Source organism: Lynx rufus, unplaced genomic scaffold (assembly GCF_022079265.1).
Source record: "Lynx rufus isolate CCGP_SWC_20201006 ecotype Redwood Valley unplaced genomic scaffold, mLynRuf1.p SCAF_8, whole genome shotgun sequence".
In the NCBI taxonomy this organism is placed as follows: domain Eukaryota; kingdom Metazoa; phylum Chordata; class Mammalia; order Carnivora; family Felidae; genus Lynx; species Lynx rufus.
In genome coordinates this window covers 86,211,451-86,355,629 of record NW_025814896.1, presented here as the reverse complement: position 1 = coordinate 86,355,629, position 144,179 = coordinate 86,211,451, and the positions used below count along the sequence as shown (strand labels likewise).

The 144,179-nt window shown below is 43.0% G+C and overlaps 2 protein-coding genes and 1 long non-coding RNA gene across 8 annotated transcripts; 1 reads left to right on the top strand and 2 right to left on the bottom strand.

Moving 5' to 3' along the window:
* Nucleotides 1–2,720: 2,720 nt before the first annotated feature.
* BMP10 (bone morphogenetic protein 10) lies at nt 2,721–8,644 on the top strand. Its single transcript, XM_047067462.1, has 2 exons — nt 2,721–3,054; nt 7,642–8,644. Exons 1-2 carry the CDS (start codon nt 2,721–2,723, stop codon nt 8,580–8,582), a joined length of 1,275 nt encoding a protein of 424 aa, XP_046923418.1. The 3' UTR covers nt 8,583–8,644.
* Nucleotides 8,645–17,083: 8,439 nt separating this feature from the next.
* On the bottom strand, nt 17,084–36,417 carry LOC124503698 (uncharacterized). 3 transcript variants are annotated; one of them, XR_006960248.1, is made up of 5 exons: nt 35,079–36,417; nt 33,157–33,330; nt 27,963–30,444; nt 24,111–25,119; nt 17,084–17,613 (listed from the first exon to the last, which is right to left on the bottom strand). It is a non-coding gene; the product is annotated as an uncharacterized LOC124503698 (long non-coding RNA). The 3 variants fall into 3 exon arrangements; XR_006960249.1 differs by having other exon boundaries at nt 27,963–30,438; XR_006960250.1 differs by lacking the exon at nt 33,157–33,330 and having other exon boundaries at nt 27,963–30,438.
* A 4,771-nt stretch (nt 36,418–41,188) lies between these two features.
* ARHGAP25 (Rho GTPase activating protein 25) lies at nt 41,189–132,042 on the bottom strand. Of its 4 annotated transcripts, XM_047068116.1 has the most exons (11): nt 131,592–132,042; nt 90,095–90,294; nt 80,540–80,627; nt 74,953–75,069; nt 61,283–61,490; nt 56,407–56,539; nt 51,700–51,773; nt 50,073–50,194; nt 49,048–49,244; nt 45,964–46,496; nt 41,189–43,174 (listed from the first exon to the last, which is right to left on the bottom strand). In XM_047068116.1, the coding sequence occupies exons 1-11, from the start codon at nt 131,650–131,652 to the stop codon at nt 42,967–42,969; spliced, it is 1,941 nt and encodes a 646-aa protein (XP_046924072.1). In that variant the 5' UTR covers nt 131,653–132,042; the 3' UTR covers nt 41,189–42,966. The 4 variants fall into 4 exon arrangements, with proteins under 4 accessions (XP_046924072.1, XP_046924073.1, XP_046924075.1 ...); XM_047068117.1 differs by lacking the exon at nt 74,953–75,069; XM_047068119.1 differs by lacking the exons at nt 74,953–75,069; nt 80,540–80,627; nt 90,095–90,294; nt 131,592–132,042 and adding exons at nt 68,456–68,550; nt 68,944–69,027.
* Nucleotides 132,043–144,179: the final 12,137 nt, after the last annotated feature.

The following is a 144,179-nucleotide window of genomic DNA, read 5'->3' as shown; positions in this document are numbered from 1 at the left end:
AGAACTAGTCTTAAAAGTTGGCCCACACTTTGTAAAGTGGAGACTCTGGAGCATTTTACAGGGGGTTTGATAAGCATGATGCTAGTTAATATTTTGCTCTCCACCCATGGAGGTTCTCTTAAAACATCTAGACATGCCTTTCATCTTTGACTCAGAAAATAGTCATCTTCCATCTACTCTAAACGGGTTATAACACGTTCCAAATGAAAGGGATCCAAAATAATGAGCCAGTGCAAAGTAATAGAATAGACTATGTCCGGGAAATCAAGATAGGGGAAGGAATGTGGAGATATTTGGACCTTTTAAAGTCAGGTGAGAGCCATCAGGAGAAGCTGCTAGGTAAAATCATGTGGATAAAGACACTCTGCAGCTAAAATGCAAAGTATCCCAGGCCTAGAAGAGGGTGAGGCTTCTGCCTCTCTCCTCCATGCATGGAGTCCAATCTCCTTCCTTGTCCACCCCCAGCACAGATGTGGCGCTTAGGGACATTGCATTTCAAGAAGTCATAGGCATTGAGATGTGGTTATAGACATTTTGTTATTTTATATTTAAGTCAGCCAAAAATATAAACATTCTTGATGCAGCAACTGGTCCAGATGTTCAACCCCAACAGTTACTCCAACACCGAATACGGAGGATTCATGGAAATCTCAGCTGCATGTGTTCCCCCTAACAATGCAAAACGCTGGATGGAGTTCTGTGATGTGGGATGTCCGTCCCTCCTCCTGACCTTTGAAGTCAGTGCGCCCGGGCTGTAAGTACCGTCACTTACTCTGCTGTCCTGAGGCAGTTACACGCACATGCCTGCCATTCAGAGTTTTGGAGTGTGCGTTGACATCTCTGTGTGTGTGAAGAGAAACGGGTGCTTGTTTTGATGCAGGACATGATACAAGGGCCCTGCTGGTATGCTGTCAGAAACCTCATGTTAAAGCCCATCCCCGGGGCGGGTTGGACTCTCTTGCTTATGGACCTGTTAGGGTGTAATCTATTTCTACTCTACAATTGTCTTTTTAATGTGGGAGCCGGAGCCTCAACCCAGATGGAACACTGAATCAAAATCAACAACTACTCAACAAAGGCACAATTTTGAGGAGAGACTTTCCCTCAAAATACAAGTCTTTCTATGGTAGTTCAAGAAAACTACTGTAAAGTTGCATTTTAGGGGAGGAAAGGATCAGAAGATGGTTGCACAGGGAGCTCACAAGAAAAAGGATAGTGGAGATATTGTAGCTAACCTATTGGGGTAAACATAGGAAAGTTTAACTCAGAAACTAGGAGAGTATTCCAGTGTATCAAATACCTGGAACCAACGCCAGCTGCCTGTAATTGCACAGGGAGTGCACTGAACAAGTCAGGAGACACCAGTCCCACCACCTCAGGGGAGAGAGCACTCCCTGGAATTTTCCACCCGGCCTGACCGCACCACACCAATACTGCCACTAACTAGGGCTGGAAAGTGATATGAACTTGATTTGTCCTTCCTAAACCAGGCACACAATCAGTTTCACCAGTTTCTCAGACAAAGGCATTTGGCATTTTTCATCTGCCTAATAATGCTGTTTGCCAAAATTTTATTTGGAACCACCTGATCAGTTTGGTTTAGTCATAAAGATGGATTTGGCAGAGATTTTTGGCCATCCTGCTACTTCATTGCCTGGGTGAAGGACCTGGGCTTCACGTCCAGCTGCAAATCGCTGCCTGCTTCCTGACTGTGGACTCTCTAGGGAAGGCTCGGCTGGGGCTTACTTAGCCCTTGCCCCAACCTCAGTGAACACCGGTTGAAAAGTCTGTTTTCTTCTTTGTGTAACAGTCAGAAGGCCTAGGTTCAAATCCTGACTCTATCACCTTGTAGCTCTGTGACCTCTAGCAAGTTATTGAATTTTAGTGACCCATACCTGCGATGGGAATAATAATAGGGTTATTAGAGGGAGCACATTTGGTGATATACACAAAGCACCTAGCACAACGCCTGTTTATAGGAAAGCACCTAAGAAATTTTAGTTGCTATTATAATGAAACACTCACCCTATGTTTCAAAAGCCATTTAACCAGATTAAATCTGTATGAAAAGGCCCTTGACCACAAAGTTTATACTTCCCTGTTTCTAAAAACGTAAGCTTCTAAAAATTTATATAAATTCATTTATATCTATTAGCTTAACTTAGAGATGCTGGATATTTGATCTGACTTCAGAAATGTTGATGTGAGGACAGAAGCCGTATCACTGGAATTAATACGTGTTGCCACTGATGTGTATTGTGTTGATTCTTAGTATCTATTCTAGGCATGTGTGAAAGTGAACCGCATAAAAGCAGAACTTAGACATTCCTGCCAAAAGGAAGTGGATTGAAAGGAAGAGAAGCAGAGCTTCTGTGAAGAGAAAATTGTCCTATCTCTTCGCCAGTGTCAGAATGTGGAAATGTTTACAAAATGCTCATTAAAAGAAAAAAGGATCGCAAGATAGAAACAAAATCTGGTGCACAAGTTTACACTGGGGAGATAAGAAAGGCTAGGCCCCTATAGGGGATTTTGTTATCCAATTACTGCAACCTGACTTTTGAGGGGAGAGGAAGAGTGATAGGGGGAGGGAGAGAGAGGGGAAGAGTTTCCAAACTTGTCTCCAGTGACACGAGACATTAACGCGCTACAAGATAAAACTGCCACTTAGAGCCCAGGAGAGCTAAACCTTCCCCGGTTGGCCTGGGGGCTTGAGCAGAGTCATGGGTTCTCTGGCCCTGCAACTGTGCGCTCTCGTCTGCCTGGTGGTTCACTCAGTTTCTGGCAGCCCCATCATGAGTCTGGAGCAGTCACCTCTGGAAGAAGATATGCCCCTCTTCGATGATGTCTTCTCAGAGCAAGATGGTGTCGACTTTAACACATTGCTGCAGAGCATGAAGAATGAATTCCTCAAGACACTGAACCTCTCCGACATCCCTTCGCAGGATTCAGCCAAGGTTGACCCACCAGAGTACATGCTGGAGCTCTACAACAAATTTGCAACAGATCGGACCTCCATGCCATCTGCCAACATCATTAGGAGCTTCAAAAATGAAGGTAAGTTTACATATTATTGATAGATTCTGCTTGGATTTTTTTTTCAAGAGGCGGATAAGAAAATTTACAATGCGTGGGAATAATATAGATAAGGGTGAATGCCTTTGTATAAGGGTGTATGTACATAGATACTCAAAAACAATTCACATTTTGGGTCTATACCATTTTCATGGTCATTTCCCAAATGTTATTAAAAGGTACTAAAGAATATCTTTTAATCCAAAGCCATTTTGACTTCATGATTGGGTTGTTAAAATTTTTTTAAGTTTGAACAGTGATAAAAAAATTATGTTGGTCGACCACTATACTTGTGCGTGTCATTTTCCAGATACGTCTCAATTTCCGTTTGCCTTTTGATTGACTCAAAAATGCATGAACTTCTGCTTGGAATGTAAATGGTGAAAACAGACAACACCCAAAAGTTGTGATTTGTGCTTCTTTCGAACTTTGAATGAGTTTCTATTTTCTGACCTTATTGAAGAAATATTCAGACAGGCTGAAAATGTATGTTTTAGAGGTTCTTCCTAAAGTTTTGGTGTGTTTGTGTGACATGTTTATCCTTGAATCACTGTTTATAATGCCCAGGAATAATGTATGACCCAGTTAATGATCCAGCTTATTTCAATGTCTTTATGAATAGTAATGTGCAAGTTTTAAATATCAGTAGGAAACCTATGGTATCTCCCCCAGCTTTATTCAGTGACTAAATCTAATGACCTAGCAAGTTAATCTTTTAGTTAATATGGTACTAGTAGGCATATGTATGGTAAAAGCTGTAGATCCAAAGAAATGAATTCTTTAATATTTACCATAATCATTAACCAGGTAGAAAAGAGGGTTTTGATTGATATTGACCAGACGTTCTTAAAAGCAGAAAGGCAATAGCAAAGCAATAGCTTAGGATTTGGAATTTTGAGACACGGTTGACTTAGTAGCTAGAGATAATTAGTTTAATTTCTCTGGGCCTCAATTTGCTCATCTGTAAATTGGGGATAATATACCTATGTAACATAATTGAGCTATTTCAAAGAGGTTCTGAGTAAGAAAGCACTGCATTTACTATGAATTGCTGAATAAACGTCAGATATTACGAATGAATTCCTTAAATTCTAGGCACTGGAGGAAATGGGGAGTGGGTGTTGCTCAGTCCTAAAGATATCGTTTGCCTTTAAAACTTAGGTAACTGCCCAAATTTCAGATGTTTAGTAACACATTGGAAATGTTACTTAGTAACATTTAGTAACATAATGGAAATGGCAAACTGAAGTTACAGATTCCTTTTGGGGGTGAGTCTGGATTGAAAATAAATAGCTTCCTTCCATGGGAAACCTTCCTAGTGTTTCTGAGCACTGAGCCCTGGGTGCCTGGCTGAGAGTGCAGGTGGGAAAGTGTTCACATCCCCTGGGAAAACAGGAGTGCTTCAGTTCTCCCTTCTTCCGTGGAGGATTTGCGTGAGGCAGGTCAGGAAGTGGAGTTTACAGAGCAACTGATCACTGGACACCAGCGAAAGCCGGAGCGGATCTCTCTGTGGACGCCCCGGCTGTGGCGTCCTCTGCCAGTCTGCGGGTGGAGTGTGCACTGGGCTAGCCCTAGTGGCTGTTAACTGTCCCTCCTTTGATTCTTTGGGTCTGCACAGTGCAGCTGCCTAGGAGACAAAGACCAACCCCTCCATCCCCACAAAACAAAACAAAAAAACCTCCTCCAAATCTAACTAATCAGGGGAAAACAAGCGCACCTCTAAGGTAGAAAAAAAACATGACTTTAATTCCTACCACTGCTGACCTCACTTCATCGTTTTGGGGAAGTCAGTCCTCTGCATTGAGGCTTGATTTGTTCTGGTGTAAAATGAGCACAATAGCAATAAAGAGTCATTGTAAGTACTAAATAAAACAATGCTTTCAAAACACCTGGCACGTTACAATATGCTCAACTAACGTCAGTTCCCTTGCCTAGAATGCAACACCTCCATCCACTACTTAGTATATTTGTACATGCTCTGCGGACTTATTTTTTTAATGGTTTTATTGAAGTATAATAGATATACAATAAACTACACATATTTGAAGTATATAATTTGACAGGTTTTGACATATATAAACATCTGCTGAAACCATGACCACAATCAAGATCATGAACATATTCATCACCACCCAAAGTTTCCTTGTGCTCCTTTGGAATTTCTTCCACCCACCACCATAAGCTTTTATCCTGCACTTTTGTCATGGATGGAGCAACCAGTCTACCTTCCTATTTTTGATCTTCTCATGTTCCCTGTCCAAGGAGAGTCAAGTCTCTCTATTCTTATAAGAGGGACAACTCCCAAGTTACTTGATGTATTAAGAACATATGCCATGCCCATAAATCACTTTGATCTGATGTTCACAATCATCAACTAATCAATATTTTGAAAGTGTTGCCTCTGTTTAAGGCATCACGGTAGCTTGGAGGCACAGAAGGAGTTTAAGGCACAGTACCTGCCAGCTTGGTCATGATCTAGTTGGGAAGACCCATTCATAAAAAGAAACCTGAAATGGAAGGATATAAATGGCAAAGCTCAAAGGAGAGACAGAGAGTAAATATTCAAGGGACCCAGAAGGGTGTGAATTTCTAGATAGGGATGTGAAGAGGGGGAAAACCCCACGAGGAAGGGCCACACACCCAAAAGGGGAGAAGACTTTCCAAGAGTCAGAGGAACATCTCCAAAGGTACAATACACAACAAGGCAAAGGAATGTTTTGGCAAATGGTGAAGATATCAGCCTACTTTATTTTTTTAAAGTTTTTATTCATTCATATATTTTGAGAGAGAGAGAGAAAGCGAGAAAGAGAGAGAGAGAGCAAGCACAGTGGGAGACGAACAGAGAGAGAGGGAGAGAATGCCAAGCAGGATCCTCACTGTCAGTGCAGAGCCCAATGTGGGACTTGAACTCACAAACCGTGAGATCATGACCTGAGCTGAAATTAAGAGTTGGGCGTTTGACTGAGCCACCCAGGCACCCCTCAGTCTCCTTTCGATAGGAATTTTTATGATTTAAACTTTCAACAAATATCAGTTGGCCAATTACAATGTTCCATGTACTGTAGGGGATGAATGGCAGCCATACGTCGATCAGGAGGTTAAGGCCTGGTTATAGCTGCTTTTAAGAGTCATGTTAGAGAATTCAAATTCATTCCTTTGACCAGTATTTCCCACTGTTGGTGTTTGAGATGATTTTAGCGGTACCCAGAGAAAGCTGTAAATTATGAAACCTTATTATATATTTTCATTAACGTGGATGAGAAAAAAGTCCACATGGCTATCACCTCAATGCCCTCATTTCATAAATGTTGTTGCTTAGGACAGAACTAAAAGAGATATTAAGTACTAAAAAAAATATTATAAAGTGAAATAAGAATATTAAAGGGTACAGTCTGGAACAAGGACCACACTAAAATCAGGAATTGGTTACAGAGTTGGGAAAACTGCTAGAGGTGATAGAGAACCCCTCCATTGGTGGGTCCTTAGTACCCTGGTTTCATGGACCCCTTTGCTGGTTGACAAATGCCTTCAGGGACATTTTGTAATCATGTATTTCCTGGGGGCAAGTGTATAGAGGCTTTGGGCTCCCGTAAAATTCTCAGATAGGAAGTCAACATGCTAACATTTGGAGGCATGCTTCTGAGACTAAAGGACTTTTAAAAATCTGTTTCATAAACATTCCGAGTGATTCTTATGTACCAAACTCCGTGATGGTTGCTAAGGGTAGAAGACTACCCTTGGGATAGAAGACTTCTATCCCAAGTTTCCTTTCGTCCCATTCCTCCTTGTTGACAACCACATGCCCAAAATTCATCCACTGTGACCCCCTTGGTATTTGGCTATCTGGTTACCTTGTCAGATTTTGGCGTCTAGAGCAGAAGTCAACAAAATATTTCTGTAAAGGGCCAGACAGATAGTAAATATTTTAGGTTTTGGGGGCCATGTTATTGTCACAATTCTACCATTGTAGTACAATAGTAGCCACTGACCACACAGAAATAAATGGGTCAGGCTATGTTCCCATGATGCTTTATTTCCAGAGGTAGAGCCCAGTATGGCCCATGGGCTATAGTTTGCCAACCCCCAATATAGCCGAAGGTCTTTTAATGCTCAGCCAACCATGTGGGCAATCTCCACCCATTACAAATGCACATGTGAAAAGCCATGAAGTCCTCATCTCTGAAAAACTTCCAAGAAAGAACAACCACCCCATGTCCAATTTGACGGCTCCTCACTGGTTGGAATAACTGGGGGCTTGCCTGCACAGTCTCCAGGCTTCCTCCCAGCTCTGTCATTCTGTGGCTGATAAGCTACGCAAGCAAGGCCGGGAGAGCGGTGTCCCATTCATCAGGCAGCCATTTTCCATCTTAGCCTTGGCCGCGAAAGTCAGCTTAGTATTCTACCACTGACCTTTCAGTGTTTTCTGTCAGAGAATGTTAACATTGTGTTTGTTCTCATTGATTTCTCAGTGTCAAGCTTCTCGTGCAGACAGGCCCTTTTATCACATAAATAAGCATCTGTTTTTCTCAGTGACATACAGCAATTCTGATTTTTGTCTTTTTTTTTCAGATCTGTTTTCCCAGCCAGCCAGTTTTAATGGGCTCCGAAAATACCCTCTCCTCTTCAATGTGTCCATTCCTCACCATGAAGAGGTTATCATGGCTGAACTGAGGTTGTACACGCTGGTGCAAAGAGATCGCATGATCTATGATGGAGTAGACCGAAAAATTACCATTTTTGAGGTACTAGAGAGCAGAGGGGACAGTGAGGGTGAAAGAAGCATGCTGGTCTTGGTGTCAGGGGAGATCTATGGAACCAACAGTGAGTGGGAGACTTTTGATGTCACTGAGGCCATTAGACGTTGGCAAAAGTCAGGTTCATCCACCCACCAGCTGGAGGTCCACATTGAGAGTAGACACGACGGAGTTGAGGATGCTGGCAGGGGACAACTGGAAATAGACACCAGTGCCAGGAATAAGCATGTCCCTTTGCTTGTCGTGTTTTCTGATGACCAAAGCAGCGAGAAGGAGCGGACAGAAGAACTGAATGAAATGATCGCCCATGAGCAACTTCTGGAGTTTGACAACTTGGGCATGGACAGTTATTCCAGTGGACCCGGAGAAGAAGCTTTGCTGCAAATGAGGTCAAACATCATCTATGACTCCACTGCCCGCATCAGAAGGAATGCTAAAGGAAACTACTGCAAGAGGACCCCGCTCTACATCGATTTCAAGGAGATTGGCTGGGACTCTTGGATCATCGCCCCACCTGGATATGAAGCCTACGAATGCCGTGGGGTTTGCAACTACCCCCTTGCAGAGCATCTCACACCCACAAAGCATGCGATTATCCAGGCCCTGGTCCACCTCAAGAATTCCCAAAAGGCTTCCAAAGCCTGCTGTGTGCCCACCAAGCTAGAGCCCATCTCCATCCTCTACTTAGACAAAGGCGTGGTCACCTACAAGTTCAAATATGAAGGCATGGCAGTCTCTGAATGTGGCTGTAGATAGGAGAGGAGTCCTGTGCTAATTTAATAACTGTAAATGTGTATATTTTGTGTTCCTATTTAATGAGATTATTTAATAAGAGTGTACAGATGATAGAGGCTTGCTGCCTTAGGGAAATGGGCAGGTCAGTTTGTTGTAGAAAATGCATGTTTTGCTAATACAATATCATCCCTCCAATATGTTTTTCTTTGGACTTGCCATTTCTTGTCAATGCCATTTCCAATAGCAAGTGGCAAGCCACACTAATTGTCCTCTATGTCAATTTGAAAACAACAGGCCCTAAGCAGAAATAGAGTGTCAGTGATAGATACTTGTGTATGTATATGTGTACAGAGATAAACTTACAAAATTCTCCTGGTTCTACAGAGGTAGATTATACTCCCTCATATGCATGACTCAATCAAATGTGTATATATTAAAAACTGATGGTATATTCTCAGTCAACTCTTCTCTGAGTAGGATTTATGTCAAGATAATTTGCACCAGGAATTTGACCATCCTATGAAGTATGACATTTCCTAAATAGTATTGGAAATGTAGATGTAGCTTTTTTTTTTTTAACTTTTTTAAAGTTTATTTATTTATTTTGAGAGAGATAGAGACAGTGTGAGTAAGGGAGGGGCAGAGAGAGATAGAGGGAGAGAGAGAGAGAGAGAGAGAGAGAATCCCAAGTAGGCTCTGCATGATCAGCACACAGCCCGATGTGGGACTCGAACTCACAAAACTGCGAGATTATGACCTAAGCTGAAACTAAGAGTCGGAGGCTTAACTGACTGAACCACCCAGGCGCCCGGAAATGTAGATTAGCTTTTATCAGTTGAGTTTGTGCCATTGCTCAGGGCAACAGGACCAGGTAAAGGGTGCTGCCTGTTTAAGGAGAGGGGTTATCTGATACAGAAATCAAAGGGCTTCAAGAGGCAGTGGCCTTAAGCTACATTACCAAAGAATGAGTCCCTGGAACACCACTGCGCTCTAGAGGGCAGCGCCTGGTCAAGAAAAAAAAAAAAAAGAAAGAAAAAACAAACAGAAGGAACTTCAGGATGTTCCTGAGATAACAGGACAGCAAGGCCATGTGTGTTGGCCTTTACTGCTGCAGAGGGTAGAGGAGGTGGGACGGTGCTCGCAGGAGAAGAGAGAAAAGGATATAGATGCTAACCTAGGATGTGTTTGTAAAATTATAAGCAGTTTTAACTGGAGATTTAAATCTTTTGGACAAAATAAAATTACCCAAGACCAAGAGGAGGAAAATCAGAAGGGATCTGTTTGTTGGACTCTTCTTAATATTTTTCTTTAATTCTTACTATTTCTCCCTTGCCTCTCCACCCCTGCTTTTGCTTCTTTCCACCCCTCTCCTTCCTTCTTTCTTTTCTTGCCCCAGCGTCTCATATCCTTCTGTCATTCTTGTTTCTCCTGTCTTCATTGGCCTTTATTGCCGTTGCTGTGGGGTTGGGAGGGAACACCTGAAAGCATTTGCTGTCAGGGTGAGTGGGGTTAGTGCTCTAATTTCTAGATTTCCTCCCAAGATTTAATTTGACTTTATTCTAATAAGTATTCTTTATGAAAGGTTTTGTTCATGAAGAATACTTAAGTATAAGAAAAAGAAAACCAGGGTCCAAACAGATACATCTAAATAAATGGATCCATAAGGAGACACACAAGCTAATGACTCAAGAGCTAAGCCTCAATTCTGAAATCAGGTTTGCCCCCTGGTAGGCTTCCCAACTCTCCCATGCTGCAGTCTCCCAGTTTGGAACTGGCCAGGACTAAGGTAATGGGGAAGTGTTCCTGATACAGATGGTCCAATGGGCTTGCCAGCAGTTGGCTACATGGAGGGACACTGAGGCTCTGATCTTAGCTCCCCCCAGCACCAACATCCATGTGATATCATGGGCTTTGTGCAGGAAGAATGAGAGCAGTATAGGTCTCAAATTGTTTTGACTCCTCCAGGAAGCCGACACTGAGGGTTCACACTTCTAGGAATGTGGTTTCCAGTACATTGTCCCCCACTCACCCCATTGAATGCTTCCTTAAGAAGTCTTGCATTTTTTTTTTTTTTACCACGGGAAACCAGCAGCCTCCCTTTCACAAACCTCTTGGGGTGATAAACTCAAATTGCACTAGAAAATAGAGGTACGGGAAGCTAGAAGGACATTTTGTTCGATTTGGACCTCTGCTCTGTATATCCATTGTCCACTGATGTCCAGAGGGCAGATTCTGGGAAATCACTGCCCCAGAAAAGTGGAATTTTGACCTTCAGTGAGTATACAGTGATTGACAATTTGAGTTGGCCACGCAACTCAGATCATTCGTTTATGAAAGAGCTTCCATATAAAGTGGTGTGCATGTCTGCGTGTGTGCGTGCGTGTGTGTGCGCGCGCGCACATGGGTAACTGGCTTTGGATAGTGACACTTAGAGCCCTCAGAGGGACATAGTGCATCCTTTATATCCACGGTACACACTGTATCCTCACTTACTCTACGGTACTGCTTCTCTTTTCTAAAGGACACTGTCTATGATAGACATAGAGCAAAATCTCAGCTGAACCAGAATCACTGTAGCCTATTTCAAGCTACCAGTGTGATGTCAAACGGCTTGCAAAATTCCTGAAAACTCAGCAGGCTGCTCTCAGGAGCCACGTGCACAGGCCCTACACCCCGCTGCTATTAGAGTGCTGATGTAGAACACTAAGATGTGCCAGGGCCTGTTTCCTTCACGCCCTCTGCTGACTCAGCCAGGTTTGGGGGGAAATCTTGTGGCAAGCACACTCTTCTGTTAAAGAGATGTGAAAGTCTAGGTTGTCAGTGATTAGGCTGTGTATCCCAGATGTTTGTCCTTTTACTACAGGCCAGACATAATCATGCATTTCTATGTTGCTTCTTCACTATGGAAAAAGAGTAGAGCAAGTCATATGTTGGTTACTCAAACGTTGCTAGTTGCATTTTTTTTTCTCATCAAGAAATGCAAAGGCACAAACCTTAAATAGGGACCCCCATCAGGCCTCTTGCAATGTGTCTCACCTCTCCTATATCCCTACGCTAATACGAAGCCGTGAAATTGTCAGATCCTCAGGAGGTAGAGGTCACTAACGTCCTTGCTGGTCACAGAGCTTGGCTGCATCCTGCGCCAGTCTTTTTTACTCTATTATGGAAGAATTATCATCACTGAAGTTGACACCTAAATGATTCTTGAGGAGGATTGTAGCAGAGGGATTTTGACAGTCCACAACCAAAATATTCCTGTGAAAGTTTCTAGGCTTCTTACTATTTATTGATGGATATATTTATTTTTGTAATATAGTGTAGAATACCAAATATTTTATTTTTAATGTTTGTGATTCCCTCTCGGATAAAGTAGTCTTCTGTGCTTTTCAAATAATACCTTCCTCGGAGTATGGCTCCTTTACAATTTATGGCCTGTATTTTCATCTGTCTTTTTTGCATCAAAATTTCCTGTTACTTTAAGAGGACTTGCAATAAGCTTGCCATAACTGTGTATATTTGCGTCTGGTAGGCATGCTGTGAGCCCCTTGGCATATTTACTCATTTGCAAATAGTACAGTTCTAACTGAATAGTGTAGGTGTTCCAGAAAACATTTAACCAATGCATTGTCATGTCATCTCCTGAGCTGACATTGTCATTTTTCCACAACAGGCAAATATTGTCAGGCTGTGAGGGACTGTGACTGCCTGCCAGTGAGCGGAGGCAGTGTTTAATGGGGGTTTTTCATTCCCCAAACTAGGTGCTTCCTCCTGACCATATCCATTGCTTTCACTGACCACAAATGTAGAGACCCAGTTGGACAAATCCATTTGTAATTAGTCCAATTACTCTATAAGCAGAAACAATGTTAAGTTAGTGATTCCCCCAAGAATCAGCCTCGAAATGCTTCATTCTTTCCCTGTGTGTAATTTTTGACCCAAGGAATTCATGGTAAATACTTTTCCCAGCACTGTGAGTAAATGTTTTGCTATTCTTTGGAATCTATATTCTTCAAGTTAAAAAGATTTTCACAGAATGGAATTTTACATATTACTTCTTACTGGACCCATCAACAGACTATAAAGCCCAGAAGTGTTGTGGCAAAACCATTTACAGTTTGTAATGCATAGTGGATATTGCCTTTCCTAAGGACTGTAGATCTTTTCATAGAGTCACCATGGGTCATACTTGGCCCTTTGCAGTTCCGGTGAAAAAGGAACGCTGTTGTGCATTTTCTCTGTATTTTCTCATTCCCAACAAACGCATTTGACTTCACACATTAAGTGGAAGGGAAATATATAACACTGTACACCAGCAGCAGAAAAAAGTGTTTCTGGGTGTGGAAATGTACCCGTAAGTTAATAACCTCATCTAGGAATGACCGTTTGCTGTGATCAACACGCTTCTCTAGCACATGAACGCTTGTTTTGTGTGTGTCTGGCTTGATTGCACTTGGGAAGTGGGGGTGATCGTGCCCACCCGACGAACTTCCACAGATACGGGAAACCAGCTAACGCCACAGTCACACGGAACCAGCTGAAGCACACGCATTTCTTTTCTTGTGTAAAATGTGTTCATTTATTTCCAAATGTATGTAGTAATTACTAGACTGAAAGGAAGATGGAGATACTTTACACTGTGTTCATAAGCCAAAAGTGTACATTCAGAGTCATCTTGTTAAATAAAATGGAACCATTATTTTGACGATTATTATTTGCAACTTATTTTTCTTTCAGATGAAATGTCTTTTGCGCTCCCCCACCCACCACCCTTGGCCTTTATTTTTTTACATTTCTCTTTCACAGTAAATCCAGGTGGACTAAAACTTCATGCTATATTAGTAGAACATGGCCTGAGAAAACAATGTGTTGGCTCTAGATTCTAAGTGGTTTCACCAGAGAGTGAGTGTTATGTGATTATCCCATTTCACACAACTTTCTATAAACCCCATGAATGCCAGAGACGTACCTAGAAAATGAAATGAGCTCCTCTTTGTCAATAACTGGGAAATATTTCTTCTTCGAATTTAGAATGACACAGATTAAAGAGCGATTACTTTGGGAAGAACATTCAGGCTAAGTTTCACTGAAATATGATTATTGAACTACATTGAATCTCAGGCTACAAGGGACTTGTAAACATTATTTAGTGTGCTCCACTGCCCCCAGCAGCCGACCAAAGCACTTTTAATCTTTACTGCAAATATCAGTAAAGAGAAGAGAGTGCCCTACCTCCTTAAAGGCACCTGTTACATTTTTAGAGGCACCGCCTCAATTGTACTGTATTTAACCAATGGTGTAGGTCAGTATGCACACAGGTCACTGAAGGAGAAACAAAGATAAGCAGAAAGTTGGGAGCTCTTTTTCATATGAAATTGATGTGTCTCCTGTCGTCCCTCATAACTTCCCAGTTCACAACTCTTGGGGCGGCACGTATGCATCCAAACCATCTTTATGACAGCCCTTGGCGTGCAAATAGTTCTCCTGTTCTTCTGGATCCCCTGTTCCCCATTTCCTGCAACGGTGTGCGTCTGAACACACAGTCACACGTAGTGAGCTCCCTCAGCCAGATGGAAATAGATGGAATGTCTGTACCTGGACTAGACCTGCCCCCTGAGTGGGTAGCAGGCCTGGTGACCAGGAAGATCCCGCTGCCTGCTCTGGAAGGAAGTTCATTTCTGTGGCAAAATGTGGGATTTGAAGGGCATGGGACAGAGCCACGTGAGCTAAAATTCCTTCCATCGGACCATCATCCTGTACCGCTTTTGGGGTGAATCCTCTATATTCCCACTGGCAGGGTTTATCTGGCAAGTGCCTCAACAGAGAGCACGCAGCTCTTGTCCCTCAGTATCAGAGGAAATGATAAGAGTTCTAGTCATGGAGGAAAGGGAGCTAAGAACCAAAGATGAGTCATGGGCCAGCCTTGACTAAAAAGGCCTGGAAACCCATCATTATTACTTGATTTTGAATTCTGTAGCAACCTGTTCATTCTGTTCTGTAAATAACTCCATTTACAGTGGTCTCTCACAGCATGGTGCCTGGACCCATTCTCCATATGTGGTCGACCTGACCATGGCAGCATAAGACCAGCCACCATTGCTCTAGGAGTTTCTTATCTACAGAGAGAGCACGGGACCGATTTGGGAAGACACGGCTGCAAGTTATTTTGGGGGGTGGTGTGTTTACAAAGTAAGAGAAAAAATTGTTTTCAAAGCTCAGATTATTAGTGTCTAACTTCGTGGTGTTGGGGGAAAATAATGCCATGAGACGGGCTGCATGTGACTCCAGTCACACGGATGAGAGCCCACTTTTGCGCAGAAGTGACTATTTGTAAATAAGGGGCCTATTTGGAGAAGGTGAGAGCTTGTTAACTTGGGTGGTTATAAATGGATTATGCGATTATCTCCAACTCACTCTCCCGAACTGTCAGTTTACAAGAACCAGTTCCTGCCCTCTCTTAACCTTCCTCATACCGTTAGCACAGATCCAAAATTCTCATCTTTCCAAGAAGGAAGCCCCAAAACACATGGACATCTCAATCCATTTTTCACTCTTAAATGTGATTCTGAAAATCTTACACAAGATTTAGGCTCTTCAGTTCAAGTTGAGATTTTTGGTGGGAAGCACGAAGCACCACGGTCAAATCAGGATTTGGCAGAAAATTTTCACTCACAGGACACAGGGCCAAATTTCTGGTGCAGCATGGGAATAGTGTTAGAAAATCCGGTTCTAACACCTTATGAGTATTTCTGCCTAAAATGCTTCACCTAACCTTATCAAGAATGCAGAAACATCACATGAGCCCATTTGAAGAACATTCTACTGTAGTCTTCAAAAAACATCCATGAAAGGCAAAGACAGATTGAGAAACTGTTATAGACTAAAAGAGATGAAAAAGATGTGACAACTAACTGGAACGTGTGATCCTGGATTTGATCCCAGATCGCTAAAAAATAGGCAAAAAGGAAATTATCTCTTTGTTAAGCTCACTGCAGCTCAGTTGGGAGAGTGTCCAGCTTTATCATCTGTAGACTCTCGAGTGACATTCACCTGCAAAAATCTCCTGCATGGTTATTGCTCTTTTTTGGAAACTGTAAGAGGTTTGTGTGGGAGGAGTAAGCAGGCTTTTGACCAATTTGATGTTGAAGAAGCAAGCAGGCTGCACTAAAAAATGAAACCTTTGCCCAGTAGGCGAACTCAATGGGAGGAACAGAGCCGGGGTCGGGGTGGGGGGGCACTTAATCAGCGTGGCAAACCTGACGTCAGTACATGAACTGCAACAAAACATTTTCCTGAAAGAACCAAGCTCAACCCTCCATTCCCCGAAAAGAATGCTTTTCAGGCAATCAACCATCTGTTTCAACTGTTTAGAAAACAGATCTCCAATCCCTGGTAATTTAAACTTCCTTATACCCCAGTTCAATGCTTGATAAGGAAAGAGTGCGAACAAGAGGGGAACTGAGTTACTATATTAAGAAACCCAGACAGAACGAAAACCAGCCCCCTGCAGTTGTTTTGTTTATGCAGTGGGCCCATCTGTTTTAATTAACATAATATTTACATGAGGCCAGCTCCTGGTACATCTTTTGCTGCAACTGTCACATGTTTCATTCTTTGTTTTTTTATAAAGTTCCTGCAAAAGCAGAACTGCGACCTTGCCCAAATAAGGGATATATAGTGGAATCACATCACAGCATCCTAGCTCCCAAGGGCCGTGCCCACCTGCTTCATGCAATATGGAGCCAAGTATCAGGTTGCCAGACGAAATATAGGTGTCCAGTGAATTTTGAGTCTAAGATAAGCAATAAATAACTTGTTTGGTATAAGTATGTCTCAAATATTGCATGGGACATATTTATACTGAAAACAGGATCATTGTTTTTCTGAAATTCAAATTTCAGCCTTAGCCAGATGTTGCTCAGCAGGTTACAGGAGTGGAAAGAGTCAGAGGAAAATAAAGTAACTGTCCTTCTGTTCCCACATGGACCACAAATCATGCCTGACAGAGTTCATTGTTAAAGAACAGCTTTGAGGTTGGAAGTTGAAATCTACTTGAGCGTGATACATGCTATACCAAAAACAGTAGCATTACCTAACATGCCCTCCTCCCCCATTTCCCCCCAGATCTTACCTTTAAAGGTTCTCTTTTTCATGGTGACTTTGCCTGTTTCAGATTTTGTTATATTCATTAAAATGAAATTGCTGGAGAAAAGACATGCACGTTTAAAATATATCATCCTGAGAGATACTAGCAAGTTCATCTACAAAATGTTACACAAATTATACCCCACCAGCTGTATACAAGAGTACTGTTTCTATACAGTTTCCAACATTCAACACTACCCCTTTTCTTTTTTTTTTTAATTTTTAAAAAAGTTTTTATTTATTTATTTTTGAGAGAGAAACAGAGAGGGGGAGCAGGGGAGGGGCAGAGAGGGAGGGACAGAGATAGAATCCCAAGCAGACTCTGCACTGTCAGTGCAGAGCCCAATGCGGGGTTTGAACTCACGAACCATGAGATCATGACCTGGGTCGAAACCAAGAGCTGGACGCTTGACTGACTGAGCCACCCAGGTGCCCCAACACTACCCCTTTTCTTAATGGATGCTGCTATGGTTGAATTGTGTCCCCCAAGTTCATACATTGAAGCCCTCATCCATAGTACCTCAGAATGTGAACTTATTTGGAAATAGGGTCTTCAAAGAAGTAGTCGGTTAAAATGTGGTCTTCAGGGCAGGCCCTGACCCAATATGACTGGGGTCCTTATGAAATAAGGCAGATTTGGACACAGAGACAGACATGAACACAGGGTGAACGCCATGTGAAGATAAAGGCAGAGGTCAGCATGGTGTATCTCCAAGCCAAGGAGTTCTGGTGATTGTCAGCAGGCCACCAGAAATTAGGAGAGAGGCATGGACGAGATCTTATATCGCAGCTCTCAGAAGGAACGAACCTTCCCAACACCTCGATCTCAGACTTCTAGCTTCCACAACTGTGATACAATGAATTTCTGTTTTCCAAGCCACCCAGTTGGTGGTACTAGGTTACAGCAGCCCTAGAAGACGAATGCAGATGCTAAGTACAATAAATATGAATAAATTTAAATGTATTTCTGTAATGATTGGTGAGTCTAAATATATTTGCGTATATTTCATGGCTAATTCTCTTCATTCTATCAGTAGACTTCCTGACTTTCACCCATTGTTCATATTCTTCTCACTGATTCATTGGCACATGTTATGCCATATATATTGTATGCAATCAATTGATTATATGCTGTCAATTGTTTTCCCATTTGTTGTTCATCTATTGACTTTTCAAATATATTGTGTTTTGCCACTCAAAAGTTTTACAGTTTTATGTGGTCTTTTCCTTTGTGGCTTCTTGGTTTTATGCATCTTGCTCAGAAATGGTTTTTCCGTCTCAAAATTATGGACATGTTTTTTCAGCAAGGGAACGTTTGGCCTAGCTTAGTGAAACAGCCAAAGGAAGAAGACGTGGAGGGAATAGGAAAGTTTTTTCCTGACTCAGACCATCATAAACCAATTTCATGCTGGGCCTGGAAGAAGTTTAAAGTCTCACTTTCTCTTCTAAGTTCTTTGAAAATCTCCAATTTTGCAATTGCCTCTCAGTCTGCAGTCCCTATGACCTGGGAGCTGGTTGCTTACTCCTCCTACAATGCCCAGGGAACCAGGAATCAACCCCGGGTTCTCCTGTGGTAATGTTCCATCATGTCTTTAGGTGGTCTTACTGAAGGATGTTCCCATTATCTGTCCCTGGGTAACAAACCATACCCAACAGTGCTCAGAGCAGTAACAGTAAGTGGAAGCCTTCCTCACTCACAGGGGTGGCACTTGGCCAGTGGCTCTTTGAGTCTCTCTCACTTCTCTGTCTCTTTACATGGCTACCTCTGGGTAACTGGACTTCTTGTATGGTCGCAGAAGGTTTCCAGAGTGCCTGTCCCAAGAGTGATAGTGAGGCAGAAGTTGTTTTGTCTTTTATTATCTAGCTTTGAAAGACATGTAGCTATCACTTCTGCCACATTCTATTTGGTAGGAGTGAGTCACTAAGGCCAGCTTATGATTAGTGGGATGGGAATTAGACCCATCTTCTGAATAGAGGTATGTTGATGATTTTTTCAGACATCCTAGAAAACCCCCATCAATAGTATCTAAGAAATCTCTAAACTGATTCTCTCTCTTCTGTGCACTGCCCTTCCTGGGTCCATGGGATACTCCTGAATTCCTTGCCCCGTTAGCCCTGAGAGAGCCAGCCCATTGGTGCTCAACAGTAACTTCTATTCTCCTCCACCAGAGGGAGTCACCATCATGGCTCCTGAACTTGGATTTCCTGGGTGGGGCTCAGACTTGAGTCCTTGATCTCCCTCCTCACAACCTAGGAATAGCCTATCAAGTTCTCTGCCAGGCACAGTTTGAAGCAACTCTTACTCAACTTCAAGTCTAGGGCAGGCACGCTTCCCTCCCCTTAATTCCAAAATGCAGAGACAGTCCAAATGAATTCACAGTCACAAATCATGTTTTGCATACATGTAGGCATGGAAAATATTTCCTTCATAGAAAAATATTTTCTGAAATCAAGTCAAATTGTGATAGGTTTTAAAACCTTGGTGTCTCTACATGGTAAGCATTATGTTTAATCTAGAGCTGTAGGCCTCTTTTGGTTCTCTTTGTTTACTAGATGTAAAAAAAAAATTCTAATTTGGAATTCTTGCTGTTTGGACAAAGGAATAACAGAAAAATCAAGTTAACTAAAATCAACTAGTCAATGGAAGAATTAATCATTAAGACCTAGACACTGTAACTTCTTACATCAGGATTCAGCCTCATGCGAACAAGATGTTTTTAGCAAACTTTTAATCCTAAGATTTGCCTCAATACTTGGTTGTTGTTGTTTTTAACAAGCAGAAAACAAACAAAAAATTCCAGATCCTAATAAACTATCTTCTGTATTTTCCAAGCTTTTATGAATGTATTTGAACAAAAGCCAGATTTTAACAAGTAAATATTGCCAAGCATTATTATTTAGAGTACGGATCTCCATAATGTGGTCGAATGCCATTGGCTTGAGGGGTTGCAAAGTGAGAAGCAAAGTGCTTCTGAAACAACCCAGGAGCATGGTGTTGAAAAGCTACATGTGGAGTTAAGTAAAGGTTGGAGGCAGTGTGGATTCACAGGGCAAGTACGGTAACCAAGTCCCGTGATGCATCACCTTTAGGTTTGTTGTGTTTTGCCATGACAACAGCTTATCTTTGGTATATGTGTTTGGATCCACAGCTGACACTTGAGGAGGTGGCTTTTCTGAACTGGATTGACAAAGGCCGAAGATGAAAATGAAGCAACAGAGCAAGAGATTTCTAGAAAGAGGATATTAAGGGGTATATTATAACTGCTCTTTTCATGTCAAAAAGACACTAAATAGAGAATACTGGTTTCTCTGAGCTCTTATATTCACAAAGAAGATGCAATTAATCCATACAGCTAATCTGAGCCCTTTAGAGCTATTACCAGTGCTATAACTACCACAATAACTTAAAATCAATTATTATTGATTATTATTATTTATTAAGGGATACCTGGGTGACTCAGTTGGTTAAGCACCCAACTCTGGACTTCTGCTCAGGTCATGACCTCACAGTTGTGAGATCAAGCCCTGCTTTGGGCTCCCTGCTGGGCATGGAGCCTGCTTAAGATTCTCTCTCTCCCTCTCTGCCCTTCCCCACCTCATGCTCTCTTTCTCTAAAAAAAAAAAAAAAAAAAAAAAATCAATAATAGAAAGGTCAAACTGTTGGCCTCTAACCCTTACACCACACATATTAGATCAACCTCAAGCTCTAGTGCCAGATTTTAGACTGTGCTGTGCCACCCTGAGTTTGTGTGGCCATCTTGTCATTCTGGACAAGTACGGCATAGGGACTGGTACAGCCCTAGTCCTTGTCTTCTTCTTAGACCACCAAAGGATCCCATCATTCTCTTTGAGCTTTCTGGAGGAGGGCTGGCAACCCGAGGGGCCAAGCAAGTGACATAAGCAGTGAGGTGGCCTGGAGGCTGTGGAGGGCTTAGGTTCTACCTGTTGGCAACAGTACCAGTACAGTTCCAGGCAACTGTTGCCATGGTAGGGTTTAGGCCCATGTATACCAGATCTTCCAATTTTTAAGGCAAACTAGGAATCTGGAATTTAAAATTTTTTGAATGCTTCCATCTGACTCCAGAAAGTGTCTACATTCTGGGAAGTACAAATGATGCATATCTGTGAGCCAAATTTGGCCCACAATCTACCCCTCTGGCCTTGAGGTTGGAAACATGGGAGAGTTGCAATCCCCCTGATTCCTACCAAGCCCATACTCTGGGAATTGTGTCCAGAGCTGGAACTGTTCCTCTTGAGGCTCATTTTGACTGTCAGCTGCTTCTCTTGGTTAAGAAGAATCAGGAGTTGGGTTGGGTAATTCCTTGCTCCCCAGTGCTGGGGAGTACCTCTGCTCCTTGGTGATGCAAAGTCAACAGGATCTTTAGAGTCCCAGTAACCTGTTAAAGCCTGATCTTGATCCTGGCATTGTTCCTACAGCTCAACATTAGGATGGGACTTTCTCCAACAAAGAGGCGTTCTATTCCAATTGTTCTCAGGCTACATCAGAATCATCTGAGCAATATTTTTTTAAGAAAGAGTCTCTGGTCTTACCCAGGAGAATCAGATTTAGTCAAAGGAGTATGATCTTGGGCAGCTGTTCTCAAATGTTTTATCCTCAAGACCCCTTTGCATCTTTGAAAATTACAAAGAACTTTATGTGGGTTATATCTATTTATATTTACTATATTAAAATTTTAACTGAAAAAATTTAAACATATATTCATTGATCCATTTCAAAATTAATAAACTCATTGTATGTTAATTTAAAAGAATGTATTTTGTGAATAATAGATATATTTTCCCAAACAAAATTGACCTTAATGGAAGATTGGCATTGCTTCACAATTTTACAAATGTCTTCAATGTCTGGCTTAATAAAAGACAACTGGGTTGTCCTATCTGCTTCTGCATTCAGTCCATTACTATATGTTGTTCTGGTTGAAAGGATGAAGAAAATCTGACCTCCTAACAAATTTTCAGTTAAAAAAATGGAGACATTTTAATAGCCCGTTCAGATCATTGTGGATATTCTTCTTTGATACTATACTAAAACTCAGTGAGTGATAGTTTCCTAAATGTTAATGGCAAAGTGAAATCTTAAATCATATTAATGAACTCTGAACTTAGTTACATTAAAATCCACTGACCTTTTTGCACTGTTTCTCTTTCTTTCTTTCTCTTTTGGTCTCACATTAGTTTGGGACGCTAGAAGTCCAAAATAAAGGTGTCAGCAGTGTTGGTTTCTTCTATTCTAAAAAATGTTTTGACTATAGTTGATACACAGTGTTATATTAGTGTCAGATGTACAACATAGTGATTGAACACCTCTATATGTTGTGTTGTGCTCACCACAGTGTAGCTACCATCTATCACCACACAACACTATTACAGTCTCACTGACCATACTCCCCATGCTGTACCTTTTATTTCTGTGCCTTATTCATTCCATGACTGGAGGTCTTCTTGCACTTTTAACGCATATTTACCCAAGAATGATTCTATAACATCACACGTTGCCGTTTGGAAAATGTTTGTTCACAGATCTTTTACATGTTGACACATTTCCTTATACATAGACATCATCACACATCATGTAGCCTTTGGAAAAGTGCACTGCACATTCCATGAGAGAATGAAAACAATAACAGGGAATATCTTGGATTGTTGCAAACATGGTTTTGACCTCTACAGACCCTCTGGTGTATCAGAAAGAGCCCTTTTCTAGAACTATATAAGTCTACTGTATATAGTGCTACAAGCTAGCTAAGTGACCTTAAGACAGTTTCCTCACCTTTCTATGGCAGTTTCTCAACTTTAAAATGGAAGTTTGGAACTGGAGTTGGTGTTTATCAGTGGGGCACCATTGGCATTCAAGGCAGAAAAATGTGTTGTTGTGAGGAACTGTCTCTCGTGTTATGAGATAGTTAACATCTCTGTATCCCTCATGAAACACAAGTTGTACCACAGCCCGTATTTAATCCTTGTAACACACCCAGAACCCTGGAGAGAACCCTCTAGAGGGCGATATTGCCTCCAGTTGAGATCTAGTGTACTAAATGAACTCCAAGTTTCCTTTTCATTCTGAAACCAGTTCTATTAAAAAGTGAGAAAATGACCTAAAATAATTTAACATATTTTGAATTTCTCCTTTGCTTTTTGTGTGTATGTGTGCATGAGTGGGTGCATGTGCACTTCTTTTTAAAATATACCTGACTTGAACAAATGTTCATGACCATTTTGGTCTAGTGACATAGAAGGTAACATAATTAGAGGAGTGAGAGTGGGGGTAGGAAGGGGAAAGAGGGGTAGGAAAGATATTCACATTCTCCTGCCTCATTTTTACAAACTAAGAATTCTTAAAATCTTTAAGAGTTGATAGTGTGTTGTACAATCACTTGTGCAGCTGACCAGAGGGGCGGGAAGAGAGAGCTAAGATTCCCTAGACTACCAAACTTTGGGGAACCTGTAGACAGCCACATAAACATCCCTCAGCCAACACTGCCTTCTTTCTGCTCCTGAAAGGGCAGTGCGTGAAGTGACTAAAAGCCTGAGTGCCAGAGCCAGCCTGCCTGCCTGTTACTTAAACTCCCTATGCCTGTGTTCCGTCATTTGCCAAGCGAGAAAAATAAAGCACCTACCTTATAGACCTACTGTGAGAATTAAGTGTGCTAATGTATACGAAGTATTTGGAACAGCGTGTGCCAGTGGGCAAGGAAGCAATACATGTCAACTGATAGTGTTAATAAGTAAAGGCAGGAAGCCCACTGCCCTCTGCTGAAAATCCCCCTCTGAACAAAAACTTTTGTTTACCTTTCCTTGTTACATTTTTTCCATTCTTTTCTCATAAGGCTGACTGTAAAGCTGACTTTATCATACTTTCATGTGAATACATGCACAGTTAAAGGGGGAAACTCCATGTTTATAACCCTGGATGGTTTCAGTGAAGAGATCTCAGGCTGCTTTCCTGATGTCCACGCTAAGTAAAGGCAGGGACATTTCCCAAAGCCCAGTAGAGCTGGTGCACCAGAATTTGGGGGGATTGGAGCACACACGTTTAAATGGGGCTGATCTGAAATCGTCTCTGCTGGCAATGAAAATCCCACAGAAACAGACCAAAATGGAACTCCCAAGATGTTTGGCTTCGCAAATGACCAGTGAGAAGAAAATTCCAGATTTAACAGGGAGACCACCTTGCCAGGACTTTTCCACAGTAAGCATTGGAAAAGGTTTGGAGGGGAATCCTGGAGGTCGACCGTCTTCCTCTTCCTCCTCCAGAAAGACGGAAATTGATTTACATTTGCACACTCTGCTCTTTGCAGAACCTCCCCCTGGGCTCCAGAGAATTTACACTTTCACATCACCAGAGAAATGAGGGTGGTGAAGAGATAAGAAAGCAAAGGCACCTACCTCTTGGGTTGACTGTGGACCTATCTGCAATCTGACTTCCGGCTGGCTCACAGAGTCCTGAGAGAATTCTGACAGATGTGTATATTCCATCCACGTTGCAGAGATAAGAGGAAGGTGATCTCACAGCAAAGCTTCTGTATGTTTGTGTATGTGTGTCTCTGAATAAACACTCTTGAGTAGAGCTTCTTGGTCTGTGTTTCTCATGTCTGTTTTTGAGTGGCCCAGACACTTAGCTACTCTTTCCTCAAGATACTACTAATGACCAATTTAAGTACTTAATGGGCAAGATGCATTTAGGGTGTCTTCAAGTTGAGGGTCTCTTCCAGCTCTGTACATGTATAAATTTATATATTTGCAGGACTGGAGATGGCCGCAGAATTCATCTAGTTGATATCTATTATTTTTTTGACATGAAAATGTCCTGGTCAGAAATCACTTTCATAGCAAGACTGAGCCAAGAACGTCCAAACCATAACCCTTTTTACTACCTGCTCCAGGGTTCTTGAAATTGGGGTCCATGTGCTCCCCTTGAGCCATGCAGCTATGTGCACAGTTTATCAAAAAATGTAGCTTACAAAGGCCTTAGAGATATGTCAGTGGAAATATTTGAGAACACCACAGTGATGCTAAAACCAGGTGTCTCAAAGAAGCAGCTAGACTGTGGCCATGTGCCCCATGTTTCTATATGTTACCAAAATCCATTGTATTTTGAAATGGGATGAATAAGAACATTGTCTCTCTTGTCTCTGTTGGACAAAATTCCTCCCGTTTCCACCTAACTACATAATCTTTTACCTTTTCTTACTTTGTCCCCAAGAAAGGCTTCCCTGGACTTCCAGACGGAGAGAAATCCTCCAGTTTTATGCTTTATTGAAACCTGTGCTCCTAACTTGTAGCCTTCAACGCACTTGGTTCGTGTCTGCCTTCCCAGCTACGCTGTCAGTTTTCTCTGTGAGGCGTGGTTCATGTTGGTCTCAATACCTGATATCTCTGATGCCTTGTCCAGAACCTAGAACATGGTAGGTAATAAATAGTGTTTAATTAAAACAGGATTCAATTTCCCAAGCCCAGCAAAGTAGTCATTGAAGATGCCTGGCTTACTCTGCTCCAATCCAGAAACAACGGTGGTTGGCCTGGCAGAATATCAGCAACTCACTTCATACCAGAAACAGGCCAGCGTCTCCTGCTGCCTACTTCCAGAAGCTAAAACAGATGTAGGTCACTGACTCTTCAGACCCGGTGGCCCCTCACTGTGACTCAGGCTATTTGGCCATGTCTTACCACCAAGGTCACTGATGCCCAGGATTGTCTTATTTCCTAGTTGAGAATTATTTGAGGTAAGGAGTCCAGCAAGGAAGTCGATTTAAAAAAAAGGGGGAGGGGATGCCTGATGTAAGTCAGCAAAAGTGCTTGAGAAGAGTAAAGGATGAATTCCAGAAATATTTTGAGGAAGAGAGTCACCTAAGCTTAGTGAGGGAATGGATGTGGTGGGAATAGAGATCAGGGTGTGGAGAACCCCAAACAGTTCAGTGTTTTGTAGTTTGGATGACTGCCTGAATGGGGACACTGTTAACTAAGAATGATGAAAGAGAGGAGGATATATGAAGGGGAAAAACAAGAGCTCCAGTCTTAAAATATTGAGTGTGAGATCCCCACTGCTGTGATGTGTGTGTCCAGCAATTAGAAATATGAATGCAGAGATTGGAGACAGGTCAGGGCTGGAGACCTATATGGGGAAACTGCCAATTACCCCTGGAAGTATGTTCTGTTCATAGTCTACCTGGCTCTTTACCCAAGATCCTGGGGTAGGAACCCTAGATCCTCTCTCTTGAAAAATGACCACAGTGCCTGTGGCCTTTGGGTCAAGTAAGGTAGTGGTTATGGCAGTCTCAGTGGGAAAGACAGGTCAAGCCACTGGACTTGGCCCAGCCTCAGTTAAAAATTCATCCCTGACCATGATCCCAGAGGAGGCAGGGGTTCTAGCATTATCAGGCTTGGCTCTGCTGATGAGGTGACAGGAGGTGGAACATATCTGTGAAAATGTAATAGAAATAAGTGGGAGGGGTGTCTGGGTGGCTCAGTCCATTAAGTGTCTGACTCTTGATTTTGGCTCAGGTCATGATCTCACGGTTTGTGGGTTCTGGTCCTGTGTCGGGCTCTGTGCTAACAGTGCAAAGCCTGCTTGGGATTCTCTCTCTGTCTCTCTCTCTCTCTGTCCCTCCCTCTCCCCCGCTCATGCTCTCTCTCTCTCAAAATAGATAAATAAACATTAAAAAAAATATGTGGGCACTTGTCAATCTTGATAGAAAAATGGACACTTGTGAACAATTTTTTAGAAACAGAAGATGTCAAACCAAGTAGATCTGTGATGTGTGACATGGGCAGATAGAAACAGATGTATAGTAAAACCTTGGTTTGTGAGCATAATTTGTTATGAAATCATGCTCGTAATCCAAAGCACTTGTATATTAAAGTGAATTTTAAGAATCATTGGCTCAGTTGTGATCATGTGACATTAGGCTACTCACATAACTACTCATATTGGAAGACATGGCTCATTAATCCAGTTAAAATTTATTAAAATGTTTGTTTGTCTTGCAGAACACTCACAGAACAAGTTACTTGCAGTCCAAGGTTTTACTGTATTTAATTCTTATTTTGTAAGGGATTCTGCCTGGTCTGCCCTTATAGCCACTTGGCTGAGTTGTCCACTCTTTTAGTGCTCTCTCTGCCTCACTTTCACTGACTGTACTTGCTCTTGGACTTACTTAAGGTAATTATTTATTCCCCAGAATTCCTCATCTGACCGTGTGACTTTTCCAGCTGCATCACCACAGGCAGAGTGAAGAGAGATGACAGTGGAGTCAAAGAAAGAAAAAAATCTGGCTGGCACCAGGCAATTAGCAAAAAGGGAAAATAAAGCCTTGAAATTCCAGACTTGCACCAGTTTACTCAGTGGCCAATTTTTAAAAGTCTGGGCTGGGAAGTAAGGGCATAGAACTGTGAATGGTCTCTTCAGAGATGTGAATTTTGAATAATTGGCATGAAATCCTGCCACCTTTATTTCAATCCAATCTTCCTTACTCTTTCTGGGACCTAGAACCATCCAGCCAGATGGATGGCTGGTTTCTGAATTAATTGATTGCTCTGCTTTGCAGGTGTCATCTTCTCCACCTCGAACCACCCTTAACCTACCCACCAAAAGACTACCATTCAAGTGCCATCGTCCCTGGGTGGCTCCCCCACAGCTGGTGTTGGGTTCTTCTTTTTTGTGTGGCCTATCTGCAACCTGTACATGTTTCCATGACAGTACTTGTCCTGTTGACCTGGAAAAGCCTTCCCACAAGGACTGTTTTTTTTAATCATTTCATCCCATACCTACCAGGAAACTTGTCTCTGCTGTCTCCTTTGACAGAATGCCCTTCTCAGGGCTCACTCTGAAAATCTGTTTATTCCCTTGCAGAGTACCCTATTTACTTCTTTTATAGCATTAATCATCATCTGCAGTTCTTTTGTTAGCTTTCTAGCATCCATCTCTCTCTCCCCTTGGAAGGATCCTTGGGTGAGGGCAAGGACCTTGCTTTCTCATCTCCATCACAGGGCCTGGCTTTCACGAGGTGCTCCAAAAATATTAGCTAGAATAAATAATAACATGCCCTGCACATGCATAATAGTAAAAAATGCCTAGAATTCAATCCAGAGCTGCTTTACTGCATATCTTTCCAAAAGCTAATTATCTGTATTTTTTTGTTGTGGAAAACTCTTATTTCATGCCAACCAATATCACAATATCATTAATACGATACACACACACACACACACACACACACACACAAACGTTTAGGTGGAAACCTTGCAAAAGGCTTTTTCGGTGTGATGGCATCTGCAAGTGGCAAGGGCGGCACGCTTCTTGGAGAGTACTGGATCTTCAGAGCTTTGAGACAAAACATGTTGTCTTTAAAATCCCTTCCTTCTAAAACTATTGGAAACACCCTTGGGCATTCCATTCTAGGTTTTAGAGCAGGGGCCGGGCCCAAGGAGCCTATCCTGTAACCAGTGTTGGTGTAATTGTGAGGCTCACTCCAGCCCCACGCTCCATACCCTATCGATCTACGATCTCACCTCCACTTACCTATTTAGGTGCGGATGACGAACTCAGGAAATGATTGTTTCCTCAATATTTCCTCCAGCAAAGAGAAATATTGTTTATCACCATGGAGTAGACAAGACATGATTTTTTTTCTATGTACCTTTTTCTTAGTATAACTGTCATTTAAGGTACTGCCCAGGAAATTGTAGAAGAAGGTGGGATGAGGACAGGCCCCAAGGATGCCCAGCTCATTGGTCTTACCTGGTCACTTCAACACAAATCACTCTCCCAGAACAAAGAAGTCTCTGCGTAGATTAAGTGCCCTGGTGCTGAGATTAAGTGCCGTGTGCTCCCAGATGCCTCTACAACTCTGAAAGAGCCACTGAACTCTTAAGAAGAGAACTTTGACTTCCCTTGCCTTCATATTTCTTGAAACTTCCAGCTCATTTGGGACTGCAGCACACAGAACTACGTCAAAATACTAGAATTTAATGAATCTTACTTCTCTATCCCCCACTCTTGACATGAGTAGCTACTACTTGCCTCTAGTTAATTTCTCTGTCTGGTAACCAAATTCGTGCCAGAAGTTCCTCATATTTTGCTTTGTTAGCACAGAGCACACTCAGTCTGAAATTAAAAGCTGGTTGCACCTGCAACAGGGTGCGATGCCGGGCTAAGCATGTGGCCTCGCCAAACCTCCTTCGTTTCTTGTTTGCTCGTGTATTATTACTTAGTGAAGTAGGAGTCATTGTCCTAATAATACCTACTTCTTAAGATTTTATTATTAAATGGAATACTCCACATAAACTGGTTATACCACGTCTAATGTACCGCTAAAGCTTACATTTTAGCACTAGTAATAAAAAAATACAATTAGTCAAAATGATAGCTAATCATGCATGATAAGTTGTCAAGATTTACCACCATCATCCTTCTTATGATAATTATTAAGAGAATGAGTTTTGGTATAAAGCAAACCAGCTTCTGAGTCTCTGTCTACCACTTACCACCTCTGTGCCCTTTTCCTCCTATGCAAATAGGAGCAACAATCACCCTCAGAAGACTGCGCGAGGATAAAGGGAGGTCAAGTTAAAAACAAATAAGTAAAAGCTTAGGGCCTGGCTAATAGTTAAGTGTTCAATAAACAGGGAGCTGCTCAAAGAGAGAGCTCAGCGACAGAAGTCTCTTCTCCTCTGGGAGGAAAGAGTTCAGGGACCCTTTTTCTCTGACAGTGTCTTTTTGTTCATTTTGAGTTGTTTTGTAGACACAGGACTGCAATCCCGAGACCATCAGTCAATCAACCAATCCTGACCAAGCCAGAGGTTCCCAGACCTTCTCAGTTCACGGTGCTATTAGTTTCTCAGTAAGTGGTTCTCCGTGTCCCTGGGCCAAAAGAACTACCTAATGGCACCATTTATTGAGTAGTTAAGTACAAACAAACTAGTAAGCATTTATTTATTTATCTAATAATGCAGTAGCTGTTTGGGAAAAAAAATGCTCATACATTGGAACAAAAACAATACTATTTTTAATTTCACTTTTAAATCACCACAATTACTAGTGGGCTGTGCTCTTGTTGGGCACTGTCTGCTTTCCCAAACCTTGGCATGAGCTCGGACCCACCACCCCCGTTTGCTGTTCCACATTGATTTTGTGCAACTCTCGCATTTTGTCACAGCAACAGCCAAAAACCAAGGTTCAAAAATGATGTCATTGATGTCATCGAAAGGAATGCAGATGATATGACATTGAAACTGTGCACTACCTCCAGCTGGCAGTCTGCTCTGGGTCCCACAGATGTTGAGGATCACTGTGTTTCCCTCAGACAGGTAAGATATTGTGGTGCCTTGTGGATTTCTTGCAGCTCCGAGGGCAGGGTGCCTCAGCACACAGTTTGGGAACCACCAGTTGGGTCAGTTGCCATGTGCCAGGTACTCTGCCAGCACTGGATCTAATGCATGAACCAGATGGATACAGTCTGTGCCCTATGATTCTTACACATTACTGGATGAGACCAACATTAATCAAAGAATCTTACCAAAAAGTCCATTATTACAAACCAAGCGCAGTGAAGTGAAACCAGCCTGTTCCTGGCTGGGCCTTGTGTTCAGACCTGAGAGGAGACTCTGTCCTCATTTGATTCCAGCAGGTATTTCCTTTGGCAGCTACAAACCTACAGTTGTATTCAGCACCACCCGTCCTAAACAATGACTTGGACAGAGAAGAAAACTGGTGTGCCTAGAACTAGGAAATTAAAAATAGCAATGTCAGCTTTAGTGAGATGCATCTGGTGGGGTCAAGGATACTCTACCTACCTCAGCATTATCTCATTACCCCTGGTTCTCAGGGAAGACATTCAGAGGGGAATAATCACTATTTCAACAAGGCTTTTGCAACAAGTCTACAGGTCTGGCCAGGGTGCATGTCTGGGCCTCTTCCGATGTCTGGCATCTCGAGCCCTTGTACACTAGGCCCTTGTCCTCTTCTCTAGGTCTGTAGTTTTTAAATTCACAATGTATAAGGAGCTGAAGAGGCGAGGGAAGGCCCCAGGTCTCTCTTACCAAACTACTTGTGTGCAGTAATGACTCGCAGAAGACAATGCTGCAGAGGAGAGTTTTGACCTGAGCTTCTCAGCCCCTCTTTCTAGGCCCACCAAAATTATTTTCACCCTGAGCTCCAACTCTCCTCGGGTTGATGGAGAGACATGAACCTAGAGCTCCCACTAGTGGCAAGAGGAGGCCACCACCCTTGCCTGACTGGCCATTTGTTTCTTCCCTCGTTCTTATTCAGTTTACCAGCTAGGCTGATGATCTATCAGAAATATTCAAAAATGCCGCCTTCACTTTTCTGTGGACATTTACCCAAATGTTGGCAGTTTTCTATAGACCTTCAGGGAACAATGGATGGCTCCAGGCTTTTATGAATGTCACTTCCATTGTTGACCCCCAAAGCCAAAGCTACTAGGAGTAAAGTATAAAGTCACCGTATCCCTACCACCTCCCCTCTCTTCCCTTCTTTTTATGGGGACTGTTCAGAATCAAGACATGTGGAGTTTGCACACACACACACACACACACACACACACACACTGCCTTCCACCAGCAGGGAGATAGGTAGGGCTGCTGGGGGGGTCTGCAATGAGTGGCTTAGGAAAGCTCCACTCAGGGATTAAGAAAAGTACTTCCCCCACCCCCTCCTTTTCTTGTTGATGCTTCTTCATAGGTCTGCTTTTTCTCAGTGTCAGGGTGGTGAGATTGGCAGAGGTGGGGAGCAGGGAGCAGGAAGGGGCCAAGGAGGCCGCCCAGCCTTCTCAGAGTACAGGCTGCAAACCCACCTCTAGCCCAGGGACCAAGGGCCTGGTGCTGCCATGATGTCCAGCCCAGGACACAGGGGGATTAAACTGTAGTTTGGGCCAAAACTTTGGTAGAAATAAAGAATGTGCTCTATGTCTGGCACATCCCCACAAATCTACCACAGTAAGAACTGGGTAAGTATAAGTTCAGCATTCAGGGTTCCTGGGCCAAGTTAGATACCGCCTCATTACAGCTAACCAATAAAAGTATTAATAATAATAGTTTAATAAATAATCTAATAAAAATGCTCTTTATCATCATTTAAAGCCAGGTTTCCTGACCCCCATTCAGTGCCCTTTTCACAGCACACATGGGTCAGCAAGATTTTAGAGTTCTACTCCTACTGATCTTCTGTGTAGAAAATTTTAAACAAAATGCAACAATAACAGTTCCTAGTTATGAACATATTGAAATTTTTACTGATTTGCAGAACTTGTGAGAGATAAGGATCTCTCTTCATTGGAGATCTAAGTGATGATACTTTTTAAATGTTACCAAGTATTGTGGGCTGAATTGCGCCTTCCTCCCCATTCACATTGGTATCTTAACCTCCAGTACTTTAAAATGTGACTGCATTCGAAGACAAGGCTTTAAGAGGTGATTAAGGTAAAATGAGGTCATACGGGTCATTGGACATTAATCCAATATGACTGGTGTCCTTATAAGTAGAAAATGTCAGAACACAGACAGACACAGAGGAAAGGCCATGTGAGGACCCAGGGAGAGGGTGGCCTCTGGGGGCCAAAGAGAGAGACCTCAGAGAAAAGCAGCTCTGCTGACACCTCAGTCTCAGACTTCCCACTTCCAGGACTGTGAGGAAGTAAATAACCCATCGGGTCCATGGTACTTTGTTATGGCAGCCCCAGAAAACTAATGCACCAAGGTTGGGAGTTTTTCATCACCAATGATGATGTCAAGTCAAAAATAATACCATTGAATAGAGTAGAACTGGGATTCAAATTCAGGTAATTCTCTTTCTGGAGACTTTCCATATATGGCAAATGTTATTAATTGTTTACCACCTAGGGCTGCTTTGAAACAATGACTTTCAAAATAATGGTTTTTAAAAGGCTATTTTTGGGGCGCCTGGGTGGCTCAGTCGGTTAGGCGTCCGACTTCGGCTCAGGTCACGATCTCACGGTCTGTGAGTTCGAGCCCCGCGTCGGGCTCTGGGCTGATGGCTCAGAGCCTGGAGCCTGCTTCCGATTCTGTGTCTCCCTCTGCCCCTCCCCCGTTCATGCTCTGTCTCTCTCTGTCTCAAAAATAAATAAACGTTAAAAAAAAATTTAAAAAAAAAGGCTATTTTTTTTTTTTTAATTTTAGAGAGAGAGAGAGATAGAGAACATGAGCTGGGGAGGAGCAGAGAGAGAGAGAGAGATTCCCAAGCAAGTTCTGCATTGTCAGTGCAGAGCCCAGTGTGGGGGCTCAATCTCATGAACTGTGAGATCATGACCTGAACAGAAATCAAGAGTTGGATGCTTAACCGACTGAGCCACCCAGGCGCCTCTAAAGAGTTATCTTAAGATGGACTTCTTAGAAAATCTCTTGAGATCTAAGAATCCTCTTATCCCCTCTGTCTCTGAGTTTTTACCTAGTTACTTACAACAAGGGTGGCGGGCCTGAACTTCCTTGTTCTCAACGTGCTATGCTGCCATTTCTGCTCCACTGAGGCTGTCTGTTGGAGAGTCTGCTGGAAGCTCCTTGGTGTGAGCTGAAAACTTCCCGCTGTGGGCTGGCTCAGCCCTGAGGCACTGGGCTTAGCGAGCTGGCTGTACCTCTGTGTGGAGGAAAGATCCCCCTGGGTGAGTAGTCTGGCCCATGGCTTCAGGGGCAGAGTGTGGGCAGAGTGGGAGCTGCCCTCATGCCCTCAGCTGTACAACTGCACAGGGCTGCAGCGCTCACCCCCAGTTCCACATGGCAAGCTCCTTCTGCCTTCTGGGGGGGGGGGGTTCTAACCATTGCCCCACCCAACCCCACCCCTGGCCAGACCTTCAGTTCAGTGGTCCTGGAAGAGGTCTCGGCCTTGCCTTGTACACTGTGTGTGTCTCTCCACCAGGTGTAAACTTACTTATGTTGTTGCCTACCTCTTCACTTCACTCTGGTTTCTACTAAATCTCTGTTTCTGGTTGGCCGGCTTGGCTATTAATATGTGAAAGCAGACTACTTTGTCAAAAGCCAATTTGTCAGATGAGCATTTCACCCAATTACTGGAGATTTTTTGAAGCATTAACATTGCCCTAAACCTGCCCCAGCTCTGTCTCTAACCCTAGAAACTGTCAGAAAAATGTTTTCCTCCAAATGGGAGACAATTAGCAGAGCCACAGTCAAAGGCAGGAGCAAAAGCAGAAGCAATTTACTTTGTTGTGAAAAGGGAATATGACTATCTAGCTCAGGGAGATTTGTTAGGATTAACTCAGTTAATACAAATAAAGCACTTAGAATAGTCTGGCAGGCAATATTCAGCACCCAATGTTAGCAATTATTACTAACAATTTTTACTTTTAATTTTTCATGTGCATTTAAATTATAGGAATTAAACTATATGCTAGATGAAAAATAAAGATAACAATTTAGGGGCACCTGGCTGGCTCAGTCAGTAGAGCGTCCAACTCCTAGATCCCAAGATCATGAGTTCAGGCCCCCACGTTGGGCATGGAGCCTACTTAAAAACAAAACAAAGCAAAACAAATTTAAATGGGAATGTTGGGAAAGAGGATGGATAGAAATCACTAGGGCCAGTTCAGTGGTCCATACCTTTGGTTTCATCATTTACCTGGGGATGGGAAAAGGAGCTGGAGACTGAGTTTAATCACCAATGGCCAATGACTTAATCAGCCATGTCTATGTAATGAAACCTCCGTAAAACCACCAAAGAACAGGGTTCAGAAAGCTTTGAAGTTGGTGAACACGTGGGGACGGTAAAGCTCCGTGCCACTCTCCCCATTTTTTTCCCTAGAGTTACATCATTTTATAATAAAACAGTAGTCTAATAAGTAAAACGTTTCGGAATTTTGTGAGCCACTCTAGCAAACTAATCAAACTGGAGGAGGAATTCGAGGGAACTTCTGATCTATAACCAGTTGGTCAGAAGGTGACAAGCTGGACTCCCAACTGGCATCTGAAATATCTGGGGCAAGGGGGACTCTTGCAGGACCGAGCTCTTAACCTGTGGGGTCTGATGCTGTTTCCAGGTAGATAGTGTCAAACTTGAGGTAATTGCTTGGCTATGTTGGGGAAAACACACATTGGACATACTAATTTCAAAAGTGTTCAAATGAAAAAAATATGTGTCTCAGAAATAAGACATTACCTACGAGTCTGAGCAAATTACTTAACCTCTCAAAGTCTCAGTTTCCTTATCTGTAAAATGGAGATAAGGCTAGCAACCACCTCATAGTTTCCTGTGAGAATTAATTGAGACATTGCAGGTAAAGCAGAGTATATCATGCTTCAGGAATAGAAAGCACTCAATAAGTGTATTTTTTAAATGTCCCTAGTTAAATGTAGTTCTTCTAAAACACTTACCTGCAAGAGGAAGAACTGGTGTTGTAACATTTTGCTGTATCATAGTGCAGTTTGCTTGTGGTAAGTAAAGATATCATTGGCAACATAGCTCTCCAGATTCTAGAGATCAGCTTTCTCAAGACTGGTGTGGCAGCTACCAGATGCTGTGTGATTTTCATGTATTTTATTTCTCCAGTAACCCTCAAATTCTTTGGGAGATAGATTCCAATACGCTCAGAAGAGTAAGAAAGACACACAAGAGTGACTGTCAGTGACTAAATAAGTAGCATGAATAGCAAGCCAAACAACTGATGTGCACCTGATTGACTCCAACCGAGTCTATGAAACCCTATGTAGGAAATCCTAATGAAGGCTGTAGCTTGAATTCTGAGGGTATTAGTTTTGCATTTTAACAGTTCAGTAAACTCAGTATTGCAGAGCATGGTGTTGGCCTTTTCTGATTGGAGTTGGTTTTCCATTGAAGGTAATATCCAGCCCTAAAATAGACACAGTACGTAATCCAAACCACCTGCTTCCTGGTAATCAAGTTCAAGTTCCCACAGAATGTGTCTGATGTCTACCCAGCCAGCTGAGCTGGGCCACGTGCTCATCTAGCTCTTTCCCTAAAAGGACACCGACCGGCAAACCACTGCCTTCTTTCACAGTCAGGAAAGAGTGACTTCTAAAGAAAATAAAGGCTTTCGTACCTTAGCTGGAAATAAGTAATGACAAAATGCAAGAAGCAGAGAGGGCCAGTCCAAGTAAATGCATCATTAGATGGGCCTCGTCTCCCAAGGAGTCATGTATTGACACTTGCTCTGCTCGCTGATCTACTGGCAGTGTTTTGAAAACAATCAGACCACATGAAACAAGCTGAAGACATTCCAGTGCCTTTTTGCTCAGAAGCTGCAAGCCTCCAGGCAGAATGGGCTCTTTGAGGCTGTAAACATCCACAGGGCAGAGCCTATATTTAACTTACGACACATCTTAAGATACAGAAAGGATGGGGAATTGTGTCTTTATTTCCTCCCACCAATACCACCTCTTTCGCGTAGAAACCCTAAAGTTTCTACGTGGAATAGGAAGAGGTTTTTCTCTCTCTTAAAGGATTCAGTGGCAGTACATCCTTCAAGCTTATCCAACAAGCCCACTTGAGGGCCCTTCTAAGCTCATGGAAAGAGAAAAATTCTCTCTAAATGGAAAGGAGAGAAGAGAATATGTGAGGCACTCACTCCTTAGCACTGTGGAGCAGAGACTCTTGAGAGACCTTGATCCCAGAGTTACTCCCGAGACTTTTCTTTTCTTTTCTTTTTTTAATGTTTATTTATTTTCAGAGAGAGAGAGATTGTGTATGAGCAGGGGAGGGTCAGAGATGAGGAGGGGTTGGACAGAGCATCTGAAGCAGGCTTCACGCTGACAGCAGAGAGCCCAATGCGGGGCTTGAACTCAGGAACCATGAGATTGACTTGAGCTGAAATCAGACACTCAACTGACTGAACCACTCAGGCGCCCCCAAGAGATTTTTCAAGTGTGGAGCTAATAACATAGGACACTGAACCTACTCCGGGCAAGGGCCTGGTGTGGCGTGTGGCCTCCAGCCACTCTCAGGACAAGCAGGCAGGCTGTGTCTTGGGACTGTGGCAAAGGTATCTCCCTGCAGATATTTCTCCCCTTTGATGCTGAATCAGAGCAAAATTAGTGGTTCTTTCTTGGATCTGCACCAGTATTCTTTAAAAAAAAAAAAAGTCCCCAGGATGCCTGGGTGACTCAGTCGTTAAGCATCTGACTTCGACTCAGGTCATGATCTCACGGTTCGTGAGTTCGAGCCCCATGTCAGGCTCTGTGCTGACAGCTCAGAGCCTGGAGCCTGCTCTGGATTCTGTGTCTCATTCTCTCGCTGCCCCTCCCCCAACGTGTACTCTCTCTCTCTCTCTCTCTCTCTCTCTCTCTCTCTCAAAAATAAATAAAACATTAAAAAAAAGTTTTTTTAAGTTAAAAAATTAAAAAAAATAAGTCCATGGGGCACCTGGGTGGCTCAGTTAGTTAAGCGTTGACTTCGGCTCAGGTCATGATCTCACGGTTCTTAAGTTCGAGCCCCCCATCAGGCTCTGTGCTGATAGCTCAGAGCCTGGAGCCTGGAGCCTGCTCTGGATTCTGTGTCTCTCTCTCTGTCCCTTCACCAGTCACACTCCTTCTTTCTCTCAAAAATAAACAAACATTAAATAAATAAATAAAGTTAAAAAATAAAAAATAACCAAAGTAATTTAAAAAATTAAAAAGACCTTAGAAATTTTATTTTGGTCCATCATCACTTAGAGATAGCTGTGCATTCCCTCCCCACATGAGGGTGAGGCCAACATAGCATTGAACAAATTGGACCGACTTAGCTCTTAGCTCTCCTGCATTGAAACCTCCATTTCCACATCTGTAAAATAGGTAGAGTAGCACTTAATCCAAAGAGTCTACTTAAGATTTAAAGGATACGACACTCACAGAATGCTTGGCACAGTACCTGACAGAGAACAAATGGTATTTGTTGCTTATGAATGGTAGTTCCTCTTATGATATTGGTAATGGTGCTAATCAAGAACAGAGAGCAGAGAAAGAAATCCAAGCGCCAACTCGGACCAGTTGTCAGATTTTCTGCAGGTCAAGTCAGCTTTCCACCCTGCTACTTAAATCCCCCTTACCCCTTTTAAAGCCCTGCCCCCTCACCTCACCTCAGATCATATGCCCTGTGCTCTCAGGTGGCCAGTGCCCCTACACGACACTATTCCTTGGTGACATCTCACACTCTCCATCTATCCCTCCACCCACAAGCATCTTATCCTCTTGTCATCATTTCATTACACAGCTCTCTGCTTGGAATCAGTATACTAATATTAAGATTGTATTAATGATTAATGGAAACTTCATGGTTATTTCCCAGATATATCACATTCATGGTTAATTCCCCTAAGGCTCCTGATAGAAATTTCTCAACCTACTATGAATTTGAAAGGAAGATGGTTTTAATCAGAGCTTTTCTTGAGACTCTATAAATCAAGTCCTCCAGTACTGACCTTCTTTGCCTATGTATAGGATCAAGGCTTAAAGCAAGTCGAGAGAATTCCTGTACATTAAGGAAATCTCAAGATCCTTAAATTTGTTCATGACTAAGCTATTATTATATTGAGATTTTTTAGGTAACGTCTTTGGGTTCATTTTTTTCCCCACTTGAAAAATGGATATATATCATAGATCCATTTTCCATTGCTTAAGCATCTCTTATCCTAAATGGGTGGACACATGATAAACTAGCAAATAGGAGGGACAGAGCGTGTGGTTGTGTTGCCTGGGGATAGAAAAAAGGAGTAGGTAGATTTAATATTATCATTAGTCATGACCTGAGCCAAACTTATCGGTTTTAGAAACATGTTTAGCAATTCTGTCTGCATATTAGAATCAACTGGAAATTTTTTTAAAGAAAAAAGTCCTGGGATGCCTGGTGGCTCATTCGGTTAAGCGTCCAACTTCAGCTCAGGTCATGATTTCATGGTTTGTGGGTTCAAGCCCCACATCAGGCTCTGTGCTGACAGCTCTGAGCCTGGAGCCTACTTCAGATTCTGTGTCTCCTTCTCTCTCTGCCCCTCCCCTGCTCGTGCTCTGTCTCTCCCAGTCTCTCAAAAATAAATAAACGTTAAAAAAAATGTTTTTTAAAAGTTCTTAGGCTCCACCCTTCAAAATTCTGATTCAATTAACATAGGATGGGGTTTTAGCATCAGATTTTTTGAAAATCTCCTTAAGGTAATTCTATAGTGCAGCCAAGACTGAGAACCACTGTCTTAAAACAGCATCAGTAATATAAAGGAGGTAGAAACTAGCATCATATTAGATGAACGTTGGTTGTGACCAAGATATGAGACTGGCTCTCTATTCTGGAAGTACTCAGCAAGTGACGTTCAATGGGTTTCACATGGTGGTCATGGCCTGGGGGAAAGAACTCCTGGATAGAAGCCAAGAATCAGTAGGTAGTGTGCTAGAGGAGGCTCAAAAACCACCTAACTAATCCTTTTCCTTATCGCTATGTGAGCACTTGGCAATTCAGCTTGTCTTCAGGCCTCAGTTTCCCTATCCATTAAATGAGCAGATTTGATTAGATTACCTGAGCTCCTGGGTGTTTTCCAATGTTGTAATTCTCTGATTCTAAGATAATTTTTGAGCGTCACAGGAAAGATGCACCTACGCATTGGTATTCTCTGCTCATTCCTCCTCTGAGGTCACCCACCCTGGGAAGCCTACTGAACCACAGGCCCTACAGCTCCAGCTCTTCTGCTGCTGGCCAAATGCCACCCTGGCCTCCTCCAGCAGTAGCAAGACTTCCATCCACGAGGCCTTCTCTAGCAGGATGAAGGCTTGTGTGCAATTCTTATAAAGACAACTCATTTGAATTGCAGGGGCAACCTCTAAGTGATCTCTCTGCTCCCCAGCAAGCACACGCCTGACCACTGATGCTATCTGCAGAGGAAGTGCTGGAATGCGGAAGTTTACACGATATCAGTGTGCGCACATCCTCCTGTCTTTAGCCCAGGGAGCCCAGCCAACAGCAACTGTATCATGGTGCTCCCTGTCTGCCCCATCTCGGCAGCCTTGAGCTGCCTTGGAGTCTCCTGCTTTGCGCTTTTTTTCAATGGATGGGCTGTGAAACAGGGCTTAAGGAATTGATCAAAACAAAAACACATTTGGTGCTTACAGCCTCTGCACAGGCTCTGTACTAGGAATGTCACGCTCCATGTCTCCAGGCCTCAGACTCTGACCAGAATTCACTGGAAGGGAATTGCTGTGGTCTGGGTGTTTGTGCCCCTACCCCCAATTCATATGTAGAAATCCTAACCCTCAGAGATGATGGCATTAGAAGGTGTATAAATCTTTAGGGTGGAGTCCTCATGAATGGGATTAATGATTTATAAAAGAAGAAAGATTCCTAATCCCTCCACCATGTGAAGACACAATAAGAAGTCTGCAACCCCAAAGAGGTCCACACTTGACTCTGACCTCAAACTTCCAGCATCTGGAACTGTGAGAAATAAATTTCTGTTGTTTATGAGGCACCAAGTCTGTGGTATTTTGTTATAGCAGCCTGCATGCATGAAGACAGGGATCATCTCAGCCAATCCCTTAATGCAAAATGTCCTATCCAGTGCACAGACTTACTGGGAGACCCATCAGCTCTGCCTCAAACTTGAGACAAAAGTGACCTGATAAGCACCATGCCTGGGGCTGTGTGGTAAATGAAAAATTTTGGTAGGGAAGATGGCCAGGGGTTTTAAAGTACATATTGCAGATCCTTTTTAGTTTCTCAACATCTGCACAGGTAGAAGAGAGGTAAAGGAAAGAGGGGGTGGGTGGCTGGAAAAAGGCAGACTGAGTAGATCTTGTCCATGGAGGAGCTGAAGGTGGGGGCTCCAGGGTCAGCAGAACACCAAAGACAGAGGTCTATCTCTGGGTGCTGCTTCCCAGATCCTGGCTCCTTGGTCCAGGTGAGATCTGGAGCTATCCTGTTGTCTACCTCACATGTAGTCTTTTGGGCACTGAAGCCAGTGACATCAGACTCCAGATCTTCTTCCCTGGCCCTTCCTTGCACTCACAGGGTATAGAGTGCTTTCTTATGTTCTCTTTATATGGACAGTGTTAGCTTAGGCAAGCCAGGTTCCCCTCTTGCTCATGAAGAGGAATAGACACTCCAGCTTCCCAGGCTGAGCGGAGAGGCCACTCTGGTATCTCATAGTACTGGTGGAAGAAATAGAACAAGAGGCATCACCTGGCCAGGAGGAGCTTGGAATTCAAATGCAGCCCTTCTGCTCAGTCTGAGCTCATGCTCCCATGCCCAGCTAGTTCCTGTAACATGGACCTGCAAACAAACAGTCTTCAGGTCCTCCTCTTTGCACCTTCAAACAAATGTTCCCTTTAGAATTATGAAGCCGACTACTTCCATGCTCAGCTGTGTTTCAACACCTAAAGAGTCCGGGTGAGGAATCCATGGGAGAAAACAGGCACTATGTCTGGCAGAATTGTAGACTCTCATCGGTGTAAATGAGGTGTTCAATAAGTGTCTCCCTGCTTGCCACTCTGTAATTAAAAAACAAGTAAACCCCAGGAAATCAAACGTTTTATTGCTTTACTTAATGATGTTCCAAATCAACCCCCTCCCACACCCCGATCTTTCATTAGCAGGTCTCTAAAACAAACATGCCAGGTCTTGTCCCTGCCCTCCATCAGTCTGGTGACTGGTGGCAGGAGAAACAGGACCTGAGTAGCAGGACTGAGCAACACTGACGTCACTGTTTGTACCACTAGGTCTGTAGCTAATGTGTCATGGCCACAGGCAGGGGTGGGGCAGGGGGAAACAACCAGAGCGAAGAGAACAAAGAGAAGAGGAGGAAAAGTGAGAAAACAAAGGGAGAAAAAGAAATAATTGAGGAGACACACGCTGCGAAGACTAAACTCTCACCACAGTAACCATGGATTTCAGACCTCTGATGAAGCCATGTGGTTTCAAGAGTCAAGTCAATGTATGACAGCAATGGGGATGACGTATGTGAAACTAGAACAGGTAACACCTGCTGGGAAATCTGTCCAGTGGCCCCCCAAAGCTGAAAACACATTTGAGAATATCTATTTGTCTGTGTTTTGTTCTCACCCTTATTCAATGTCTGTCCTGTATATGTTTTATGATTTACATGATATAGCAATGTAGCAGTACATGATATAATTTATAAGTAAAGAAATATATTGGGGGGGGTGTCTGCTCAAATATTTTCTACTCATGGAGTACATAGTCAAAAGAGTTTGGAGACCACTTAATCAGGATAATGACAAAAATTATTAAAGCCTCCACTATCCTTCCTAGCGAGGCTTGGGGCCTCACCCAGGCCCTCTGCCAGGCTGGCTTCACTCTAGGAGGAAAAGTCTGCCAGGAAGGCTCCTCTCCTAGCTACTTTCTAGTGCCTCTTATCCCTAACAAGAGTGAAATCACTGGCATTTTGGTGAAACAGAAAAAATATTATTGGGACTACTACTATCTAAAACCCCCAGCCAGCCTCTGAGGAAGTCACATCGTGGTGAGAAGGCCTCTTTCACAGGCCTACCACACACAACTGTGGCCATGGAAAGGCAATGTAATCCAGCCCATGTCCTGCTCACCAAGCCTTGCGCCTGGAGAGGGGTGTGTCTGCTTCAAGGAAGGGGCACCTTTCACTAAGGCTCACAAAGGTGTTTGTCAGGATTACCAATAGCCCTGCTCTCATAAATACACATTTATTGCTTGTTTTGTCTTAGTCTAATAATAATTTTGAGTTTCCAAACCCTGGAAAGTGTGCATCATGGAGGGGGTGGCAGAATGGGGCTCCAGTCAACAGGTGCAGCTCCCCAAAACGCAGCTCACCACAGGTGAATACAAGAAAGCTAAATATCATTTTCTGCCCCTATGTCTCAGGGACACCATGAAGCCATCTGACTGGATGAATTGTTCCACAAATAAAAAAAGAAAAAGAACTAACGCCTCAGTCCACCATCGGTTGGGGCCAACATGTTGCCTAGGTCCTTGGCACATGGCCTCAAATGTCTCCACTGGACATAGTCACCCAACCATGGAAGGTCCCATCTCACTCAGCCTGAGACCACGGTGGAATAATGCAATCCTTTTGAATACAGCCACAGGGGGCCATAGACGTCCCCACATGTCCCTGCTCACCCTCATCTTCCTGCAAATTCCACTGATTTATTTTACTGGGAAATGTGGTGTTTCCCCCCAAAATGTGTTCTTCTCCCTCATAGGGAGTAATTTTGCTTCTCAGTCATCAGGTAGCGCTGAGAAAGGGAGCGTGTCGGGTGGGCCTCTGTGGGCTGTCTCCATGTTTGCCTGGGACCCTCAAGCATCGGCCTTGGGCTCTTTCATTGATTTGACAAATTCCTTGACTTCTTCTTCCAGGGCCTTGTTCCTCCTCTCAACATCCTCCCGGGAGCGCTCCACATTGCGGAGGCTGATTTCCAAGGCTGCAAATTTCTTCTTCTCCTTCTCCAGTTCTTCATTGAGCCTCACCACCTTGGCCCAGACATCGTAATTTTCCTTCTCAAGGCTGCAAGGAAGAAAATAGCAGAATGAAAGAAGAGGGTAGGACCTCTAGACTGTCCCTTCACCCTTGCTCACAACACCCTCTGTCCATTTTCCTTTCTACATCACAAGACCTATAGCCAACCTGAACCTCTTATTAATGTTCCACCCACCCCCACACACGCAGACTTCTCAGTAAGCCTGAATTCCCAGGGCATGTCTGAACCTCTCTTTTGTCATTTTAACACCATCTTGTGACATCTCTTGTGTTGTTCCTTCTCATGTCATTCTATGTTTTGTATCCTCCAGAAGATAATAGTCTTTGAAAGAAGGAACCACCTCTAACATATGTATATTTTCACCTCCACAGCACCTTGCACGTGTCCTGCTCAACAGAAATGTTAATTGACTGCTGAGGCCCCATATTCCAGATTCCCAACACCTTTGCACACATGAGGACCTGCTCATCCTGCTTCCATGGAGAGTACCAGCGCCATCTCTTATCAAGACCCCCTAGGGGTGGAGGTTTGGAGAAGTGTGGGGAACTGCCATTTGGAAGCAGAGGTCCTGACAGCCCCACCCCCACTTCTGAATCTGCTCCAGGTGAAAAATCTGTTGGGTTCCCGAATTCCCAGAATTTTCACTGTTACTGGTCCAAATCTTAGTCTAGTCCCAGGTGCTCCCTGCTCTGCAGGCTATGCTGAATTAACTCCTAGGAATGAGAGTACAATGCCATTTTTAAGCCCAAAGAGGAAATTTCAGGACTGTGGGGAGATTGTGTGACTGGAAGTTTGCTTCAGAATTCCATTCTATGAGATGCTGCCTCTCTGCCCAACCCCCTCCAAATGGCATATTTTGTATAGAAAATTGAGCTCTCATTTGAGCCCAGCCTGGCTTCTATCTTCAGGGGCTTTGGCCCATTCTGCATGTAACAGCCCATCTTTGGAGCCTTGCCTACCCCTGCCTATCTCTTCCTACAGATAATCTAGTCTCATTCCTTCTGGCCCTCTCATTACAAATCTAGTTTTCTTCTCAGAGTTTACTCTTGCTGCCATCTTGCTTTGGGAGAAATCTCAATTGAGAGAATACTGCCAGATTTTGACCACTGATTCCAGTGGAGAGGTAGAATCTGAGTGGGCTCAGGAGCCTGACTAATTCAGGTTCAAATACCTGATTACATCAAATACTGATGATCAGTTGTGTGACCCTGAGGAATCTTTTAATACCTCCTGAGCCCCTATTTCTTCTATAAAATGGGGATATTACCTATTTTGCAGGATTTCTGTGGGGATTACATGAAAATGTGTATCTGGGGCACAAAGTTCAGAGCAGGCACTATGGACTGTTAACTCTCCCTCTGTTGAAAATGGAGGACCCTTCTGATGGATGAATTCAGAGAACTTGGTTCCATTCAGAAGGAGCAGCCCTTCCATGGCAGCTGGGTCTTTCCCTACCTTGTCAGTGACATTCACGTCAGAGTGCAGTGGGAAACTTCTCTGGGGCTGCTTCCCTCAGAGTCAAGATGGCACATGAGTGTTGTAGGCCTACAGATGATTGACTTCAGGATCTTAGACAAAGGATCTCCATTTTGCTTTTAGATGGGCACCCCTCTATGTAGGGAACAAAGAATGAGGGCTCACAAAAGTCTTCCTGTCATGTACCTGAGTCTCAATGGACTGAAAAGTGGTCATGATTGGGAAAACCCTACTAGTTCATATTTCATTGTCATGATTAGTGTTAATATGGATTAAGCCGGATTGAGCCTTCCTCTCATGAAAAGTCAGTGGTGTGAAAAAGATTTCAAGAAAGTAGTTTATCTACCCAAGAGAGCAAATTGTGTCCAGGCATCTTGGGATGTGCATGAAAATTGTGGCATGAGCTGCCTCACTGGTCTTCCATTCACCCCTGCGGCCTGTACTCCGTAGGAAGCCAGTGATTCAGTGAAGCTTTAGTCAGGTAGATCTTCCTAGAAACTCTGCTCCACACAGGCTTTCAGGGGGCTGGAAAGGCCTCCTGCACTTGTCTGCCCTCTCTCCTCTCAGTCACCCCCTGCTTCTCCAGCTCACCACGGCTCTTCCTGTGCATTAACATGCCAGACCTGCTCCCTTCCATGGACTCTGCACCTTTGCTTCTCCCTGCCTGGCCTGATCTTCCCCAGTATGTGGACCTGACTCATTCCCTCTTCTCTTCAGCCCTTTGCTCTGATGCCACCTTCTCAGTGAAGCCTTCCTGACCACATTATTTAACATAATGTGGTCCCTCTTCTTGAGCCCTTCCCCAACTCCTGCCCTGCTTTATTTTTCTCCATTGCATGTTCCATCCTCTGACATAGCATATATTTTAATTATGCTATGCCTTCCTATAGAAGGAAAATTCTATAAGCACAGACAAAACTTTTGTTTGTTTTGTTCAGTGCTGTTTCCCAACAGCCAAGATAGTGTCTGGCACACTATAGGTGCTCAATAAATATTTTCAGAATGGATGTATTACATTAAGATGAACAAAATTTAAAGTTCCTCTTCATTCATTACAGCATGCCGATCCTTAAGGAACAACTATTTGGAAATGGTTGCTTAAGCCTTGTAAGCTACATACTTAACTTCTCATGAATTTAACCTAAATAGAGTTTTCACTAATTTGGTCATCTCATTACTCCCTTTACCCCTTCCTGTAATTAAGCCCAATTGCTGTAGATTAGTGTGTTCTCTAAACTCAAGCTTTCTAATATCATTTCTTAGCAGATGAGAACAGTCCCTGTTACTGCTGAAGATGGAGGCCGGGTGGCTGCTCAGGACCCCTCTGCATGTGACTTACTTTTTGATCTGTTCCTCATACATTTGCTTCTGTGTTTCTATTTCCTTTTGCAGTTCCTGGACCACCCTCTGCAAGGATTCAAGTTCCTCTTCTCCAGAGTTCTTTTTTCCAGGTCTGGTTTCAGAGTTTGGGCTGGCAAGAGTTTCTCTCTTGGAGTCACAAGCATGGGAAGAGACAGCAGCTGCCCCATCCCCAGGGGCCCCAGGCAGGGAAGGGATGTTATCATAGGTGGAAGTCCGCTGGGAGTCAGAAAAGTGGGGCATACCTTGAGACATTGTTCTCCGGTGCCCTTCCCCTGCCTTTACCTCTGAAGAGGGCGACCAGAACTCATTCTTAAAGATCTCTACTTTGTTGCTGTTGGCACCTTGAAATGCCGATGTCAAGAAGCATTTCCGATTAGGGAGCGTCTGAGTCCTTTTTCTCGACTGCAGCTTCCAATCTCCTAGCTTTTCCTTGGGGGCTTTACTGCTCTCTTCAAAATACCCATCACTCGGCTGTTGTCCAGTGGGGCTTCCTGCGTCTGAGTCGCTGGTCTAGAAAAAAATGGCCACGGATGTCATGTGGGTTTTCCCATATGTATCATGTTCCCAAGATAAGGAGTAGTGACTTGGCTGCACACCCGTGAAACTCTTAATTAGAAGACCATCTGTTAATTCATCACGTTAGTTAGATGTGCATGATCTGTGTGGTGTTTCTTTAAGAAGGTATTGCACTTAAGAGGAATTCATGCTCTCAAATCAATGGTTTATTAGTGGTTAAGAGAGTCTCAAACTAGGATTCTTCCATAGCTTTAGGATAAGGAGATCTTGCTAGCTAGAACTCAAAATCCAAAAGGCATAAAATGCAAGTCTGATAAATTCAACCCACATGGGTTTCCATGACCCCCTAAATTAAAAAAATAAACAAAGAAATTGCATATAAAATCAAAAAAGAAATGACAAACTAGCAAAAATATTTGCAATACATATCACAGACAACAAGCTACTCTCTCTAATATATAAAGTTCATAAAACTCGAAAAGAAAAAGACCAGCAACCAACAAAAATCTAGACAAAGGACAAGATCAGACAGTTCACAGAGGAAAAGAAAAATGCAACAAGCCTTTACACATAAGAAAATATGTTCAGTTTCTGCCATTATCAAAGAAACCCAAATCAAAATTAAAACTACTGAATATCAGTTTACACCTCTCAGATAGGACACGTCCCCAAATTTGAAAACACATTCTGCTAGTGAAACTGTAGGGAAACAGGTTCTTTCGTGCATTGCTAGTGGAAGTACAAAATGGCACAACCTCTATTTAACAATTTTAATAAAAATTACACAATAATCTACTTACCCTCTGATTCAGCAATCCCAATTCTGGGAATTTATCCTAGAAATACATCTCCTGAGTATAAAATGAAGTATGGTCAATATTATTCATTGCAGCCTTGTTTGTTGTACAAAGGAATGAAAACAAATTGGTCAAATGAGAAACCTGTCCATGTATTGACATAAAAGGGTCTCCAGGATATACTCTAAAGTAGAAAAATGCAAGACATGAGCAGCATGTGTGTATGTGTGTGTACATGTGTGTGTAGAGAGAGAGTAAGAGATGTTACATTTGCATAAAAAAAAGAAGTAAATAATTTACATTCATATCTGCTTGTATTTGCATAAAGGAACACTGGAAGGGTAAGTATGAAACTAATGAAGGTGGGGAAGGATGGGGTAGATGGAGATAGCAGAGGGAGCAAGCTTTCTCAATCTATATCTTTTTCTCTTTTTTATTTTTTTTAACCATGTGTATATATATTTTGAAATTAACTTTAAAACAAAAAAAAAGATAAGGAAAAAGAAAAAGAATGAGCCCTAAAATCAGAAAACAAGACTCAAGCTCTCCTTCTAATCCCTCTAGCTAATCACCAGCTTTTGCAACCCCACCTGGAGTCAGAATCACCTGCGCCTCAAGGTGAGAACCAGAGCTAAATCCCATTCTTCAACATCCTAGTGCTGCTACCTTGGGCCAGCTGGTCAACCTCCTTGAGACTCAGCTCCTGAATGATAAAATGTGGATGATAAATCCTGCCCTACAGAGTTACGGTGAGAACCCCAGAGGTGACCTATTTATGTTTGTCATCACAGTGGCTGCTCATAGCTACCCACAATATTACAATAAATAGCAGAAACCTGTCATATGAGCCTGACAATGACTACTCTTAAGGACTGCTAGTAGGACTTCATTAAAGGAAGTATGAGCATTTCTAAATATTAATTTCATTTGAGAGTGTTAGTAAAATGCACTGTGTATAGACATCACCTAAGAAAAATCAGTACCACTATCTACCTTTTTTCCCAATACTTTCTTAATTATCCTCAGGATTAATAGTACTGCAGGCAACTGACATTACCAGGTCAGTCAGAAATTTTAAATTCATTTCTTGGTCACACATAAAGAACCAAGCTGCTACATCAAGTTCATGGGTTTTTTTTAAAGTATTTGTCTCCATCAATATATAAAAATATTTGAGCTTTGTAACTAGTCTACATTTCAGAGGCTGAAGAGTTTTTTGACATTGGGAACGTGAGCCCCAACACTTCAGTACAAATGAGGGGGTTGACATTGCTGAGACAGCTTATCAGGGAATGAGAAATATTACACGAACACATCACATACGCTGAGAAAGAAATCACGTTTCATGGGTTAGCAGGAAACCAGTTCTCTCTGGACTTTCACCCGGAGTTTTCAACAACTCTTGCTAAAACACTTACAATGTGATATATAATTTCCCCTATTGAAATTCCCTGGACTGTGCCTGGAATGGCTTCCCTTTTTGAGCGGACTTTACTGAGGACTCCCATTGCTCAGCCATTAGGAGATTGGCACACATGTCACTAATCCCACCTCCAGGATGCCAACAGAGACTAGATTTGAAAGAGGCCAGGCTTTCAAAACGTATTCAAATGGGTATCTACCATCTGTGCCCATTGCCACAGCATCATCAAAAACTCCCCCACATTGCCACACTAGACAAGCTCTTACATAGAACGACTTGGACTAAAGGAAGAGTCAGGTGGAAAAAGAAGGCTCTCGGCACTTACCGTGTTACTAAAGCTGTCTGTCCTAGACATCGTGGGGTCTTCAGTGGCATCCCAACCCACAGAACTTCGAGCCACTGGAGCTTTCTTGGGGTCATTTTTTTGAGCAGGGGGTGACAAGGGTGTATCCTTGGACTTGGGAAACAGAACTTCATGGTCTCTGATCATCATGGTCATCACTCTTTGGATCTGAGGAGTCCCTGAAAGAAAGAAGAAAGAGATCTGTAGAGTTGTACCATGGCAGGAGGCAGACATTCCTAAGGGTCTCCATCATGGGATGTCTCTAAACTTGGCTCTAAAACCACAGAGTCCGAAAAAATGTCATTTTGCTCCTCATGGGACACTTCTGAATTGCTTGAGGTAGAAGATTGTGGTGGAAGAGAAGAGATAGAAGAAGGATACGGGAGTGGGTAAAAGGGGGTTATTTTCAGCCTGTATGGTCCTTTAGTCAGTCTTTGATCAGAAAATAGGCAGTATAATAGTAGAGAAAATGAAGACATCTTTCTCCCCTCATGTGGTCCTCAACATGACATCTGATTTCTTATTGCACACATAATAAATATGTGCTAGGAGTACTGCCTTCCCAAATCCATGGTAGACATCAATACTCTATGCCAGGACTTTTGCTCACTGAACCAAGACACAACCACAAGTGTGGCCTTTTTGTGAATTCTTACAAGTGGCCTTTTTGTGAATTGTCTTCTAAAGTCAAACTTGCTTTCTCCACTTTCTTGCAAATTCGCTTTCTCTGGCTAAGGCTATTTAAAAGTAATTAAAGACTAAGAAACACTAGCTGTTTTTGTGCTAGCCTATTGTACTCTGTGACCATTGGGTAAATTTTGAAACTCTCTGCTGTGCTGTGATCCAGAAAATGGACATAATTCCTGCCCTGCTCCTTTCACAGGGCTATTTCACAATTTGGGCAAGTTAGTCAACAGAAAATGTTTGGCAATTTGCAGAGCACTTCGGTAGCTGTGTAATTGTCGTTACTTCCTCTGCACTCGACTTCCCCACAGGACCAGTCTTACCTCTCATGATCACAGCAGGGTCTTCAACCTTTGACCTGATGAGATTCACACCAATCACAGTAGCCAGGTTATCCACGCTCATTTTATTAACACCACAGTTCAACTGGATTTCATGTAGGAACCTGTGGGCAACCAGGAAATCCCATAGTAGGAAACAGGAAGTTGCCAGAAGGAAGCACTTCCAGCTATCAATGAGATCTCAGAGATGGATCTCATCTCCTTCCTTCTAGTCTCAGGAAGGGGACCAGTCTGGTCTGCTCTGCCCACATGAGTTTAGCTTCACCTTGAAAGACTCAAGATCAAGGTAGAAGAGAAGCCAAGAGGGGTCTGTCCAGCTTCTGGTGGTGGCATTGGGGCTGGGAATGGAGTGTTGGCAGGAGGCAGGGTCCAATGCAGGGAGCTAAAAGGAAACTAGAAGGACTCAAATGGGTATCTGACTATCCCTAGTCCCAATTTCCTAGGCTTATCTCCCAGGTTCTCAGTATCCATCCCACCCAAGTTTCCAGAGAAGAAAACTTTCTCATGAGGAGATGTCACAGAGGGGAATGAAGAAGTGACTCTTGCTTCATCCTCTGATTATAGCACCGAGCATCTCAAATTCTCAGTGGGTGCTCAATAACTAGCAATGAATTTTTACTATAATTCTACCCATTGGAGACATGAAGCTCTCCTCAGATTCACTATATTAAAAAAAAAAAAAAACTGAAAACATCAGCAAAGGAATTTCTACTCTCTCTAAAAACCATTTTTAAATGAATAGGCTGAAGCAACATAAAATTCCAAATACATAGAAATTATCAAATAAATGATGGTGCTTTCAAATGAGGAAACATTATGAAATATTACAGATGCGTTTATAATCCTACTTTAGGACAGGCAGAAATGTTCACAATATAATATTAAGCCCAAAACAGCAAGACACAAATATGTACAAGAAATTGTTCCCCTATATTTATATTGATGTATGTAAAGATCTATCATAGAAAGAAAAACGTCCAGAAGGAAACATGCCCAAATAATAATAGTGATCTTTGCTGAGTGAGGAAAAGGCATTATTTTTATTTCTTATTTATGGTATGTTGTATTTTCCTTTTGCAAAGCATGCATCACTTTTATAATCTAGAAACCACAACAAAAATTTTTTTAAATAAAAGCAAATTTCAGCTCTGTCTGGCAAGAAGATCCAGATTCCCAGCTCAGACAGACCTGGGTCCATCTACGCACTACATGTTGCCGCAGAGAAGGCACGCAGGTCCTCAGAAAGGGAAATAAGAAGGGTGGCCAGGAATGAATCTAGGGCACTAAGTTATGGTCCAGAGTCAGGAAGATGGAAGATCATTCTAGAAACATTCATAAGGATTCTGGGTTTTAATACATGTCCCAGGACTCCAGGTAGCACTTGGGCAGGCCTGGAAGAGGAACATGTTCACTTCATGTGCCAATCAGATTTTCAGCGGATCTTTTAAATTATCTTGTGGACATAGGGAACAAACTCAGTGCTGTGTGAATACAGTTGACCTTCCCAAAGTCTGGACCAGAAGCTCTGAGTTCACAGGGACACTCTTTCCTCCTCTAACCAGGTGCTTCTTTCTGATATGGCTGGAAACTGATACCAGGGGACTCTTACCTGCATATGTAGCTCAGGAGGTTATAGTTGTCTCGAGGAAGGATGGACAGCTGCTTCACCAGCTCCTGCTGAGCCTGGGAAGAGATTTTGAACACCCTAAATGAGCCTGCTCACTTGCCAGCAATGAGACTCTGGAACATAGGGAACATAACTGATGTATCTGTGCAGAAAGCAACACTTTGGTACTCACTCCTGTTCCCATAGTTTTGTGTGTTTTTTAAAAGCTTTTTATGTCCAAATAATTATAAATTCACAGGAAGTTGTGAAAATAGTATGGAGAAGCTCACAGGTTTTTATACAGCACATTTCTTTATTTGTCTCTAATCATGCCCTCTTCCCCAACTCGGAACTACTCTAAGGCAAGGACGATTTGACATCTCATACTCACAGTAATTGTTTGCTTAGTGAATGCTTAAGATATAACACTCCAGTGAAGCACTGGATCACATCCAAATACCCCAAGTCACTTTAAAAGTAGTGAGAGAAGAAGGAAGCTTCGGAGAAGGATTTTAAGCATTATGGCCTTGCTGAGATCTGCGGGGACACAGGACAAGCTGACCAATCGTGGGAAAGGCAGGTAATGTTGGAATGTTCTACCTTCATGATGACCATGAATGTTAGAGAAGAAATTCATGTGCCAGGGAGAGGAAGGACATAGAGCTTTCTTAGTTCTTTTCACCAGCAGCTGCCTGTAGGGTCTGTAGTCACTGTCAGTAACATCGCGATTGTAAAAGTGTGCCAGTTAACATGAGACATGTAGGCTCCCTCAAACCTGAGCAGCTCCTCCTGGAGAAAATGCACCCTATGGCCTGTCAGCCTGCATGTAGTGACTTGGTGCAGACCCTCTGTATCTAGAATACCTGCTTCATATTAGGATTCCCTCTTCCAGTTTAATGAGTGAATTCTTTGTAAAGGTTGCTATAGATTCATTGCCCTCAACTACCACTCCTGCCACATTTTCACCAATGAGGAAGGCTGTGGTCTCTCTGCCCTGACCAGATGTGCGTTACCACAGATCAGAAACTCAAGCATGTTGAGGGGTGCCTGGGTGGCTCAGTCGGTTAAGCGTCTTACTTCAGCTCAGGTCATGATCTCACAGTTTGTGGGTTCAAGCCCCAACAGCTCAGAACCTGGAGCCTTCTTTGGATTCGGTATCTCCGTCTTTCTCTGCTTCTCCCCTGATCACGCTCTGTCTCTCTCTCCCTCTCTCCCTCTTTCTCAAAAATAAACAAACACAAAAAAATTAAAAAAAAAAAAGAAACCCAAATATTTTGAGATGGAGAAAAGTTGGGAGAAGCAGGTCTAAAGCGAATAAGTTCAGGGGTGGGAGTCTTATTGTCAGATCTGCATCCACATACCTCTTTGCTTTTCCTGGAGCTATGGGGTGAGAGATTGCCTGAAACACTGATGCTTTTTAGCCAACTTTTAAACCTCATTCTATAAAATGTTATTAATTTCACAAGGGTGAGCTGTATTAATTAAGACTTCTCATGTCGTCATCTCACTCTTTCCCCCAAAAATTTATAAATCATGCACAAAATCATTCAGTTACTTATTTTATTTTATTTATTTTTTTAATGTTTATTTTTGAGAGAAAGAGAGACCGAGTGCAAGTGGGAGAAGGGGAGAGAGAGAGGGAGACAAAGAATCGCAAGCAGGATCCAGGCTCTGAGCTGTCAGCAAAGAGCCCAACGAGAGGTTTGAACTCACAAACCGTGAGATCATAACTTGAGTCAAAGTTGGACGCTTAACCAACTGAGCCACCCAGGTGCCCCTGGTTATTAATTTTAAAGTGGCTTGAGGTGTTTGATTATAGTCCCATTCTTTTTTTTTTTTTTAAGTTGATTTATTTATTTTGAGAGAGAGAGAAAGCACACAAGCAGGGGAGGGGCAGAGAGAGAGAAGGAGAGAATCCAAAGCAGGCTCCACACTGTCTGCATGGAGCCTGATGCAGGCCTCAAACTCACGAACCGTGACATCATGACTTGAGCCAAAACCAAGAGTCGGACGCTTAACCAGCTGAGACACCCAGGTGCCCCATTATAGTCCCTTTCTTTTTATTTTATTTTATTTTATTTTATTTTATTTTATTTTATTTTATTTTATTTTTTTAACTTTGTAATTTAACTTTATTTTTTATTTTTTTAAATTTACATCCAAATTAGTTAGTATATAGTGAAGCAATGATTTCAGTAGATTCCTTAATGCCCCTTACCCTTTTAGCCCACCCCTCCCACAACCCCCCCAGCAACCCTCAGTTTCTTCTTCATATTTATGAGTCTCTTTTGTTTTGTTCCCCTCCCTGTTTTTATATTATTTTTGTTTCCCTTCCCTTATGTTCATCTGTTTTGTCTCTTAAAGTCCTCATATGAGTGAAGTCATATGATTTTTGTCTTTCTCTGACTAATTTCACTTAGCATAATACCCTCCAGTTCCATCCACGTAGTTGCAAATGGCAAGATTTCATTCTTTTTTGATTGCCGAGCAATACTCCATTGTATATATATATACCACATTTTCTTTATCCATTTATCCATCAATGGACATTGGGCTCTTTCCATACTTTGGCTATTGTTGATAGTGCTGCTGTAAACATTGGGGTGCATGTGTCCCTTCGAAACAGCACACCTGTATCCCATGGATAAATACCTAGTAGTGCAATTGCTGTGTCGTAGGGTAGTTCTATTTTTAGTTTTTTGAGAAACCTCCATACTGTTTTCCAGAGTGGCTGCACCAGCTTGCATTCCCACGAACAATACAAAAGAGATCCTTTTTCTCTGCATCCTCACCAACATCTGTTGTTGCCTGAGTTGTTAATGTTAGCCATTCTGACAGGTGTCAGGTGGTATCTCATTGTGGTTTTGATTTGTATTTCCCATTATAGTCCCTTTCTTTATTAGATCGTTACATCCCAGGAAGGCTGTCACCCTGATTGGCTTCATTTGCCTTTTGTTGCTGAGGAAGACCTGTATGAGATCATGCAACCTCATTTTTGTGCAGGCAAATAGCTACAATAGCTACAGCATAATTAGCTGCATCATTATTCTTCCCTTCCTTTCCTAACATTGAAATATAAAACTGCCGTTTTTCTTGTGCTGGGATCTACTTAAATCATGAGGCTCCTCACTCTTAGGAAAGAAGTTCTCATAGCTATGTTTTCTACCAGGTCTAGGGCACTCCATTGCTTAAAATAATAATAGTAATAGTAATAGTAATAATAATAATAATAATTATATAATATATTCCTGGGAATATATTATATAATAAATGCTAAAATAGAGAATAAGCCTCTCCTTAAACTGATACTTTAAAAATATCACTCACCTATCTCCTATCCCTTGTCCTCAAAACAATGCTAAGTATTGCAGATGCTATTATGAAATTTGTATAAGCTTGTGCTATCCAACATAACAGCTACTTGACACATGTGACTATTTAAATAATAAAATAAAATAAAATAAAATTAGGAATTGTTTCTTTAGTTGAACTAGCTGCATTTCAAGTGCCCAATAGCCATGTGTGGCTAGTGGTTACCATATTGATCAATGTAGCTATGTACCAGTTCCACCATTATAGAATGTTCCGTTGGTCTAAGGAAATAAACTGAGTCTCACAGAAAGTGCTTAATTTGCTTAATGCCAAAATCAAAGTTAAATCCATGTCTTCACTGTAGGCTTTTTTGTGCACCACTTTGGCAGAGAGAGCTTTAAACATGGTGGCGCTAGGAGTGCCTGAGTGGCTCAGTCAGGTAAGCGTCCGACTTCAGCTCAGGTCATGATCTCGTGATTCATGGGTTTCAGCACCACGTTGGGCTCTGTGCCGACAGCTCAGAGCCTGGAGCCTATTCTGAATTCTGTCTCCCTCTCTCTGCCCCTCCCCTGTTTGCACTCTGTCTCTGTCTCGAAAATAAGTAAACATTTAAAAAAATTTTAAAACATAGGAGTGCTAAAAGCAAACCTCCCAGAAGTGGGGAGTTAGACCCCAATTATCAGCAGTATACCACAAACATATTTGTGGGGCATTTGGTTTTGCAAATCCTGGTTAAAAACCAGGAGGTTTTATTGTTGTTAGATGGGTTTTCCTGGTGGCTTTTGTTGGTCGGTTAATTTGTTTAATTAACATGACTCTAGTGTGGTGATTGTTGACTTTAAGACCTTTCAGGAAACAAATTACATGGGAACACAAATCCTGCAGGCAAACTTGTGAACTCTAACAAGCATGATGCTGCAGACACTGACCACACCCCCTTAAGCAGCTGCAGCTGAAAAGAACAAAGAAAAGTTCCTTGTCCTTCCTTTCTCTGGTGTCTGCATTCCTTGTATGCCCATGGCTGACACTCATGATCATGGTGGAACTAGAACATTCTCCCCTCTCACCAGCCTTCCAGGTTGGTCAGCCTGTCCTTGTGTCCACTGGGTCTCAGCAAGGCCATATTGCTTGAAAGCCTTCTCAGAAGCTTTCTCTTTCTCATTAAAGTGGTTTGGGTATATTTGATTATAGACAATTCTTTTTTGGATTGTTACATCCCAGCAAGGCTGTCACGATGACTGGCTTCAGTTGCCTTCTGTTGTTGACAAAGTTCCAGTTTGACAAAGTATCTCACTAAAAGGTATGAGTCCCTTGACCCACTGTTGCTTGCCTTCCAGAAGAGTGTTCAGTAACTATCACCTTCCAAAGCAGGACAACTAACTCTAATGAGATACAAACCTTTGCCTCATCTGCATTCATGAGCTGCCCGCACAGCAGGAACCCCTCATACTGGCTCCAGGGAACCACTGGCTCTGGGAGGTCTCGGAGGTAAAGCTTTAACAGGGAGGCCACGGTGTGTACATCTGTATCTCTGCAAGAAAATAAGCAATGTTGTTTGAAAATAAAGCTCCAGAACATTCCTTGCCTTCCCCTTCGTGGTCCACTAAACAGAATCCCAGGTTCCAAAGGGGAGTTTTGCAGAGGAGCAGAGTCTGATAAAGATGTATCCAAACAAAACATCTTTGCTAATCTTCTGGAACCATGACCCTCAACACTTTTTTCTTTATCTCTTCTACCCAACTGCCCCAAAAGTAAGTTCAAGGTCTACTTTTTCATTAATCCTATTAAATTATTTTAGTCTTCATCTCTTTCTATTTTCTCCAAGTCACTTAGTACCTCACAATTTTGCATTTTCTGCTTAGTCTCTAATTTTTCATGTGATAACTCATTAATATTGATGGTCCATGATCTCTTTAAACCCTCAGAGAGCTCAAAACAGTTCTGGGATTCATTCATATATTTGTGCAATTGTTCAATAAATAAGCATTGAGAGAACCTACTAGGTGAAAGATACTACCTCAAGCACTGGGATTTCAGCAGTGAACCTGAGGGATATACAGGACACCTGGCCTCATTGAGCCACAGAGCTGTGCAGACTCAAATGTTACCAAGTCACTACAAAATTGTGAGGTTAGTGCCATGACTAACCTGGGACTGTATGGAGGTGTGTAAAAGGGACACCCAGTGCAGAGCTGAGGATCCATAGGGGCCAAGATCTGAAGAATGACAAGGAGTTACAGTATGAGGAAGGGAGCCTAGAGGGTGGGGAGCAGAGGCCCGGCTGCAGAAACACAGACAACATTCAGATGACTTCCTGTTAACTGAAGGAAGCTTGGACTTTTCAGTTCAGCTTGTCCAGTTTATAGCAGGAGTGGGCAAAGCATGGCCCAGGAGCCAAATTTGGCCCATTGCCTGTACACTCTATGAGCTAAGATTGGATTTTACATTTTTAAATAGCTGGGAACAAAACTCAAAAGAAGCAGATATCATAGCATGTGAAAATTATCTGAAATTTGAATTTCAGCATCCATCAAGTGATATGGCCATGCTTATTCATTTTTGGATTGTCTTTGGCTGATTTTGAGCTATAACTCTGCTAAAAGCAGAACTGAATAGCTGCAGTAGAAACACTCTGGCCTGCAAAGCCTAAATATGTCATATATGGCCTTTTATCAAAGTCTGCTGACCCCTGTTTTATAGAGCTATTGCATTTATTATGCAGCTCTATAAGAGAAAATAAGTCTGAATCTACCATATGCTTAAAGCTCATTAGTGAAGAAATTATTTACTTCATATTTATTTACTTCACATCAAAAAACCCCCCAAAAAACTGGTATTCTTAAGTGACTGTCCTGGTAGTACTTTGAAAAGCAAGGATGTGCTGAGAGGTTCAGACAATCTGAATGGCTCCTCAGTTTCATTGATGGGGAATATAGAATTCACTGGGTAGGAGTGCCTCCTGGAGAAGGGACAGGTTGGGCTGGCTTGGGCAGAAGGAAAAGAAGGGAGGCATTGGAGGAAGCAGAAATAAGAACATCAGGACTTGACTGTAAAGCTCTGCCTTGGCATCCTGAGTAAGTTTTTTTGTTTGTTTTTGACAGCCAGTGTTTGGAGATGTCTTCTGAAAAGGCCCCAGCTTTGCAGCCTGTCAGCTCTCTACCTCAAAATGAGAACATGAACTGGCATGGAGCCCCGTCTGTGCTCCACTGCTGCCTCAGGAAACTGGGGGTGGGAACCATTCACTTAAGGTGGGGATTCTAGAAAAGCCTTCCCTGCTGAGTCACTACCTAAAAATATTCCTGGACAAAGTCCTCTTGTCAAAATACATGAGACATTCCCAAGAAAATGGCAGAACGACAACCAACTAACACTTTGCAGGAGGAGCATTCACCCAAAGTTGCAAAAGGAGCCATGAGGCTTCTCCTCATGCCCCTGCATCACCATCCATTCCATGGTCTTGGTCAGAATCCGGGGCCTCTCCCTCACCCCACACCCAATTAGGCTCCCAAATCCCCTCAAGTCTATCCAAATGTCACGTGAATCACTTTAAGTCCTGCCCCCCTCCACTGCCCTATTTCAGAAGGCAATGGCCTTTTGCCAGGATTCTGTCCCAGCTTCCTAGCTGGCCTTCTGCCTCCACAGTTCCATTTTCTGATGCACTGTCCACTGCCTGGCAAAATACAACATGCAAAATATGCCCAAGGAATGAGTGTTGCAAACAACAAATTAAAATGAGAAAGATAGTAGAGACGATGAATCAAAAAACAGAATCTTTTAAAGAAAAATGACAACAACAAAAACCACAAACTACTAGATAGTTCAACCAGAAGAAACTATGACAGCAAAAATATCTAACATTAGAAAAAAAGGTTATAACCACTGATATAGTGTAGATGCTTCAGTGTTATAACCAGAGAACATAATTATCTATGTAAATCATCTTGGAACATTTAAAACCAGAGAAACCTTCCCGATTCATTTTATCAGGGGGAGATAATGCTGCTTGTCCTGGCTAACTCCTTATGCTTGTCTAAGGCCTCTCAGTGTAAACGTCATTGCTTCTTGGGGGTCTCCCTAAATCTATCAGATGGTGTCAAAAGGCCCCTGTTCTAAGTCCTCATAGTACCATCTAGTTTTCCATTTTAGCACTTAACACAACGGAAATTAGACAATTATTTTTGTAAATTTTTAGTATAATGTCTGTGCCCTAATTTTATCAGAGCTGACTCACTTGTCACTGTTACAGTTTACATTTCCAGCATGATTTTTCCTGAGTTTGCTATTCCTTCAACCCAATGAAACATGTTTAAGTCAAGTTAAACATGTTTTTTTTTAAGTCAAGGACTAAGAGAAAGTCAGGAGCCAGGTTGAACTTCTGAGCTCAACACCTGATCCACTAGAGGTTAGCCCACGCCCCACCGATGGCTCTGCCAACACTTCCCTGGTGGCACTGACCTTAAAATGTGGCACATCTGTATGTTTCTCATGGAAGTATAGGTATCAGAAGTGTATTGGCTTATGACTGGATAGTATCCAGTCCAACAGAAACTCAACAAAGAGATTTTAAATTTTATTCATATATGTTTAATGAGAATCAGATACAGCTGCACTAGCACCTACCAAATAAAAGGCCCTTTGTTTCTTTTCATTCCAGTGAGACAATTTGGGAGATCTCATGGTGAAACCACACATATGACCAACGTAGGGGATCTAGATGACTACCCACAAGGATTATGTAGACCCAAGCATCGGCCCTGGGAGGACTCTGAAGAGCCCCAGGTGACCCTTCCTATTTCTGGGTATGTAAACTCTACTCCTTAATTCTGGGGGTGGAGAGGTCATGACAAGCTGTGGTAACTTTCCTCCTTCCTGCCCCAAATATTTCATAGGTATCCAAGACTGTGACTCCACCACCCAGGCTGACTTTATAGGAACATAAAATCAAGCCTAGGGCAAGTATCTGACAAACCCTTGCAATCACCTCTATTCCTCCTGGCTGACTCTTCACATGGCTTTAGCAACAACCCACCTGTATCTTTTGATCAACTCAAAGCTAATTAAAAACATAAGAAGGAAACTGAATATAAAAAGGTGGTGAGCTTAATTGATCAGGTGCCTGACAATGAAATGCAATTTATAGTGCTGCTGAGAGGTCTGTAAATTTGATGCCCGTAACCTGCTGTAGTTCCAGTAACAACTCCACCCGTTGCTTTCCTGTAAAAATAAAGCACCCTTGGTGAGTTAACCTACTGCGTGCCGAAGGCAGCAAAGACAGACATGCGGTGGTCCAAACTCAGACAGTGGCGGTGAGATTGGAGCGAACAGATGGTATCAGAGATGCTTCACAGGGAGCATGGGCATTGCTGGTGACTGGGGTGGATGTGGGGAGAGGGAACTAATGGCACTTAGCTGTTCATGATTTTCCCAGGATCACCCCTATTCCTCCGTCCTAAATAACCCCTTGGGGAATTTCAACCTTTGGAAACTGGACAGAGTTTGGGCCTGCCTTACCAAATCTTGATTTATGGGCTGCTGATTTGGAAAGAACAATGGCTCTTTCTTGCCAGCGGGACAAGCGCGCACAGGCAACCAAGGCAAATATTGCACAATAGGCAGAGAGCACGTACAATGTCGACATGGGTGCTGTACTAGCTGACTGTGGCAGAGCCGAAAACCTCGGCTGGGTAGCTGGAGGCAGTGGGGCAGGTAGGCGACCGTGAGAAGAAGTGTCACCCCAACTGATATGCCCCAACCAAACCTGGGCAACCTCCACGGGGGAGACCTGAGAAGACGCCAGGCTGCCACAATATCAGTATGTGCTCTCTCCAAAAAGGCTCAGAACTAAGTTCAGAGCTGCACATTACTATGGTCTCCCAACCTAACAAGAAGTGTTGCTTCTGGCCATTTCTGGAAAGCTGAGAGCATCGGAGCCCTCCGGTATAGGTATGCTACGTTCTCTACCACAGTGAGTCTATTTGTACAGTCTGCTCACTCTTCAACGTTCCTCACCTGCCCAGTGGTGTAGGCCTTAAGCTTAAGCTAGGTCCCGTCATCCTCCCGGCCTCCCCTACATCCTAAACATCTCTTGACTGCTCAGCAAGGCCCTACTTCTAGTTCACTTCATTCCTCACATAAGTCGCCAGCAAAATAAAAAGCTCTCTTTGTTGCAAGCCAGGGCCTTGGAAACTTCTGTGTGAGTCCGGTAGCTCAGCCGGTAGAGAGAGGTCCTCCTACCCACATATGGCAGGGGGAGGACATGGTGAGGACAGGGTACCTGTCAAAGGAGGGCCGCTCCCCGGCATCAAAAGCGTCTCTGAGCTGCTTCACCAGGTTGTCCTGCCCAGGCAGTCGGAAGATGCCCTCTTCATTCAGGCCGTGCTGGAGGATGAACTCCGCACACTTCTCCACCAGGATGGGCACCAGGTGGGGGCCAAATTTCTGCTCATAGGCCACAGTCTCATCCAAACGCTGGCCAAACACAGCTAGAAAGAGAAAAACAGGATGTTCCCATCATTCTGACTTCCATTGGATGAAATGGTAGGTCAAAGTGCTTTGTTTGCCTATTTCTAGATTTGCCAGTGTTGTGTATAACCTCAAAAGTTTTAGTGCAATGATACTAAACAAAATATAGGAGACAAGCCATCCATAATATTTCCTGGAGCTACAAATTTGGGAGAGTCTCTGGAAGTCTTTTTCTCTTGACCCACAGTTTTACATATTTAAAATAACAACTCGCTTTTACTGAATACCTGTTGTCTGCTAGAAATTGTGCTAAGCACTTTGCACACCTGTTCTCATTTCATCTTAACAGCAACCCCACGAGGTAGTAGAATTGTTATACTCACCTTGCCATTAAAGACACTGAGCCTTAGAGGCACTGGTGAACTTGCCAAGGTCAGGTGCCAGGGCACGGTAGTCAGAATTCAAGCCCAGGCAATAAACTCAAGAGAATGTACTCAACTATGGCAGCAAGCAGGCAGTTTTGAATTCTGCTTGTGTCATACAGCATTAAAAAATAAGTCTAGGGGCGCCTGGGTGGCGCAGTCGGTTAAGCGTCCGACTTCAGCCAGGTCACGATCTCGCGGTCCGTGAGTTCGAACCCCGCGTCAGGCTCTGGGCTGATGGCTCGGAGCCTGGAGTCTGTTTCCGATTCTGTGTCTCCCTCTCTCTCTGCCCCTCCCCCGTTCATGCTCTGTATCTCTCTGTCCCAAAAATAAATAAACGTTGAAAAAAAAATTAAAAAAAAAATAAGTCTATCACACGGATGTCTCATACCCTATTAAACCATTGCGGCATTCTTAATAATATAGATTGTTTATTATGTTTTACTATTTTCAAAACAGCTACAGTGAACATACTTATCCACCAAGCAGAGTTCCTGGAATGTATTCAGCACAATGTATAATTTCTAATTAATTGCTTAATTAATTAATTAACATTTGGATAGGTGATCACAGGCTTTTCATTCTTTTGAACTATTTCCTTAGGGCAAATTCTCACAAGTTGAATTACTAGGTCAAGTGTTTTGAACATTTTTATGACTCAGTGGTATGCAAATTGTTGTCCAAAAATATTTTTCCAAATTACACTGCCTCCAGCAAAGCATGTGTGGACCAGCTCCACCCCAGCCTGTCAGTACTGGCTCTATAATTTTCCCACCCCAGCGGTATAACAAGGTTAGTTTTTAAATCAGGACAATCGTTGGCTACCCATTCTCCCACAAGGCCCCTATTCCCTTTGGTTCCTGGAGGCTCAGAAGACAGGTCATGGCTTCAGCTCTGTCCTGCCTGATTTTCCCTCTGTCATAATTAGGACCTGGTTACACTGACCACTTCAATTCCCAGGACACTGCTTCCCAGAGAGTCCTTTGGTGTTCCCCATGGTTCGCTCTCTGGTTGGTCCCCTGTATCCAGTCTCTAACGTGGATTTCACCTGTACAGAGCTATACTGAGCTCGTGAATCTACCGTGTCCTCTGCACTCCCACCCATTGCCCTAAGCCAGGCTGGACTATTCTCTCACCTATGACAGCTGTGGTGTTCTCTTCTGACATGTTCAAAGCCCTCCTGCTGCCTACCTTTCTAAACCATCTCTAATTTCCCTAAGCACGCTCCCCGCCCCCAACCCTGTTTTTGTCACCCACTTCTTCCCCAATTGCCACAGTAGCATTTTTTAAATTACTCCTCAAAGTCCTAGGGGCTTCTTCTGCAGACCCTCAGATGCTGGGAGGTGAGAGCAGTGGATCTGGGAGGAGCTGAGCATGGGAGTGGTCCCTGTATTTCCTACTCCCAACCACATCTGCTGGGCTGTTGTCTGTTTTACTTATTGCGTTTCAGTGACACTGTTTGATTAAATATTTCTGTGGCTGCAGTTTGAAAGTTTGGGCTGGCATTCCTTAGTTTCGCATTTGGTCTAGCCCCTGCCTACCTTTCCAGCCTGACTTCCTGTCGTGCCCCCACAGGCACCTTACCCTGATGTTCCCAAAACCCTTGGATGGTCTTCTCATTGCCCAGTCTGCGCATGTCTCCTTCCTTGTCTGCTGGAATTCCATTTGTCTTCCTTGGCCTGGCTCAAATACCATCATGTCTGCCAAGCTCTCCTTGACCCCAGCCTGAGAGATTCTGTCCCTACTTTGTGCACCTGTATTCTTTCTCAAATACCGCAATCCCTTTCGACACCATACTGTAATTATCTATATGTACCCACACCCTCTGCAAGATGAGGCTCCCCAGAGCTGGAAATATGGGGGTGCTCTCTATTCAACCCCAGTGTTCAGCACAGGGCCTGGCACAAGGTAGGTAGCACATTTTGCTGAATTACTTAAAGAATTATTTCATCTTTAAGCAAGTGCTTTCCATGATTAATGATGTTTGGCATTTCTTTAGAGTAAGCTCTGGTAGAGACCTCCTCAGTGGAAGAATTCAGCTTGACACTAACATTTCTTGAGTGCCAGCAGCAGCTCATGTGGAATAGGTAATACAGACAAGAGAACATAGGATACGGTTCTTGCTTTCAATTAAGTTACACTCGAGCTATGAAAATGAAATGACCACATGCAAAATAATGAGAAACAATTAGACAATGGCAGTAACAATGTAGAATTTGGTTCCTATATGTCTGTGAAAGGAGCTGGATAGATACTTGGAAGGAAAAGTTTGAAACAATCTGACTTAAAACATAGGCCACATGGCATTTGTAAAATTCCCTTGAGGAGCATCTCAAGGGGGGAGGCAGATGTGTTTCTGAGCAGTTGAAGACTTAGGCTCAAGGGGCCCCTTGTACCCTGACAGGGAGAGATATTCCAATACAATGTGGGGATTTGCATGGAGATGTCAGAGCAGTCAGATGGGAACCCCATTCCTGAGGTCCCAAGGCAAATGCTCCGTTTTGCAGGTGACCTGGAATCCTCTCGGTAGCAAGTCCTGTAACTTTTCTCCCCATCCCAGCCTCTCAGCCTTGTCCTGTGCTCCTCCTTCATCCCTCCCAGGCCCCACAGTCAGTCATTGTAATACCACTCTCACCAGTAAACCCACTTCCCAATCCCCCCTTTCTCCTCCATCATCTCTGCTCTGTGGACTCCTAGTACCCCCTCCACACCTTCACCAGGTCACCAAGAGCCCCAAGGGAACACAGCATTCCATATCACGGAGGCTTTTATTCCCAATCAGAAGACCTTGGTTCCAAATCTCCCCCACTCCTCTTGCTCTCACCACCCACTCCTTTTCCCTCTGTGTCTCAGCAGGTGACCTGGTCTCCTCTTTTCCTTCTCTCCTCAAGTGGAGGAAATCATCAATGAACTCTCTTATCCCCAATCCCTGCCCTTCCTGTCCCTCCTCCTCTGTCTGTCTTCTCTCAAAGGAAGAAAAGGACCCTGTGCTTTCATCTAAAATGATGCTTTTTTGACCTGTGGGTTCCATCCCTTTGCAGCTCTTCTAGGACTTCACTCCCTCTCTTTTGTATCTTAAATATTTCTCTTTTTAGTTGAAAGAGCCCAGGTGAGTCTAAGTCTGCCAATTTATCAAACAATAACCTCCTACCCTAGCTCTCAAACAACCACTATTTGCCTTCCTTCTCTTCATCAGTACACTCATAAGAACATGTCTACTTCCATGCTCACAGGCTCTACTTCTTTGCTTATCAAACTCTCCACCTCTCAACCCATCCAGTCTAGTTTCACCAGTTTGCATCTTTCCACCCAATCCACTCGATAAAATTTCCAGCACCTTTCTAATCGCCAGACATAGCCTTTGCTCATTCCACACCCCACTGGTCTTCCCTGAAGACTCATGATGGTATTGATTCTCCTTTCTCCTCATGATTCTCCTTTCTCCCGACATGATGACAAAATCATTGTTCTCATTCTATTCCCATTTGCCTCCTGGTTCCTCTGCAATCTCCTTTCCTGTGCTCCTTCCTCCACCTGCTCCTTTCCTGTGTCACTTCCCAACATTCCAGCTTAGCTGTCCCCTCCCTCTAGACATTCTTTTTGAGGAAGGTCATATGATTCCATACATTTGGATATCACCTACAAATTGGTAACTTGTAAATCCACATGTCTGGGCCAGACCTACCTATCTTCTATCTATCTATCTATCTATCTATCTATCATCTATCTATTTATCTATCCTTCCTCATTCAACATCTAATGGCAGTTCTCCCAGTGTCTTCTCCAGTCTCACTCTTGTCCCACCCCCAACACTCCCAAATTACTGCTTCTCCTGGAGACTTCTTCCCAGGCAATAGCATTCAGTCAGTCAAGCACTCAAGCATCAGGCACTTTCCTAGTCATGGATAATACAAAACCATTAACACAAGGTACCTACACTTGACAAACCCCATCAGCAAAAGTGTGAGTGTCGGGATTATCTGCAATATCTTCTTTTTCCCTCCAAACAGATCAGCACTTTCTCTTCTTTTTTTATGTTTTATTTATTTTTGAGAAAGAGAGCATGAGCAGGGGAGGGGTAAAGAGAGAGGGGGACAGAGGATCCAAAGCGGGCTCTGGACTGACAGCAGTGAGCCCTTTGCAGGGCTTGAACTCACGAACTGTGAGATCATGACCCGAGCCAAAGTCTCAAAAGACTGAGACACCCAGGTGCCCCAGATCAGCACTTTCTAAATTAAACCATCTCTTCTCTGTTCTCGCTGCTACTCTCAAAATTATTGTGATGGTTGCTTTTGCAAGTCTGTTTCTTGCAAATTCCTTCCACTGGAATTCACAAAATCATTCGGCAAATATAGACTGAGTACCTGCCTCTTGGGTAGCTGGAGATTATTATAGAAGGAATGAAGAAAGGTCTTTGCTTTTGCAAACTCTGGAGCTAATACCCTTCCTTCTCCTCACCTTGAAACCTGATCTTCCTGCAGCAGAATTTCCAACTGTCTTCTCCTCAGAGGGAACCGATCCCTCTCTCTTCTGTGCACACAGAGCTACTTCTCATGTAGCTTAGTTTTAAACATGTCTCTCTTCCACTGGACTGTGAGCTCCTCAAAGGCAGACAGCCTGTCTGGTTCACCATCTATTTTTATGTCCTGGCACAGAGCCTGGCACATGATGGGCCAGTCCTCGAAGAGCTGTCATCGGCTGTCTGCTATTCCTCTTGTCCTCCGCCCCTTCTCTCCTGAAAGTACTCTGATCAGCACTTCTCCAAACTTGCTCTGGTCAAGGAGATCAATGGCCTTTATGTTTTTAAAATCTAGGACTCAAATTCTCAGTCTTCCTCAGAACTGCTCTATCAGCACCATGTGACACAGAAAATCACCCCTTCTTGAGACACTTTTCACATGGCTTTTGGCACTCCCACTTGGTTCTCAATTTGTCTCATGGGCCATGCTTCCTCAGTCTCCTCAGATGATTCTTCCTTTTCTCCCTGACCTCTAAACGTTGGAGTGTCCCGGAACTTCCTTCCCCCATCCTCACGTGCTCCTTAGCACACCCACTGCTTTCATGTTACCCATACAATGAAGACACCAAACTGCATACCTCCAGCCTGGAAATTAGTCAGAGCTATTCCCTCCAACAAGAAATGGGCACTATGGGCTGCAGAGACATCAGGACCAACAGGAGAGAAAGAGCATCCTGATTTTCTTTAGTTTGTCTCAATCAGGCTTTGTCAATCTCCATCTCAGATCACATATGAGGAGTTTGAAGTACCTCCCTGGAACTCCAAAGACCCAATCCTGAGTTGCACGTACCTCTGACTTCTCAGCCCTGATCACCCCTTCTGATCCTGGGTGGACATGAAAAGGCTTAGACCCCAAGGGAACTAGGGAAGGAGGAAGACAGCAGACAGTGGTGTGGGAGGCCTTTGGAGACCATTCTCCACCCCAGGCTCCCCCATCATTGGCGCCATGCCTCCCAGGCTGCACCCACTCCTTCAGGGAACTGGTGCCCCTGCTCTTCCTGCCCTTGGCCAGCAAATCATTTACTCAGAACAGCTCCTCACTCTGGGCCAGTCACTATTAATAGAGGCATTGCCATCTTCATAGGTACAAATCTTAATTGATTAATTATAATATATAATGTAATAATTATTAATACATTTGATTAATTACACTAATTTTATGTGCCCTAAAAGTTTTCATGTGTGCTCTTGTTTAGTCCTCAGAAGAGCCCTACAAAATAGATATTATTGTTCCATTTTGCAGACTGATAAATTGAGACTTAGGTTAGGAATTTGTCCACTGTCATATTTGCCTTGTGATTCTAAATTCAACACTTTAATTTCTCTTGTTGTTTTTTTTTGTTTTTTTTTTTTCAACGTTTATTTATTTTTGGGACAGAGAGAGACAGAGCATGAACGGGGGAGGGGCAGAGAGAGAGGGAGACACAGAATCGGAAACAGGCTCCAGGCTCTGAGCCATCAGCCCAGAGCCTGACGCGGGGCTCGAACTCACGGACCGCGAGATCGTGACCTGGCTGAAGTCGGACGCTTAACCGACTGCGCCACCCAGGCGCCCCTAATTTCTCTTGTTTAAAGCCAGTGGAATACAACTGTCTAGGTGAAACTTCAGACATCACTACTTCTCAAGGGGAAGAAGAAAGGCATAGGGGGCTGCCTAATCTCTGCTCATGGGCATCCTCCACCCTTTACTTCTAAGCCCCCTCCTCAGATTTGCTAGGCAGCCCCAGGACACTGAACTGCTTTAGGGAAGCGAAAGTGGAAGGATTAGCTGTCACCTCCTTTCTAACCTCATCCTCCCTTTCTGATCTCACAGATGCTCCTAGTTTCAGGACAAGAGCTCCTCCCCCTACCCTGCCTCTGGTCCAGCCCAGGTGCCCAGAAGGGCCCGCCCCACCCCTGCCCCCCTTTCCCACTGGCCCAGAACTGATACCTGCCTCCCAGGGGCTCAGTTCCAGGACCATCCCCATCTCTGCAGGAGAGGGAAGGGGAGCTGGGCAAGTTTCTTTCGGTGGAAAAATTGAATCACAAAATAGGGATGAAATACCTTTCTTTCGGTGCTTGGGTGTTTTCTTCCTGAAATTCCAGCAAAAGAGCAGGGCCAGGGCAGGAAAGCCACAGCCCGAGTCCCACCGCGGCATCCTAAGAATATGAGGCATGGTGGGGGCCAAGGAATCACAGTCTCTGCAGAGCCAGCCTCACGCCTTCCCTCCTCTCCAACCTGGAAGAACCATCTTCTCTCGCTTCCAGATCAGCACATGCTTGTAAATACTGCTCAGGTTCTGACTCCAGGAAATCATGGGATCTGTCGGCACCTGCCCCTGGCCCTCCCTTCCTCCTTCCCACACCACTTCCCCTCCCCACTCACCTTTACACACATGAGTCTTGGCTTTTAAAGAGTGAACATAAAGCTGTCAGGGCCCGCAATAAAAATAAGTGCCTCCTTTTACTTAGCAGCTAATTGTCAACTGCCATTCAAGGGATACCGTGTAGGTGGGTTAAAAAAAAAAAAAAATCCCCCACACAAGCCCTTACCAGCATTGCTCCATATATCAAAGTGTCTGGCAGGAACACAGGATTTCACTTAGTGTTGATGAAGCCAGCCCACTCTTCTCTGAGTGCATGTGCTTTCAGAGTTGCATGTGCTCAGTCAAGCCTTCAGAAAGAATGATCTTGGAGGTGGGTTGTTGGGCAAACTGAGATGATTGCCCCCCTCCCATTGAGGAGATTTTAGCAAATAGTGCAGCAACCCTGCCAGACATACCCAGGAGACTTGAAATGGACTCTTAGCATCATGAAGGGACAGGCGGGGGCAGGGAAGGGTTGCCAGGAGGAGTAATGCCAGGATGCTGCCAGCCAAATGTTCATCCCTCCATCCACTCATAGGCTGGGAACAAAGGACTTGACTGACACCACATTCACCTTCCATGTCAAATTCACTCCCATGTCATGGCAATGTCACCTCTGAAACATTGTGCAAACCTGCTCACTTCTCTCCATCTTCACCACCACCACCCTCATCTAAGCCACCTTAGGATGAAGACCAACATCGTTAGCAAGCTATATTCACTGTTTTCACCTTCCTCTTACTCTAGAGTCTGTTCTCCTTTCTGTCACAGGACGTTGGTATATGCGATTCCTCTGACTGAGGAATATATTGTTCCTCTTTCCCCTCCTCTGTCTACTTAGCCTCCACTGACCCTTCAGATTTAAGCTTAATCATCACTAGTTCAGGGAAGCTTCCCTGAACTTCTTGACAAAGACATTTTCCCCCCACTGTGCATTATATGTTCTTCCTTCATGGTACTTTTCACAGTTGTAACATTATGGTTTGGGGGTTGATTCATTTGTGTGTCTTCTATTAGACTGTGAGCTCCTCGAGAGAGGGGACTTAGTCTTTTTCTCACTGTTGTACCCCCAGGGCTAGCACAGTGCTTGGCACAAGACACATGCTCAATAAATATTTGTTGAGTAAATGGATAAATAAATAACTGGCTTGTGTCTTGTGTTAGGATCTGGGGAGAGGGGGATTACCAAAAATAAGTAAAAATCATCCTTGGTAACGACCAGTTTAGCTCTAGCTAAAAGAAAAAGAATCAGAATACCTGGAATAACAATGAATCACAGAGATACCACACTCCCACAGGCTAAACCCTGCTGTAGATTGTGAAATCATGTTCTGAAGGATGCAGACAACTTAAGAAATGAGAAGAAGGAAAGGAACCCACGGCATGTAAAAGCACAATGTTTATATACTCTATGCTTAGTGTTGTCAAACACACAAAGATGCTTAAAACATGGGACTTGCCCCAGGTCTTACAACTGGGTTGGTCAGAGAATAGCTAGGCACAATTCAGTGCAGTGCTTATATACCCAGCAGTAGCCTGCGAAAAAGACGGAGAGGCCAGCCTCCAGAGCAAAAGAGCAAAGCAGGTTCCCACTAAACAGCAATTTGCAATGTGGCCTGCCTGCTCCCTGGGAGTGGGACAGACACCTGGTTTCAGTGTGGGGATCCTGGAAGGACAGAGCCCTCCTACTCAGGGAGGAGGTGGTTTATAGAAAAGGGGGCAGCTGTGAGCCAGGGGACAAGTCACTAGAAGTCCAGATGTGATCACCTCTCTTCCCTTTCTTCTACTTAAATCAGGAAACCTTGGAATTACATCCAGAACTTATGGGGAAAAATTAATCTAACTTTTCCAGTCAGGTCCTTTGGAAAGAATAGTGGGGGGAAAAAGAGATAAACTGGCTGGCTACGAAGGAAAAGGCTGGAAAAGCAAGGTGCACCAAGGTGGTGCTTTCCATTGTGATTTATAATAAGAAATGTATTTTTGGTCTTTCACCCATTTCCTGGCACAGAACTCCTAACTAAAACTCTTGGAATTTCCTGTGATGAGAGAGATAAAATTATCTTTTATTACATTAATGAGGTGAGTTTTGAAAAGCACCTAAGATAAGGGACTAATTGACTAGTGGAACCAACTTAGTGATTCCTAGGTTAGAACATTCAGTCCCACCCCCTGATCTCCAGGGAGGGGTGAGGTGCTGGAGATTGAGTTCAATCACTAATGACCCATGATTTAATCAATCATACAGATGCAATAAAGCCTCCATAAAAACCCAAAAGGATGGGGTTTGGAGAATTTCTGGGCTGATGCTATGTGGAGATTTGGAGAAGAGTGGTACTCCTGCAGACAGCCTTCACTGCACATCTCCTCCATGTGGCTGTTCTGAGTTATACCCTTTTATCATAAACTGATGACCTAATAAGTAAACTGGTTTCCTCAATTCTGTGAGCCCCTCTAGCAAATTAATTGACCCCAAAGAGGGGATCATTGGAACCTCCAATCTACAGCCTTGGGTCAGAAGTACAAGTGACCATCTGGACTTGAATTTGGCACCTGAAATGCGTGGAAGGGGACACGTCCTGCAGGATTGAGCCCTTAGGCTGTGGAATCTGATGTTATCTCTAGGTAGATAGCACCAGAGTTTAGTTAAATTGTAGGACATCCAGCTGGTGTCCAAGAATTTCTGGGACGTGTGGAGAAATACACTAGAATTGGTCACAGAATGGGACAAAGTGAGAGGAATGTTCAGAGCCAGCTATGAGGCAGGAGGAGCCAAGGGGGAAAAGTTGGATGTGCCGTGGGAACTATGTGGGCCATTTATCTTGTCAAGGGAGAAAGGGAGTCAGAAAGAGACTGGGGCAAAAAGGGTCTTAGCTCTGCAAAATTGTTACTAGAGTGACTTCTAGAACAGTTTGGACTCATTATCCGGGTCATACAAATGGACTACAGGCATCTGCAGTCGAATGCAGTTGAACACAAAATTATTCTGTCTGAACATTTTTCCAGGGAGAGTTCCCATAACTTTTATCAGATTCTCTAAGGGGCCTACAAACCATGAAGAGTTTCACCAAAGCTCACCATTACCACACTCGGAGGAGATCATTCTAGAGGCAACAACCCATTGACCAAATAATTTCCCACATGGTCATTTAGCAAAGAAGAGAGCCAATGGGAGTAGAACATAGTACCAGCATGGGAAGAGAAGGCCATTCCTTCACATCTACTGTGCCAGGCACTGTTTAGATTCTGGGATACCGCACTGAATGAAACAGAGAAAAAAATTCCTACAAAGTAGATTGAAGATTTCCTCCTAGCCAGGGGAGGCCAACTATGAACAAATGAGTGAAATATTTAGCATGTTATAAGAGGGTAGTACTAAGGAGAAAAATTAAGCAGGAAAGAGAGATAGTGAGGGCTGGGGGTAGGGCAAGGAAGGGGTTCGATGTCAAATGGGATGATTGGGGGAAGGTTCACTGAGGTAATGTTTGAGCAAAGACTTGTAAAAAGCAAGGTACCAAACCACACAGCTACTTAGGAAAGAGGATTCCAGACAGAGCAAACTGCAATGTGCCTGAGGCAGGAACATGCCTAGGGTATTTGGGGAAGAGCAAAAGAAGTTGGGGGACCATTGCTGTAATTCAGACAAGACAGAATGGTACGTCAACCAGGATAGTGGAGTGGAGGTGGTAAGAAGGGAGCAGGTTCTGGGTGGGGAAAGCCATAGAAAGCTTCAGGAAGGGCTGGAAAGAGGCAGCAGCAACACATGTCAGTGACTTCCCAATATTTCAGGGGGCATGCCCTGCAGACCTAGTGGACCGCAGATCAGAGGCACTTTACAAGTGGGACCAGCCTGTGATAAGAGCTGCCTACAGAGGTAGGAGACTCAGCCCCGCTCCTCGGCAGCTGGGCTCCTTGGACTAATCATCTATTTTCTCAGGACACCAGTTTCCTGACTTACAAACAGGAAGAGCAAATGTCTGGCTTGCCTCGTGGCCTCAGTCTTAAAATGCCGTCTCATCCTGAGATCTAGCATTCAGATTCCATGAGAGGCTTCAGAAACATCTGAAATGCCACGTCAGAGACAAATCCTGTTCTCTGAATAAGTAAATATGCTGTGCTCTTATTTCTCGTCCCTTGGACTTTCCCCTGACTGCAGGATTTATGCTTGACTTGCTTCTCAAGTGGTGGCCTTTTGAGGTGGGGTAAGGAAGAAATCCCCATGTAGATTAGGACTCAGTACAGCAGCTCATCATGGTAAGGCTGAGCCCAGCACCATATAAGGCACAGAGGCTGCTATAGTACAGAGACAGCATTTTGACTCAGAATAAGTGCATAATTAGGCAATGTCCACTACCCTTGTCAACGCAGGCTGCCTAAAGCGCTGGACTGAGGAAAGCAGGAAACGTCGATGGGGCTCACAGTCTTACAATCTGGGGCAATAAGGAGGGTCACAGCTAAGATTATCCAGGCTGAATGGTATACAAGAGAGCTTTCATAAATGAAAACCTCATCTTGGACTGATTAGCACAGTAAAAAAACATCGTATTTAGGAACTGGGAAATGGTTACTGAAAGGAGGCTATTCTTTTTGTAATACGATGCGGCTGCTCACGATGGCTGTGGCAAGCACTCTTGAGTTTGGGTGTCCTATCAGTAACTTCTCTCCCAGGCCCGGCAGGGCAGATCACCAGCTACAGGACCACCTCCCTGCCCCAGCTCCTGAGTCTTAAAGTGGTCTCCTGCCCCCAGCTATCCAGATGGATCCTCCTTCTCAGGAGTATGGAATGGGGTGGTGGAGGCTGAGCTCGGCCTCTGTTGTGCTCGAGAGAGAGATACAGGAAAGCTGGGGCTGGCACAGCTGGATTGGGCCAGGAGTAAGTGCCAGAACGCTGCTAAGGACGCAAAAACAGGCAGCCAGAGGAAAGCAGAATTCGAAGCTGATGGGCCCCAGAGAAACTGACAGGGTAAGTTCTGGGCTGATGGTTCAGTTCTTGGGCCCTAATCTCTTGAGCCCTCTTACCACTTCTCCCTTGGTTTCTTCGAGTAGCTACTGTACCTACCCAGTAAATCCTTCTTTGTTGCCTAACATCATTGGATGTAATTTCTATTTTTTGTAACCAAATAATCCCTGGAATGAGTTAATTAAGAGTATCTAACAACATGGGAAAACCCCTTTAGCTATAAAATAAAAGGTATTAAATTGTATATATTCCATGCTTGTCATTCTGAGGGAAAAAAAGAAATGTATATATGAATACCAACTGGATGGAAAAACATAAAAATTCCTCTGCTGACTGTAGGGGTGACTTCCCATATTTTTTCAGATTTCCACAAAATTGTTACGGTGCTCATAATTTTTTTAAAGAAACCATTGGGCAATCCAATAAATATTTAATATTTGAACTATAAGAGCCCCCGCTCCCCCGCCACTGCCATGATTTCCAGAATAACAGTCAGGACAGTCGAAAAACAATTATATACAGTTATCCTGGAGCTGACACAAATAAGTGCATTCCTAAAAAGTTGAAGGAAAGTGGTCAGTGGAGATCGCCCGTATCAGTTCTTCATATTTTTACAAAAGGAAAAAACACACAGTGGATTCACTTGTTTGTTAATTGCAGATTTTTTTTTCATAGCGGTTTTTCCTCTAGTGCAGACCCAATACCAGGTTTCCCAGAAAACTCAAACACCTTGGTTATGGAACCCAGAAAAGTGCTCACCCTGAATTCACCGAGAAGCTGAGAGTCCGGACCCATCTCCTGAACCTCTCCCAGTCTGAGCGCCCCTACTCTAGCCAGCCACTCAACTGTCCTGTGTTGATCACCTCCTCTTAGCTTTCAGCATAGCTCTTGCCATCCATCCTCTCTGGCCCCACAAGGCCAAAACCAGGCAGAATCATGGTGCTGTGGAATGTTGGTGCTGCTGGGGACTGGGGTCAACTGGTCCAACCCACCCATTTTACAAATGACAACTGCAGCCCAGAGAGGAGAAAAGGCTGCTTCAGGGCATCACACATATTTGCCGATGAGGTACAAAGGGCTGCAGTCCACCCAACTAATCTAGAGTTGGCTCTCTGAGGTCACAGAGGGTGGGAAGCTAGATGCTTGGCAATGAGTGTGGCCTCAGAGTTGTCCTCTGGTGGTCTCCCCATCTTTGAGATGTCACAGACACCTGCCCAGGCAAGCCTGCAGGGTCCTTACCTCCAGAGGGTGTGCCAGCGACTCTCTTAAGGAATTTAACCCACTCCTCCATCTCCGCCTGAGAGCTGGCCATGAGGACATAGGAGTCCTGTCCAGTGCGACTCTGGTCCCATGAGGCTGGAGGAAGAAGTAACACTAATGAAGTTCTTCAAGTGGTAAGAGGCCAGGACAAGGAAAGTGAAGGGAAGCCAAACTTCAGCTGCTTCCTTGGTTCAATTAAACAACCAGTCAAACAACACAAAGCATTGTCTACTTATCCTCAAGGGAACTGAAGAGCTATGCACCTGAAACTCTAATTCTATAGATAAACTATTGAGCACCAGTGGTTTGCAACTGGGATGCCTTGGGCTCAGATCTGCTCCTATGGAGGACAGAAGCGATTTCCTCCCAGAAAGGAAGAGGAAGTTCAAGGGGCAATGTCAGTTAGAGGAGACAGGCTCAGCCTGTATGAGATGGACTTTAGTCCTTCACACCATCACAGACATTTTCCTAAGCTACTCATAAGTTCAGCTGTTGGGACGGGGAGGGTAACAGCAACTCAGAAAGGAGAGACAATGAGCACATGTGTGTCTTCCTCACAAAATCAGTGCTTCCTATCCAGAATTTCTACTCTCCTGCCTATACAAGGTGTTGCACATGGTAGGTTCTCCATAGATAGTTGATGGACAAATGAATTTTATTAAGACTTTCCTTACAATTTTCAATTTAAACCCATGATTATTCACAGACATATGTAATGTTTCCTGGGTTCTTGTTACCAAATGCATAAAAGGGTGGTGGAATTGACAAGGGGGTGGAGCAAGGAGAGGCTACCAAGAGAAAGAAAGGAAAAGTGACAAAAAGAAAAATTGGGACAGAGAGGGAGAAGTGAGGGGGCAGAAAAGCCTCTAACATAGGTCTTGGAAAGGATAAGAACATAACAGCAGCCTCTTTCAATGACAGGATACTATTAAATTTCAAAGTGTCTGTGTAAACATCAACCCATTCTTCTCACAATGTCAGGGCATTTCTCTCAAAAAAAAAAAAAAAAAAAAAAAAAGCCTGTCCTGGCACCCCAGTTGTGCCCAAACCTGTATATTCTTGCAGGGCAACAAAAGACTTTCAAATTCCCTTTGGTTTCCTTACAAAGCCTATCTTAATATCACTGAGCTCCACCTTCTTTTATGCTTTGGGACAACCTGATTCTGAATCCATCTTATCATTGGGTCATCAACTCTTTTGACCAGAACAGTCAGTCCATGAGGCCCTGACTATTCCTGTGAGCTAGGTGTTTCCAGAAGTAAAATGAGAAGTAAAAAGTGTTCAGAGCAAAAGTAAAGAATCCAGTAAGAATCACAATATCCCTTTGAAATAGAATGGGCTCTAGTATCATTTCAACTCTACAGGTAATGGAACTCAAGTCCAGAGATGCAAAGAGACCTGCCCATTGGAACCCAGTAAGTTACCACCAAACTCAAGGCAAGGCCCCTGGTCCTTCTCCCAATAATTGCCACTAGCCCTTACTGCTTTCAATTTGACCTTGGCCAAAATTTATCTGGTACTCTTCTCCACCATAATACCTATTCTCCATTCTATTGTGTTATCAAAAACATGCCTTTTCAGTTTACCTTGATTCCTGGGAGATCTTTTAGTTTTGTCATTAGTTTTGTCTCTACTTCATTGAGATACATCCGGCTCTCAGGATGCTCCTGAATGGCCAGGGCTTATATGGACTGACCTTTCTGGTCAAAAAAGCCGATGACCTGATAACAGGATGGATTCTGGTCCCAAAGGGTGAAAAAAGGTGAAGCTCCATGATATTAGATAGGCTCAAGGGATCAAAACCAAAGAGAATTCAAAAATCTCATGTTGCCCTACAAAACAATTAATGTTGGGCACATTGGAGTGCCTACTCTATTCAAAATGATAAGTGAACCACAACCATCCCCACCTCAATCAGAATTTTTTCTCTTTCTTTCCTTTAATTTTTTCCATTGTGCTTATTCCATCATAAAAACTATTCCATTTACTCATTTATTTGGTTTGTTGTCAGTCTTCCCCATCAGACTGTAACCTGCATGTAGGCTGTTTTCTTCTCTTCTGGATTCCCAATTCCTACAATAATGCCTGGTTCATAGCAGGTACTCAAAAAACTTGTTGTAACAACCCACAAGGCAGTATAAGAATTAAATGCAACAGAAGGAATAATTCTCTCTATCCCTGATGACTTCCTTTGGGTGGAAGGAGAACATTTTATTCTGCTAGAGGTAAGTAGGGAGAGGGAAGCTTGTCCTAAATTTTTGCCTTCCCCAAATAAAAAAAACATAGCATGAATACAGTGAAAGTCTTCTCCATGGCCTTTGTGCAACTGACACTGGTGATCACAGAGAGAGGGCCCTGAGTAGGAAGGCCATTTCCTATGCCAGCACTGGCCCCTGAAATCATCCTGCTAAGAGCAGGACAAAAAGAAGAACTAAACATTCTCTACATCATAATACAAAAGGTGCCTCACTTTAAGTTGGGTGAAGACTTGAGAATCATGGCTCCTTCAGGAAAATGGTTCCCTACCTTATTATTGCCTTAGAATTGTTTGTTCTGATCAGATGTATGTACGTGCAGATGCATGTGCATCAGGAGACCACAGCAAGTGTAATTGATAATGAAAAGCTAGATCTTCCCACCCTAGCACAGCAATCTTCAACGGTTTTGGGCTTTTGGTGCAAAGCCCACCACGAATTTGCAGCCAGAGCTCTTGGTAGGGCTACCCTTGGCAGAAAATTCAGGCTCTGGGACACATGTTACCATGGATGGTTGCATCCCACACATTGTTCTGGGAAAGGGGCCCTAGGACTAGAAGAAACTTGTGGGAAAAGAAGGGGGGTTTCTCAGAGAGGAGAGACTGAAAAAAAATAAACTCTTCCTTTGAGGAGAAAGAGAGATGGAAAGACCTTCAGATAAAAAAAGCAAAAGAGAAGGGTGCCTGGGTGGCTCAGTCAGTTAGGCGTCTGACTTCAGCTCAGGTCATGATCTCACAGTTTGTGGGTTCGAGCCCTGCATCGGTCTCTGTACTGACAGCTCAGAGCCTAGAGCCTGCTTCGGGTTCTGTGTCTCCCTCTCTCTCTGCCCCTCCCCCACTCTCACTTTGTCTCACTCTGTCTCTCAAAAATAAATAAATGTAATAAAAATTTCTTTTTTAAAAAGCAAAAGAAAAGTGGTTTATATATACAATGGAATACTACTTGGCAATGAGAAAGAATGAAATCCTGCCATTTGCAACAATGTGGATGGAAGTGGAGGGTCTTATGCTAAGTGAAATAAGTCAATCAGAGGAAGACAGATATCATATGTTTTCACTCATGTTTTAGAACTTGAGAAACTTACACAGGACCATGGGGGAAGGGAAGGGGAAAAAATAATTTCAAACAGTGAGGCAGGCAAACCATAAGAGACTCTTGAATGCGAAGAACAAACTGAAGGTTGATGGGGTGGGGGTCAGTGGAGTGGGGAAATGAGTGATGGGCATTGAGGAGCCCACTTGTTGGGATGAGCACTGGGTGTTGTATGTAAGCGTGAATTACAGGAATCTACTCCCAAAACCAAGAGCACACTGTATACACTGTATGTTAGCTAACTTGACAATAATTAAATACATACATACATACACACATACATACAATACAATACAATGCAATAAAAAAGCAAAGGAGTGCCCATTGGGTAGGAGGCCAACTAGGAAGAGCTGAACTTAAAAAAACAACAACTTGTTTTTCTTTGTTTTCTATAGTAATAGCCAATTTTAGGATTGATTTCTACATTATAATTTCCTTTAGTTATCTCTCAAATAACAAACATTTATAAGGTACTATCTATTAGTCACTATACCCAGTGTGCCAAATATACTTTTCATCAGCCCTCACTGTCATCATCATTGTCCCCATTTCACAGATAAAGAAACAGAGACAGGAAGAAATTAAATAACTTGATCACAGTTACACAAATAGAAAGTGGCAGGGCCAGGATTTGGAGCTGGGTGGCATGGCTACAGACCGGGCACTCTCAACTCATTGCTATGTTGGCTTCCTTGTCATTTCTTATGCACACGGCTGCCTTGTGTGAGTGGTAAGGAGGCAGTTAAGGGAAGGAGAGCCCACTCAGGGGACTCGTAGCCTCCCCTGCTGTGTCAGCCTGGCTGCACAGCCAGACCAGCAGTTCTGGAGTTCCCGGTGGTGCTGGGGCCGGCAAAGGAGCAAGAGACAGGGAGAAGCAGAAATATATTTGGTACACTTGGTATAGTGACTGATACAGAGTTAGTGCCATGTAAATGTTTGGTATTTGGGGGATAACTAGAGGAAATTATAATGTAGAAATCAATCCTAGGGGCGCCTGGGTGGTGCAGTCGGTTAAGCGTCCGACTTCAGCCAGGTCACGATCTCGCGGTCCGGGAGTTCGAGCCCCGCGTCGGGCTCTGGGCTGATGGCTCGGAGCCTGGAGCCTGCTTCCGATTCTGTGTCTCCCTCTCTCTCTGTCCCTCCCCCGTTCATGCTCTGTCTCTCTCTGTCCCCAAAATAAATAAACGTTGAAAAAAAAAAAGAAATCAATCCTAAAACTGGCTATTACTATAGAAAACAAAGAAAAACAAGTTGTTGTTTTTTTAAGTTCAGCTCTTCCCAGGTGGTCTCCTTTCCAAACTGCACTCCTTTGCTTTTTTATCTGACGGTCTATCCATCTCTCCTCCTCCTCAGAGGAAGAGTTGCATGCTAGGCTCACACAAACACGGATTCCCCTTGAGACAAAGACAACCTCCCCTTGCCCCAGATGTATTTGAGGAAGGTAACTCTAGCCTGGGAAAAAGCACCCTCTAGTGCGCTGCTAACACGCACAATAGGTGAATTTCAGCACCTGACATGTATTAAGTGCTCAGTAATTTGGGGCTGTCATTTCTTATTAGGTCATGTTGAACAATATGTGACTACTGACTGTAGACCATTTTTGACCTACCAAAATGACAGTTTCACATCACTCAATTTATATTTTAACTATTTTTTTTAAATCTCTGATTCTTTTTTTTCCCTAACGTTTATTTTTGAGACAGAAACAGAGACAGCGCGAGCAGGGGAGGGGGAGAGAGAGAGGGAGACACAGAATCCGAAGCAGGCTCCAGGTTCTGAGCTGACATCACAGAGACCGACGCAGGGCTCGAACCCACAGACCATGAGATCATGACCTGAGCCAAACGGGCGCTTACCGACTGAGCCACCCAGGGGCCCCATATTTTAACTATTAATTTTAGTGTCCCACTCAGCTTCAAAACCGAGCTCCTTTCAGTGAGCGGGAATGATGTACTTTTCCGAGCAGTGTCCCAGGGCCTAGGGAACACCTGGCTGCAAGCGTGCACTGACGAAAGGCTTCCAGAGTTGTACCAAGTATGTGCCCACTTAGTTTGCCTGCAGGCTAATGAACTAGTATAGGTTCATTAACTATATACAGAATAACTATGCATTCTTACTAGGTTGGTTGGTTAGCTGGTTGACAGACTCAGCCTTGACTTCTAGGATCCAGAAGTAAGATGGGAATATAATGTACCTCTGTCCCCACTTTGGTTGCCTACCTGGAATGACTTCAAAGACAAACTTCCCCGCTTCTTCTGGGTTTGTGGCGATCTCCTTGATCGTACTTCCTGGTAAATACATGCAACCCTGAAACAGCAAAAGTTAGCTCCTTAAGATAAGCAGCAATTTGGTCACCTATAAACTAAAATTAAGTTGAAGGACAGATAGGATAATGACGGGATAGGTGAGGGAGATAGGTGGAAAGGAACATGAAAAGCTAGCATCCCAGTTTTGAATGGGGCCCTTCTGCTATTCAGGTCTCTGTCAAGTTAAGTGACAGCTATCTGAGAGTAAGCTAGGTGCCTCGAGAGAAAAGAACAAATCTTGACAGAAGAATGAGGGGAAAGGGTGTCATCGCTGACACCTGTCTCCTCGTACTTTTCCAACCACCTGACTTCCTGGCCAAACCAGACATCTGATCTTTGTAAGCAGGGAAGAGACTAGTAGGCCTTGCAGAGATAGTATGCAGAGGTAGTGTGGCGTACCATTCTACCTGCCCGGCTGCCAGGGATTCCACTGGGGGCTGAACCACAGGTAACCATTCAAGAAGATGAGGGTACTTAGTAGCAGCAAGAGCTGCTGAGCAGCACATCCCAAGTGTCTACCCCTTTGCTAAGCACCTTGAATGTATTATTCATTTAGTCTTTGCAACAATCCTCCCAGCAAGGTATCGTTACGCACATTTACAGGTGAGGAAACTGGGAATCAGAAAGGTTCTATGACATTTGCCCAATGTCACAGAGCTAGTAAGTGACAAAATGGTAATTCATCTCAGAAGTGAGTTAAAGCTGAGGTGGTGGGGACCCATCAGCTCAACGGCCCCTGGAAGGGGGGAGGAGGATCATGGACCCATGGCAGAGAGTGAGGGCGCGAAGGACATGTGGCCTCTTCTATGCGAATATGTTGTCAGAAGCACAAGTCACTTCCAGCATGTGTCTGCTCTGTGCTCTACCACTTACAGGGCACAGTCACATGCACTATCTCATTAGATTCCCACAACAGCTCCGTATCAGAAGCATGGCAAAACTTGTCACTTCTCTTTTGTAGATGAGGAAACCAATGCTTTGGAAGTCTAAGTGACTACACAAAGGGACACAGCTTATTTGTAGGAATTATCAGAATTTCTCACTGGCCATGATAGCAGCGTGTCTGATGCTAGCTGGGTAAACATATGTGTCTTTGGAACAGAGTGTGAATGGACAAGATTGGCATCAAAGAATCTATTAAAATCAAAAACAAACAGAGATCAGCCTTGAAAATTCCATGAGCAAATAAAACCCATTTAGTCATACAAACAAGGTTCCATTTCACTGACTTTGCAAGACAAACTTGACCTGGATCGTTTCTTGCTTATGCCTCTGGAAATCATAAGCAAAACTTGAGCTGTAATCACTGACCAATTCCCTATCATTTAAGGAAATTCTAACATTGTAAGTAATCACTGTGAAGAATAAACAGTCACTGCTTTCTCACTTAAAAAGCTGCTTTATAACAATATATCCCTGAGCTTCATTCCATGTTTTGGTTTCAGAAATTCCAGTTTGCAAACTGTCTTTTTGGTGTGTACACAGAAAACTTTTACTAATTACTACTTTGGTGATGTATTGGTTTTACTTCTGTTATTTCCGAACTTTTGACAGTCTTAACAAACTCTCAGATCAGCTCAGGAGCCTGAAAGAACAAATGTTTCTTGAGAGTCTAGAAATAAAAATGTCTAAGACTGAGTGAGAAAAAGAGTAGAAGAAAAAGAAGAAGAAGAAAAGGAGGAGGAGGAAGGAATAAGACAGAAGAGGAAGAGTAGAAGTGGAGGATGGGGTGGAGGAAGAGGGAGAGGGAGGAAAAGAAAAAGAAAAAATATCTATAAAAGGGAACTCCGCATTTTTCTACATTTCTCTAATTTTATTACTTAAAAATAACTCCCACCTACATGATCATCATCATCTTTAAATAATATCAATGGCCTCAGAAAAAAAAAAAATGACCCTGAGATTGTGCAGCTGGCCTACTTTGCATGAGTTATGGCATTAGAATAAAAAGCTGTATTTTTTTTTAAATTTTTTTAATGTTTATTTACTTTTGAGAGAAAGAGAGAGAGAGACAGAGCATAAGCAGGGGAGGGCCAGAGAGAGAGGGAGACAGAATCTGAAGCAGGCTCCAGACTCCAAGTTGTCAGCCCAGAGCCCAGTGCGGGGCTCGAACACACAGACCACAACATCATGACCTGAGCTGAGGTCAGACACTTAACCGACTGAGCCACCCAGGCACCCCAAAAGCTGTATTATTTTTAAACAAGAAAGAGCACTGCCTGGCAGAAGAAAAGGAAAGTATAATTTCAGAGGTGTCTGCCTCTTCTAAATACCTCTCTATGCTATTATTTGATATGCCCAAATCACCTTCATCCCAAAACAGTAAAAATAAAATACAAAATATATTAGTACCATTTATTGAACTGTTACTAGGTGCCAGGCTCTGTGCTAAATGCTCTAAATACACTATCATATTAAATCTTCATAAAAACTCTGTGAAGGGCAAACTGTTGTTTTCCCCAATGGAGAGATGAAGTAAGGGTCAGAGAGGTTACTGAGCTGATCCAAGATCACAAAGCGAGTTAATAGGAAAGTTGTGATTCAAATCCCAGTCAGTGGAATTTCAGAATGACAAGTAAGGCTTTACTTACAAGTCCCACTTACTTGCTGGAAGAAATAACCATCAGTTAAACTTATTCCCACCAAGACATAAATGAAAAACTGCAAGCCCTTCCTCGTCTTTAAAAAAAAAATTTTTTAGGGGCGCCTGGGTGGCTTGGTCGGTTAAGCGTCCGACTTCTGCTCAGGTCATGATCTCACGGTCCGTGAGTTGGAGCCCCGCATCGGGCTCTGTGCTGACAGTTCAGAGCCTGGAGCCTGTTTCAGATTCTGTGTCTCCCTCTCTCTCTGCCCCTCCCCTACTCATGCTCTGTCTCTCTCTGTCTCAAAAATAAATAATAAAGGTTAAAAAAATTTTTTTAAATAAAAATTTAATTTTTTATTTAAAAAAAATTTTTTAATGTTTATTATTTATTTTTGAGAGAGAGAGAGAGAGAGAGAGAGAGAGAGAGAGACAGAGTGCAAGCAGGGGAGGGTTAGAGAGAGAGACACACACACAGAATCAAAGCAGGCTCCAGGCTCTGAGCTGTCAGCACAGAGCCCGACACGGGCTCGAACCCACAAACCGTGAGATCATGACCTGAGCTGAAAGCCGGACTCTCAACTGACTGAGCCATCCAGGTGCCCCTAGCCCTTTCTCAGCTTGAGCACAAGAGCCCTGAACATCATGAATGAAGAGAGGAGAGTGGGAAGCGGTAACCGAGACAGTAGTGGTGGTGGGGACACTGATGGGGAGGAGGGAAATGGCCCCAGGCAGGGAAGGGACCAAACTGTCCCTTTCGACTGCACAGCCAGTTGACTGGGGTGGACTCTGTACAAAGATGGAAGGAGGTGGGCATGTGTGCTGGAGGCCACAAGTCCTAGGGCAATGAAGCAGAGTGGACAGCCTGGCAGTGGTGTGCTCACAGCAGCTCACAAGAGCAAACTGTTACATTCTCAAGAACAATGTGAGCGAGCTGTTAACCACAGCTGGTATCAAAAGTTAAATTCTATAAGCTTACAATGAACTATTTTATTTAAAAAAAAGGTAATACTCAGAATTCATAGTTCCCTAATTATTTACTAGATTTTACTATTATTTCTGTATGTGTGATTATTTACATCTATCTGTGCAGTAAAAGTACTGTGAAACATTGTGCTTCGCATGTCTCTTCTCAACTCTGTGTTCAGTGATGTCATGTTGGCAGCTTGAATCAGCCATGATGGGGCATTTACACCACGGATATTGGCTAATGCTGCATCATTATCAGCTCACCACCAGAAAGCCTTTTGTGAAACACTTTCCCGCCACTGACAGACAGCCACCTGTGGGAACGTCCCAGAAAGCCGGGAGATGACCCAAGGGGACAACTAATCGAGGATTGTCTAGAACCATCATTGTAGTAGGGACTTGAGGGCAGTTTGCTGAGGTTCTGTTTTAAACAGTTTCCCCAACAAAGAACCTTTGGGAATGAGTTCTATGAAGGTAAGTTATAGACTTACAGAGCATTGTGCTGTTAAAGCTGGACAGACCTTGCTGAGACCTCAGGGGAAGAAAATGCACTTAGACTGCCTTCTGTTGAGCCCCAAGCTTCCCGGGGAGTATGCACAAGAGTCTGTCATATAGGTTCCATAATTTATTTAGTCATTCTCCTTTGTTGGACATTAGGTTCAAAGTTTCTCATTATAAACAGCACTGCATGTATCTTATTTCTTTTGGATCACTTCCTAAAACCAAACTGACTTGGTGTAAGCATATGATATTTTTTGTCACTCTTAGAAATCTGGCCAAAAGGGTTTTCTAGAAAGTTTTGCCAACTTTTTTGCATATCATCAATGTACATGAGAGCCTTTTTCATCTGAATGCTCCAAGATCACTGGGGTTTCTGCTTGAGATTTTTAAAGGAATAGAATGTGTGCGTGTTCTTTTTGAATTTACAACTAATTTAGGGGCGCCTGGGTGACTCGGTCGGTTAAGTCTCCAACCTCAACTTCAGCTCAGGTCATGATCTTGCAATTCATGAATTTGAGCCCCATGTTGGGCTCTGTGCTGACAGGTCAGAGCCTAGGGCCTGCTTCAGCTCAGCATCCAACTTCAGCTCAGGTCAGGATCTTGCAGTTTGTGGGTTTGGGCCCCACAATAGGCTCTGTGCTGACAAGTCAGAGCCTGGAGCCTGCTCAGGATTCTGTGCCTCCCTTTCTCTCTCTGCCTCTCCCCCGCTCATGCTCTGTGTCTCTCTCTCTCAAAAATAAATAAACATCAAAAAAATTTTAATAAAAATAAATAAATTTATAACTAATTTATACCTTTGTTATAGAAAAATTAGAAAATGGACAAAAAAGAGGAAAATTAAAAATTGTGTGAAATTCCAGTTCTCAAAGATAACCACTATTAACGGGTCTGTGTATTTCTTTCCCAGCCTTTTTCCATAAATACAGATTCATTATTTTTTCCCTCAATAATGGGATTAGTACATACATCATCCCCTGATGTAAACTGGCTTTTTCTGGTTTTTGTTTTCAAAGCAATATTATGGATATCTTTCTATTTCAAAAAATATAAATTCAGGACACAAACAGCAGAATTGTATTCTATTGTATAAATATATAAAAATTCCTTGATATAACTTAGCCCCTACTACTGGGCATTGTTTTCAATATCACTATTAAAAACAATACAGTGGTAAAAATCTGTACAGGAATTTTTAATTATCCACATCAGTCTTAAGCAAACACTTTGGTTAAATTCCTGGAATCAGAAATGCAAGGTCTAAGATTTTGCAAAAATTTTTAAGTCTATTTATTTATTTATTTATTTATTTATTTGAATTCCAAGCAGGCTCCATGCTATCAACACAGAGCCCTACGCAGGGCTTGAACCCACTAATCATGAAATCATGACCTGTGACAAAACCAAGAATTGGATGCTTAACTGACTGAGCCACCCAGGTGCACTGAAGAGTTTGCATTTTTAAAAAGGCATGTATTACACTCCAGAAAGGTTGTACAGATTTTCATTTTCATCAGCTGTGCATTATAATTCCTGTTCCCTGTCCTTACCAACACTGAAATTTCTGTAAAATCTTTGCTAATTTGTTAAGGGGATAGTGATGCCTTGTTAGATTACATTGCATGTCTTTAATTATTACTGAGACTGAATTTTTTATATACACGTATTGGCTCTTATATTTCTTTGGTAAATTGTCTATTTGTGTCATTTGCTCATTTTTCTATTGAACTATTTGGACTTTTAAAAATAGATTTGAAAGAATATTTTAAATATTAAGAATATTTGTTTATGATATTCATATATATAATATTTTCTTCCTTATTATTTGTCTTTTCACTTTATGATGTTGGTTTTTAAGATACAGACATCTTTAGTTATGCAATTAAATTAGCTTTCCCATGTGCTGTCTTTGTTGCTTATGCTATGCTTAAAAAACACCTGCCTTCCCAAGATTATGCAGATAACTGCATTTTCTTCTAGGATTTTTATGAACTTTTTTTTTTTTACATTTAAGTCTTTAGTCTATCCAGAATCATGAATGGTATGAAACATAGCATAGAAATATACCTTTACTTTTTTCCAAGAATTTAGCTAATGTCTGTAACTTTTATGCCATTTCTAGATGTTTGCAATGTCTATGAATCTCAAAACAACATTAAATGATAGCAATTAACAAGTACTTTATTCTTTGGGGGGCGCCTGGGTGGCTCAGTTGGTTAAGCATCCAACTTCAGCTCAGGTCAGGATCTTGCAGTTTGTGGGTTCGGGCCCCACAATAGGCTCTGTGCTGACAAGTCAGAGCCTGGAGCCTGCTTTGGATTCTGTGTCTCCCTCTCTCTCTGCCTCTCCCCTGTTCATGCTCTGTCTCTCTCTGTCTCAAAAATAAATAATAAAAACATTTTTTTAAAAAAGTACTCTATTTTTAAATTTGTTTTTTAGTTTATTTATTTTGAGAGAGAGAGAGAGAGAGAGAGTGTGTGTGAGCAGGGGAGGGGCTGAGACAGAGAGGGAGAGAGAAAGAATCCCAAGAAGGCTCCACACTGTCAGCACAGAGCCCAGCACGGGGCCCGAACCCACGAACTGTGAGATCATGACCTGAGCTAAAACCAAGAGCTGGCCGCTTAACCGACTGAACCACCCAGGCACCCCAAAAGTACCTTATTTTTAATAGATTTTCCTTTACCTTAATTAAATAATTATGGATATAAAGCAGACAAGGATGCCCAGTTAACTCTTATTTGTAATAATAATATAAAAACATCAGCCCAAATAAATTATAGAATGTCCATACAATAGACTGTTCAGCCACCATTAAGAATTATACTGTAGAAGAATATTTAATAATAACTTATGACTTATCATTAATTTTTAAATTAAAGAATATTATTATACTAATTTGTATTTAGAATAAGTGAGTTTCTAATTATATATTATAGAAAGAACTAGAAGAAGTGAGGATTTAGGTGGTTATTTCTTGTTAATGGGATAATTTTCATTTTCTGCTTTGTGTTCTCTGCATCTCCCAAATTTTCTGCCATGCACACAGATAGCTTTTGTGATTAAAAAAAAAAAACATCTATATAAAATAAAATCTTCTTTCTAATACATTATCATCTTACTCCTAAAAGCTTTTAAAAACTTTTTATAACTGAAATGAGTAATTGATTTTATCAAATGCTTCTTGCAGCCACAATTTAGGGGTTGCGTAGTTTTTCCTTATTTGACTTATTGATCTCACCCTATTGATCTCAACCTATTGATCATATTGTATTAACAGATTTCCTTTAGGAAAAAAAAAACAAAACAAAACATAGTTGGCATCCTAGAAGAAGCTTTACCTAATTATCCTAGGCGACTTTAATCCTGAGAGGATTTTGAGTTCCCTCCTTCAGAAGTAAAGGAGAGAAGCTAGGACCTCCAATAATTTATTTAACCCTTGACATCAGTTTATGTTTTCACAAAACAGTTTTTTACACATACTTCATATTATTTTGAGCCTGTGGTAAGGTGCAGGACAGGTATGATTGTATCATTTTACAAAAGAAGAAAGAAGGGCCCAGAACAATGAAATAATCACATGGCCAGACAGTAGAAGAGCCAGGAAAAGAACCCAAGCTTGGACATATGACACCTCTTACCGTCTACACCCCGTGGAAATAAACCCCACTGAGCCATCCTTTCTGCTGATCTGGGAAGGCTAATGTATTAGTGCCGCCTCCCTCAATCTGCACAGGGGAAGACTTCCTACATCGGCTACTCACCATCACCTTAGCCTATAATTGCTTGGTTCTGATAGGGCCTGGGTTGTTCGTAAAGTAAAAGAAAGTCTGGCTACCAGGCACAGGACACTGAGCAAGAACCCAGTCTGTGGTGGGGTCTCTGGCCCTTCTCCAACCTTTGCAGTGACCGACACCCACAGCCCTCAAGTGGAGGGCCTGCTTAACCAGGTGCTGCTGATGTGTCACAGATCCCGAAGCTTATTCTTAAAGAGAACTGCACTCTCCCAAAATGACTGTCTAGTTTCTTTACGTACCCTGCCATCCAGCCTCAATATCCTTACCCTTCTTGGGGCTTTTTTTCTGAATCCAGAAGGTTCTGGAATCTGTCTTCCCGAATAGGCTCCTTCTGGCCAACCCCGCTCTTCCACCTCCACAAACATGAGCTCTAGATGGGGTGACCAGTCATCCTGGTTGCTCCAAGACATGCAGTTTATACCTGGGGTCCCAGGATAATTGCTAATGGCACCCCCTTTCACTTTCATGCACTACTTTGGCCATGAGGAATCACTAGTCCCAAGATTTAGGACCAAAGTCCTCTCTGACCCCATCCATTCCATCTGGAAATCCATTCCATCCGGAAGTTCTGTTTGCTGTACTTTCAAAGTATACCCAGAACCTGATCATCTTCCTCTAGCCCACAGTTCCCACCGACATTCTAAATGACACAACTTCTCACCTAGATTACCACCATGCCTCCTGCCTCTGGCCCTGAATCTATTTTGAACACCACAGCCAGGGCCATCTTTTTACAACATAAGCCAAAGAATATCCCCTTTCTTCCCCATAGCCCAGTGCTTCCCCATAGCCCTCAGTGTAGTGGTCTTCTTTGCTATCTGCACTGTGACCCTCAAGTCTGCCCTCCCCTCTCTGACCCCATCTCATTCCCTAGTTCCGTTGCCTCCATGTTGACTCCTTGCTATTCCCAGTGCACAGCAGACATGTTCCACCTTCGGGCCTTTGCACTGCTTTTCCTCTCTGCCTGAAGCCCTCTTTCCCCAGAGACCCACCTGACTAATTGCCTCTCTTCCACAGCCATACTGACCACCCTTTGTAAAATTGTACCACAGCCCCCAAATGGTTGATCTCTCCTTAACTCATTTTTTTTTCTTGGAACTAGTTGTTCCTTAACAAACCACATACTCTCCTTATTTATTACTTTCTGTCTTTCCCCTTATCTTCTAATTTCTACATGCAGGGACTTTTATCTGTTTTACTCACTGGTTGATTTCAAGTATCCAGAACAACCTGTCCAGAACATCCTGGACATATGTACCTATGTCCAGTACATAATTGATGTTCAATAAATATTGGTCGATCAAACAAACCAATTCTCCTGAACACAAATCCACTCTGAGCCCTCATACACCGCGACCCCTCCAAGACCATGTCGCCAGCCTTGACTTAAGGGCTGCAGTTGGGAAGCTCCTCAGTGCGCACCCCCGGTCTTGGCCGTGGAGGATCACCTGTCATCTCTGCGACTCAGTTTACCTGCCTAAAAACTGGTGGAAAGGAGAAAGGGAACACTTCTCGGATGGATGCGGGTCCAGTCCCAGGGAGAAGGCCTGCGGGTGCCTCCCCCGCCTGCGTGCGCACACAGGGGACCCCTGCCAACAGGGACCAACAGCCTAGCCGGTCTGGTACCTGCGGCTTCACGTCCTCTTCGTCCTTGTAGTAGTAGAGCTGCTGTGCCCTCAGCACAAAGTATCTCTGCTGCCAGTTCTTCACGATGGACCTCTGCTTCTTCAGCCAGCCCATCTTGATGGGCCTCTCCAGCGGGTTGGGGGCGGACGGCTGGTGGAGGGCGGCCATCTGCTCGCCGGTCATCACGCTCCTGGACCGAGCTGTGGAGAGGAACAGACAGGCAGGCTGGCTGAGGGACATGAAGCGGCGTGCAGAGAGGGTGGGCGCCGAGGCCACAGAGGGAGCCCCAGGGGGCCGCGTCCCAGTCAGGCAGGGCTCACGGGGCCGGGCTTGCAGGAGGGACAAAGCCCCGAACCCCCAAGGGGCAGCCGAGGGGCCTGCTCAGGACGCAGGCTGGCCGGGAACAGGGAAGCCGGAGGCAGCCGGAGGCCCGATGCGTAAGAAGTCCGGAGCCCGAGGCCGGCCCCGTCATTCTGCAAAGAGAAAGGCTGGCTGGAGCCTTCTGAAGAGGAAGTGGCCGCAGCATCTGACAAAAGGTGCTTCCTTTTTCCTGCGTGGGAGTCGGTATCTGACAAGAGAGAAAACAGTGCCCGCTCGGAGGGTTCGGGGACTCCCACGCAGCTGCAGAGGCAGCCGGAAGCTGGCCGGGCACTGTCCCCAGGGCAGGAGCTGGCGCGCCCGCTGGGACCTCGCGTCGTCCGGCAGCGTGCCTCCCCAGCAGGCCCCGAACCCCCTGCCCAGTCCACGCCCCCAACGTGCAGGAAGCTGGCACCTCCTTGAATGCTCCTGCCCAGTGTCCCTGAGTGCCGCTCTGTCCCCTGCCCTCTGAGAGTGTTTACAGCCCTTTATGCTCCACCAGGGGCCTCACTGTAGCTGCCTTCCTACCACAGGATCAGCCAGATGGGCCCTTCCATGCGCTGACGACACACAAGCACTAGAAAGGAAAATGAAATCTGCCAGCAGAAAACAGCAGGGGAATTTGAATTCAGACCCTCAACCCTTGGTATCTCGCAGTTGGTTTTTGTTTTCACACCAGAGCTCTGCTGTCACTGGATCAGATCCAAGTGTCCACAGCTTGTCTCCAAGGTAACTCCAGGGTGGGATAACTGTCTCCTTTCTTTCCCTCCCCAGCAATCTATCAGCAGGCCTGTGGTCCTGCTGAACATATCCTCTGAGCCCCACCTCCCTTCTTTCCTGCCAGTTCTACAGTGCCCTTCTACAGAGTTCCACCACATCAGAGTGCCATCCTGGCTACATGCTGCCAGCCCCCAGTGCCTGCACTCCTATCCTTGATGGAAGAAGTCTCTGTCTTACAGCCCCTTTCTTCAGCTTTTGCAGGTCCGTGGAACATTCTTGACTCAGCTGAATGCAGCCAACTTCACTCTTACCCACTTCACCCAGCCTGGTTGGAGATCAGCTCTTCCTTTTCTGGCTCTTGGACAATTGAGTACAATACACAACTTCTCTGAGCCTCAGTTTCCTTGCTTGTTAACAGGATAATAATTCTATGGAATTATCGTGGAGATTAAACAAGCTAACATATATAAATATATATAACTTGGATAGTACCTGGTCCAAAGTAAGCTAAAGTCACTTGTTAGTTTTATTAACAGGTGACATTACTTCCTGCTACAAGGTTGGAGATCATCTCTGACAGCTTCCTAAACTTCCCTCTGCATTTGAGAATGTTGCTCTGTAATCAACTTCTTCTCTTCCTTCATTCCTATCTTTAACGCATTGAATCGACTTTTCCTATTGCTTTTGACTCCTTTCTTTCTATCTCCTTCTAGGCCTGTGGTTTTCAAACTTTATCTATGCTCATGGCATACTTCCGGATACCAGAATTTCATATGACCTCACAGACTAATTGTATTCAGAGTTATCCCCCTATTTACATGTTTTACCCTTCAGACCTGTATTGCTGTCTCCAGAGGACTCTGTTCCCTTGATCCTCACAAGGAGCCTCTGTTCCTGTCACATACATTGTAACTTGCAGTGACCCCTCACCTCTCACTAGAGATTGGAGAGATCATAGCATGTGGTATACCAGGGGACAAAGCATACTTGATTCTTCCTCCTTTTAGACAGATATCATCTTAACAGTGCAGAAACTCAGTTGCAGAAAAAAGTCATTTGACATTTTGATGCCAATTTGGCAGCATGCTTGCAAAGGGTTTGCTTTGTATCAGTGTGTCCTAGCACCCCAGTTAAGAATTTTATCTTAGGAGCATCCGAGTGGCTCAGTCAGTTAAGCAGCCAACTCTTAATTTTGGCTCAGGTTATGATCTCACGGTTAGTGAGATGGAGCCCCACGTTGGGCTCTGTGCTAAGAGGGCGGAGCCTGCTTAGGATTCTCTCTTTCCCTCTCTCTGCCCCTCACCCGCTCATGCTCTTTCTCTCTCTCAAAATAAACATTAAAAAAAAAAAAGAATTTTATCTTAGATCTTGCTCCTCAGTTAACTACTGTCTTCATGATCTTCCAATCTTCCACCTGTCACTCAAAGAACAGCCACTCTGAGGCTAGTCACGTACTGTAAGTCTGCGTAAATGATCTAAAAGAATGATAGGAGGGTCTTGGCAAGAATACAATGGGAGGAAGGAATTTGAAGAACTGTACACAGCTCTGTCTCTCTAGGTCAGAGACCATTACTTGCAAAGACTCCTATCTGTCCTAGAAAGAGGATAGATTGTAGGCAGAAATGCAAAGAATGGTTCACACAGAATTTGTTTAAAAATGGAAGACTGAGGCATTCCAGCAAATTTGGGGGAGTTCTCCTTCAGCTTAATAGCCTCAGCATAGCCTAGCCTAATGTAACCATTTACCTGAAGCAGCATCAGACTTGGGAGGAAGGGCCACCTTCCTAACAGGGGCATAATGAGGAGCCTTTAGTTGGCTTCTGAGGTGATGTCACCACATGAAGCCAGCCCAGGAAGGAAGAGAAACAAGCAGATGTCACATGAATGTTTTGAGGACTCAGGCATCCTGAGCCACCCCCAGAGACCCAAAGAAATTGTTAGAACCACAACGGGAGAAACCACAGGTCTCAAACAGCATTGAAGGAGTGGGATGGAGGAAACAGAAGCCAAAAAGACACTATAATTGAAAAGAATTAACTCAGCACAGCACTTAGTTGCTGGGATATTCATCTGTGGTTAGTTCTGTGAAATGTTTATGCTCTGTTGTGGCAAAGACAATGACAAACATGTGGAAACAAAACATCCTTTAGAAATATCTGTGCATCATAGGATGGCCTGGCAAAAGCAAGAGGAGGTATGGAGAACTTATGTTCTCAGACCTGGCCAACAGGGACTTTGATGCCCTTGTGCCTTATAGGCAACCACCTTGTCTGCCTGCATATGGTCAAGGCCTTGACTGACCATCTTTTATATTCCAGAAGTGATACCATTCCCCCACACCTCCACCCAATGCTTCTTGAGTACCTGTTCTCATCCTCATTGTGAGTGGTATGGCTACACACCACAGTTTGAGTGTGGATAGCTCTGTACAAGCCTCCACAAGGCTAGAATTAGTCCCAAACACTGCAGAGGTGACAGCTAGGGCTCCAATGAGCTAGTGGCTAAGGCTAAGGGAGCTTTCTGTCCCATGTCAGAGCTATCTCCCACCTTGGCCTTCAGCATTGCTTACCAGCCAGACCTATCATGAAATGATTCAAATATCAAGGAAGGAATCCTGATGGGCTTTAAGTTTGACTTGTTTGGGGCTAAATTTCCTTGTTAGCTCCTTTGAACAGTCTCTCTTCTTTGTGGGTGTGACTTGTTCCCAGATAAAGTAAACAAAGAAATCTGTTACTATTAATGGAGCTGTTTCTCATAATGAAAATAAAAACTGTGATAAGCTTTGCTTGTGAGCCAGTCATTGCACACAGAGTGCACGCTCCCAGCCCTGGGGGAAGGAGATCTGAGCCAGGCTGTGGGCTGGAGAAGGGGCTGCGGGCAAACGAGGCAAGGTGGGAAGTCAGAAGGCAGTTGCTAAGTGTTTACAGAAAACTCTGGGGAAGTGGGAAGTGAGGGCTTCCATAAAATCAGAAACCCACCCTTACTTTGGTAGAGAGAGAAAGAAGGACCCCCTAGTACTGTGCTGTCCAACACAGTATCCACTTGCTGTGGGTGGCTATGTATATGCAAATGAATTAAAATATATTAAATTTAGTTCCTCAGTCACACCAGCTACCTTTCAAGTGCTCAGTAGCCCCATGTGGCTCACAGCTACAGTATTGGACAACACAGATAGAGAATATTTCCATCATCACAGAAAGTTCTACTGGTTAGCACTTCCTGGAATCTGAGTGTTATCATTACTAAGCATGAAACAAAAATGGATTATAAATGATGGGGCAGCATTTCATCAAATAGAAAATCAAGCTAGAGGTCCCTGAGAAGAAGTATCTTCAGGTGGCTGAGTGAGGAACTCAGCCTTGATCTGAGAGGTACTATGGAGTCACTTCATGTACCTTGGCAAGGGAGGCCCATGAGAAAATATGGATGAGTTACATAATAGTACATACAGTGTATGCTGAATTTTACTCTGCATTATGGGAGGGCACCAAAAAGAAAAGAGAAATGGAAGAAATGCCACATGCCCAGAAGTGCCAGATGATGCTTCTGCAGTAGAAGTTACCTACTCTCTGCCCCAAGTTGGAGCAAGAGAAAATTCAAGACAGAAGTATAAACAGAGAAGTCATCTTGGGAAGCATGATCACTTCCTTTCTTCATCTTCCCATCTTCTGACCCCTAACCCCAAAAATAATCAATCACAAAATCTTCTAGGGCCAACTTTTGAGATATTTCTTCTATCTGCTCTCAACTCCACTTCAGTTTTTCTTCTATTTTAGATGGCTTCAAATCTATGGGTGAGATGCTAATAGTTCATTCAAAGCTGGGTATTTTCTCAATATGATGATATGAGCGGTGCATTAGTCTGAGAACCATGCTTAAATGGCTTTGAAAAAAGAGTAGAATTTACACGCTTCACCCCCCAGAAACCCTCTCTTGAGCTGCAGTCTCAACCATCCAACTGCCTGCAAGTACCTAGGTAGGAATCTCAAGGTCACCACATTGCTAGTGAATATATCACCTTCCCTTCCTTACCTCCACCATTCCCTTTGCCTTGCACCCACAAACACACCCAAACCTGCTTTACCTCCCTTGATCTCCATGACGTGCTATGAGTGATGTCTTCCCAGCCAACCAACTAAACCAGAAAGCTGCCCCATTCCACAGAGTCACCACAACCAACAACGCTCTCTCTCTGATCTAACCTTCCTCTCTATTCACCCCCTCCCTGATTTTGTGGACCCTTCTATTCTCTTTCTGGATTTCCACAATAGTTCCTGATGTGTTTCTTCTCCTACCAGTCTCACCTCCAGTCCATTGGTGACATTATCTATGACATGGTCCTTCTAAAACACAAATCTGCTCATGTTACTCTCTTGCCTAAAGCCTCAGATGACCCTCCAACCCCTTCATCTTAAAAGATGTGGGCTAAACTCCCTACCAGGAGTTCTGAGCCCATATTTTTCCTCCTGCATTTCCTGCTCCTTTTCCACACACATACTGCACTTCTCCCTGCCCATCCCCGACCACCCCCAATTTGACCTCTTGGAAAGCTCTTGTTCATCCTTTAAGACTTACTTCAGGCCACATCTCCCATGAGAAGCCTTCCTAGCCCTGTCAGACTCAGTCACTCCGTGTGCTCTGGTATCTCTTAACTGGGAACACATGTCCATCAAAACACTTCTCATCCTGCCTGGTCCTTTTTTCTTACTCTGTCTTCCCTCCCCATGTATGCTCTAAGGACATAGGGGCTCTTCCTTTGGATTTGCTCATCTTTGAATCCCCAGCAGCTAACACAGTGCCTGACAAAGAGAAGGCAGAGGGCACAGGCTTCCACATATGTAGCCTTGGGTGAGTCATATTCAATCTGTGAGGACCCATTTCCTCCTCTGTGAAATTGTGATAATGATATATACCAGGCTGGTGGCTAGTCTATAAGAATGAATAATGATAGGTGGACAGACCCAAACCACTGTCTGCTTCTTAGAACATGGGCATTAAATGGAGGTTATTATTATTAAAATGGACTAGATTTTATGTTAAATGGGAGAAAAGACAAAGATGAGAGAAGGGATGAAAGGAAGGAGAGAGGGAGAAAAGGAAAAAGGGAAGACTGGTCGGACATTGTACAATATTCCAGGTGCAAATCCAGAGGCCTAATTTGGACGGTTGTAATGGAGAAAGATAGAATAGGAGAGGCAGTTGTGAGGTGAACCACCAGACCTCAGCACCTGGCCAAACAAGGAGGAGTGGGAGGCGAAGACTTGTGTGAGCGTTGGGGTCACCTCGAGTAAGGTAGCCTTCTCCATCTGTTCGTGTGACATACATTGGCTGAGCACGTGGTGTGCACCAGGAACCATGTCCAGTTCTGGGATAGAAGATCACCCAGATACAACCCTGTCCCCAAATAGCTCAAGGATCTGGAACACCTAGTCATAGAGGCAGGGAAGGAGGTCAGAAGACAAAGTGGGTTTGAACAGACAGGGGAATCCAGTTCCTGGCATGGAAGGATGCAAGGCTGGACCAAGAGCTGTAGACTTTTCCAGAGCTCTGGTGTTGGCTGGTAAAGCCTGGGAATTAAGAAAGAGATTAGGGGGAGAGGTGCAAGTGAATGCCAGGAGATTGGAGTGCTGTGAAAATTTCAGATCTGAAAAGTAGCACAACAGATGTTCAGAAACCAAAGAAAAGCCTGGGCACACAGGGCACTGGCTCAGAGGGAAGCGCTTTTAAATCGAAGCTATGGAGATAAACTTAGGTAAGGGACAGAAAAGGTTACTGTTTTCCTTGGGACTTTAAAAAGACCTTACAGGGGCGCCTGGGTGGCGCAGTCGGTTAAGCGTCCGACTTCAGCCAGGTCACGATCTCGCGGTCCGTGAGTTCGAGCCCCGCGTCGGGCTCTGGGCTGACGGCTCAGAGCCTGGAGCCTGTTTCCGATTCTGTGTCTCCCTCTCTCTCTGCCCCTCCCCCGTTCATGCTCTGTCTCTCTCTGTCCCAAAAAAATAAACAAACGTTGAAAAAAAAAATTTTTTAAAAAGACCTTACAGAAAGTCTAAATATGGGAAAAAGGAAGTGCAGCAAGAAAATCCATGATACCAAGAGTTTGGGGATAGAGCAGGGGCTACCACTTGGAAGGGCAAAATGAGAGGAAAGAGGCTGTGATTCTGGACCCAAGCAAAATCCAGGGCCAGTTCAGGCCCATTTCACATCTCTGGGCCAGGAGCAGTCTTTGGAGCAGATGGTGCCTTTGAGTGGAGAAATGGGTTCCTCTGTCTCTGGATGGATGGATGCAGCCCCACACCAGAGTAATGGCTTGATGAGAGGAGCACCAGTGGGTTTCAGCCCTATTCACCTTTCCGTCAAGGCCTTAGTACAGTGCACACTTACACAACCTCACATGTTCGGCAAGAGCTCATTTAAGGATACAAAGCACCATTCAAAAGCAAGAGGTTCTTTTTGAAGAAGTATTCGAGTTTCTGATCTCAGTTTTTTCTCTCAGAAAGGTATATTTGGCTACAAAGGTAAACTGGAGGCCCCATGGCCTCAGGGATAAACATCTTTGTGTTTTTATCACAAGTCTGCAGGTGATAAGTTGCTGGAACTATAAAGAGATTCTTGAGAGCAAGAACCATGTCTTATTCATTTCAGTATCCCGAGGAGCTTCAGTGTCTGGTGCAGAAAAGTTAACTGGGAGGAATGAAGAAATTAGGGAGGTGTATGTGTGCATGTGTGCGTGAGAGAGGTGTGTGTGTGTGTGTGTGTGAGAGAGAGAGAGAGACAGAGACAGAGACAGAGAGAAGGAGAGAGAGAGAGTTATGGAGAGAAAATAATGTTGAGTAATGTTCAAATAAAAGATTCATAGCATGGATTTTTAACAACAACAAAAACCCTTTCTCTCTTATCTCTTTAATTAACCAATCAGAAAATTTTATTGGTCATTTCTTATAAGCAGGGCAGAGGGCTAGGTAATGGGCCGGGTTTAAAAACTAGAGGAAACCGTCTAAATTAAGATTGAGACTTGTAGGGTTTCAAATATTTACTGTGCACCCTGGCACACAAAAATTCATTCCACCACCCCCTGTTGCCAATGGCTGCCCCAGTCCCAGCCCTAATTCTTGATGACATCAGCCATGTCACACTCTCCTTGTATAAAATAGGGGGGTTCATAATCAGTCATGAATCAAGAAGTGTTAAGGAGAGATTAGCATCTAGTTGAGGCTTTCTTTCTGGTAAAATTAGAATGGGAAAAGAGTTGCACTGATGAAGACAATGGAATCAAAGCTCAACCATCAACAAGTAGGTTCCCAAGGGCCCAGTGGTTTTACCAATTTCTTCACCAATCTAAACATACCTTCTAGAAGAGTATCTGGTTAAATGAAGTTTCCCAATATATATTTGTTAAGTGAAATAAACATTTTAGAATGAAAAGCAAGCCACTATCCGGTATTGCATATATGCAACAAATATTGACCAGTTTACCTGTTCACAGGATTTCTAGGTGCATTCACATGTGCCCACTCCAGCAGAGTGGCCAATAGAAGATAGAAAGCCTGATCTAATAATGATGTGTATCTATAGTGATATATTTATTGAGTGTTTACCATATGCCAGCCACAATGCAAACACTTTATAAATCTAGTTTCATTTAATGCTCATGCTAACTCTTTATGGGAAACACAATAGCTGTCTTACAGACAAGGTCATCTCTGTCTTACAGACAAGGATCTGAAGCTCACAGAGGTGAAATGAATGGCCCCAGTTATACTGCTAGAAATTGGATTTCAAAGCCCAATGCCCATATGTAGACTACACTGTCCACAGGGAAGCATGTATTCTAGTGGTAAAGAGAGGCACCTAAATTGGGAACCAATGTGTAACAGTTCACAGGGGCAGACAGTAAATGGGAAGTGAAGAAGAGACAGTGCTACCCTTGCCCTGGGCAAGGGAACAAAGGCACTATTCCCAGCCCTTCATGTGAGACACCTGCTTCAGCCTGTGTTCATTTCACCTCAATATTATGAATAAATAAATTTGTTCTACTTTTCCTGTCGATTGTAGGCTCTGTAAGCCTCAATAGGTCTTGAGAAAACAGTGACAAAAGACAGTGCTGAAAGCCCAAACCCATCACAGAGACTGCCCTGACAGTCTTACAGGAAGATGGATGTATTAGGTGGTCCTGCCATGTCTTACCAGCTCTCTGCCCAAGCTCATTTGAAGACACCTAAGGACTCTGACCAAAGCCCATGGTGACTGACCTATGAGAGGGAGGAGTTAACCCAGGCTAGCCCTCTACTCGGGCCCACAACTCAGCTCACAGCTGGTGGACCACCCAGGCTGAGAAAGGGGCTGTGGGGAGCCACACAAATCATGTGAAAGGCACATGTGCGTGCATGCCCGCGCGCGCGCGCACACACACACACACACACACACATACACACACATACATGCATGTACACGCACACCTGCCTATCCGGTTACCAGACTGTGGAAAGATGGCCCTCCTAGAAGAAAGTTAGGCCTTTAACCTCAGAACCTTCAGACTCACTTTCTTTATTCTTTTTCTCTTTTCTCTCTCCAAGGCAAACTGCCCTCCGTTTTAAAGCCCATACCATTCGGGACATGGGAAACTTTTAAAATCTTTTCAGTTTCAGGGGCGCCTGGGTGGCGCAGTTGGTTAAGCGTCCGACTTCAGCCAGGTCACGATCTCGCGGTCCGTGAGTTCGAGCCCCGCGTCAGGCTCTGGGCTGATGGCTCAGAGCCTGGAGCCTGTTTCCGATTCTGTGTCTCCCTCTCTCTCTGCCCCTCCCCCGTTCATGCTCTGTCTCTCTCTGTCCCCAAAATAAATAAACATTGAAAAAAAAATTTAAAAAAAAAATCTTTTCAGTTTCAAGACCTGGCATTTAAATTTTAGGAAAAGTGTATCCTGTGGTTACTCTCCTAGATTTTTCTTTTAATTCTAAGCTTCGTTTTTAATTTTAGTATGAAAATCTTTGCCACCTGCCAAGAGCCACAAGCCATAAGATGAGGATAGCCAAGGGGATTTCTCTGTGCACCTGAAATGAGACAAACTGACATAACCCAAATCAAAGAAATCTCTAAAAGTTATTTTCTGAATGCCTGCCTCCGTACTCAGGAACTGAGCAGGTTTAATTTTCCCATGTTCTATAGCTTGTAGAAATGTCCTTCATTTTTAAAAAAATTTTTTTTAAGTTTATTTATTTTGAGTGGGGGGAGAGAGAGAATCCCAAGCAGGCTCCATGCCTTCAGCTCAGAGCCCGATATGGGGCTTGAACCCACAAACCGTGAGATCATGACCTGAGCCAAAATCAAGAGTCGGAAGCTCAACCAACTGAGCCACCGAGGTGCCCCTGCCCTTCATCTTTTGGCAAGTAAGCACTTCAACCTAAAAAGGCAAATTTTGTTTTGGAAAGACACTTAGGCCAGATCACTGTCTTTTGCAGGAAGAGGTTAAAAAATGTGGTCTCAGTAGCCATATGAAGGAGAGAGAGAGTGAGTGAGAGAAGAAAGGGGGGTGGTGTCAGAGAAGGAGAGAGAGAGGGAAGGGGGGGTGGAGACAGGGGGAAGGGAGGGAGAGAAGTGGCTTCCTGTGTCTCGGGCTTGCAAGATCTCCTGCACTCACAAATGCTCTCAACCTAGGGTGCCTCTCCAGGGCCACCCCTCTGGTGTCCACATTTTGGAGCTTGTATGTTTCTTGGGAATTCAGAGTACAGTTGCCTCTTGTGGGCGCGTGTCTCCATCCATTGCAATAGTTTAAGGGCCCCCCTCTTTCTACCTTTGCATAACAGGAAGCCAACTGTAATAACAAGAAGCTTACAGAATTGTGAGTGCTTCCTACTTAGCACTGCCAGGGCTGCCTCTTCCTCAGCACAAGGTGAAGTGGAGATTTGGCAATCGGGTGGTAAATGTTTCTTGGGTTGACAATGTGGCTGTTTGTGTATAGAAGCCAACTGCCTTCCCAGACATCAGCGTAGAACTTTGCATCATGTAGGACTGTGGGACAATTAGCACAGCAAATTCCGCTGCGTGTTCATGTGGTGTGCTAAAGCAAGAAAGGGACTTAGGAGAACTATTGATCCTTCGATTGTCACTGCTCATCATTTTTTTCTAGTTAACAGGTTTTGCTTAGTCACTAACATTCATCAATAAATAGCACATTCAAAGGTTTGACGTATTTGTATTCTATAAGCCTAAATGAATTCTGGGGCTCCAGTGTTTCACAGCAGTGATCCAGCCAGGGCAATGCTGAAGCCTGGCACCCATGACCAAGCACAGGGTCACCCATCCTATAGATGTCACTCCATTCTATAATGTGTGCTTGTGGAAACACAAACAATAATGTGTGTGTTTCTAGGGCCTTCACCTGGTCTTCAGTGATTTTTAATCTTGCGGTCTTACTAAGGATGTGGACAATGAAAAATTCATACAGTGGGATGGGCCTGGCATACAAGTCATGATATGTTTCTCTTATTCTACAACCTGATAAAAAGATTCTATTAAAAACTGAGGCATTTAGATTATGGATAGAGTATAGATGATACCAAAAAATTATTAATGAGTTTTGCTAGATGTGATCAGTCAATGTGGTTAGGGAAAAAAATGTCCATAAATTTTCATTGTATTTACTTATTTTGAGAGAGAGAGAGAGAGAGAGAGAGAGAAAGAGAAAGCACAAGCAGGGGAGGGGCAGAGAGGACAGACAGAATCCCAAGCCAGCTCCGTGCCATCAGCACAGAGCCTGGTATGGGGCACGAACTCACGAACTGTAAGATCATGACCTGAGCTGAAATCAAGAGTCAGAGGCTTAAATGACTGAGCCACGCAGGCACCCCAAAAATGTCCACATTTTTAAAAATGTATGTTTAAGGATGAGGAATAAAATTACATAGCATCAGGGAATTGCTCTAAAATGTCTCAGCAAAGAAAAAAAAAGACATAGTAAAAGCAAATGTGATAAAATCTCGATAACTGTTTAATTTCAGTAATGGACATTCAGAGGAGTTTATTGAACTTACTCTATATTGGTGTTTGAAATGTGTATATGATAAGCAATCTTTTTCAAGATTCTATTAAGTTTTCAAACATACATTCTATTAGTCTTATTTTTTTTTCCACACATCAGCTATTGCCCTGAACTTCAACTTGCTCATTTTCCCAGGCCTGCATTCCCAGACCTGTTAGTTATTCCTCTGAGCACAGCAGAATGATCCTACACAGATGTTATACCACACATGGACACATTCTTCCCGGACAGACCCTGCCCCTCCATTCCACTGCACTGTCACTTATCACTTAATGAAGGGGGAGAACGAGGGATTCCTGATACTTCCAGTTATGGATAGTATTTCCCATAAAGTCAACTTTTACCGGAACTGTTAGTCGTGGTGATGGTGTGTGCATGTGCATGTGTACACGTGTATATGTGCACATGTGTATACATACACACACACACACACACACACACACACACACACACACACATTTCCCCAGCATAGGGGGAGAAGGAATGGACAGCCCCACTGTGAAAAACAGCTGTGGCAAGGAAGGCAGAGAGTCTCCATCTTGTATGACAATTCCTTCTGATTAGGGGGGATGTCTGGGATGTCTGAGGCTTAGTACAGGCTCAATGGGAAAAATGCAGTGACTGCTTATCAGTGTTTGCAATGACGGAAGTTGGAGAAAGTGATAGTCCATAGGCCACCACTGCAGCATGGTAGATAGCCCACTTGATCTTTGTTCCCCTACCCCTGAGGTTGAGAGGCAGGCAACGTAGGGTAGTGGAAGGTGTATCTGATTGGGCATCACAAGACCTGGGTTCAAGTTCTAGCTCAGACACAAACCAGCTGTATAATTCTCTTGGCCTTCCTGAGCCTTCGTTTCCTCATTTATAAAGTCAAAGGATGAAAATAAACCATCTTGAATACATTTCCAACTCTAAATGTTTTCTGATTACCTACAAAACATCCATCAGGCACCTGATTTGTGTTGTAATCCTATTTTAGGTGAGACAGGTCTAACTTCATTTGTCAACTCAGGCAGGACTCTGGATCTGATATCAAGAACACAGGCCTCTAGCAATGCATTTATTTAACTGATCAAGAAAAATGGAATTGGCAAAAGACATAATCTGGGCGATTTTAATCAAACACAGGTGGCATGGCATGCCCCTGGGTAGAGTGTTTGTGAGTTTCATTATTAAGCTAAAGATGATCCCCTGAGAAGTCCCAGTGATAATACAGAGCAGGAAGCACAAAGACAAAAGCCACGGTAACTGTTACTCAAGGACTGACAGTTCAACAGGCTGTGTGATCAATTTCTTCTGGAGTAATATTTTAGCTCCCAAATATTATGGACCCATCATCTTCTGGATAGATCTCTCTGACTCTAAACCAGACCTTACGTATTAAAAACTGCAAACACATCCACACTCTTTCAACCAAAGAAACTTAAAAATTTAGTTAAGGAGATAATAATGTATGTGTATTAGGTTTATTTATAAGGATATTCACTACAGCACTATTGTTTAAAAACCATAAACCACTAAATGTCCAACAACACGGAATCAGTCAAATGAAGTATGGTATGCCCATAAAGTAAAATACTATGTAGACTTAAAGATGATGCTTTATTGGGTTATAAGGACGTGGGAAAATGTTGAATGTATACTATTGCGTTAAAAATCACTTATTCCAAAATAGTACATAAAAGATGACTCCATTTTGTTAAAAAAAATATACACATGCACACCCATATACGCACACAGTGTAGCATAGGAAAATCACAAGCACAAATGTGGTATAGCACAGAAAATCATAATAGCAAAATTCACACCAGAAAGGTGTAGAGTTAAAGGTTATTTTCCTGAGAGGTGGGAGTATGGGGAGTATATATGTCTTCGCTTTGCTGTCATTTTTTTAATAAAGAAAACAAAAATCACTTGTAATAACTCTGTGTTAGCTTTCTCTTCAATGACCTTCAGGCTGAGTCTCTCAAAATGAAAATTTTAAGACTAAATGAGTCAAGAGAGAGAAATCACTAAGGAGAATCTGTCCCAGTGTTAGGAAGAATTTACATAAGATAAACCAGAGTGAATTCCAAAAGTTTTGAAATAGAACATTTCAGGAGCGAGCTATGTCATCCTGGGCACATGACCCCATCCTGCCTCATGGGATTACTTGCTAGCAGGATACAATACATAAGTGATCCTTTCTTAAATGTAAAATAGGTTTTGCTTTATTACTATTATCATTAACGAGAAGAACTTACTTCTGAAGAGCTTCATTGCTACATATATAATACGAGGTGGTTTAACAAGATGCTTGCTAAGGTCCTCCTCGACCCCCAAATTCTTCTATTCTCTGTTTACTGGCAGTTTCTACTAATACCACAATGCATGCAGAGTTTGCAGTTAGAGACAAGGGCAGCAGAAATGAGGGATTCATTATCTGGGAAAGAATAAAAAAGAAAGCATTCAGGGAAGGAAAGGGATCAGTATGGCTTGAAAGCTGTCAGCCAAGACGTCACAGGAACCATAAAATCTGAACACATTCTTTGTGGATAAGCAGGGGCAGTCCTTGGAGAGAGAAAAAAAGGCAGTGTGAAGGCCAAAGGGAGCACAGGGGATGCGCTGAGGGAGCCCAGAAGGAAGAACCACCTAGAATTTCAGGCGGCTTTACCTCATGGCGTAATGGACCCATTTCCAAATTTTCATTGAAATGACCAAAAAATTACTTCAGTTAACAATATGGGGAAATGTGAAATGAAAGCAAAAGCAAAGAAGAATGCTATCTGCCTGCTATTTGGGGGAGGAGGATTTCTGTAAGACGTAGGAAGGCAGGGCTGACCAACATGCAATGCAATAGAAGTAGAGGAACAGCTGCCCGCCCAGAGGGGAAGGTCCCAGGAAGCATCTGCACTGACTCCTGAGACAGGGGCACCGGCGCTGGAGACAAGGAGCAATGAACACCCCAAGAATCACTTTGGGAAGTGCTTAGCGATCAGAAGTCTGGCTGGGGTGTGTCATTTCCAGCTTACCGCAGGTGCGGAAAGTCTGGCCAGAGAAAAAGTGATGGCCCCATCCTGCTGGCTCCTAAACTGGGTCACTGTACCAGTGAGAGTAGGGGACACTTTTCCAACTTCTCTGGGGCCACCACCAGGCGGAAAAAAAGGAAACTCTCCACCAGGGGAGCCACTCTCCCTACACTGGATGCTTTTTAAAAAGTTAACACGTAAGCTTATCACAGGGCCCAGCAATTCCACTTCTAGGAATCAACTCCCGAAGACGTGAAAGCACATTTCTTGGATGCAAATGCTCCCAGCAGCTTTATTCTTAATGGTCAAACTGGAAACAATCCAGAGTCCATCCCGTGGTGGATGGACTAACACAGTGTACAAGGAGTGGTCCAGCCATTTAATGCAGCACCATTCAAAAACAAAAAGGAATAAAGTACCAACACATGCTACAGCATGGTGAACCTCAAAACCACTGTGCTCAGTAAAAGAGCCGAATGCACAAGCCAGCATATTCCAATTCCATATACGAGAAATACCCAGAAATGGCAAGGCTATCGAGACAGAGAGCATGCTGTCTGGGGCCAAGGGTGAGGGCAGGGATGGACTGCAAATGGGCAGGAGGAAAATTTCTGGGGTGACAAAAGTGTTCTAAAATGAGTTTGTGGTGATTGCTACACAGCACTATAAATTTACTAAAAATCATCAAATTGTATAGTGACAGTAGAAGAATTTTACGGCATTGTACCATAAAAACCTGTACCTCGGTAAACTATAAAAGGAAAGATCAAGAACTATGTATATTTAGTTGCCACACACGTGCGCATACACACTCACACATACATACATGCGCACGCACACACGCACATACACGTACACACATATGCATGCACACATGAATACACATGCACACACATACACACGCACACACACACATGAAACCCACCTGGAAGGACTAAAAATCAAAACAGTCTCTGCATAGAAAAATAGAGTAATTCCACTCATTTTATAAAAATCATTTTAAATAAACCATAAACTCCACAAAGTTAGAGAGCTGCCTGTTTTGTCACTCATGTACCACAAGTGTCTAGAAAACTCCAGGAATGTAAAAGTACTTCAATATTAGAAAAATTATTCTAAGAGTTTTGTAATGGTTTATTATATCAATAAGTCAAAGAACTAAAAATCCGTATGTTTTCAAAAGATTGTGAAGCTACACTTGATAAAGTTCAATTCTGATTTATATTAGAAAGTCAGTTATCAAGAACGGAAGAATATTTCTTCGGTGGTAAAGAATGTATATCTCAAACCCATAGGAGGGGATTGAGAGAATACTCTGTTCCTAAAAAGTCAACTCCTGAAGATTGGAAGTGCCCGACATTCTTGGGAATTAGATCAAGTGTTTGCTGTTTGGTCTGTGTAAGGAAAAACAAAGAAGTACAGGTGAGGTATGTCAAAGAAACAGAAAATGACACAGCAGAAAATTTCTGCACTTCTGTGCAGCACTTCTGGGCTGTCGAGTGGATGAAAGTTTCCACTGCCCTGACATGTTGCAATGCTGGTAAAAAACATCTGACAGAAAAAATCATTCTAAAATTCATGAAACACAAACAGAAAAATATCCATGTCCATGTCTTGGCTACAGCTGCTGACTTGTAAGAAATTACTGAGATTTTAGTTTTTTATAAAATGATGTCCTTTACCAGCGTCTCTATCCATTTCAAGCTATGCTTCACGGTACTCGAGTGAGGCTTTGCAGAGTGCAGCATTTCCCCTGTGATTCTGCTACCGACATCCTGCAGTCATTTCCTCTTCAAAGCTGTCAAATTTTATCAGCTGTCTGAAAAGAAAATGCTTTGGAGGGGGAGTTCTCTTTTATCACCCAAGGACCTCACAAAAATGTTAGGATTTATTTTGTATGCATCTGTGAGCAACCATAGTGTGTCTGTGTGACCCAAGCTTTGTTGGTGGTCAGACACAGACCTTTGCCCTGATACGTCTCTTTGTGTTTGGTCACATTGGTTGGCTCTCACAGTCTCTGTACCGAGTCTCTTGTCCACAGAAGAATGAGAAGAATATCATTCTTTCTTTTTTCTTTATCCATTTGTTTGCTTTTAGCCACTCATCCCTGAAGGACAAACTAAGCTTTGAAGTTCTGGGTGCAGACGCTGAAGAAGCAGGAAGCACAAATGGACAAACAGGAAGTGGAAGAAGGGGAACCATGAATGGGTGACTCGGTGACTGACACCGTGACATGAGGGATTCACTTGCATTCTGAGTCCCTCTGGCCTGGAACACCTTATAGTGTAAGGGACCTTTTCAAGATGAAAAATAACTTGTAATAGTTGGGTTGGGTTTAAGACAATAATTTCACCGAACAGAAGGGAGGCACTAAATGGAGATTTATCAAACATAAAATAACTGACATGTCTTATAATAAACTGGCATGGGGCACATTTAGAATAGAAATGCTAAAGATTGTATTAATGTGAGTACAAAAATGGAAGAAAGGACTGACTTCTTGTGTTCAAGGATGAATCATATTTTTCCTCTTCTACACTGTAACTCCACCCTTTCTCCTCTCCTTTTCTTTCCCGGCATTCCTTTATTGTATCAACTGCGAAATGGCTGACTTCTCATCGACCTAAGTGGGAGGGCACTGTATCCAGACGTAAGAGCAGCCTCTGAAAACATCTGTTCTTTTGAATATATGGGAAATGTTTCAAAAAACAAATAGATAAACATAGCTAACTAATTGACTGAACAGTCAAGTCCATTGATCTATAGCATGACTTTGTTACAGCAGGGATGGGTGTATTTTGTAGGGGGGGAGGGGGATGAGTTTCCAGAATATAATTTCTACTTGCATAATTTTGAGAAAAAGGATCCAGAATGACATTCTGGAGTGTTCGACTATAAACATAGCACTGACCACTCCAAACTTCCAACACTTGCCCCTGCATGATTAAAAGACACACTTTGGAAAATGTGACTTTTGTGATCTTTGGGAGGAAGCCTGGAAAGGGTGGTTTGAGGGTTCTGAGTGACACAGGAAATCTGTGTTTGTAAGGGTTAAGTGTGTGGGTGTGTTCATGTGGGCAGTGCTGGAGAAGAAAAATGAAAGAAAGTGTTTGCAGACCATTGCAGGCAGGAGCTGAATGAGAAACTCAAAGAATTCATAACACTTACAAAACATATTTGATATCCACAGAATATCCTGGATTGAGATTATCAAAAACAACTCGAATTAAAAACACAATCTATAGAAGAAAAATCTGACATTCGACTTCATTGAAATTAAAAGCTTTTTCTCTATGAAAGGTACTAAGAGAATACGAAGCAAGCCACATATTGGGAGAAAACATTTGCAAATCACATATTTGACAAAGGAGCTGTATCCATAATAATGCAAAGAACTCTCAAAACTCAACAATAAAAAAACAAACAAATCAATTTCTAAAATGGACAAAACATTTGGGCAGACACTTCACCAAGTGAAAAGATGCTAAACATCATTAGTCATTAGATAAAGATAAAATAAAACTACAATGAAATGCCACTATAAACATATTAGCATAACTAAAATAAAATTTAAAAAAAATTTTAACATTTATTTTTTGAGAGACAGAGAGAGACAGAGTGTGAGCGAGGGATGGGCAGAGAGAGGGAGACACAGAATCTGAAGCAGGCTCCAGGCTCTGAGCTGTCAGCATAGAGCCCAACATGGGGCTCGAACTCAAGAACTGCATGATCCTGACCTGAGCCAAAGTCGGACATTTAACCAACTGAGCCACCCACGTGCCTAGAATAACTAAAATAAAATTTTAAAACAAAATAACAATATCAAGGACTGATAAGGAAGGAAAACAACTAGAATCTTCATTCATGACTGATGGGAACAAAAAATAGCACAGCTACTTTGGAAAACATTTTGGCAGTTTCTTACAGAGTTAAATTAAACATATATTTATCATATACCCCAGCAGTACCACTACTCAAAGTTTGCCCAAGAGATTTGAGACATTATGTTCACACCAAAACCTGTAGGCACATATTTAAAATAGCTTGTTCATAATCTCCAGAAATTAGAAGTAACCCTAATGTCTTTCAACTAACAAACGGCCACATCCATACGGTGGAATACTACTCAGCAATAAAAACAAAGCTATTGAGAGAAGAAGTGACATGAATGAATCTGCATTCTGCTGAGTAAAAAGAAAATCAGGCTCCAAAAGCTATATACTCTATGATTCTATTTATAAGATATTTTGGAAAAAGCGAAACTATGGGGACAGAGCACAGATGAGTGGTTGCCTAGGCCTAGGGTTGGTGAAGAAGAGCTGACTTAGAAAAGACAATAGGAGGAAGTTCTTTTTGGTGATGGAACTCCTTTGTATCTTGATTTTGTGGTTGTCACAGGACTCCTGGCATTTGCCAAAAGTCATATAACTGCAGACCAAAATGAATAGATTTTACTAGATGCCAATTTCAAAATAATTCTTTTCATCTGCTCAAATTTGTTGCATGCTTGTTACGCAGAACTATTTGGCATTTTCACCTCCTTTTGACCTTCAAAATTTTCCATGGCTAATAGGAGTCCTGAATGTAAAAAACAGTTATTTCTACTATCCCACAGTGACTTGGGTGAGGTGAGTAGCCTCAGAAAACATGGAAATGTGGGGAAAATTAACATGCCAAGCTAAATCTCTCCAGCTGGTAAGGGAACAGGATCCCAGTGGGGCTGGGAATGCCCTTTGTTTAGCATGTCCCTGTCATGGGGGCTAGGGAAGGTATGACATGCCATTCCCAGCAACAAGCTCACATTCCCGTGAAAAAGTTTGACCATGATCCTCATCCAGATTATTCATTTTGGTGTTCCAAACAAATAAGGGGATATAGCCAGGGATGTCTCCTTCCATAAACGTATTCTCCTAATTTCAGTAGTACTGGGTTTTTAGTGTAGGGAATGGCACAACGGTAAGTAAGCAAGTTGATAGGGTTCTCTTGTGGAAAAGCAGTAGGTAGTCCACTGGGTAGTGTTCGTTCAGGAGACCTAATATCGATCAAGTCCCAGTTGTGCTGCTAATTTGCTGTATTCAGATTTGGGCAGTTCACAGAATTTCCGCCATGTTTTTTCATTGCCTTGGTCAACAATTTTTTGGCTATAAGAAACAGATTCCGAATCAAACTGGTTTCAGATAGATAGATAGATAAACAGATAGGTCAGTCCATCAGTTGGCTGTCGAGTAGGGACAGTTACCCTCCCTCCCCAGACAATATTTGGCAGTGTCTAGAGACATTTTTGGTTGTCACAGCTGGGAGGGCTACTACTAACATCAAGTGGATGTTGGCCAGGGATGCTGGTAACTACCCTATGATGTACAGGACGGCCCCCACAACAAAGAATTGTTTAGCCCAAAACGGCAATAGTGCTGAGGCTCACACACACACACAAACACACACACACACACACCTATAATTTTTTAAGGATAATATAGTATTTCAAAAAAAATCAAAGGAAATTTCAGGGGAAAAAAACCCCATGGATTAGGATGTGTAGAAATCAAGGCAGATTTTGTGAGTTTTGAGCTCCAAATAGAGCTCAAGGGCTTTCCTCTTAGTACCCTGTGATTTGCAGGGCTCAGTTCCATGAGCCCATTCTCTGCGGGCCCGAGGCTGAGAAAACCAGAGACGCAGCTCGACTCTGTTCTTCCTGCTCCAGTCAGTCCTGTCCTAGGGGGCGGGGTTACAAAGGGCAAGCATGTGGCGGCCCACGGAGACCGTGTTGGAAGCCCTCCGAGGGGTGGGGGTGGGGGTGGGGGTGGGGCTGGGAAACAGCCCCCAAGGAGGCCTATTATATTTATCGGTAAAGTGATAACAATACCACTGAACCTCTACAAGCCTAACGTTAAATAAATGACTGGGGACCTCGGGTCACTTGGAGGAAGCGGAAATGGCAGGTCTCTCCTTGAAATGGAATTCATTTTTCTTTTTGTTTTTTTTTCTCTTCTGTCTTGAAGAATAGTTTGCAATTTTTATACTGCTACAGAACAGATGTTTCACAGTTTGTACGGCTGATCGCATGAACTGTACTAAGTTCTGCATATGTATGGCTGTCCCAAGTGACACCTTAGAGCTGTGGAGGGTAATTTTGCTATCTACCCTTTATGATATAGAAGGACCAAGTGAGATCTCAGAAAGTACAGTAAATCCCAGCTCCAACACAAGAAGTGGGGACTGAAATTCAATCATCTGCTACACAAGGTCATGTTCTTTTGAAGCTTATGAAATGGCCGCCGGGCACCCGCTCAGTTTACCAACAGCAGCTCAGGGGCGGGGGCGGGGGGGGGGCGGTCTGGCGGCGCCTGCGGATCCATCCCGGCCCTCGCTGGGCGTGCTGCCCTCTGGTGGCCACAGTCAGCTTCAGTTTACCCGTCAAGGGACAAGATGCGGGCCTGTGGCTGGCCAGGACTTGCAGTTCAGCCACAAGAAGCAATTCTGGGAATTTCCCAACTGTTGTCGCCCTCCTGTTGGCCCAAGCCGGGAAGACTGGGTCAGGAGAAGACTGTGAACAGGGGAACCTGTGTGATGTTTTCCCGGTCAACCGTATCTTTTCCTTCACATCACTCTTCACACAACACCCAGAAAACACCTTTGGGCTGGAGGGGCAGGGCAGAGGGTGGGAGTCATTTGCCCATCACATTATACCTAATTATCACAGAGTTCCTTGCTGAGATGCTTTTCTGTGCTTGGAAACATAGAGGCTTTAGCCTGTATAAGATTACAGATCTCTGTGAGAATCTGCATGTACATATATAATTTTTCTTATAATCTGGGGAAGGTTGTGAGCTTACTGAAGCCAATCCAGGACACAAAGGCAAGGACCCCGAATACAGGCCTGATAAGGATGTTAGTTGGGTATTAAATGTATAATCATAAGCCACTCTGAAGTCATTTGGAACAGAAATGAAAAATGTCAGGGGCTAAATCTATGCTAATTTAAGGATCTAAAGCTCCTCACTGTCTTCTAAAATGTGCCAAACGCCCATAGGACTCTTCAGCCATATTTACTCACACTATGTATCCTCCACGTTTCCTTTTCGCCCTTCACATTGGGTCCCCGTTGACATACCTGAGTTTCTCCTGGCTGTTCCCATTCCCTCTGGTTTCTGTCCAGAGTCCCTGGCAGAGCAACAGCAAGGCTGCTGGGAGTAGGAAGAGTGGCTGGGGCTAGGCCAGCACCCCAAGTCACCCAGGTGGACATGAGTCAGCCCCCCACCTCTGTGCTCTGACTGAGGATGAGCATTCCTTATTCCCTGTGGGGATAGAAGAGACACTGTGTACAAGTGAAAATCAGGGAAAGAGAAGTGGCCTACAATTTTTGGAGTCTGTAATACTATTGCAAAAGCAAGTCCTTCTAGAACCCTCCCCAGGCAATGTGTGCTTAGAGCAGGTGAAGTGTCAGCCGGCCCTGCACTTTGGAAGCACTCATGGCAGTAGATCCCAAACTTCGCTATGTAGCTAGTCACTTAGGAGCTTATAATAAATAGTCCAAATACATAGACCACACTCTGTCACTTAAATTGGTATCTCTGGAAGGGAACTAGGCAGCAGAATTTTTAAAGACCCCCTCCCCCCAGGCAATTCCAGCAAGCAGCCAAGTTTGAAGAGCAGTGATTTACAGGAGGTATAGGGAGCTTCCACTCCAGAGCCAGATGTCACCTGTGCATAGTTCCCTTGAGCCCTGGGGGGTTTTGCTGTGATCAGTGACACTATTGGCACGAGAGGCGCTGGGGAGCTCACAGAGAACGAGTTCAAGACTGTGAAAACCAGAGGCTGAACAATGGCTAGGAGGCCTGCAGTATCATCTGGGCCTGGAATGGAGAGAATATAAGTGGGCAGGTTTGCAGTACAGTCAGGAGGTAGAACAAATAGACTGATGGACACTACTCGGGGGAGGAAGATGTCCTAAGGTCAGAAGTGGGCTCACAGAGGACCCAGCTCCCAGATTAAACAGTGGAAGAATGTCAACTGTATAATTTGCAGGGCCCAGTGCAAAATGAAAATGTGAAGCCCCTTGTTCAAAAATTATTGACTTTCAAGACAGCAACAACAGAGCATTAAAGCACATTTGGGACTCTTCTGAGCATGGGGCCATGTGCAACTGCACAAGTCAAGTGTCTGCACAGCCAGCCTTGAGGAGGGCATCTTGGCCAATTGTAGAGCAGGGGGTGCATGGAGAGAGATGACTAGAATGAAGGCCACTGGACTGATGATTCTGTCATTTGAAGGACCCACAGAAGTGCTCCTTGGGGTTATTATAGGAGACTAGAACCTCTCTCTGACTCTCTTCCTTCCTTTCCTCATTTCCCTTGCTCATCCTCACCCCTTAGCTCAACCTGTACTAACTGACTGTATGACAACGCCAATGCATAGCTTTAATATTTGCATTTCCTGAGTACAGCTGCCTTGTGCATGAGTTAGGAGCTCCCTGGATGCTAAAGAGGAGAACTGGCGTCCAGTTAAAGAGAAGAGGGAAGGAAGCAGACTACTAAACATGGCTCCCCAGCCCCCTGAGTCAGAGGTAAAGGAATCTGTTGGCCACTCTATAGAACCAGTCATCAAGAAGCTTGATCATAGGGGCAAGAAGTATCCCTTGTGACCCTATTCAGCAGTCTGAGCCCTGTGATCTCTCTCAAGAATAGATGAATGCTCAGTCACCCACATGCTTTCCAAGTTAGATTTAGACACCAGAAGTCCTACTTCTTTCTCCACAAGAAAATCAAAATTGTCTCTCTGGATCAAATTGCTGCTCAACAATAATAAGAGCAGAAAAAAAAACACGCATTAGTCATATTTTAACTTTCTTCATTTCACTGGATCGAAGAAAGCTGGCCACAGGCCAGTCCCCAGGCATTCCACAAACATCCCTTGATCACCTGTTGTATGTCAGGCGCTGTTCTTGGCAGTGGTAATGTAAAAGGGAACAAAACAAATGAAGCTCTGCCTACAAAAAGCTTACAGTCTAGTGGAGGCTGGAGGCCACAGATCACAAACAAGTAAATATCATTTCAGGTATAAAAAGTGTTATGAATAAAATGAAGTAAGATAATGGGATAAAGACAGACTGGAGTAGGAAGGCCATATTAGATACTGTGGTCAGGAAAGACCACTTCAGAGAGACAATATTTGAACTGAAACTGAATGGGGTAGAGGAAAGACCATGGTAAGATCTGGGGGAGCATGCTTCAGAGAGAGCAGCAGACAGGCCATGCAGTAGCTTTGAGCACCCGTGTTGAAGGAACTAGAAGGTGGGTGTGGCTGAAGGGCAGTGTGAGAAAAGCCAACGAGTGGTAGATGGGTGGGGAGGCAGAGGCAGGGTTCAGATCCCATAGGCAGGGATCCTTAGATTGAAGTCCATTCCATGCATACTGAAGGTTTCAAAGAAAACATGACATAACCTGATTTCTACTTTTAAGATATGGAGTCTGGCCATGGTGCAGAGAATATAAGATACAGGACAAGAGTAGGAGCAGGAAGACTAGTTAGCAAAAGATTGCAGTAGACTCAGCAAGAAATGATGTATTTATAGTATCCGAGGGATGGAAATAATCAGATTGGAGGCATTACTTAGTAATGAATCCAAAAGTTTTTTCTGATGGATTAGGTGAAAGGTAGTAGAGAAGAAGTCGGACGGAAGAGGACTGTAGGTTTTCAGCCTGTGCAACCTGGTGAATGGTGGAGACTTTATTCAGGTAGGTGCACTTCGTGGGGTAGAGTGGGAAGAGAGTTTCCTGAATTCTGTGTTGGGCATGAATTGTGTTGGACCTCCAGGTGGAGACCTCCAGGTAAAGGTAGCAAGGAGTCTAGAACCCAGCAGAGAGGTAGGGCTAACATGTAAGAGTGCAGATGGAATTTAAAGCCATGGAAGGGATGAGGTCACCCAGTGAGTGAGGAGAGAGACAGGACAAAGGAATTGAAACCTGGGACCAGGGCTGGGTTTGTAGACATGCAGCCTGTACAGTCTGGGCCCCACACTTAGACCGTCCCTGTGCTTAGTTTAATGCTCTGCTGTCACGCGCTTGAAAGTCTTAATAATTTGGCACAAGGGGTTCCACATTTGCATTATGCTCCAGGCCCCTCAGTAGCTGGTTCTGCCTGGGACATTTCGGAGTTAAGAGGTCTGGTGGAGAAGGAGACTCATCACCAAGAGTCAGAAAGTGTGGCTAATGAGGTGAAGGGAAGCCAGGGAGTGTGCTATCAAGGCAGACTTGATGTCATCTCCAGGAAGAAATGGCTATGTGAAATGCTGGTTCACCCTTGGCTTGCCAAGGTACAGATATTAGCTATTTTGATAAGGACCTTCTTGGTGGAGTGATGTGCATTGATGCTTAATTCTGGTTACTGCAGAATTAATTAGGTTACTGCAGAATAAGACATGCCCAGATCCACCCCTGACATTTGAGAATACAAATGGAGGCCCTGTCCTGCAGCCCGTGCCCTTTCTCTCCTCCCACCCCCAGCTCTGTTTCTCACAGGGAGGGCCTCACACACATGCCCAGGGATACATCAGCGCAGACATGCAAGCTCTGCTCTGGGCCTCCCTGCAATCAACCACTTGTGGGGGGGGGGGAGGGGCGGGCAGGCAGGAAAACATTCGTGCGAATTCTGGAAGCAGCTCTGGCCAACTGTGTAGGGATTTTCACAGCCCCATATGGTCTAGAAGCAAGTAGGGCATGTACCGTTGGCCAGGCACCTCACCCCATGAAGGAGGACACAGATGGAGCCAGACAAGAGCAGGACTCTCCAAGATCCGGGCCTCCAGATGGGTGCCCTCTTGTTCAGGTCTAAGGGTTAGTGCTGGAGGTGAAGGTGTGGGGAGACTGAAGCATCCGGTGGTAGAAAAGGAAGGGGGTTCTCACACAGCTGCCCATGTTTTTCTCTATGAAATATAAAAGTGAGGGTAAAAGCAGGATGAGGCAGTAAGGCCTTGAAGAGAGTAAGAAAGGTTTCGGGGGGAGCCTGGGTGGCTCAGTTGGTGAAGTGTCCCACTTTGGCTCAGGCCAAGATCTCACGGTTCGGTTCATGAGTTCAAGCCCCACGCTGGGATCTGTGCTGATAGCTCAGAGCCTGGAGCCTGCATCAGATTCTGTGCCTCCCTCTCTCTGCCTCTCTCTCTCTCTCTCAAAAATAAATAAACATTAAAAAAAAAAAAAAGATGGGGCACCTGGGTGGCTCAGTTGGGTAAGCGTCCAACTCTTGATTTCAGCTCAGGTCATGATCTCATGGTTCATGAATTTGAGCCCTGCATCAGGCTCTGTGTTAACAGTGTGGAGTCTGCTTGGGATTCTCTCTCTCTCCCTCTTTCTCTGTCCCTACCCTACCTGCTCTCTCTCTCTCTCTCTCAAAATAAACAAATAAACCTTTAAAAAAAAAGAAAGAAGGAAAGGTTTTGGGAAAAAGAAAGTAAATTCACTAGGTAGGCGTGGTAGGCTTGTCTGGAACTATTGAATATCCACCTGATATGATTGGTTACAGGTTTAAGTAAATCCAGGGGCGCCTGGGTAGCTCAATCAGTTAAGCGTTGACTTCAGCTCAGGTCATAATCCAACAATTTGTGGGTTTAAGCCCCACATCGGGCTCTGTGCTGACAGCTCAGAGCCTGGGGCCTGCTTCGGATTCTGTGTCTCCCTCTCTCTTTGCTCTTTCCCCACGCGTGCTCTATCTCTTTCTCTCAAAAAATGAATAAACATTTTTAAAAATTTTTAAGTAAATCCAGGCAGCTCAATGGTCTGATTCTCCCCAGTGATGTTCAGCTGCCCACACACAGGCATCCAGAAAGTGGGTTGTCGGGTTTAAATAGGGTTAGGGGATTTTCCCCATGGTTACAACAGTGGGAGAGAGGCAGAAGGCTCAAGGGCATCTATTCAGCAGTGCCACATTGCCAAAATGAGGAAACTATAGTAAAGAGGCCATGATGGGTGATTAATAGTGAAAACGTAGTAGGACCAATGGAATGGGGGCTCACTGAGATAAGAGAATTGCTGGAGTGGGCAAATTGGGCACCACAGCATGGGAAGCCTGAAAGTGAGCTTTCAGGGGTGGTACAGTTATAGGAGATGATACAGTTTACTTGTGACTAGGAGTAGCTGAGCTAGGTGGAGAAAGTATTGGAGATAAGGCCATCAAACGAGAGATACTACCAATAATAAAAACAACAGTTTATTGCCAGGCACCCTGCTAAGTGACTTGTACATACGTTATTTGATTCTTATAACAAATCTGTAAAGTGGGCAGGACTATTGCCCCCATTTTTCAGATGAGAAAACCGAGGCCCAGTGAGATTATAGCTACTTGCCCAAACTCAAAAAGGTGATCAAAGGCTGAGCTGGATATCAAATCCAGGCTTATCTGACTTCAAGGGCTGTGTTCTTAAAGAACTTCCCCTCCTTACACTCAGGTCTAGCTTCTTAGTTGAGTTGGTTTGTGGGGTTTTTTTCTCCTTCAAGAAACACTTTTTATCTGGAACCTCACCTTTTGTCTGTAAAGACACAAACGTGACTAAATTATTAATTGCTTTCATCATAATGTTGAGCATTTCAGGCCATAGAAGGATAAGATATGAAGACAGCATTGTGCTGCCCAGAGACTGGTTTAAACCCTAGGCTTTCTGGACAGAAACCATAGAAACAACTAAGTTTACCTATAGAAGTGCAACTACACTGTCTGCTGGCGCCCTCTACTGGCAGTTAATCAGAATGGCAGCCTGGAATCAGAAACTTGATTTGTCTTTTTTTTTTTTTTTTTTTTATAGACTTGAATTACCAAGTAAAAATTTGTCCCTTTAGATATTTAGGGGCTGTGGTTCAAGTGGGGCAAGGAAGCTGTAGTTACAGAAAGAGACTTGTGTCAGCTTTTTAAAATCTCACAAATGCAGTTACTTTGCTTAGGAACTTCTGATTCTCTTTAGTGGGAGAACTCTGCTTCCCTCTGAGTGTCTCCCTATGGAGACTGTCAGCTACCTGAGGTCAAGATCTTAATTTTTTTTATCTTCTCTTCTAAGCCTAGTAAAGTGCCCAGCACATAATATGTGCCCAATAAATACAGCGGTACAATTTCACAGAATGGGAGGGACTAATCCTACTTGGGCAATTCAGGAAGGCTTCCAAGAGGAGATGGGTGGTGGCCATGGTGATGGGGGAAAGGAGTAGAATCAAAAAGAAAATCCAGAAAGTAGAATGGCCATCCCAGGGGGCAGATATAGAGATCCCACAGGGGAGGGATTTTCTGTGTGATTCTGGAAGGAAGTACTCAGCCACCTGGCTAACAGGTGTGGCTTCCAATCCTTCCAGAGAAGGTATGAGCCAGAATAAAAAATTTCATAAAAACAGATAGAGGAAGCTAGTATAGAAGATGCAGATAAGCTGAAGAAAGAATTTGGAAGGAGTTCTTCTGACCACGGGTATTAAAAAAAAAAAAAGAAAGAAAGAACAATTCAAGGTTTAAAGAAGTTTTCCCATAATTTCATTTTTACCCTAAATTGTGTGACTTCACCGAAACTCAATTCAATAGATATACAGAGCACCTATCACAACGATGGCAGTATTTTCTCAAAATACCTTTTATTTTCTCAGACAAAGCACTAGGACCAGGGTGTCTTTCCTGGTTTTCATACTGAGACTCTCATATCTCAGCAACCCCTAAGTTCCAGGCAAACCGGGACTCAGATTGGCTCACAAAGAGGTCAGTACCAAATGAAGAGAAGGAGGTTAGTGTGAGAACACGGCACAAAGGGCCTTGGCTGAGAAGGGTGTAGGGGTGACAACTATACTCTGTACCTGTTATCATCATAACTCTGCTGCGTGCATGGTGAGATATTTTTCACCCACCAGCAAAACAGGTTTCTGAGTCTAAATGACCAAACACACAGAAAACAATGCAGAAGGATAGTCAGAGGGGAAAAACACACTCACACAAAAACCCTTGGATTGCAACAACAGAAATGAGGCTAAGGGAAGATGGGAGTCTCGTGTCAAAGGTCCTGCTGGTTCCTCAAAATTATATCTAAAAATAATTATCTAAAAATGAATAGTAAGCCACAATAGTAGGATTCTTATAGCACACCGGAAAAACAAGCCTGCTGGTGCTGTAACCCACATGTAAGTGATCACAAACATTAAACACTGACTCCACTGAGGCCCAAACAAACAACTTTCAACCTCACTTTAGTGGCCAGAGGTACATGTGACAGCAGCAGAGGTTAGCAGCTCTGGAGGAAGTGGTTCCTCAGTGATGGGGGAGGGTCTCTCAGGCAATGCACAGCCCAGAGTCACTCTTTTCCTCCCCAAAGTAAGGGAAGTTTGAGGAACTTCTCCAATCACAACAGTGCAGTGACAATGACATTTCTGCAGCAGGCATTCTGCAGGAAACTTACCAGAAACTCCCCATTAATGCTTCCTGGGAAGTTATAACTCAGGTACTTTCCTGATTTAGGAAAGAAATGGTGAAAGAAAGAAAGAGAGAAAGAGAGAAAGAAAGAAAGAAAGAGAAAGAGAGAGAGAGAGAAAGAAAGAAAGAAAGAAAGAAAGAAGAAAGAAAGAGAAAGAAAGGGAGGGAGGAAGAAAGAGAAAGAAGAAAGAAAATGGAAAGAAGCTATGTAAACATAATTTATAAAACTTGTATGCATGAAGGAAGGACTCCTCATTTAAAGGCTGGAGAGAGAAGGAGTAAGAAATAAGAAATGACTAGTCAACAACAGCCTAGCTCAGTTGTTGTGGGACGGGGACAGTCACTGGGCAGGAAAGTGGATCAGCAGATGTTTTAAAGACCATTTGTTTAAAGAAAATACAGAACTTAACTGGACCAAGACAAACAAAACCCTAGCACTGCTGGCTGTGGCTTTCAGCACTGACATGTTAAAAGGAGTTGATATCATATCTATACTGTAGTAATGCCCATGTGGTAATGATTACAACTGATATTTATAAAGCACATACCAATGCCTGCTATTCTGTTAAGGATTTTACAAAGATCATGTCCTTTAATCCTCACAATAACCATATTGCTTAGCACTACAATTGTGCCCATTTTACAGATGAAGAAACTGAGGATCAAAGTCACATAGGTAGCAATTAGTGATGGTGGGATTCACATTTAGGCAGTCTGACTCCAAACCTAGAGTTCTAACTACCATAATATATATATATATATATATATATATACACACACACACACACACACACACACACACACACAGCTGGCTCCTTTTATTATAGCTAGTTCTGACTTTGTCAGAAAATTCTTTTTATAATCTTTATAGAGTTGTTTTAAAAATATGAAAATGCGAGGGTGGATGAGGGGTATTGAGGAGGGCACCTCTTGGGATGAGCACTGGGTGTTGTATGGAAACCAATTTGACAATAAATGTCATATTAAAAAAAATAAAAAATAAAAATATGAAAATGACTCTACAGAGACTTAAAATCTTCATACTGTAACACTTCCTCTTTCACTTTGAAATTCCCAAACCAACAAGGAAGCACACAAATGGTTTGAAAGCCGTAGGCCTGGGCTCGAGCAGTAGAGTATCACCAGCCCCATCTGGAACTAAGATCTGTGTGTGTACATTTTGGGAGTGAGTGGGTAGCATAAGGAGGAAGCAAGGAAGTGAAGCAGCTGTCACCTGAGTCAGTCACAGTCCTGGTGACTGACACCTCACAGCTTATGGAGAAAATGTGGTGGCACCAAAGTCGAAAACACTTTTTTTAGAAAGATGGAGGTGTGGGTGAGAGTATGTTATCAGTGTGAGAAGTATAACATCCAGAACGCCCCTTGAAAAGGACCTATCATAAGACGTCAGCAAATAAAGGTTTTATGAATAAATGAATGAATAAATGAATGAATGAGAGAAATGATTGATCCCAATGCACTGAAAATGCCATCATTTTATACAATACCAGGGAAAGAATATAAATGGTCATAGAATTGCATTTTCATTTATAGAATAAAAAACTAATTCTCAGCACTGCCATTCTTTGAACATTCTTTAAAAAATTGTAATGCCCATGTACCCCAATGTTTATAGCAGCACTCTCAACAATAGCCAAATTATGGAAAGAGCCTAAATGTCCATCAACTGATGAATGGATAAAGAAATTGTGGTTTATATACACAATGGAGTACTACATGGCAATGAGAAAGAATGAAATATGGCCCTTTGTAACAACGTGGATGGAACTGGAGAGTGTGATGCTAAGTGAAATAAGCCATACAGAGAAAGACAGATACCATATGTTTTCACTCTTATGTGGATCCTGAGAAACTTAACAGAAACCCATGGGGGAGAGGAAGGAAAAAAAAAAAGAGGTTAGAATGGGAGAGAGCCAAAGCATAAGAGACTCGTAAAAACTGAGAACAAACTGAGGGTTGATGGGGGGTGGGAGGGAGGGGAAGGTGGGTGATGGGTATTGAGGAGGGCACCTTCTGGGATGAGCACTGGGTGTTGTATGGAAACCAATTTGACAATAAATTTCATAAAAAAAATTGTAATGCCCAGTTACTACTACTAAGTATGAAACATAGACAGGCTATCTGAGGAGTTGTGTACTAATATATTGCTTATACTAACCCTTCTTCAAAGACTTAATTGGCTCTTCATTTTCAGGTAGAAAACTCATTTGCAATGAACACATAGGTTTATAACAAAGACAAAGGAAAATATAAGTGTGTTAAGTGAATAAGTAAAAGTTGTGATTGAGCTTCAGTTTAGCTCTGAGCTTCCTGGCAGCCAAGACAAAAAGGGAAACACAATAACTTGCACAAATGTGCAGAAAGGAGAAAGCGCACCAGTCCCTCAAAGGAGACAAAGTATTACCAAGCACTGAATTCTCAAAGAATTTTTTCACACAGAGTTTCATATAGGAGTCAATGGCATTGTCCATTCCTTGTTCTCATTTTTACAACACAATCAGGCACAAAATTCATGAAATCATTCCTTGCAGTAAAGATAAAAACTGAGAGTGTAATATTAAAGCATAACTCAGGGAGTCCATTCTGTGAAGGTGCCAAGGTAATGTAGTCCAAGGACAGCCTCTAATTTGATCTGGAGTTGGAAAGAGATTATCTATAAAGAAAGGAAACTTGTGTTTGCTGAACATCTAACATGTTATGTACACAAAATACTTTTTTCCTCTCAATACATGTATTATTATCCTATTTAATAAGTAAGCTACTTGCCCTGGGATTCACTGCAAATTAGAAGAAGGGTTTTAAGCCCAAGCACCCTTTTTTTAAAATGTTTATTTACTTGTTTTTGAGAGAGAGAGAGAGAGAGAGAGAGAGAGAGAGAACAGCAGTAGAGGGGCAGAGAGAGAGAGGGAGACTCAGATCCTGGACCCTGCTTCAGAGCCCAATGTGGGGCTCAAATCCACGAACTGTGAGATCATGACCTGAGCTGAAGTCAGACACTCAACTGACTGAGCCACCCAGGCACCCCTCAGGCATTTTTTTCTCTACCACACACCCTCCTACCCGCCTACACTCCTATTGAGAAAAGTCAATGAACAATTTATCCTTTAGACAGTCTTCTGTCAATGCCACTTTTTACAGGCAATTCAAATTTATTTTCTCTAGGGAGGGCCTAGAACATTGGTGTTGCATTTTCCAGATTAGGACAAATTTCTTTGTTCAAAAACCAAGCCATATGTTGGTGGAGTTGACTCATATATGCAAGTTGAGGAAAATTCATTGAACTCATCTAGAAGGAAGTCCACAGTGTCTAAACTATAAGCCTCTCTGTTTAAACAGCTTGAGAAGGGATTATTTTACTCTCCTTCCAGAGATTTTCAGACTTAGAGACTCCTAGAGGGCAAAATGTCTATGCTGTGACCAAAGCATGGGTAGGAACTGGGTGATAGAAAAGGAGTCCTGAGTAGAGAGGGCTTCACGCAGATGCGACAGAGCAGGGAACTGAGAAAGCTAAGACAGGGCTGAGGTCTAGAGCAGGAGTGTGAGCGTGCCTGGGGAAGCACAGATAGCCGGGGACAAGTACGGAGGTGAGCGGGTCCAGATCCTAAAAAACTTGAGTTTAATTCCTTCACCAGGAGGACCCATACAAAATTACGAAGATTTTTTTCTTCTCCAAAGAAACATAAACTATGTATAGGAAAACCAGCCAGAAAAGAGGGCAAGTGTGGGACTCACTGAAGAAAGCACAGGTCTGTACCTTAAAGAAAAGAATGGCAGTGATGGGGAGAGGTGGCTGGACCAAAATTCCTACTCACAGCCACACTCCTCTGGCCCCTCAGCTGTTCTCATCACAGGACTTGTCTTGGTGTCTTGTAATTGTCTCCTTGTCTGTGTCCCATTAGCCTGTAAGCCATGCAGGAGCAGAGAGCAGGACTGTCTTTCTATTTGGCTACCACACCTATGTGTATTATATATATTGGTAAAGTGATTTTTGTTTTTTTAGAAAACTTTCAAGGGAAAAAAATGTTCAAGGAGAAAAAATGGTGACAAGTAAAGCATAAAACAAGAAATGTAAATTATTTTTCTCTTTTTGTAACTTCCATATCTCAGTTCCTGCCTGGGAACTCTGCAAAATTTACATTCCATCCCCTGGATGGAATCCCTCGATTCAGGATTGTCTCCAAGGACCATGGGTGTCCCCTGATGTTGCCCCTGCTTCTTCACCATTGCCTGTTGGCCTTAATCACTGTGGCCACGGCCAGAGCTGCATTTCAGCTGTTCACACGCTCCCTTCTCTTGCATCCAGTTAGCCAACCATGGTGCTGCTTCATGAGAGATTATACTTCTTTCCTTTCAAATGATCTTGAGTGTGAAGGGTCCATTACCATCAACTTATGCTTCTTGATCATTCCTCCGATCTTTCCAAAACCCCCATTATGCACATTCCTTATTCACAGGACCACACTCCAGCTCTGAAGAGACAGGAGGAGTCACCACATGGTTGCCCCACTAGACACTCTGTGTAGATGCTTTATAAACTGTGAGCCCAACACAGCAGTAGTACCTTGACTGGAAGATATTTTGGGCTGTGTATACCATGCAAGCACCATGGAGTATCTCGTTTTGGATCCATTTTCAAAGAACACGCACCAAGTCACTGAGCTCACCCCTGCCAAACCAAGTATATTTTGGTTCCCAAGCAAAAACAAAGTACAGAATCTAGATCAACCTTGCCTGGCATCTGCAGGGAGGACTTTGTCAACGAGTGTGTGGAAAACAAGATGTTGGCTTCCTGTCACCACTCAAGTCAGTCCTCACTCTGCTGCTGTTTAGAATGACATCAGTCTCTCTTCCCCAAATGGCCAGGAGGCTCTCACTGGGCAACAGGAGGCATGCACTTTGCAGAAAGAATTTAATTTATGCCTAAAGGTAAGTAGATGACAACATAGGACAAATATTTTTACTTGAACAAAGAATAAACGAAGTATGAGGCCTGAGAAGAACACCACCTCATGTCAGTATTCACTGTCTGATGAAGGCATGGCGTTCCCCTTGACCCTGCCTGCACATGTGGGGATCTTTTTCCATCAGGGACCAGGATCATTATCCATCAGGGACCAGGAGCTACCCAGGGAGTACAGGGGCTTCAGCCACAGCAAAATAGACTACATGTGGTCCCAAACCCAGGCTGATACAGATTAGGACATGGTAAGTTTAGCAACGAATTTTAAAGAGAGTGTTCACCAAAGCTGAATGCCAACTAGTACAGACAGGCTCACCATGGGCTTCCAACCTGGGAACCAGCATTTATGTGTTCATAGAAAGCAAGCAATATGCTCAAGCGGACTTCCCCGGTCACTTTGGGACCATGTAGCTCTTCCAGGAAAACCCTCTATCCTGAGTCTAGAAGTGCAGGAAGTCTACGGATGGCCAAAGAGCACATGTCACCTGTAAGACCTTATGCCAACATGCTTGACCAAGTACTATGGAATTTGTTTCATCTTTAAGTATTTTTAATAGCATAGTTAATACTTATTCATTATAGGAAGACTGGAAAATATTTATAAGATAATAAATCAATTCCTATCAAAATACCAACAGTATTTTTTCACAGACCTAGAACAAAGAATCCCAAAATTTGTTCAGAACCACAAAAGACCCTGAATAGCCAAAGCAATCCTGGAAAAAAAAAAAGCAAAGTTGGAGGCATCACAATTCCAGACTTCAAGTTATACTACAAAGTTATACTTCAAGTTATACTACAAGTTATACTTCAAGTTATACTACAAAGCTATAGTGATCAAAACAGTATGATACTGGCACAACAATGGATACATAGGTCTTATTATAGAATAATATAATAGAATTATATTATTATAATTCTATAATTATTATAGAATAAAATAATATAGAATTATTATTATAGAATAACAGAATAAAAAACTCAAAAGTAAGCCCATAATTATATGGTCAATTTAATCTTCAACAAAGCAGGAAAGAATATCCAATGGGAAAAAGACAGACTCTTCAACAAATAGTGTTGGGAAAACTGGACAGCAGCATGCAAAAGAAAGCAACTGGACAACTTTCTCATATCATACACAAAAATAAATTCAAAATGGATTAAATACCTAAATATGAGACCTTAAACCATAAAAATCCTGGAAGAGGTTTTCTATGTTCTGGAAGAGAACATAGGCAGTAACCTCTTTGACATCAGCTGCAGAAACCTCTTTCTAGATATGTCTCCTGAGGCAAGGGAAACAAAAGTAGAAATAAACTATTGAGACTACATCAAAATAAAAATCTGCACAGTGAAGGAAACAATCAACAAAACCAAAGGCAACCTACAGAATGGGAGATATATACAAATGACATATCTCATAAAGGATTAGTATCCAAAATATATAAACAACAGATACAACTCAAAACACAAAAAACAAATAATCCAATTTTAAAATGGGCAGAAGACATGAACAGACAATTTTCCAAAAAAGACATACAGATGGCAAACAGACACATGAAAAGATGCTCAATATCAATCATCATCAGGGAAATACACATCAAAACTACAATGAGGTATCACCTCACATCTGTCAGAATGGCTAAAATCAGTAACACAGGAAACAGGTGTTGGTGAGGATGTGAAAAAAAAGTAAACCTGGCTCTCTGTTGGTGGAAATGCTAACTGGTACAGCCACTGTGAAAGTATGGAGTTTCCTCAAAAAGTTAAAAATAGAACTCCCTTATGATCCAGCAATTGCACTACTGAGTATTTACCAAAAGAATACAAGAACACTAATTCACGGGGATACATGCACTCCGATGTTTATAGCAGCATTATTTACAACAGCCAAGATATGGAAGCAACCCAAATGTCCATCAATTAATGAATGGATAAAGAAGAAAAGAAGTGGCATGCATATATATATATATATATATATATATATATATATATATATATAAAATTCAGCCATAAAACAGAGTGAAATCTTGCCATTTGCAACAAGATAGATGGAGCTAGAGAGTATAATGCTGAGCAAAATAAGTCAGTCAGAGAAAGACAAATACCATATGATTTCACTCATATGTGGAATGTAAGAAACCAAACAAACAAGCAACGGGAAAAAATAAGACAGAGAGATACAAATTAAGAAACAGACTTTTAACTATAAAGAACAAACTGATGGTTACCATAGGAGACAGGGGTGGGGGGTATGGGTGAAAGAGGTGATGGGGATTAAGGAGTGCACAAAAAAAGTAATAATATATATGTGTGGTCAGTATATCTTACCCATACATCCTTCACCCATAGTTAACTACTACTAATAAATTGTGTACACCCTTCTGGATATTTGAGGGCTTATATACATGTTCATTTCTTTGTTCATTTTCTATACAATAATAAAATTAACTCTTATGTATCTACCACCGCTGTTAGGTACCTTTGAAGCTCCCCAAATGGATTTCCCTTATTTTCCCTCTGGAAGTAACCATCACTCTGACTTTATTAGTCAACTCCTTCGCTTTTCCTTACAGTGTTGCCAGACACAGATATTATTCTTTAACCTTAATATAAATAACTCCCATTCTGCTCTTCTGTGACTTTTCTTTTCCACCAAATATTAAGTTTTTGCTATTCAATCTCATTTAACTATATAATAAAAATACTACAGTTTAATTTTCCATCTATTATTGAGGGCATTTGGGTTGCCTCCTGTCCCCTATTATTACAGGCAATATACTAGGGAATGTACATACATCTATTCTTATTTATAGGCACAATAGTTTCTCTGATTTCCATGCACAATAGCTTTTCCAGGGGATCATCTCGGTGGTGGTGAAATGGCTGCTTCCAAGGGTTTACACATCATCAATTCCACTAAGACACGCCGAATTGTTTTTCAAAAAGGCTTGTACCTTCAGTGTAGGAGAATTGCTATTGTTCCATGTGTTCAAGAAGACTTGATATTGTCAGACTTTCCTTTTAGCCAATGTGGTGGGTGAGAACTAGTTTGTTGAGCTTCTAACTTACATTTCCTGATTATTGTGATTAAGCATATTTCCATATGTTCACTGGTGGCATTATCCCTATTCTGTAAAATTCCTATTCCTGTTGTTTATTTTCTTTTATCATTTTTATTAGTTCATAGGACTGTTTTATATATTAATTCTATCTCTGTGTATCTGTGACTGTATCAGTGCCTCTATCTAAAACTATACTTTCAACTCTGACTTCTTTTAACAAGAAAAATAACCTCCACTGCATAAAGCCTTAGGTCTTATGAATTGGTCTAGTTACAGAGGTCTTTTTTTTTTACACTTATTTATTTTGGGGAGACAAAGCACAAGTGTGGGAGGGGCAGAAAGAGAAAGAGACACAGAATCTGAAGCAGACTCCAGGCTCTGAGCTGTCACCACAGAATCCGAACTCATAAACCATGAGATCATAACCTGAGCAGAAGTCAGAGGCTTAACCAACTGAGCCACCCAGGCACCTCCACTTATGGAGGTCTTAAGGACTAAATGTTTTCATTCCCTTTACTCTGATTTTCTAAAGGGCCAAACGAGACAAACCATATCAGACAAATAATGATTTACCAAATAGAAAAAAAAATCAAGCGGGGAAAAGGAACCCCACTATTGTCATTATTCATTTTACTACTTGGGAGACTAGAATAATTATATTTTGTTTCTGAATAGTTTTTTTTCCAACATTAAATTCAGGGGGAGAAAAACGTTAAAACAACCGCCAGTCCACAATTCCTGTCATTATGTGTCTCAGCTCCAAAAGCTCTCTAGGTTCTGTTTCCTGTTTGGACTTGGAGGACCTGAAAACAAGATAAGATGTATCTGAGCCAGATGCAATATGGGCTGTCCTGAAATTCACAGGTGATCTTCCAACGAAACGCTCCCAACCCACAGGGCAGAAGGGGGCTTTCCCTGGATGGTCAATACTCTTTTACATGCTGGGCACGCTGGATGTACCAGACCCTCAGTGTGCGAGAGATGCTAAGCCCTGCAACCCACCCTCTGAAGCTTACGATTCAATGAGAAAGACAAATATGTGGAAAGTAGAATATTTGAGTAACAGTGCATGAATGCAGTGGAAGGTTCTCATGAGTTTCATTGTTGAACTAAATGGAAGATGATAAAGGATCAAAGAAATGTATGCTCTGGGCTCCACCTCAAGTCAAATATGTTTGCTTTTCATTCCCCTTTCCTCCAGGGGTGGTCCACCAAGATCACCAGGTGAGATGCGGCTTGGCCTGGGTCACATTCTCCCAGCCCTGTCAGGCCCCTGGTGGTGATCCTTGGACCAGCTCTGCCAGCCAGTGCCCCTCTCCACCTCAGCTCTCTGAGTTGAAAATGAAGTGGAGAGCCCCTCCCCCACTCTCAGAGACTTTCACTTTCACTCTGGCCCTGGCTCAGCACTCACAAGAATTAGAGGAAACTGGAAACACAGCTGGCCAAAAAGAAATAGCTGGGACCCCCTCCTGGGCCACATTCATGTGTCAGAGCCTTGCTATTTCCCTAAGCAAGTGCTGGTCCTCATATCCTCCTTATGCTAATGCTTATCCCCCTGAAGTTATATCTTAGGAAAATTCTCTTTAAAATTGACCTAGGCAGTGAATCATGAGGTAATACTTGGGTTCCACCCTTTGATGATCATCCACTCCAGTGGTTCTCAACTAGGGCAGATGTCTCTCCCCAGACATCTGGCAATGTCTGGGGACATTTTTGGTTGTCATAACTGGTGGTAGTAGAAGAATACTGCCATCTTCTAATGGGTAGAGGCCAAGGCTGCTGGCTAACATCTTACAATGCACAGGAGAGCCCCCATCAGTAAGAATGATCCAGTCCAAAATATCAATCTTATCCAAGTTGAGAAACCCTGATCTACTCCTCACTACCCAGATCGGTCACTGACTTCACTGACACTGCTGCATGTTCCACATGTCTTCTTAATAGCTATGGGATTCTTTGATATACTGTTAAGCTAATTCTCCTGGACACAGGATGCTGGTGAGGGGACCAGTGGTCCTGTGGCTGAGTCAGTGACTCTCTCTCCTGGGAGAACTCAGCTTATGATCTGAATCCTTATCAATGTGACACTCATGAAAGATATTCTCACTGCGGTCTAATCTCTTAGGGTGACAAACTTGTAAATGGCATGGATAATGAGAAGGGCTTCTTAATATTTATGTAATTATGTGATTATTTTTTTTCATTAAATAATTATTATTTTTTCATTAAATAACACTAAATAATATCATCTGCTTACAGTCAGTCATTCACTTAGTCAACAAGTGCTTCTTGTGTGCCCACTAGGACCAGACACTGTGCTCTGTGTTGGATGAATGGTAGCTCTTCCAGTCTACTAACTTAGACCACAGCCCCTGGAGCAGGACTTCTTCATCGGGTGTGATGGAGTGGTGGGTTCTTGTTAAATTGCAAGTGTATGAGCCTCCCTCCAGATATTCTGATTTCACAAGTTAGGATAATGCCCAGGACCCTGCATTTTTAGCAAGCACTTGAGGTGACCGTGATTGAATAAACATATGTAGAAACCATGAAATCTACCCAATCTAATCCCAGGTCTGAGAATATGCAGATGTATACTCTAATGTGGTAATTTCCTATGTCTCTGAAGAAAAAATTATTTGACCAATCAATTAGTCGTTTAGTTATTAACTAATCTCATGTTTCCTACTTTTAAACAGAGGGAGAATAAGACCTGTTCAAACACAGAAGGTGAGATGGTAGAATGACCCCTTGTTAATAGAAGCAGGACACTTACAAGGGAACAAAATCATAGAAGTTTTACTTCTAAAAACTAATTTTTATGCCATACGATAACATGAACATTTGCCCACAGTTATCAACAGTAATTAGGATAAAAATTTCTTGCTTATGTATGTATTCTCAGAATCAACCTCAGCTTGCAATAGTTCCTGGCTTCATTAGGGACCACTAATTCCTTCCTAGACACCAACATTAATGGCTTCTCTGATTACCCTCAATTTTCTTTCAAATCTCTTCTCAGACCTATATCTTTAACCCTTCATTATGTAACTTTGCATTGGACTGCTTATTTTAGTAACATATCAACCACCACTAGAAGACCAAATCTAAACCTTGCTCCAAGCAAAACTTTTCCAACCCACAAGAAACACCTCCCCACATATTTAATGTCAAGGAAGTTAGCTCACTGTGCAGGTGTGAGTATGAAAGACAAGGAAATCACTTTCAGCCCACTGCTCTGCCCTAAATTACTGTGATCGATTAAGAATTATTAATAATAAAAGAAACCCATATAAAGAAACTCATGATGACAATTATATAGCAGTGTAAAATCAATGTGTCACTCTCATCATTAATAAGAAGACGTATAGATTAAAGGCCAGAATATCTCAGAAAACATGCCAGCATCCCTTAAGATAATTAATCTACAATACATCTCTCTTTTTTCTCAACTTCACTAAGAATTTGTTCCATTCTGTCCCTTTAACCAAAAGTGTCTTTATTTCACTTTTGGATGTCTCTGTGTTCCAGCCCGGTCTCCACTGTTTGCTTTTTGCTCATTTTACCTCACAAAGCAGAACACCCTGAGTTTGTTCACAGCTCAAGCAGTGAAGTTTTATGTGTGATCTGTAGCCTTAGCCCATCTCAAGTACACCATCTGTAGCCTCAGCCCTCGGGGGGGGGGGGGGGGGGCTCCATTCCAACACCACCTCCAAACAGAAAAGAACCCCCTCCTGGTGCTTGGGAACTTTGAGCCAACACATCCGTTTGAATGCAAATTTTCCCCAAACTCAGATTTGCTGAGAGATCCATTTCTAAGTAGATTAAAATCCCTGCCCACCAACATGCAAATGGCGAGTGCTCACATATAAGAACCACAAGGGCAACAAAAAGATAGTGACCATACCTATTTTCCCGGCCTCCACTTTCAGGTTGAAATCCCAGTTTCTTGGCAACTTCAGGGACATTTTGTGCCCGGTTCTGGTGAGTAGCTGCTTGAAGGGACAAGTCTGTGTCGATTCCCGCCCTTCTTGCCTTTTCGATCTTTCCTTCTAACTTTTGTGGGCGTGTTCCCCGTTATGATGTCTTCACAAGCAAGCTTGGGTTTGAAGTTGATTTGCCAACGTGTGTCCTCCTTTCTTTCAGAGGAAAGGTCCATCCATCTGTGACTTGGGAAGGGCCCCCGAATCCCCCCAAGGCTCCCCAAGGCCCCAATAGTCCCACAGGGGCTGGTACTTCCTGAAGTGTGCACTTGGCTTTTTCTGCTTTCAGCTTTACCAGAAATATCCCAGCTGATACTTCACTCTGCCTCATGGGAAGCAGAGCTCCTGTTCAAAAGAATCTCAGGCCTCACTGAGGCGAAGTAGTGGTAAACAACTGCTGCCTCTCGGCTTTTTTTTTTTTTTTTTAACTGTCTGCTTCCTTGCATTTGAGGAAGTGGGTGGCCGTTCAGTGTAGATGGTGCATTATGAGCACACTTTCTTGAGAAAATGGTTTTTGGAAATGCTTATATGAGCAGAATGAGTGTTCATGTGATATAAATAAGGCTATTTGGTGAAAAGAAAAATGCAAAATTCCAAGACTCCCACCATACACCTCTAAGCCCTCCTCCTAACTGAGCAGATCAAGTGTCTAAAAATGGTCCATGAGACAGCTTGCATCCCCCACCCCCGCACCCCAAGTCTCCTTCTTTTAAATTCTCCCTGCTCTAAGGACTAAATAGTAAGTTCTCCACCTGCTCGGGGTAAAGACTCATGCAGAAAATGTTCTGATGTACTTAGCTAATAAGTTAGCTTTAGCTGGTAGACCCACTCACATGTTATAATGGTTCTTTGCCATTGTGTATAGAGTATGGGTTTAAGAATCAGACTAACATGGGTTCAAAATGCAGATCTTCCACTTTCTAGCTCTGTAGCTTTTAACAAACAACTGACTCTCTGGGCCTCGTCCTCAAGCAGTGAAATGAGGTTGATAACAACCATGACTGCAGAGAGTTGTGAAGGCATCTAGCACAGAGCTTGACACATGGTGGTTGTACCACAAATGTTAATTCAACCTTTATTTCATTTACTTCAGTTCTGTGAAAGGCTTTCTGATGTTTAACTGGGTCAGTTTAATCTAGTGATTAAGTATTTGAGTCCAGAGCCAGACTGCCTGTGCTCAAATCCTGCGTGACTTTCCTGATGTGTGACTTTGGACAAGTTTCTTGATCACTCTGTGTTTCTTAAATTTTTTTTTCAACGTTTATTCATTTTTGGGACAGAGAGAGACAGAGCATGAAGACAGAGCATGAACGGCGGAGGGGCAGAGAGAGAGGGAGACACAGAATTGGAAACAGGCTCCAGGCTCTGAGCCATCAGCCCAGAGCCTGATGCGGGGCTCGAACTCACGGACCGCGAGATCGTGACCTGGCTGAAGTCGGACGCTTAACCGACTGCGCCACCCAGGCGCCCCGATCAGTCTGTGTTTCAATTTCCTCATCTGCAAATGAGGCAAATAATAGGCCTTACATCACATGTCAGTTGTAGGGCTTTGTCAGATAGTAGGTAAGAGTGCTCACAAGGGTCACTGCTAGCCAGCACACAAGCTATACATCCTTGGTCCATTCATTCCTCAACCCTCCTGGATAACTCTGTCATATTTTCTTCTTTGCCTCCCATATGCTCATTCTCTGTTGATGACCTGACTTCCTGTTTTATTGAGAAAGTCGATACGACTGGAAGAGAATGTCTGCAAGCTCACACTACTATATCTGACTAAGTCCTACATGTAAGCCCACACACTCAACCTTCTCCTAGTTACAACGGATGAACAATGTTATCACTCCTTCATCTTTACTGAATCAATTCCTTCTCTCTCGGATCATTTCCAGCAGCATTCAAGCTTGTTTTAAAAAATATTTCCTGACTCCACTTCTTCCTTTGGCTACAACTCCATTTCTTTCTTTCATTTTTTTTAAGCAAAGCTTTAGTAAGAATTGTCTATACTTGCAAATGCCTGTCCTATTATTCTCTCCTGAATCCCTTCTGTTGATGTTTTCGCCCTCAGGATTCCACAGAATATAGTCTTATCGAGGACGTTGACAACCTCTCTGTCACTAAATGCACTGTGAATTCTGCATGTCAGCTCAGTGCCCTACCAGCAGCTTTGGACACATTGATCACTGTCTCCAACTCTGAGCCCTCTCTCCGGTTGGCTCCCAGAACCCCTCATTGGCCTGGTTGTCTGCCTGCCTTTCCAGCTACTCCATCTCTGTTTCCTTGCTAGTTCCTTCTCATCTCTCTGACCACTAAATATTAGAGGAAACCAAGACTCACCCAGTGGACTTCTTTTCTATCCATATTCACACTTTGGTGAGTTCACTTGTCCCAAGATTTTAAAGTCCATGTATATGTTGATCATGCCAGTGTAGATTTTCAGCCCAGACCACCCCCAAACTCCAAATCATACACATCTCCGCTCAGATGTCTAACAACATCTCGTACTGGACATACATGTCCAAAACTTATATTCAGGGAGACCAAGCTGAAGGAGCAGTGGTGACCTCAGGCATATTCTCATTGTGAATGAAAGGAGCCTTCAGAGGGAAGAACCACATAAACATAGTTTAAGGCTCTGCTTGCATCACATCTGCTCACATTCCAGTGGCCAACACACATCACGTGGCCAAGTCCAAAGGCAGTGTGGCAGGAAGTACACACAGCCCTGAGGTGGTGGGGGAGGGAAGAGGGAGTGAATATTTGCTGAGCGAGACTCCAATCCATCACACTAACCCAGTTTACCCAACTACCCTCCAACTTCCCCAGGGGTCCTGGGTTCCTTTGAACTTGACTCAGCCAACTGGAGACTTTAGAGACCTAACTGTGCATTATTGCCTAACACCACTGCTCATTTTCTTTCTTAACTTGGAGGGAGGGGCAATGGATAATCATCCTGAGCCCCCACCCAGCAGCGTCTTCACAGGGAGGCTGACACCATCCAAAGTCCCAGTCCTGGGACCTTTAGCTCAGGAACCCTGAAAATATTTTGAAGGTAGCGCTTAGAAACATACAGAGAACTTCCTTTGCTCTTCAGGGTAGGTTCCTGTAAGTCTTGGAAAAACTCATGACTGTTGGGGAAGTTGGTTGTGAATACTTGGAAAGGCAATCAGATGAAAAGCACCTCTGGAAAAGCCCAACACAGCAGCCTTCCCTGTGAGGAGCCTGCTCTGGGTCAGCCAGCTGCCTGGGCAGGGTTAGAGAGCAGCTGTCTGCTGCAGGGCTGCTCCCCTTCTTCCTGACCTTCAGAGAATGAAGACATGGGTGTCCTGTCTGGTCCCAAAGTGTAAATCGGCATCTGCAGTAGCAAAAACAAAGGCAAAAAAAAAAAATCCATTCATCTATTTGCTTACTGACTATTAACCATTTCTTGAGTAAGGACTTAATTTTTGCTGGACATTGAAGGAATGTCCATGAACAAGCAGACTTTGTTTCTGCCTTCATTCAACTAGCAGTTTGTTGAGAAAGAAGAACAGTGAGATACAGCATGAGAAGTGTTATGTTCGGAGAAGTGAGGGAAGCTATGGGAATTTATATCTGAGGTGCCTAATAGGGACTTGGGGAGTGAAGGAAGGCTTCCTGGAGGAAACAACTTTTACATTAAGGTTTGATGAATGACTTAGGGAAGCAAGAGGGTTGGGAGAGGCTTCCAGATAAAACAAACAGCATGCAAGAGGCTCAGAGAAAGGAAAGAACTCATCAGGTTGCTCCTGAAAAGGATGAAAGGAGTAGAAGGGAAGAGAGATGGAGAGATGGCTGGATTGCAGCTGGATCCCTGGTAAGCCTTGGTAACGAGTTTTGACTTTACCCTGGAGGAAAGAGAAGCCATTTAGAAGTTATTATTGGGGTTGGGAAGAGGGGTGTGGCAGATAGCCAGCTAAGGGAGAGAGAAACAGAGAGAGAGAGAGAGAGAGAGAGAGAGAGAGAGACTGAGAGACAGAGAGAAGTCAGCAGCAGTGTGCAGGGAAAGAGGCAAAAGAGGCAAGAGCCATTCTGGTGGTGGGATTGACTGCCTGGGGGAATTTCTGTGGGAAGAAAAGAGATTCTCAAAGAGAATCAAAAGGAAAAGAGATTCAAATGCCCTGACTCCAGTCCCTGGAGGGGGATGGAGCTCCCATCACAAAGACAAAGAGTGCACAAAAAGAGTGAGGGTTGTTAATGACAAATGGGGAGTCAGTTACCCCAAGGAGAAGCTGGGTGGGCTCAGTTTGGGGGATGTTGCATTTAGAGACCTACAGGACCCTCAGATGCAACTGTCCTGAACCCAGAGCTCAGTAGACACATTCATTCATTCACTCATTCACTCTATAAACATTTATCCAGGGCTGGGCTGGATGCTGAGTAAACAAGGATGATTAAGATCCTGGCCTAATCCTCAAATGAGTCAATGAAAGAGAGAAGTGTAAACATAATGGCAGTGCTGTTCGCGGTATAAAAATAGTGCATGCACAGGATAGAATGATAGCAGGAAATAGTGGGCTCAGTTTGGGTGGCCAGGGACAGCTTCCCAGGAGAGATGACCCAGAAGAGAGTAGCCAGGCACAAAACAAGGTTGGGGGGCAGGAGGAGGATGTCCGGGCAGGTGAAACAATAGATGGCTACCAAAACACAGAACCCTTTTAGGGAAGTACCAGAAATGATGTACCAGGGTAAGGCCAGAGGGGGACAGGGACAGAGATTGCCAGGGCTGGTAGGCCCAGGCATGATGCACTGGCTGAGGGAGTAGACTCCACTCCGAGGTGACAGTCTTTGGAAAGCTTTTTGAAACATCTCTTTTATTGTTATGTTACCATTACAGTAGTCCATGCACGATCTTCAAAGTTCTAGGTAAGCATAAAGAACACAAAAATCACTGTTACCATTTAATGTGCAAGAAGAATTTTCCCATCTCAATCTCCCATCTCTCCTACACTTTCTATTTATGTATATATAATGTATGATTATGTATTTTAAGTTTAAAAATTAGTGTATATGCTGTTTAATAAGCTGTTATCTTCCCTTGACCAAAAAAAAGCATAAATAGTTATCTTATTAAGTTATTTTCCCAAAACATCATTAATCGCCTCATAGTCCATAATTATACAGTGAGAGCAAAATTTATTCAACAAATCTCTGTATCATTGAACATGTGAGATGTATACAAATTTTCATCATATTCTTGTAACTAAATACAGTAAAACCTTGGTTTGTGATCATAATTCATCCTGGAAACATGCTTGTGATCCAAAGCACTTGTATATCAAAGCAAATTTCCCCATAAGAAATAATAGAAACTCAGATGACTTGTTCCACAACCCAAAATATTCATATAAAAATGATTATAATACTGTATTACAACATAAAATAATAAAGAAAAAACAAAATATAAGGAAAATTAACAAATTAACCTGCACTTACCTTGAAAACCTTTGTGGCTGGTGTGAGGGAGACAAGAGAGGAGGATTATTGCGTAGGACAACTTTCACTAACGCTAACGGAATCACTGCTGTCTATTAACTCTATGGAATCTTTTCCTTTTCATGCAACTTTAACAAGGAACCTATCCAACCACACTTGCTTTTTCCTCATTTTGAGGATTTCACAGAAATATGACATTGCATTGTCGTTAAACAGATTCATTGCTCGCACTGCTACAGCCATATTTGGGTGGTGCTTTTCCACAAAATTTTCCCCGCATTTTACACATCTCTTTACTCTCATTTGAAATGAGAGATTCCTCCGCCTTTTTCTCCTCCTTCTCTACAGACAAGATGCAGACATAGGCTTCTTATAAAATCTTGTGATTTCGGCCACTTGCATGCCTCATTTGTGCTTCTCGATGATTTCCTTCTTAACTTCTACCATAATCATCTCCTTCTTCTTACCACCTTTCTTTTCAACCTTTTTCTGCATGGGGGCCATTGTGTATGCTCACACAGATGCTGACTACAGTATAGTATTAATAAACTCTTGTCATATACTGTATTTAATGTAACTGGCAATAAGGCAGCAGAGGAAAGGGTCTATATCTGCAGGCAGCCTGACCTAGAATGAAGCAAAGCATTCCTAAGCTTACTCTTGTATGGAAAAGCAAAGGACTGTCCCTAAGTGCTTTGAAGTGACAAAAAATACACTAGTGCCAGTTGTGGGAACCTCCAACGTTCTGAAAAATCACTGATTTCTGCCAAACACCATTTCTGCTGGCCTGAGACCAAGCATCCAAGCATGGGAGACAATCACTCACAATCCCACAGAAAGAAAGAGAGAGACAGAGAGAGAGAGAGAGACAGAGAGAGAGAGGAAAAATTGGCTCAGTTGTGGGCCAACTGATGTGAGTTGTGAGTCATGTGATGTTTGGCATCACATACTACTTGTATTGCAAGACATCACTCATTTATCAAGTTAAATTTTTTTAGAAATGTTCGCTTGTCTTGTGGAACACTCATGGAACAAGTTATTCACAATCCAAGAAAAAACAGTGCAACTCAAGTTATTTTTGAATGTGCTTATTGGCCATTTGTAGGGGCAGATACATCTAGGTGTCTGTGTGTCTGAGCGATTTTGCAAGGAATCAGCAAAACAGGGTGGGGAGAGGTGCCTTAAATCTTCACTGGTGACTTTCATGCACCCGGCTCCAGGATCTCCTTCAGAAACTCCAGTTATCTGCATGCTAGCCCTCCACTTTGTTGCCTCCTTGTCTTTCATTCTGTCACCTGTATTACTATCATCTGCATTTTGAGACAATTTCTCATGTTTATCCTTCATCTCACTGGTTTTGGTTTTTTTCACAGCTTTACTGAAATATAATTTACATAACATACAGTTCACACATCTGCAGTGTACAATTCAGTGATTTTTAGTGTGTCCACAGCATCGTGCAGCCATGACCATAGTCAATTTTAGAACATTTTTATCACCCCCCAGAGAAACCCCATGCCCATTAGCAGCTGCTTCCCATTCCCCTCAACCCAGCTCTGGGCAAACACTGGTCTAGCTTCATTCTCTATATATTTGCCTATTCCAGACATTTCATACAAATAGAGTCATATAATACATGATGCTTAGTATCACTGAGCATAATGTGGCTTCTGGCTTCTTTCACTTAGCATAATGTTGTCAAGGCTCATCCATGTTGTAGCATGTGTCTGAACTTTATTTCTTTTTACGACCAAATAATATTCCATTGTGTAACTGTAGCACACTTTATCTGTTCATTAGTTGATGGGCTGTTTTCAGTCTTCGGCTATTATGAATAATGCTATTTATAAACATCCAGGTACAAGTTTTTATGTGAACATAATGCTTTTGTTTCTCTTGGATACATACCTAGAAGGGGAATTGCTAGGTCATATGATGACTCATGTTTAAACTTTTGAGGAACTGCCAGAACATTTTCCAAAGTGGTTGCACCATTTTACATTCCCACCAGCAATGGAGGAGGTGTCGTTTCTTCCACATCCATCCTCCCAACATTTGTTATCATCTGTATTTCTTATTTTAGCCATTCGAGTGGGTATTACGTGGCACCTCATTGTGGGTTTTATTTGCATTTCTCTGATGGTTAATGATGTTGAGCATCTTTCCATGTGCTTATCTGGTTTGGTTTTCCAAGACATAAATTCTGCCTCTTGAAATATCCAAAGATGTAGCCACAGGGAACCTGCATTTCCATGAGACTGCATTATGTTAAAACTTAAGCCTCCAATTTTGACTTACATTCTATTTTGTTTGGTTTCCTTTCAACCCTTCCTTAGGGAAAGATGTGCTACATACATCCCAGATTTCCAGCCGTCTTTTTCCTACGTACTTCTGCTCCACTGAAGTGCCATCTTCCCCAACCCCCTACATGGCTGTCTAGAATTTTTAAGAGATGCTCTGCATAAAAAAAGCAGTCACACCTTATCAGCAGCAATTAGATTTGCTGGAGACACCCACCTGCCACCAGGTCTGTCCCTCTTTTTCCCCATTGCCTGCTCCAGGTGTGGTTGTCACCATCATTCCATTAGCACTACTACTGTAGCTGTTGTTTTCTGCAAGGATTTGTAACAATACCTGGAAGGGATGGAAGAGCTGTACACTAGCTGCCTCACTGATCAGCATCAGAGAAATGGACAGCAGGGAAAGGGAGTTCAGTTTTCTGGATTCTCCACAGTGTGAGCCTCTGAGTAGACTCCAGGAGAGTCACAACGTGAGTGCCCACCTTTGTCAGGAGGTCTCTGCTCATGAGACATCTTCAAGGAGGTTTCTCAGGACCAGGGTCCTTGTGTAGTTGGATGATTCCCTATGATCAGTAAGTTTCTCCTTATCAAGAACAAAGAGGAATTTTGTTGCTAGTGCTCCCCAAATGACATTGTTGATGCTGTTTATAATGGAATTAATTGTATATTGGGGGAAGGACATGAACAAAGATGAATCTTGAGCCTCTTGGAGCTGGAGTTAAAACAAAAGGGACTTTCCATTTTACTACTTAACCAAAAAAACTCTTGGAATACAAAGAGGTGGCTAAGGATGGGCTCCATCACACTTGTCTCCTACAGTCCTTGAAGAGTCACTTGGTGAAATTTTAAGGCCCAGACTACAGTGGTAGCTCCTTGGATCTAACATCTTCCTTTTTTCAGTGGTGAGCATGTGGTGGGGGAGGAAGGACAAGCCATGAGAGGGGCCTTCCCTAATTAGGCAGTAGAATGCATTATCTGTAGAGAATTTTAAAAGTATAACATAACTAAAAGCCATCTACTTTTTAAAATCATCTCCTTGCAGGGTGCCTGGGTGGTTCAGTCAGTTAAGCATCTGACTTTAGCTCAGGTCGTGATCTCACAGTTTGTGAGATCAAGCCCTATATCAGGCTCTGCACTGACAGCTTAGAGCCTGGAGCCTGCTTCAGATTCTGTCTGTCTCTCTCTCTCTCTCTCTCTCTCTGCCTTTCCCCCACTCACACTCTGTGTCTGTGTGTGTCTCTCTCAAGAATAAATAAACATTAAAAATAATTATAATAAAATAAAATAAAATAAAATAAAATAAAATAAAATAAATAAAAATAAAATAAAGCCATCTCCTTGAATAGTAACTCTAAATAATGTCTGTGGAAAATACCCCTCCCTTTAGTTGGACCACTTCTAATCCCTACTCCTATGATAGGTCCCCACAACCTCTGATGATTATAATCCCATCTCTTCCACAGGAGAATTCTCTCCTCACTGTGGAATCTGCTAGTGTTGTGTATTTTGATTGATTACACAACCACCTGCAAAACAACACTCTCCCCACTCCTTCCCACCCCAGCTCCTCAAGGATTTGAACACTTATCCAAGCCCCTACCCTACTTTCCCCGGTGGTAGTCTAAGAAACCCTCTCTTACTGTGAGCTGTCCCATAAGCCTTGAATCTAAATTAGATGGCTCAGTCAGAAAGCCTGCAAGACCCCATTCTAAAAAGAAATGCACCTGTTGTGATGAGCACTGGGTGATGTATGGAAGTGTTGAATCACTAAATTGTACATCTGAAACTAATATTATTACACTGTATGTTAACTAACTGGAATTTAAATAAAAACTTTAAAAAAAGAAAATAAAAATAAGTGTTGTAAAAGATTGTATCTTATAAAGAAGATGTGGTTTATATATACAATGGAATACTACTTGGCAATGAGAAAGAATGAAATCTGGCCATTTGTAGCAACATGGATGGAACTGGAGAGTGTTATGCTAAGTGAAATAAGTCAGGCAGAGAAAGACAGATACCATATGTTTCACTCATATGTGGATCCTTATCACAAGACCATGGGAGAGGGGAGGGGGGAGGAAAGTTACAGAGAGGGAGGGAGGCAAACCATAACAGACTCTTAAATACTGAGAACAAACTGAGGGTTGATGGAGGGTGAGAGAGAGGGGAAAGTGGGTGATGGGCATTGAGGAAGACACCTGTTGGGATGAGGGCTGGGTGTTGTATGGAAACCAATTTGACAATAAATTTTATATATATATATATATATATATATATATGCACACACATATATATATATACACACACATATATGTATATATAATATATAATATATTTGTACATATATATATGTAAAGACTGTATCTTCATGAGTTTATCCTAACAATTTGAGTAGAGCACCTATTTTTTTTTAATTAATTGACTTTATTTTTAAAGGACATGGAAGTCTGCAGAAAAACTGAATGGAAAAGCAGAGTTCCCGTATATCACCTCCCCCCTCAACCCCACCACACACTCTGCATTGCCCTCTTATTAACATCCTGCATTAGTGTGGTACATTTGTTATAATTGATGAGCAGATATTAATATATTATTATTAACTAATGTCCATAGTGTACATTAAGACTCACTCTTGGTATTACACATTACAGGTTTGACAAATGTGTAATGACACGCGTCCATCTTCGTGGTATTGTACAGAGTAGTTTTACTGGCCTAGAAGTCCCCTGTGTAGAGCACCCGCTTTTTTGACATCCCTTCCCATGTCTCTTCACCTGGTGTTTTTTCCTTCATTAGAATTAATTGCCATGATTTTAAATAGGAGATTCATATAGGAATGTAGATTTCTGGCATCTTGAAACAGCCAACAATGCAATACCTGCATGTCCACAACAGTCAGGAGAAGTTCAATAGAGGCGGACCCTCCTCACACAGGTGGAGCATGCCAAAACCCTTCTGTTCCCTAGAGGCAGAGACAGATGCCATTTGTAGTCACACTTGTACTGTCGTTTTCTTTAGAATAGATTTAAGAAGAAAAAATGTAGTACTTTGTACCCTCCCATGTCGCATTCAGAAGTGGGGAGAAAAAAGGTAGTCTGAGAAGGTCATAAAAGTTGGGAGAAAGGTCATAGAAGTTGGGAGAAAACATGTTTCTTTGGGGATGTGAGCCGGCCAGTTTCACTTGTTTATATTTTCCACTTGTCTTCTGCAGGCATTGGAGTGGGGTCCCACACTGGGGTGCACTCAGCTAGCACCTCACTTCTAGTTGCTACTAAAGTGCATAGAGCCAATGGCTGCTGCTTGTACATGTGACCGGCATTTGGAGACACCAAAAGACAGATGATTTTCATGTGAATTTTTTTAAAGTTTTTATTTATTTATTTTAGAGAGAGAGAGAGAGAGAGAGAGAGAGAGGGAAGGGCAAAGACAGAGAGAATCCTAAGCAGGCTCCAGCCATCAGCGCAGAGCCTGATGCAGGGCTTGATCTCATAAACCGTGAGATCATGACCTGAGCCAAAATCAAGAGTTGGCAGTCTATATCTTTAAGAAAGCTGAATTTAAGAGTCACAATTTCCAGATTTTATTCCCTGTCCCTTGGCTATATGGGAAAAGTAGAAAACAAAGACAAAAACAAAAAACTTTGGCAGGGGAAGAGATTTCTGTCCTCTGAACACTCTGTCTGACTTCAGGGGATGAGGTACAAGCATCTTGGCTCAGAGTCTTGTTCTTTGGGGCCTGAGGTGGACGTGACTCATTACTGATTTCATCTCTGCCAAGGCCCCTTGTGTAAGTTCTGATGTCTGGTCACAGTTTGATAGTCTATTAACCTTTACTTTTCCCACAGCTAAAGAGAGAAAAAGAAAGAAATCTTTCTAGAGTCCTGAAGGCCAATGCCTGACTGGCATTATTTCCGCCAAGGCTCTAACTAGACAAAAAACTGTTCTATGGGCCATGGCATTAGAGAGAGGACTGTCTATTTAAACAGGAAATTTATTACCAAGGGATTATAAACAGAACCTGAAGTTTTTGAACCAGAGAACACAAAGCAAATAAGGGGAAAATGCTCTCCCACATAACACCTCCTTTGGGCCAATTATGGGTTATATATTTGGTTGAACCACATGAAGTTGCTGTTATTTGACTACTTTTGACCTGCAAACACAAGTTTCATATGGTTCATTGTAAGAGGCCCACTCTGCTTCCTGCCACATATTCACTCAACAAATATCAAATGAATTGTTCACCTACTACATACGAGACACTGTCCTAGGTGCAGAGACTACAGCCAAAAGCAAGCAAGACAAAAATTCCTGTTTTTGTGAAGCTTATTCTGGTGAGAAGAGACACAATAAATGAGCGAGATAAGCATAATAAGCTAGTTGATGGTGAGTGCTGTGAAGAAAAGTAAATATGTCATGGGAAGTGAGAGAAGAAGTGGGTTTCAGGAGGGATGATTGCAGTTTGAAATAGCTGGCGAATTAAACCTTCATCGGGTGAGTGACATTCCAGTAAAGATCTAAGGAGAAGGAGGATTGAGCCAGGTAAATATCGGTGGAAGAACCTTCCAGCACAAGGAAGGGTGAGTGCAAGAGCCTCACCAGAGGTGGAAGCAAGCCTAATACAACCAAGAGACGGCAGGGTGGCTGTCCACTGTTGTTCTTCTTTTTTTTACGGGGTTAGGATGAGAGAGGTTTTGCCCTGGAGAAATAAACATTATGGACTCAGATGTCAAATGGTCTAAATTACAGGCCAGCTGTT

Bases quoted from the DNA above. Each gene is read 5' to 3' on its own strand.
- BMP10 (XM_047067462.1), top strand. From the start codon at position 2,721: ATGGGTTCTCTGGCCCTGCAACTGTGCGCTCTCGTCTGCCTGGTGGTT. The intron at 3,055-7,641 runs GTAAGTTTACAT...TTTTTTTTTCAG, and splicing joins TAGGAGCTTCAAAAATGAAG to ATCTGTTTTCCCAGCCAGCC.
- ARHGAP25 (XM_047068116.1), bottom strand. From the start codon at position 131,652: ATGTCCCTGAAGTTGCCAAGAAACTGGGATTTCAACCTGAAAGTGGAG. The intron at 90,295-131,591 runs GTATGGTCACTA...TCCTCTCCACAG, and splicing joins AGTGGAGGCCGGGAAAATAG to CTCGGTCCAGGAGCGTGATG. The intron at 80,628-90,094 runs GTACCAGACCGG...TTGCTGTTTCAG, and splicing joins AAGAGGACGTGAAGCCGCAG to GGTTGCATGTATTTACCAGG.